Source organism: Syngnathus acus, chromosome 3, assembly GCF_901709675.1.
Source record: "Syngnathus acus chromosome 3, fSynAcu1.2, whole genome shotgun sequence".
Taxonomy (NCBI): domain Eukaryota; kingdom Metazoa; phylum Chordata; class Actinopteri; order Syngnathiformes; family Syngnathidae; genus Syngnathus; species Syngnathus acus.
In genome coordinates, this window is record NC_051089.1 from 2,591,268 (window position 1) to 2,696,348 (window position 105,081).

At 40.5% G+C, this 105,081-nt stretch overlaps 1 protein-coding gene and 1 long non-coding RNA gene across 2 annotated transcripts; one reads left to right on the forward strand and one right to left on the reverse strand.

Annotated features, from left to right (window-relative positions):
• Nucleotides 1–16,485: 16,485 nt before the first annotated feature.
• On the forward strand, nt 16,486–94,945 carry LOC119119988 (protein kinase C-binding protein NELL1-like). The gene is made up of 20 exons (XM_037246544.1): nt 16,486–16,617; nt 16,985–17,113; nt 26,805–26,955; nt 32,494–32,664; nt 43,669–43,765; nt 46,864–46,936; nt 47,322–47,404; nt 50,010–50,144; nt 51,591–51,693; nt 52,470–52,543; nt 53,827–53,926; nt 54,701–54,829; nt 72,008–72,133; nt 76,967–77,089; nt 85,960–86,055; nt 88,610–88,750; nt 91,440–91,636; nt 93,355–93,531; nt 93,714–93,938; nt 94,393–94,945. The coding sequence occupies exons 1-20, from the start codon at nt 16,563–16,565 to the stop codon at nt 94,441–94,443; spliced, it is 2,436 nt and encodes an 811-aa protein (XP_037102439.1). The 5' UTR covers nt 16,486–16,562; the 3' UTR covers nt 94,444–94,945.
• Nucleotides 25,851–27,379, reverse strand: LOC119120050. Its single transcript, XR_005097424.1, has 2 exons — nt 26,884–27,379; nt 25,851–26,459 (listed from the first exon to the last, which is right to left on the reverse strand). It is a non-coding gene; the product is annotated as an uncharacterized LOC119120050 (long non-coding RNA).
• Nucleotides 94,946–105,081: the final 10,136 nt, after the last annotated feature.

Below are 105,081 nucleotides of genomic sequence, written 5' to 3' on the forward strand. Positions count from 1 at the left end.
GGGATAGGCCGCACTTAATTTTCTGAGCCTTTGCAAGATGTAATACCGGTGTTAACCGAAAGGGGGCAGACATCGCTCACCAGCGTCTCTAACATTGCGGCTGGAATGGTGAAGAAGAGTGTGTCATGGGTGCAACAAGTGATCTCAAAAGTGCAAAAGTACAACGGCGATTCCCAAATTGCCCCCCTGCCCGATCCCACCGCAGTTAAAGTAAATTTACATTGCATGAGGATTCAGCAAATGTGCGTCCATCCAACAACATGGACGTGCCCATGAGGACTTAATGACTGGTCATCATGGACTCCTTGCAGAGTGACGTGCATCACACAGGTGAGTCAGCCTATTCATTTGTTCATTTGAAGTGTATGTGATTACCTGTGCAGTTGAGCATTTGATATTTTCTATGTGTATTTGAAAATTTAATTTCATTATACTCCTTTGTACATTGGTGCACTATTTGCAATTATTTTGTCTTTATTAAAATTAGCATTTTGGTCACAAATCGGGCTTCTTTGTCCCACAGGAGTGCTGATTAAAAAAAATAAAAAGTGCCCCTTCCGTCTTTAATTTGCCCATCCCCAGGTGTGTTCATGATATTAAGGGGAGACCTTTGACCGCTAGGGGTCAGCAATGGTACAGGAAACTCAAATCGTTGACCTGTTCACTTGCAATAATTCTGCAGCCCATCAGTTTCAAATAATCTTTTTTTTTTTTAGCGCCAACTGGTGATGATAAAATGCTTTTTCTACATTAATTTCAATACTGGTGGTGTTTTCAGACTATTAGTCTCAACCCCCATATTATTGAAACTGCTCATTTTGCACTTGACTCAAACAGTGCAAGGATTTTTTCCCCTAGTTCTTCCAGCCTGCTCCTTTTAGAAAACATATTGTACATAGACAACCATCTGCAATTCCTGAAATATTCATCAAATTTCACAGTCTCAGCAAGACATCACAAGTTCTAGAAAATTGTGAGAACTGAAATAAAAGTGAAACCGTATGTTGATTACGTTACACTGGTAAAGATCCCTTTTTTTTTCTCACTGCAAGCAAATACAGAATCAGATCATAATGGTCCATAGTGTCATTTGCAAGTGCTCAGATTCACACATTAGTCCTCTGTACTGATCCAGCTGCATGGGTTTCCGTGGTAACGGCACAGGTATCAGTTCCAATGCTGGTGATGAAGTTGGAGCTGTCTAAATAAATAAATAAATTAGATTTGGCGATAGCTGTGAGAATAAAAAATGATTTGCAGCAATCTCAGCTAATCAGTTAGTATGACTGAGAAATGATGGTAATTTACTTTTTTTTGTTTGAAACATTTCAATAGTTTAGCCTTGGTCCTTCTCAATGGAGCACCATGAAAAAAAAAATGTTTTTCTAGTGTTACTTGCTTGGAAGGAAAGTAGTAGCGTGAATCCTGACTAATAAATAAGATATACGCGATGAGGAAGAGGAAGTCTTTTCCTAACGCAGTACTTTTATTGAGAAGTTTTATTCCCCGAGGCAGCTTGCTCATGTGCTCCATGGCAGAAAACTCTTGGAAACCTGCTATAAGATAATATTGGCTTTGCTTCACTTGTAGGCTATTAAGTTAATCATCCAGAGCAAAACACTGCTTAATTTGTGAAAGGAAAATAAACACCACACCAACTACTGGATTCTGCTTCTTATCTCGCATGTTTAATAGATACCTTTTTGCGTCCATGACTTCATAAAGTGGTGTGAAATTATAAAATGTGTTACCAGTCAGTGCCATCTAGAGGAGTAAAAAAATACAACTGCTTTATGAAGCAAATTTGAAGCTTCATTACTATTTTAAGTTGGCCTCAAGCAGTTTCCATTGTGGTTATAATTAATTGTTGTGACGATTAACCGGTGCCCACCCAATTCCTGAATAATGTGAAACCAAATACCGTTTTTTTCCGTGTATAATACGCAAAATTTAACTAATTTATTGTCCTAAAATCTGGGGTGCGCATTATACATGGGTACAATTTTTTTTAAATTTTTTAAAAAGATTTTTTTTTTTTTTTTTTTTTTTAAGAAAATCATGGTACTGGTACGAGTATTGATTTATGTATTGTTCTCTTCTTGTCATGTTGTGAAAGAATGTGGGTTGAATAAATACCGAAAGAACAATAGTGTGTTTGTACTGTGCTCTGGTCATTTCGTCAAAGAAGGGATAATTTAATACAATCAGCAAATAACAAAATGCGTATTACAGGTAATATTTTATTTCACAACACTTTGCCTTGTTCCTTTCGTCTCTGCTGTTCACTTCAAACACGCTCCATACGAACGCAATGCTCTCGTATCAGACGCTTGCTCGATCACCTGCTCGTTTGCTGTCACAATGTACCCTACACAAATCCGAAACATTTGTTGCGGCTCCGAGTCACGACGAGGGGCAAGTTTTGGTTTCCAAGGGTGTTATTATTCCTCTTCAACGTCTCTCCCATACAGAGCCGCCTTTTTCACATGTCCGCACGTCACTTTCCTCTCTTTTCATCTGATCGCGGTGGTGCCTTTATGGGCAGTCGGAGAAATCAACGCCAACAAAAAAAATACATCCAGCCTAGTTAAGACCATACCAAAGACTATAAAAATGGGACCCATTGCCTCCCTGCGTGTGTGACGATCATTGGGACTTAAAAAAAAAAAGAAAAAAAAAAAAAAATTGGGTGCGTATTATACATGGGTACAGGCTTTTTTCCAGCATCAACATGCCATTGTTAGGGTGCGTATTATACATGGGGGCGTATTATACACGGAAAAAAACGGTAGTTCGGACCTATTTTATCTGATAATTCCAACTCACTTGAAAAGAGCATTTTTCCAAATTCTGTTTTATTAAAGAGCTTTGTGTCCGTACAATTGTACACACGCGGAGCTTTCTATGTGCATAAATAAATGAATAGCACAGCTTGTCGTTTTGTCTTTTTTAACGGGTAAATAGTTGCAGATTACATTAATGAGGACTCATTGCAGTTAATCGGCTGTCGACACATCTCAATGGCCGCTTTATCACTTGGCTTTATGGTGGGAGCATAGCGAAAGCCCTCCTTTGTCACATTGTGTGCCAGGACTGAGAGCGATAACATCCAATTTCCAATTCCCCATTGCCCGGGGCCTCACTGAGGTGTGTGTCCCGGTCCAAAGAATTAGTGGCTGTTTATTGTGGTCTGGCAATGAGCAGGAACAACAGAGCTGGAGTAATCAATGACCTTGCCATTGAGGAGGAAATGTGTGAGCCAGGGCATTTATCCGACGGCTTGTTCGATCAAGTTGATTTACACGTAGAGAACTAATGGGGGCTGTTGAATTTTGAACCGAAACTCTCCTATAAACAAAAGTCAAGGTCTTGCTTATTGTCCTTATCCTTCTCATACACCTTTTCAATATCATCCGTCTTGGTTATCTCTGAATGAGGAAAATAATGACCTCTCTGTTATGTTTGGCAGGTTTTAGATTTTGAGTTGCATATTTCAAACCTGTTGAGAAGTTTTTTTTAAATCGTCACCACTTTAGCGGAATCAAATCAACCGTATGTCCGCGTCAGCACAAAAGTGCACGAGTGAATAGAAGGCAACATCTGCCTGCCGAGTTATGGCGCTTTGATTTGTCCCGAGTCCAGATGGGCCATCACGCTTTCATGCTTTCACACAGCAAACACTTACAGTAACTAATGACTTTAGGTTCGGAGCCAATGACAGGAATTCTTTTCACGAGGACAAACCGAAGCGCTGATGAGCGAACATCTGCAGCGCCAGTGCATTGTCCAGCCTCCTCGACTGTAATTTGAAAACATAAATCACCTTGACAGCCATATCAAAGCATAAGCGTGGCTTTCTGGTCTGAAAAGTCTCGTCCATATGGACACGTTGACACCTGCATTCTTTGTAATTGCCAGCCCCTCCGGTTTGTTTGAGGCAATCCAGAAGTGGACCTCGAAAGAAACCAGCGGGAGTTAGCTTCAGCAATTTTAGCTGCTATTAACAGTGGAAGTTTTATTCTTTTTTCACTGGGGAAGCTAGTAGAAAAATCTTTTCAGAAACTCCCTTCAGGGTTAAAAAAAAAAAACTACAGTTCACTATAGTAATTCTTGCGGTAGAATTTCAGCACCACTTGTTCTTGAGTAGCTGGTTGTTGTCGCCTTGCAGGTGTATTTTCAGCTAACAAAGTTGTGGAGGACAAGCCCCGGAGTAGCTGCTCAGTCTGGAGAAAGTCAGAAAAGCATATCCAGGACTGCCGCACGTCCCCCAGGCTATGCTGAGCATCTGATACTCTTGCATGATTCTAATTAAACAAGCTCCAATGCTGGAAGACAGAAAGCAATTTCATCAATGTCATATTGAGTCAATGATTACATTTTACAAAGCCTTGTGGTGGTAGTGAGAGGGGGCAAAGAGCTTCTTCATTTTTAGAAAGGGAAAGCACGCACTGGAGTCACCAATTAAACATTCATGCCTCCATCTTGAATAGCATCCAAAGTCTTCCGTCCTGTCAAATAAAAACCAACGGCCAAAATTAATGTTTGCGATTGAAAACTGAAATGGTGAAGAACATATTTTTACACTATGAGCTCAATTTTACGCAAGTGCTCAGGCGTAAAAACTAGCGTGTTGATTTTTCGTGCTGGTGCTAGCTAGCTAGCATATTTGGAACGCGCGATTTGGGTGCCCAGTTCACATCATCCGCAAATAAAGATCTTGCAGTTCCTTATGAACGTACTTTCGGCGTTCATCTCCTGCACGGAATTCCCATTTTGCATCAAATTAAACATGAATAATGCAAAACATCATCAGTGCGAAACAATGATTGCTAGTTTTATGGATTTTTAAAGCACCGCCACCTTGAACCCACTGAGGTGATATCTTAATGGTGTTGAGCCCCACAGCAGTGAACACAAATGTCAGCTAGATTAACAGCGTTATTGGCGTGGTGTGGGTGCAGCTTTCCAAAGCCAAGGGCCAAGCTGAGAGCTGAGATGCATCGCTAAGGAAGATAATTCACAGACATCACGTGACCAAAACACAGCACCGGTATGGAGGAATCTCCCATTTTCTCCTCCGAGCACAAATTCGCCACACGCAGATGCACACCGGCTAGCATGCACAGCCATACATAAATTATCACATGCCAGACCTCAGAGAGGCAAGCTACAAACAGTTGTGAGCACACATCACTTCATCTACATATTTAGTCTGGAGAAATACTGTATTATCACAAGATTTGTTTGAAGGCAAGTAAAATGAGTAGAAAAGGGAAATTAATATATTATTGTAATACGACTTGAGTTGGCAAACATTGTGTAGTGCTGATAATAGTTTAATAAAGGACAAATTAATTGAATCATTAAATTGAAAAAAATAAATACATTAAAATGAATTAAATTGGAAAAATAAATTGAGAAATTAATTGAATAAATTAAATTGAAGTAAAATGAAAAAATAAATTCACAAATTGTGCAAATTTAGCAGCGTGAAGTTCCATTTAAATTCCTATATTTTATATCGGGGAAATTAATCTATAGCTCTACCTCTCAAGGGCTCATCTTCTCCCACAGTTAATTTTACGTATTTAATATAGTGGTTGTGCTCTCCGGAGCTATGCTGGGGCTAGTGGGGGCAATGTTCTGTTTGACAATCTGAGAACACGATGTAACGACTGCAGTTGGCCAATCGCAATGAAAGCATGATTTTCACGGACGGACGGAAACAACCTCACAAACTTATGACATACAAGTAAATGTCGCAATTACTCGTGAATGGACCCAAAGTAGCATTTTAATCAGTCCGAGAGTTATGGAATGTCCTCTTTTGATGAATTAGCTCTGACACGGGCTTCATATTTTTATTAATTAAACATGCCTCTGTAATAATTTCATACTGATCGAGCACCATTTTACCATAGACTTTAGGCACACAGGATATGCTTTTGCCACATAACTTAATTAGAAAATGATAAATGCCCCAATTCCCTGTCTAAAGTATTTCGAAAGGTCAGGCCACCTCTGGCTTAATTCTTTGAATTTATAGTGCACTTGTTAAAGTGTTGACACGCTTTGTTTCCATCTGTTATCTACTATGTGTGGGCCTTAAAGTACTTCATCATATCTTTTATGTTGTAATATTAGACCTGCTGCTTTTAAAATAATTGTTATTTCAAGAATATCAATGTGAAAAGTGTTTTCTAAAGTTGCTCGAGTGGTCTGGAATAATGACAATGTCAGGAGCCCGGTTCCGTCCCCATTTATTTAAATGCCATGTAGCGGTAGTAGCTTATCTTTATGGCTCGAGAACCATATGGTTCCAGACGAGACAGCTCGAGGAAAAAAAAATAAAACAATCCATCTGCTCTAAGTCTGAATAGATGAGAACTTGAGATACTGGTTAAGTAAAACAGGTAGAAGTGACTATTGTATTGGTTTGGCAAACGTTTTTGTAAAGTGTTAAGATCAAGTTAGTTCTTGCTGGTTATTCATGACCTCAGAATCATTTCCATTGTCCTGCTCTTCATCTGCCGCCATTAAAAGTTAGCCGCCTCATGTCGCAGGGGATCTGGACAGTTTCCTGGAAGTTAAAAACATAAAAGATTTGCCCGCATAGTCACCAGGTAGTCAAGTCAAGTCACCCTGATCTTAAACTCCCAGGAGGGAGGTAAACAAATGAGCATTTTTTTAAATCATAAAGTAGCTTCAAAAGGCTTCACAAGCCCAGCATTCAGGGAGATCAATTACATTTATTGGTCTAAATCTCCCATCCGGGCAGGGGGGGGTGAGGGGAAAAATCCCTGAAAACCCATTTGGGAAAAAGAAAGCAACCTCGAGAAGGGATTACAGCTAGATGGATCCCTTTCCAACACGAAGGACTGCAGGCAGAGGCCTCTGGTTAAGTGGTTCTCCTAAGGTCCTTTCCGGTCCATCAATGGCGAAGCCTTCGCAGCAACAGCCTCACTTCAGACGAGAGGAGAGAAGCAGCAATAAGACCGCTCACAATCTAATTGCCAGAATAGTTGAAGACTTGGTCTGGTTGAACCAACTACAAGAGTGCAGGAATTAAGATGAGATTCCTAGCAGCTCAAATTTTCATCAGTCATGCTTCCAATTTACTGCTTATTCATTACTTCCAAAGGCATGACGCTAGCGCTAGCATAACAATGAATGCTAATATCGTAGTTAGGTTACATATCTCCAATCGGAAGCATATCGTACTCACTCATCGTTATTTGAGTGATACGGTCGAAACCAGCAAAATGCAAAGCCTTTCATTCCAATTCACGTTTCAAGGCAATCGTGTAGTACATTATGATTGACGGCGGTATCAAAGCAGTGTTAAGGTCAAGTAGTAATAACATTCATGGTATGTTACATAGCAAAAGATCATTCAGAAGTTTTTTTTGAGAGTCGTCTCGGTAGAGTGATTCATCCTGAATCTGGACTGAAATCAACCCAATTGATTGCTAGACGTAATCATTAATCTGTGTAGAATCCAACAGACGATTGCTAATGGCTTGTAATGGCATTTACGAAACACAAAATGTGTGCTTTTCCGCACAGTAGCTTTAAGAGAGCAACTCTAGCCCATCCATCACTGTAAGAAATTGTGTGCATTGACATTTTATAGCCAATGAAGGGTGTAAATTTGGCTGCTACTGCCTGTGGTTCATTTGTTGTTTTTCCCGGGATCCTGCAGAGGAGTTGCGAAACCACAGCTTTGTTTGAACGTCAGTACCTGAGACAAAAGACGACTGCTGTGCCAGCTAAGCTCGGTATGGTTTACGCTTGTGATTATAATGGATTGGCCATCGTCAAGTTTTGTTTTGGACCACTGTTTGGAACCCATTCAGTTGGAAACCAAGGTGATGATCCTTGTGATTTCATTCTTCTTTTGCTATATATGCCATGTCCTCTCATACATTTACATTTATAGGTGTATCATTTACTGGTTGTGCTGGTGCAGTATTTTTGGACCTGGTTGAATATTTTTGACACCAATATCCAAACTAATACACATGATTTTTTTCAGAAAAGCCAAAGGTCAATGATATCAAATTGGAAGTGTACCATGGGTGTCCCGCAAGGTTCCATAGTAGAACCACTTTTTCTCTTGACATCCTTTCTAACAAATATATGAAAATAACCAACAGTTTGCTATTATCAGTAAATATCTTAAGCGTTTGGTGCTGTTCATTGTTGCGCAAAAAGCTTTTCCCAGAAAGCATTTCATGGAAATGTGTTCCATTGTGTAATACATTCAGCTGCATGTGATGAATTATTTTCATCAGTCGCCAGGAACACTCAGCCTGTTAAAGCCCTTCTCAATCAGTTTATTGTGATTACCGGTGTATTCTTCTGCAGCTGTTGATTGCGGCAAACCGTGGGTATCCTGTCTGATGATGCCCACACTAAAAAATAGACAGAATCAACAACAGAAATCACAAAATCATAGAATCACTACAATAACAATCGGTTGGAGGTAGGTGGACTGGTCAAAGAATGGAGGTTTGAAATCGTCACGGGCATTGTGCTAGTGACCTTTTTGTGTTGTCACAATTGTTTGTATAGACGTTGTTTACGTTACTGTAGGAAGTTGTGAAGGCGCACTTGTCAAACAAAGGCTCAGTGGAATTACCTGCCAGAACTCATTCATGCCCGGTACGGTTGTGCGCATTCAGCTGGAGTTCTTATGTTTTGGGATCATTACTACTTCTAAGCTTGAAGAGATATGCTGAAATTCTAGTAATTGTATGAAGATTCTTGGTTCCAGCGAGATTGTGGAGCTCTCACAATCAACATTTTTAGATTTTTGGTGACTTCTACATTATGATGGACTTGGACAATAAGCTATTTGCAAAAGTTTCCATCGACCGTATCTACTCTACACCAAAACCAACTTCTTCTAATTGTCGAAGTAGACATTCAATTTTGTGGGGGATTAAATTATGATCTTAAAATAAAATGTTTGGGCTTTCTCCATTGAGTATAATTTTTATTTGATTAGTAAATTAGCATAATGTTGCCAATGAAAATGACTTTGCAATGACACCCAGAAGCAAATCTGGTACCTCATTTTAGAAGTGAAAGTCAGTTTATATTGTGTTCCAGTGTTAGTTTACAAGCCCATTTTCTTGTACTTTAATACACAATCGTAGTTATTCCGGCAAACAAATGATTACTTGTTTGCACGTTAAAATCGGTTGTTATCCCCGAGAATGGTCATTTGCATGATTGCCAACAGGGACCACAACGCACATTGTGCTGTTTTGTTTATTTTTTGCTTCATGAGAGTACTCAACGCCTCATCTAACTGCACGATGAAAGATGTTTAATTGTAATAACAACTGCAAGTCCTTTATTTTTGTGCTCTCTGAAAAGTGCAATTAAAACCTGACAAACGATTATTATTTGGAAATAGTCTCTTTTGTGCGAGTGACCGCAAAAATGTGCACTTATTAGTTGGCCTGGTTGTATGTATGGTATTTTGTGCAGCAGTGCGTTTGTGTTAAGACAAGCATAGAAAAACAGAGTGCATTGTGTTCTTCCATTTGCTGTGGGACCAGAACTCCCACTCAGGCGGCCATTGTGCGGTCCCAGCGTTGCAGTCCTGAATGGGAAGTACCATCAGGTCTGCGCGCAGAACACCTGACATGACTGCATTGACAGATAAGCCCTCCAACTTTGATCATCGACAACGCTACACAATTGAAATGTATAATCCGACTGGAGGCTTGTACTGGGACATTTCCACTGAGATTCGATTGAATTCGATTGAAGATCCAACCTGACGTAATGAGATCTTTACTTGTTCGCAAGTGCTTCTCCTCATGGCTAAATTAAAAGCATTGTATTTTTTTAAATCGTACTTATTGAAAAAGTCAGTTTAGATACACACACATAAAATACAGATTTGTCTCTGAATGAGTTAATTACTTGAGCCCCTCAATCTCTGGCATTTGAGTATATTTAAAGGATTGATCCTAATTAGAGAAACTCAGGATTCTGTGCTTGCCCTAAGGCTTTTGGATTGTGTTGTGTTCTTTAGAATTTGAAAGGTAGACAGAATATGTGCATCTCATCCTGTTTGTGCAGCCCTTGAAAGTTGTGTGCATTATCCCCCCGTGCTAGTCATTAGGAAAGACGCAATCTAATGAGGTCATTAACTCCCCAACACTGCTGTAGTTTGCATTTTCAAGATTTACAAAATGTTTTCACCATTTTTCATGTCAATCTTGAGTCTATATAGCTGTGTATGTATGTATGTGTATATATATGTATATATATATATTTTATATATACGTGTGTATGTGTGTGTGTGTATGTAGGCACTGCAGTGAGCGTTGTCTCCACGTGAAAATGGCTCGGTGTCGGCTGACATCTGCATTTAGATGCCAGTGCGTCTTGTACCCAATAAATGTCTCCGCTGTGATGTATTCCTTCACCGCAGAGCATGGCACACGGGACTTTGCTCTTCTGTCGGCGGATGCCATGGCAACATCAATTTAACTGTGCATGTGGGTGACCTACCCACGTTGCAAACACTGACCAGCGTAATATACAATTTCTGCCAGCATTGCAGCTTTACATGCAGTGCCGATAAACATCGATTCAATTAAAAAGAAAATTCTATCGTGTTGTAATTACAGAAGACATTTGATGCCCGGACTTTGAAACCTCTATTGCGGAGTTACCCCTTGAGATGAGTCATCTTCTTAGCTGTTATCACCAGCTCATTCTGTGAGGTTTACCTGCTCACATTGTCCGCTCACCCAGAGCGGTGACAACACTCTAGTCACGCAACGATCGCCGTGGCCTTTTCCGCATCTCCATGCGAGAGGTCATTGCGCCTGTATTTATGAAAGGAGCGAAGCAAGTCTTCACGCCAATAATGACTCACGCTACCTTGGTTGGCCAGACTTAAGCCAACCAGTCTTATATCCCAATAACGATAATTTAAAGTGGGTTTTGGGAATTAGTTTGATAGCATAACTCGCTTGTGTCTCTAAGTTGGTCGTTAAATCGGGAGCACTTGAATCACCTTGTGGGTGTCCAGTTAGAAAACAAACATTGTTTTTTTTGGGGTGTTATTATCCCAAGGCGGACACTGCATTCCCCACAAAGAACCCCTACGGAGAGAATGTGAAATATTTCAATTTAATTAAAATACTGAAGTGTTTTCTGATTAGAGTGGTATAAATATTTTTGGACGGGGAAGTTATTCTCACCTTGAATTGTAGTTAATCATGCAAAAATTCATCAGTGTTTTCAAACTGATGTTTTATTATGATTATATATATTTTTTTAAGGCTACAAAGACTAGACTTGTGTTTCTGTAATGAGCACAGTGTACTTAACTGTTCTCTGCTCTGCAGCCCCTGCCAGGAGACGCTCTTTCAGGACAATTTGTTTACAAGGCAGGACACAATTACCAAGCGCAACCACTTAGTACGGCCCAAGAAATATCAAAGCTAGTTTTTTAATCACTGAAGCAAAGCAGACAATTATGCAAACACCTCTACTGAGTGCCACCATATCTCTCTTCTTATTTGCATACTATCAAGAGAAGTGTAGAGTGATAGGTTAGTCGGGAGGAATGCGCTCAGGAGAAGAAGCCTTTATTAGTTCAGAGATGGCAGTAGAGAAGATCCAATTTTTTCATTGTAAATTGTCCAGGCTGCTCTGTTGGGTGCATCATCACCGCACGGCAGTGTCGGCTTGAAATGGGGCAGATTAAAACAGCGTCGTTCTTCAGCCCATTCACTCAAGTGATCCTCCATAATGATCGAAAAATACAGAATAGAACATGACCACATTTTACCAAAAGGTAGATTCATGCTCTCCGACATCAAACGTCGTAACTATTTTCCGGACTATCAGTCCCAGTTTTTTCATAGTTTGGTCGTCGGTGCGATTTATACTCTGGAGCGATTTATGTGTGAAATTACATTATATCATTTCTCATGTTATTTTCACACGAAACCACAAGAGGGCGCTCTAGGCCTTGTGGAATAATTGGAACTGCAACTGACGATGAGTCTTATATAGACTTTATGTATTTTACTTCTTTATTATGCATTTTACGGCTGGTGTGATTTATACTCCGGGGCGACTTATACTCCGGAAAATACGGTACTCTATTATGTTTCCATGCTTAATTTGTCCACGTGTAGTGACGAAGTGATCGACTCATCATGGACAAACACAGTCTGACCTCTCTTAGCGGCCGGGTCATACCAAAGACTATACAAATGGGACCCATTGCCTCCCTGCTTGGCACTCAGCATTAAGGGTTGGAATTGGGGGGTTAGATCACCAACTGATTCCCGAGCGCGGCACCGCTGCTGCTCACTGCTCCCCTCTCCCCCAGGGGATGGATTAAAATCACATGGGGATGGGTTAAATGCAGAGGACAAATTTCACCACACCCAGATGTGTGTGTGACGATCATTGGGACTTTAACTTTAACTTTTAACAAATGCAAACACACACACACATCTCAAGATATCGACTGACCTTCCTCCTAAATATTTCTGCTGCAATTAAATATTCTCCCTCAGCTCTGATGGAAATCAATATTTCCGATGTTAAGTGACGACTTTTAGTCGATATTGGTCAACATCTGTTTTTTTTTTTTCTTCTTCATGACATACAGAGTGTCAGTAGGTTCCACTTAGAAATTGACTACAGTGAGTCTGCAGATGGGTCACGCCCCTTTTTGACCACTCACAGCGACGAGACACAGAGAGAGAAAGGAAGGAAATGACAAATGACTTTTCGCTATGAGTGTATATTAGCACGAGCCATAAAAACGTAGGACATCCTCCTCGAGGAAGGCCCCCGTTGCACCGGCAGAGCCGTAACTTCTTTCACGGGCTGTCATTGATGAGTGAATATACTGTAGAAGTATCAAGTATCTTCTGAGATTTCTGCTGTCTGGTTTATTGTTATATCCGTGCTTTTATAGCGCTGAGTCATCATACATCGTTGAAGGGGAAACAAGGAAGAGAATAAGAGGCGTTGTGTCACCTTGATTTTCTGGATTTTGTCCAATCACAGATGAAAACAAGTTTTCTTTCTCAAAGTTTACCAGCAATGAAATTGTACCAATATGCTTTTTAAAGCGGTAATGTGAATTAATTATTTATACATCCAGATGCATGGTTGGGTAGATTAATTTTTTGATGTGTATCTAGTTTATCCATGCACACCAATAGAATTTTACTTCCTTAGCTTTTAAATGTATTTAATACTTTTGAAGCACCTTGTTTATGAAATGCGCTACACAACCGACGCTGCCTTGCATTGCCGACAGAAATATTTACACTTGATGGAAATCCGTGTTTACGTGCGTGGGCAGTCATGGTCAAGTAGAAACCTGCGTGATAAACGAGAGTACAGAAAGAACATTGACGTTACATAGCAGTGAGAATCTCAAATATTTTCTCATGCCTTGATTATTTTTAGTTTTGGAAATACTTCATTACACTGGCTCCATGCGATGGATCTCTGTAATAATTAATGTTGTCCAAACCGTTGGACCAGATTACGAAAACATTGGCAAACAAGCTCCCCTTATTACCGTTAGGCTGCTCATGTTTTATGCTTTTGTAATTGAGAGCGCAGAAGCGAAAATGAGCAGGTCTGTCACATGTAAATGAATGAGCTGCTCGGGGCCTGCCGCTACCTTACGTCCATTTGTTATCACAAATCGGCTGTCAAAGCGTGACTGCTGTGTTGAGAGAGTTGCAATACACAGGTCAGCAAAGACAAGCCAGTGCAGAAAAAGCAATTAGAGCAAGTTCAGCCACCCTGCATATTTGCCAGATAAGCTTCGAATCGTATCGGCGCCAATGATAATAGCTTTCTCTGAAGTAGTCATCGCCAGTTGTTATTCTTTCAAATCCGTAATTGCGAAGGAACTCATAATGGCGAGAACGGTGAAAAAGCCAATTCGGCGAATTATAGCGCCCTGAAATAAAGTTGTATTCAACGACAGATGGTCACCTATGATTATGTTTTAAAAAGATTCACAACACGCTTGAACGAGCAAGTGCATTTTGCGAGCTGCTTTTCAGAAAGTTATGACTGAAAATAGGCCGTGTTTTGGAAATGTTGCATTTTTTTCAAATCTCATCTCACCAAGCCCCCAAAATGTTTCTTTCACCCTGCAATTGCCTTGTGGTTACAATTTTGGGAGAAAAAAAGCCAATCACAAAGGTTTTCCTCAGCAGTCTTCCCAATTGTGGCTGAAATGTAAGGGAAAATAAACGGCATGCTATTCCCTCCTCGAATGACATTCAGTCAGACGTCAATTGTGGCTGACAGCATAAATGTTATGCTTTCCCTCGAGTGTTGTAAAACGGCCAACTTGAGGTGGCCCAGATTTCTAATCCTCAAGATAGAGCAGACTCATTACCTACCACTCTCACTGTGGCTAATGGGGATGTGAATGAAGAATCGTTAAGACCTGACATAAGCAGTTTGCTTTTACGTTGGACTGTATGACAAGCACACTGGCAGCTAAGCAAGATGTTGCCCAATTAATAAATAAATAGATAAATAAATAAATAAATAAATGAACGTGAATAAATAAATAAATATTTATATTCATGTGTGTATATAGTGTGTGTATATATATATATATATATATATATATATATACATATGCAGTAGGGATGTACCGATGAATCAAAAATTGATTTAATAGCTTTAAATTGCTTAAAATATCGGGAAAAAACAATCGACTCACTCACCGTAACCACTCATGTTTCGGCTGTAAACAAACCGCATACATAAAAACTGGGCTGAAGTCCTAATTCATCATCTTTAAAACGGGAGTAAACGGTAAAGTTAATCATGTTGAAAGTGTGTTTTGCTCTCCCTGCAGCCCTCCCCAAGTGTGTGTTCCCTTGCCCCAAATAAAACCACAAGAACCAAATCATGTTTTTGTGCTAAAATAGTTTAAGTCTGTTGTATGTTATGAATTTAATGAAAAGCAGTATTGATGTTTTATCTGCTTAGTACAAATATACTAAAATAAATCCTCCTTCCATTCCTTCGTGGTTCTTGCCATTTACAGAATCGTTTCATACTTGAATGACATGTTCTCTGTTTCTCCGAGGTGCGCTAAATAGTTGTGACAAGCTGCAGACAGGTTGTGACAGTGAAACAATGACATGCCTTCACAACACTCTGAGAAATAAGCACTGGCTTATTTGCACTTATCACCATGTCTCATTAACTATATATTGGAAAAGACTTAATGACTAAACTAGCATCATCAAAGGGAATTGATAAACAACACATTTTCCTTAACCCTCCAATCTTTTTGTTTTGTTGATCTGGATCAGTGGGTAGGCTTAGACGTTCTGCTCTTTATTCCTTTGAAGGGATGGAAGAGTTGACAGCAATTCTAAGTAGACGTCACTGTCTATGTTGTAGAACATATTTTTTCACAGGTGGAACAGGCAATTCACTTTGTGTAACCACCACCATTATCATCAAGCAGACAGTGTTGGCCTTTCTCTTGCCAGTTGGGCTTGATACAGGTAACCCGGACAACCTGACAATGTATACAAATTAGACGGTGGCAGGAGAAACGCCTGATTAATGGCTCTCTATGTGGACGAGCCCCGGTGGAATTAAAGGGAATGAGAAGGAAGCTGGCCGGGAAGCAAGTTGGCTGTTAGATCCCTCATCGGCGCAAACGCCCATTTCTAACTTTGCCTGTCTGCAAAAATGCCCCAGAAAAGAAGAAAAAATAAGCACAGACAAATACTAAATGATTATTATTATAGTATCTAACTGATTCACTTAAAGTAGTAGTAAATAGATGTACAATTCTTTTTTGTTGGTGTGTGCTTGACTGTATTATACTGCCTCCCAGTGGTTAAGGTGGGCACACCAGAATGAGCAGCACAATTAATTGAACTGCAGCATAAAATAATAATGCACAAATCGTTTAATTCTTTACTTTTTGATTAATTAGGTTATTATGCTGTGCATTTATAAATTATTATTATTATGATATATACTTTTTTAAACACACTGAGACATAATTCCATGTAAACGTTATTTCTTAGGGGAGGGGGACGGGGGAGAGAGTCAATTTAAAGTCAAGTCATTTTCAAAAAACCTTCGAGACTGGTATGGTATGAAATTACCACTCGAAATCTGAATATTGCTCTCCCCACCTCCATGTTATTGGTTTTAAATCTCACTTTATTAACCTCTAAAACTGGAACTTTGGAAGACGAGGGTGTCACGGAATTGTAATTTTACTCTTCACCGTGTTTCCCTTTTGAGGTCAACTCCAATTCACTAAAGGCACAATTACAGTATTGTTTTATTGTTAGTGCAAGGAGAGCTTGTCTGGCTGGGCTGCAACACCTAAGTGCGATGCTTTTGTGTTTTTGCGGCAGCCCCTGCTCGCGTGTCGTGGACCATTCCTCAATTCTCACACATAGTCTGAGTGGGAGCAGCGCACACGGACCAAATAGGTGCTCGTGGATACAGCGAGACGCACGGCTCGGGACTCTACAGCGCAATTCCATCTCATGGATATGGATATTTCCGTGGCTTTATTATACCTTTTGCTTTTTTCCAAACCAGGTAAGACGATCACACCTCGTTCATTAAGAGCGGCGTAAGAAATTGTCGTTTTTCCTATACGCGTGAATTTTTCTTTTGCGCGAAAAGTGATATACAAAAAAAAAAAAAACGGTCGCGTTTGGATTAAATCACCGTTTGCAAACTAAAGAGCCCAAAAGGACAACTCTATACGTGTGCGCACCGCTGCTGCTCAGGTGTGGGCTGCAGAGCAGTACCGTGCGTTTTCCACGCAACACTCAAATAGAAATGAAATGCGTTCAAATCGACTTTTAACGCAACTGCAATTTAAGCCCAGCATCCTATGCGGCAGCGCTGATTCAATGTGTGCTCATTGTGATCAAGCCCTCTCTCTTCTTCTCTTCATCAGTTTTGGCTTTTGGCACAGATCAAGACTACCAAATTGATATAATCAATGAACTTGACTTGGCAAATGCTACCTATGGAATTACCCAAGTGGCCGGGCTTCACAATAGCAGCAAAGCCTTCGTTTTTCGAGGTAAGGCGACCGTAAAAGTTGGATCATCTTGTATGCTTTTGTGGTGATGTGCACTCACAGGTGCATTCCCCTTCATACATCCTTGAGCACCTTCTCTAAAAATGACACAAGTGGCACCAGAATCCTTCTGGTGCAAGAAAAGCATAACAGTACACTTATTTTGGTGATTTTAATAAATTGAGGATGGTGAGAATTTTTGCATAACTTGTGAATGAAAGGCTATTCACTAGCAGAAAATGGATTGTGGGAAATTAGGTACTTAGAGCAAAAAAGGTCTATAAATGGCAAAATTTTAATTGCATTGTTATTGTATGACTCAATATTGTCTTCCTTTCCACTTGCAATGAGATCTATAGTGTTAAATAAGGCTGTATGAGCTGCAATGATGGGATGCAGCATGCGGCTCGAGATGTCCGAGGGCTCAAGTGTGATAAAGCGATACGAAACAAAGTATGTCAAAAGGTTGACCCATTTGCTGTTGAAGCTGTCGTTGTAAGTCTTGTCAGTTGCAGATGCTTTTCTGAGCTCCTTCTGAACTTGTGCGTTGCCCTCAGCCTCAAGCAGATTGTAAAAGTAGAAGAATGAATAAAAAAAGTAGTTTGTAGTGATTTAGGAGTGCTTTTTTTCTCCCCTAGACTCCTTCATTGTAGGAAAGCCAAATATGAAACTGGCATTTTGCATGTTTATTGATGTTGTAATTTCAAGCATGGCTTTGTGAGGCTCTCATGGGAGGAGAATTGTTCAAATGCTGCTTCAAAGCCTGATCTGTTTGAGTTCAGGGATGGTGGCGCAAACACTGGTTGCTTGAGTCAAAAATCTGTAGCCTTGGATGTTGAGATGTGTGAGGAGAGGGAGGGAGGAAGAGAAAAACGTGTGTGTGTGTGTGTGTGTGTGTGTGTGTTTGTGCGTGTGCACTTGAGTGTGTGCTCCTATCTTGGAATGAATGAATGCAGGATGCCGCACACCTAATTAGCCAAATATGAGGCAGAGCTGTCCAAGCTTGAGAAATGGAGGACGCCCAGGCCTCACAGTCCTGCTTTTTTTTTTTTTTTCTTTTTCTAATATTTGTGACATGAACAAGCTCGCACACTCCTGCCAACCTGTTCTCCTTATGGTTTCCTGGTTACTCGTGTAGAGATACGCCAACGCATGAAACAGTATGGGAAACATTTGGCATGATTTTATTTCAACAAAATTCCCCACCAAGAAACAGCAAAAATTTAATTTTCTTAGTTCTTATATTTTGGGTTGTATTTTACTAGCAGCTGTTTTCATTTGAAATTTTTGTGTGAAATAAATATTTTCTACTCCAATATATCAATTTCAGCAGTATGCCAAAAAAAAGGCCACTAATAGCTAAAATATGAATAATTTTGCTGTTAGTTTGTTCTTGCATATCCACAATTCATAATTTTAGCCATTTGTATTTTTTGGTGGGGCAACCTGCCTTTATTGGCACAAAAACTCACCTACTTGCTATTTTCATGCTCTGCCCAGTCAATAGAGAGGTTGCAGTCCATCTTGTGGACAATTCTAGAAGTTTTTGGGGGCGTGTCTATTACTTTTGGAAATTTGCTATCTGCGGCATAGCAGATAGCTATCATATTTCATATGATGTTTTTATTGCATTGAGATTGTTCGAAAACTAGTTTAAAGTCAACAAGTCGACTTCTGTGGTTCCTGTAGGTGGCGCTGTCGTGCAACTCACACGTACATCTGCCCGCCTTCAATTGTAGCTGTTATCAGGCAGTGGCTAGCTCAGACTTTTAAAAATGGAGTGTCGGGTTCTAAAAAAGCCCTTGCTGCAAACAGTCCATAATTAAGCATCTGTTAGGAACTGTGCAAGGGTCTGCGGGGGCGGAGTGACAGAATATCCGTGATCTGATCATTTATGCATGCTGGATGTAATCATGTTGTGTTCTGAGCTGGAGAGCATATTTGATCTGTTTTAACACATGAATTGTGAAAGAGCATGTACACTTTGTCATGTCGTTGAAGGAGCTCTAGAAAGAGGCAATCAAGCTTTTCAGTAAGTGTCCAAAAGAGTGTGGGGGAGGCAGAACGAGAGAGAGAGAGAGAGAGACTAGTGGGCAGAAGCTTTGCAAAAATAATCATCCCAGCATGTCTTTATCTCATCTCTCCATCGCATCATTTCCCGTCCCAAGATTATTGCACCACTGCGCTTAATGAAAGCTACTTTAGGATAGGCAGCTGAGCAAAAACCATGACTAAAAGCTCTTTATCTCCACGTGCGATCCGACCTTTTGATGAACAAAAAAATAAATAAAATGCTAATTTGCTCCTGCTGGGTCCTAATAATCAGCAACAAAACACAACTTGATATTTGCATAAGTGCTCTTAACATGGTGTGGACACACACAGCCTGAATTCTGATTGTTTACAAGTACAAAATATCGACATATAATTTGAAAATGATTTCTACATACAGACGTCGGTAAATCAGAAAGATCACGGTTGTTGCCTTCCCACGGAATATATGTTGAGAATCTCTGCAGCATGTTGCGGCAATGTCAAATAGCACCACAGAGGAAATCACAGACTCACCCAGATGGTGCTGACACCATTTTAGAAAAACATCACATTTAAAAGTGTGAGTCAGGCTGGGGGGGCGGCGACGGCAGGTCCCCGCTGCCAATATTCAGCTGACAATTTTGCAGCGAGAGGCCAGCCAAATCCACAAACATTGAGGTGCGAGCATTAAAAATGATGCAACCCGAGTTGCGCAAGCCCAACTAAACTGAAAACTGGCGGCAGCACCAGGACTGAACTATTCTCACGGCAACAGTAATTAATTAATTAATTAATTAAAAAATACGCATCTCTTTTGACACTATTGTAGTGTGGAGTTGAAACTGTTAAGTATACATTTATGAGTGTTTGAGTTAAATCACTGACAAAGCCGCTAATGAGTTTGCCAGCTAATCTTAATTAAAATACAATTACTTCAACAGGACTTTCCACATTATTAAGCAAGTCACATTTTTTATTAATCAGGAAGGTGGGGGGGGGGGACCAAGCATCTTCTTGCTAATGAAAAACAGAATTGCTCAACATATGGGAAAGGGATGAAACAATTTTTTTACTGGTAAATCATTTGTGGGACTCTGAAACAAAACGTTTGATGTATTAAGGAAAGTTCCTGCAAGGCATATGTTGTTTTTTTTTTTTTTTTTTTATAATATAGAGAGCAGCTGCTAAAATGTCACTGATGAGAATTTAGCTGTTTTCTTTCTCTCCTGTAGATTAGTCAAAGACACTTATTTTCTGTTATATCCCCCAGGAAATATAAACTACTTCACGCCCTCTGCAACTCTCCTCTGTGACTATAAATAACATCATTTCTCTATCAAATTGTAACAAATCCACTTTTGCATCTCCTAATTAACACGTTCTCACGTTTTCATGGACCTTTGCTTTTTTAGCTCAAAAAGTTGATGAGGAGTGATGTCATGGGCTGCATATGCCACTTGAAAATGTTTAACTCATTCAGTGCCATTGACGGTTATAGACGTCAAAGATATGAACTGGTTTGGCAGTGAATGAGTTAAGGGTGACAAATTGTCACAAATTGGTTGTTAATCACACTTCTCAAATAATCAATACTTTTAGCCAGCCAGCCGTTAATGTAAAAGTCCTGATGATTACAATGTCTGCAAAGCGTGGCTAAAAATAGCCACGGTTTTCACCGGATATTTTTGGTTTTGTTTCATCCTGCCTCCGTTGCTTTTTTCCCACTTGCCGTGGGATCAAATGGACGTCGGCGACATCTCAACGCTCTACTCTAATGGGGAAGAAAAAGCAAACGAATGGCGAAGCCAGGTGGGAAGATAAAAAAAGGGGAATACAACTCAACATGAAATGGTCAAGTTCAACATGAAGCACAAAACGTTTAAAATCACATCCTACATGTCTCCTTTTCAGCTCTGTACAGAAAGAAAACACCCCCGTCTTGTATGTGCTCAAGGTAAATATTTTCATATTTGTGTCAGTCAATCGGAGGAATGTTTTGCTCCGTTTGTCTGTGGCCTAAACTGAGGAAGCTTGGAAAAAATGGCAATTGAAAGCGCTCACTGCTTCTAATGTAGTAAAAATACCTGTGGCGTTTGGAGTCACAAGTCAACTATGACTGAAAAGTGAGAAGGAAACATTGAGTGTAGAATTCATTAAAAATTTGCAAAGAAGTGTTTTTTTTTTTTTTCAGGCGGCTGTGAGCAATTCACAGGCTGCGTCCGTGTAGCTAAGCGATGTTACCACAATAAAGTCTTTACAGTGGCACCAAAAGCAATGAAGGTTATCAAACCTTTCATCTTTTATGTATGAGCTTCCTGGCTGTCCTACTGCTGCGGGAGAAGGCGAGACACCGGTCCCACCTCACAGGGACCTCCATGGAATCTGAATTATTCATCCTACATGAAGGGGATAGCTCTTAAAGGCACAGACAACGGTGTCTCCGTTACGTCCTTGCTGTCCATTTTTTTGCCATAATTATCTCTCTCTTTCTCTCTCTCTCGCTCTCTCTCTCTCTCTCTGTCTCTCTCTCTCTCTTTTTCTCTCTCACTCTCTCTCTTTTTCTCTCACTCTCTCTCCCCATCTCTCAATCTCTCATCCATCCTTTGGGTTTTTGGGTGGGTGGGTTGTGTGGCAACACCTTACAGAAACAGTGTGGGAGGTTTTCATGTTGGTAGTGTGGAAATACTTGCCTTTCAAGGCTGAAGACATTTTTTCCCAACTTGAAGTGCTGAAGCGTTGTTAGTACGTAAAGCATCTAGAGGAGCTCACATATCCTTGACTGTGAAAAAGAGAAACAGAGAATGATAGACTGTGTTCTACTGAAACTGAGGACATATTGTACGTGTTGTAAATATCTTGGGGACAAAATGTACCGTAATTTTCGGACTATAAGTCGCACCGGAGTATAAGTCGCACCAGCCATAAAATGCCCAAAAAAGTGAAAAAAAACATATATATGTATATAAGTCGCTCCTGAGTATAAGTCGCCCCCCCACCCAAACTATGAAAAAAAACGCGACTTATAGTCCGAAAATTACGGTATATATATTTTCAGTTTGCAGCTACACTTCCAAATCATTTATTCTCCATTAGCATCGTATTTTAACAAAGGTCAGTATTTCGATCCTCCTCATCTTATACAAAGACCGGACCAAATTGTAGCAGTTTTGTCTAAGTAGGCAAATTTCATTGCTTAAAGTATTGTGATTAGACAGCACCTCTGAGTCATTGCCATTAAAAAAAAAATTAAGGTGGCATATGCAATTTATTCACTACCGTTGACGACTATAGACGTCAAAGTTTTTAACTGGACTGGCAGTGACTGAGTTAAGTCTTCAATGTTTTTGGAAAATGAAAACACAAACTTCCACACTGAAGCACCCGACTGTCAGATGAAACCGAAAAAAAAAGAAGTGAAGTGAAGGGGCTAATGCCGGCTTGTCATGTCACAGGGCTGAAAAGTGAGAGGCGCTTTTATGAAAGCGATGAAGGCTTTTCCCACGTTTGCATCCTCTCATTAGTCTTTTCATTCAAATGCCTGAGCAACAACATTTTGGGAATGTCTGATCAGACCAAACATCTGCTGTAGATTACAACCATTAATGAGGCAGTGAATGGAGCACAAGGCTGGAGAACTGGTTGGAAGAACAAAGACGGTATGGAGACGACGGTTGTTTTGGTTTCTTGAAGATTTAAGAAGCAGACTCCATGGTGTTGACTACAATAGAACTCACTTGTTTATCCCACAGGGAGTTAGCAATATTTCAAAACTTGCTCCTGTGACAAGATCTTTTTTTTTGGTCGCGAGTCAATCTCACAACGTAACAAACCGTTGTGTTTGTTGTCTATTTGCTGCGTCAGATGTTATATTTATTGTATTTGCAAATGTTTTTTTTTATGGTATGAGTTACTGAAGAAAAAATGAATGCTTATTTAACACCTCCCCTGATACAATTATCCACAATTTCACCTACCTCACCAGATTTTCTTTTTTTTTTTTTTTTACTCAGGCTCATTCAAAACTTGAAGCATTAACTTGACAATGCGAAATGACTGAGAACTGCTAATATGTCACTGTGACACTCCGCCTCAGGAAATGGAAATCTACCCAATTATGCCCCCCCATACATCATTTGTCTTGGCAAACAAGAGAAAGTCATGCATTCGTTTATAAATAGTATCATTTACTTCAGTTGGTGTCCCATGATGATAACCTAACTTATTTTATCATCAACTGATGAATAACTAGTTTTAAAATTAGAGACGAGTAAAAACGGTTCAAATATTTTAAAGTGAAAACAATTTGAAATTTTAGTAATGACATAAAGTCGATGCAAAATGTGTCTTTGCAGGCCACATAAAATTATATGGTGGGCCGTATCTGGCCCACAGGCCTTGACTTTGACACCTATGACCGATATAATCTAGGATGAAATGATTGATGGTATTTGTATAAACCGTGATTAATTTTCAGGCAGTGTCATTTCAACTTTGAATCATTAATTTTACAGTGTATGGGATGATAGCTTCACTTGTATAGTGTACATTACAACAACAAAACCAAAAAATGCATCTTGCTACAGTTAATGTGTATGTAGAGATGCAGTTCATTCATCATTTTCGACTTTCGCACATACGCCATCCATCAATGTGGGAGTGAAAATGTTAATATGCCTGCAATATATTTGGGCCGGCTGTCAACTCGGCACCTCTAAACATCTCATTTTCGAATCTCCTCTGCTGTGCAGGATCTCTTGATTGTGAGGCAGACGTGCTAAACTCTATCTCCCCATTTTGTTGCCTTCATTCCCAATCGTAATAATATTTTGCCGCCTGCATGACAGATGCAAAACATATTCTTTGACAGATTTACTACATTTTGTCATATTGAATGTGAGGTTCTCACATATAATGGCTATGTTACTTATTTTGTCTTTGGCGAGACTACAACTCATGAGATGACCTCTAGTGCACCTCAGGGTGACCTTTGCCCATATTATCTCTCAGTGTGTCTTGTCCCTGTCTGGCCCGTCCTTATCGCATTTCCCAGTGCTGCCCGGCAACGCCGCACCTTTTTTAGCCCCCCATTTGTCTCGATAACATTACGCGCTAGGAAATGATGCAAACCTCTTGGCGTGATCAACAACGTGGCGGTCGTGAGGACCCGATTAAGGCTCCTGCCCATCAACTTGATTGTATGATGATTAGCTCATTTGGCGATCGGTTGCTTCGGCGGACATTTACTGACGTGGTAGTTTACGGCTTCTCTGGGGATGAGAGCCCGTTTCCTGGCCTTATTGCATTTTTCAAGTGTGCAGAGTGTGGATAATTGAGATAAGTCACAATGTAAAGCAACCTTGTGCTGACCAGCCAGATGGGCGTTGGAGAAGGCGATTGAGTTTGAAGTGATATAGGCAAATTTAGAGGGGGTAACTTGCACACGAGTGCTTTGTCAACTTTAATTTAAAAAAAAAAAAAAAAAAACGAGGTGAGGAAACATTAAGATCAGATTTTAATACTGTACCCTAGCTCAGTTCTAATCACAACCCCATCCTTGAGAATGACCATGAAATATAAATCATCTCTATCTCGCGATCAGCACCTATAAAACTTATAGTAGGTGTGTGTGTTTGTGTCATGCTGATGTAAATAGTTATGTTGGTTTGAGGCAGATTGAGCCAGTTGTGTTGTCGAGTTGTAGATATTATATGTGCGTGCGTGTGTGTGGGGGGGAGTTGTCCTGTGGAGAGTTGCTGTTAACAAAAGACACAAATCTACACTGTGCGAGATGAGATTAATGCCAGCACAAGGAATTTAAACACGATGATGAACTAGTCTATAAATACTGCATTACATTAAATTTCAATGTACGAGTTATTTGCCTGATGATGACGATGTTATTTTTAATTTTTTAATCCAAAAAATAATTTGCAACTAGTATATATAATAAAGAAGCCGGAAATAAGTAAGTTACATGCACATGCACAATGGAGTGATGAGAAAAAAAAAAAAAGCAGGCTCAAAGGATCCCTGCAGAAATCACAATCTGTGATCGTTTTTTGTTCACGTCAAAGCTTTTATAGTTGAGGAGCGGATTTTATTTGTGCAATAAATTATATTCAGATACTCTTCTGCACATTCATTAAAAACAAAACCACATTATTTATACACACAAACACGGTGTATATAAAAAAAATGCAGTAGAAAGTGACAGTTTATGTTCAAAGGGAGGAGTAGAAGGAAGAAGTTGAAAACTGAGCTTTAAGCTTTAGTTTACAAACATTTTTACTTCTGAAGAGAAGAAAAATGCAGGGGCTTTCTTGAAGCAGTATTCCCTCAGCTGGGTTTGGCATCAAGGCTCTGCCTGATTGTTCTTCAAGTGACAGCGCTCTCAGACGGGGCGGCCTTAATTTCTCACAGCTTAACAAGAATCCAACAATGTTGAATGTGTGGATTGTTGCTAAGAGTTGACGACGTCGTCAGATGACAACCTCCCGAGATTGTGCCTCATTAGATGTGTGACGCGCCACACGACACCAATTACCTGGCACAATGAGGTTTTGCGTTTCATGTTTACATACAAGTTATTTACTTGCAAAAGGGGGAAGGCTCTTCAAGGGAGTCATCAAATTTTTATCAATTCGGATTTTATGAATTTTTTATCAGGCAAGAGATTTTTCAAATGTGAGCCAAGGCGTGCTGAGAGCTTGACAGTGGTTTGGGACGAGTGCTGCTCTCTGTCTCTTTTGGTTTTGCACGAACAATGTTAACTTTCTTTGCTATTCTAAAAGCCTTGTTGTACATTTCTTGCCATTCTGCTGTATATTGCGCAGAAGTACTACATTATTCAGTTGTTGTTTTGGGCCGCATCAAACATCCCCCCCTCATTGCTGTAGTCAACGTGACATGCCAACTGCAGTTGGTCTTTGTTTCTTTGTACCTTGGTGGATTTTAAAAGCAGCACTACTGCCATAGGCTACCCTCCTTTGTTTTTGTAGTCACAGTCAGTCGTTTGTATCTTTAGCTCCAGCCCAAACTTTTAACTGGATCCCGCAAAGCCCCCCCAAGAGCATGCGGAAACAGGCTAGCTCCTCAGGGACCGTTTGCCGTGGACTTGACGCACGGTCGACGCGCTGGCGAGCTTTATGTGCCGATGTTGCCAAAATAAGAGAATATAGACCAAAACATTTCGAGGAGTCGCGGAAATAGTTTGGCACAAAGGTGTTTCAACTCTGGCACAGCACAGATGCCAGAGCGTTGAGTGAGCTGCAAAAAATTGAGTCTGCTGGCCCATGCTCGGCAACAAATCTGTCACCTAAAAATAGAATAGAAAAGGAGAAGTTGAATTTTCACATTACACCAAAATATATTGAGTGTATTTATGAATCCCGTGACTTGACAGGTCATCTTGTTTGTAGTAATATAATAAATAGATAACAGTTAATAAAAAAAAAAAAAAAAAAAAATTACAATAAAAAAATAATCAAAGAAAATCAAAATAATTAATAAATAAATAAACAGTTTGCCTTTATTAAGAAGGAGAGCAAGAAAGCACACAATTATGATTGCATTCCTTTGTGAGATTAACATTTGTTCCTTGCATCTTTGGCAAGAAAGCTGTATGCAACCTCGTCTAATTTTCTACGTTTTCCTTCTGTAGATGTTGGGAGAGCCGTTCAAGCCCCGGCGCACATCACAGAGAAAGTCATGCAGCTGTTCAGGAGAAAAAGCGAATTTACCTTTTTGGCCTCCATCCAACAGAAGTCCTCAACATCGGGTGTCTTATTCTCCATCCATGAGTCGGAACACAGGTAATCCTTTTGTAATCCTCTTCATTTTGTTTCCAGATCCTTTCTGGCGCAACTTTACTGCAACGGATTAGACGGCATTCTTTGTAATAAGATGATTTTTTTCCCCCCTTGATCAAGTTGTTTGCAGGTGGCCAGTGTCGATGTGTTCTTAAGACGGCTGTTAAAGATCAGTCTCCCGTCATTTTAGATCCGTAGTGGATGCGATGATGCAGTCAGCGCTCGTTTAGGGATGCTAAGCCAGAGAGATAAGCTTCTGTCTATTGTGTCTGCATGAGTCAAAATTGTAAGCATGCTGATAATGCTTATCGCAGGATGTTGCATAAACAGGCACGCAATCCAGGAAATGGCCTTGCACCTCACATGCCTTCAACTTGTACTTGTATTTCGAAGCGGGGCTTAAGCACCGCTAGAAATCTGTGTAACTCACCAGCATTTTATTTGCTTTTTCAAAATATTTTGTAAAATGTTTTCTCAGCCTCTCTGTTTCGTCCCGGGAGAGAGAGAAAAAAATCTGGGTTTATTTATTTGTATTATTATAAAAAATAATACATATTTTATTATTATTTCTTTATTTATTATTTTACTTTTTATCTATTTATTTTTATTTATATTATTGAATTTCAAGGCAACAAATTTATTTATGTTTAAGAATACCATGCTTTATTTTTAAAGCCAAGGCTGTGTGGTTGTTTAAATTGTAATTTAATTCTCATGCAACTTCAACTGAGGGCGTCGATAAAGTGGGTTGAGTTCATTGCCACCATCCAGCGCTGCGAGAGCTGGCGTTTGCACAAAGACAGGGAAAGTCAATTGTAGAAGTGATAAAGCTGCCTCGTACCTTGCTCTTGAAGTTTGGTCTCTTCATCAATGGTAGTAATAGCAGGCCTTTGTCAAGAAGAGTTCTGGTTCTGAGAAACTAGCCATGGCTGGCGTGAATTGTAAAGCACGGTGGAGTATATCGCGATGGCCATAAAACTGCTCAGAACAACATTCGAGGACAGAAAAACCTTTTGCCGGCAGTTAATTTTTCGATTGGCGAGCCATGGGCAATGAAATGGTACAAAATCAACAAGGCCTAAGGTTTCAAATGGCGATGGCCTTGTCTGGCTAAATTACGTCTGAAATGAAATCGCAAAAAGTAAGTAGAGAGTAACTTTTGTGACATTGCGTTTCCACTATGGCTTATTGCCTAGTGTACACATTTTTTGATTGTCTAGTTTAGTCTTGTTCGAGCCCCCGTCACTTGGTGTGCGGCGGCCTGACTTGTAAGTAAGTCTCAGACTTATTGTTTCATATCTGTCAGACGTTTATGAGTAGCGCCAATGAATTGACCGCCAGCTCCGTTAGAAACTGTACAAGTTGTTTTAAAGGGCAAGCTAAATTGGTTTCTCTCCTTTCTCCTTTCTCTCTCGGGTAGATGTTTTTTGTTCTGTTAAAAAGCATACAACTCGCACAGTGAAGTGAACATGTGACTTTGTGTGTACGGATGTGTTAATGCTCAGATTCAAGAAAAAGGCAAAACTACACACAATAATCACAGTTGTTGGTTTTTTGTAAGTCACATTGATAAAGGTGTTAAGAATTAATTCGCAATATTATTTCTCCTTCTCCATTCTTTTAATCTCTGACACAATGATTGTAATTCTGACAAGTGCTCCGTTAAACAGGGATGACCAGACAAGTGACTGTCCAGTTTTTACGTCCGTCCGTCCATCCGTCCATGCATGCGTCCGTCCGTCCATGTGTCCATCTGTCCATGCATGCATCCGTCCGTCCGTCTGTCCGTCCGTCTGTCCGTCCGTCCGTCCGTCCGTCCATCCATCCATCCATCCATCCCTACCTCCCTCCCTCCCTCCCTCCCTCCCTCCCTCCCTCTCCATCATCTGCACCGCTCATCCTCCCTCCATCCATCTGCACCACTCATCCTCACAAGGGCTGCGAGCATCCACCTGTCAAAACAGCAGAAAATAGGAGAGGCACAAATATTGGTAACAATTAGACGTATGATGATCACTTCATCTGAATATGAGCAAACTATGTTATTCATGTAAAAGTGACCTCAGGTCATGAAATATCCCCGTACAGACACTCCAAACCATTAATCAGTCTTTGTTTACTGTCGGCAACGAGGCCGCCATGGGAGTCAGACTCCATCGCCGCAGTTGGCAGTAATTACAGTCCGGGCGAGATGGACAGAACCTCAGATGACACCTCTGGCTGCTCGACTCTTGTTCCTCTGTGAACCGTGAATCCTCTCTGAAGGCCCTATTAGAGCTCTTGTCTGCGCCTATTCTTTACCATTAGAACGCAGAGCTTCCATTCTACCATCCACTCGACAGCTAGCTCCATCATATTGGCCGCGCCATAATTCCCTTTGTCATCCTCCTTTCCCGCCCACCTTCTCAGCTAGCTCGGCTACAAGGAAACGGCAATTTCCACTCATCCTTCACCCTGCTCAGCGTCAAAACAGCTTTTGAATGCAAGCCTTTCCCAGTCCCCGCTGCAAAATCATAAAACCCTTTCCTTGCTTCTTTGTACTGATTTTTGGGGCTGAGTACACCTAGCAAGAACAATTTTTGTCCAGCCAGCACTTCTCCTCAGTAGCCCAGTAAGGCTTATTGTTACCGAGTGGCTGTGAGAAACAAACTCAAAGCTCAGCCACTTCGCCGCTCTGAGTTTCAAACGCAAAAAGAAACATCGCAGATCCGGTGAAGTGCTACTCTGGAAATTCGGAAGATCTCTCATTCACAGTGACGATATAGTGTCCCAATTTTTCGGTCTTGATTTCATGTACTCATTCGAACTCTTCTCTGCTGTGTTTTTCGTTCAACTTTGCCGTTCAATCATACCGCCGTTACCCCACCGAGTGGTAAAAAGATAGAAAGGTCATCAATTGTCCCCCGCTTTTCTCCGGCGTTTGGAACAGCTCGATACCTGACATTTGCGTTCAGATGTTGCTTTTCTCTTCCTTTCAAAGCCCGTTGTTCCTTTTTGTTTTTGAAAGCATTTGACAAAGTCGCTTGTCAACAGGAAGAGCTCCTCGAACTTGTGTAATTGAAGACGCTGCTCGCAAGAGTCGCTTCAAATCTCCTTCATCCTGCCTCCGTTGGGAGAATCTCGCTCTGTTGATGATTCTGAGCAGGTTCGCTTGTCAGTTAAGAGTACTTAGTCATGAAAAATTCAGGGACAGTCTTTCAAAGATGGCCGACATCTCGGAGTAGTAGCGAGAGAGACCAATGTGAAAATAGTCATTGTGGTGTTGTCTGTAATGGTCGTCCTGAAATTCAACTCATCAATTAACCTCCGATAGAGTTAGTGAAGACGGGTGCACCTGTCAGTCTTGACCGCAGGATGTAATCAAGATATCTACTTGGTCCATCAAGCATGTTCTTCCTGTGACATCTAAAGCTGCATTGTATCATGACCACTTATCAGCGACCGGAGGCATCCGCGCATTTTCTGCTTTGTCTCAGTCAGCCTTTTTTATTGACAAGTCCCAATGTGTGTTGACCCCGCCTCCTTTCCGAACGGATAATTGGCCGTCATCTGCCCTCCATAAAGCAGATGTGTGACACCGAGGTTGAAGGGAAAGGGCGCAGATGATATATACCGCACACCCGGCAGTCGAAATATTTTCCCGGAGGAATGAAATGCGCTCATTTTGAAGATGAGCACTTGTTAGATCAAGATGCTCTACAAGCAGATTTTTTTTTCTTAATGTTGGGACTGTGAGAAACTGCTGGCAGTTGGTTGACAAGCAGCTATACGACGTGTCCAGGTGGACAAAGCGGCGAGGAACTGAAGGGCAGTGTCCAAATTGGTCCCTTAAAATCTACAAAAGTTAAATTTAGTGCAGTGGCACTAAAATAGATTTTCTTTCGCTCTCATTCTCTGTCAGCCCATGTTTATTACACCTTGCCAGTCGATTATTCCCCCTCATTAAATATTCCTTATTACAACAGCTCCTACTAAATGTTCTATAAAACAAATGGCGGCCGTGAAGTGGATTTTATGGCTTTGGATTGTTTCACCAGTTGAATCAAGATGAAGGTGTGTGTGAATCCAGCCAAGCCTCCATAAACGTTTGACAAAGGTTTCACATCAACTGAGCTGTTACTGGAGAGCTTTTATTATGGCGTTCTTCTTCACTCAATGCAAATGAAGCTTCTTTGGCTGACAAGTATCATTGATGAAGACGAGCTGTCGGGTCAGCGCCCGGCGCGGCCGCACGCTGATGGATTCATTTCATCTCGGAATGATGACACGCTGCTTGATGACTGGAGCTCGAGCTGGCCTGCCTTGACTTTATTTACATCCCCTTTTATCTGGGATGCCCAATGACACACGTTGGTGCTGCAGGAACGCTGTCACTTTGCTACAACTTCCTCTTAAATACAATTCTTTGAGATAATCAATGTTTTTTTTTGAGCCAAAGCCCTTGTTTGTCATTATCTATTTGTGTTTCGATCTAATATGAACTATGCAGTGTTCATGTGGTGTAATTATGAGCCTGAGCTGAGTGGGTGGCTGGCGGGCCGTCATTAGCTGTGTCACGAGGGTTGAGCTTATTGATTACGTGATTGCTCGGCATCCTCCTGTTTGTTTGTTTATTTATTCTATTTATGGGTTGTTTATTTATTTATATTTTATTTATTTTCTTTTTTAATTTATTTATTTTGCCTTATCCTGATGAATTTATTGTTCTCTGGTTAGAAAAAGACACTCCTTCCTATAGTACATATATTTGTAAAGTATGTTTGGGTACTTTCTGTATTTGATGGAAACAAACCCTGGAAAGCAAACCCCAACCTTTTAAAATGTGAATTTATTCATTTCTGACTTTTCCAAACCAAATTCCTTCCAGGTTCACAGTCAGTCGCTGTCCTCTTCATATTTGTGCAAGCTACATTTGAATACTGTTTGCTTCTTCTCTGTTTCATTCAATTTTCCCAAACAGTCCCGCTCCAGCGTAGCCCACATTGATATTCTGCGGGAAGGGTACACTTTTCACTCTTCATTAATATGCATGATACTCTTTAGCTTTTGCTATTGAATGGGCTCGGCTCCAACGCCATTGTGTCTGCGTTCTTGTCGAGCTCAGTATATTCGAATTGGCAAGGAGGCTGCTAGCTTGGGGAAATGTTTTGTATGTTATCAATCATTTTACAGCGGTTCTGCAGTTTACCATGTCGGTGTTGTGCCAAAGGTTTCACTGTTCAGGTCATCAGCTGCCATGGGCAAGCTAAAATGCCATGACTTGAGAGCCTGCAGCTCCGCCATTACCACCGCCGCTGCAGCTGGCTGGCTGCCCTCTAATTCAGCGTAGCTGATGAGGCTGCACACAATGCAAGAATACGGGTCAAGTGCCTGAAGTTAGACACAAAATGAGTGTGGGGAATATTTTATTTTGTTCATTTTGTGTGTGTGCTATGCTTAGTTTGACTCGCTGCTAAAGTTTAGCTTGGAAATTGTAGCGTTCATGAAAAATCTTGTGCTTGTGGTTTATTGACTTTTGACCTTCCTCCCTTCCCCCGTTAGCTACTTTGAATTGGAGAGCAGCGGCGTTCGAGAGGAGATCCGTTACCACTACCGCTTCAAGGGCAAGCCTCGCACCGAGTCCTTCCCTTATCGTCTTGCTGATGGCCAGTGGCACAAAATCGCCCTCACTATAAGCTCCTCCCACCTACTGCTGCACGTGGATTGTAACAGGTACCTTTCAAACACTCAACACCTCGTTTGGAGTCATTTCCTTGCTGCCACTTTGATACGGCTCATGAGTATTGGCTATTATCAACTCTGGATTTGACTGCCGCTGTCTCTGAAGTGACAGGTTGTTAACTGCGTCGGCTGTGGGAATACATAACATATTAAGAACCAATTTCACGTAATGCAATGGGAATGGTCCTTCTTAAAGCTTCTCTGAGGTGGTGCACCCGGAACACACATCCCATAATAAAGTGGAAGTTAACAATGATATAATCGCTCATCGATTGGACGGTCAAAGCCCTTTTCTGCAAGAGCTCTCGGTCAGAGCTGATCTATAAACATGCTCTTATGATCCCTCTCGGTCATCCCCCCCCCAGAGTCCGAAAGCCGTCACTTGTCCTACCTCAGACGCACTCGCGGCGGGACAGCCACTCAGCAAACGAGCGGTGCAAATTTGAGAAGTGCTAATGCCTCTGTCACCCATCTCGAATGAAAAGTTGGATGCTTCAAAGGGGGTTATGTTGTAGTATTGATTTTTTTTTTCTTCCCTTTCCCAGACGCCTATTACTCCCATAAGGGTAGCGCTTTGTCGATTAATTATAGCTGCAATGTCTGCTCGCCGTCTCTATTCGAGAGATAAAAGCCGGCACTGGGAGGCTATTAAAAAGAAGAGATCAAAACATAACTGTTTAAAACGCTATCCAGACTTTTATGCTAATTTGCAGTTGTTGGGCAGCAAAGCTGACAAGTGGTTAGTGCCTCGCAGTTCAGATGTTTGGGGTTGGAATTCCGGCTACTGTACGAGCCTCAACCCCAAAAAAACACCTCTTTAACTGAAAAATAAGGATACATTGTAGTATTCTCTTTACTGAGTCCTACTATAGCTAATTAGCTGGCTAGCTAGCTAGCTGGATGGATGGATGGATGGGGTGAAAATCGCCATGGTTACCGAGCCCCTCCGAAACACGTGGGCAGCATCAGCGTAAGGTTGGACACATTCGCTTCTCTGACCCGTTGTTACTAATCTGCATTTCACCGTGACCCGGTAGCGGCAGGTGACACCGCTTGCTGGCAAATCACTTTTTGAAAACAGTCATCACAACGCAGCAAATTATCAGCTCAGCGCTTTAGTCTAATGTGACCCTCAGGGAAACTTTTCCGGGGTTGTGGATCATCTGCTTCTCCACCTTGCATCACTGTGTTGCTTCCCTGTCAACACCAGATTCCACTCTGTCATTTTAACAACAAAGCAAGCCTCCAGTGCCTGCACTTCATCATGTACATGGCTTTTCACTTAGGATATCCTGACTGCATTGCTCCAACTTAATAGATGGCACTGCTCAGACTTCCAACATTGTTGCTTATCATGCCCTTAAACATGAACATAGCTTTCATGAGCCTCCATTTCTGTGATAATGTTATCTCCATCGGTAGTAGCTGACCATATGTAAAATGAGTAGTGGCTTTAAAAGTGCTTGAAATAAGCAAAGCACCGTTTTACCTGCAAACGTCGGCTCTTCATCAGATCTTTTATTTATGGGCATGGAAAGTCCTCTCGCAATATGCTCGGAAATGAATACATCCATCTTGCTCAGCCGGCTACGAACGAGCGGATAAACAATGCGTTTATTGGATGCTAGTTCTTCGCTGTAGGCCTTTTTCATCACGCAAACACATTTGCGTGACATTACCTCCAAAAGTGTTATTGCGGAGCACGGACAAGGTCACGCTTTTACAGTACTCGATCGCATTATGCAAATGCGTCTCCATATTTTTCCAAAGTGAATTAGTGGCACACCCCCATTATAGTCTCACATATCCTTGTCACTCTGACTCGCATTTGTTTTGTTTTGCTAATCATAGTAATGACGTAGACTCCGCCCGTCTTGTGCAACCTTGTCTTTGTCCTTCTTACTCGCAGAAGGTCAACTTGTGTGCACACTGGCTAGCGTTTCCCAAAGGGCCGAAGCCGTGGGGCTCATTAATGCTCAGTTCCCGATGCCAGCTCCTTTATTTGAACTAAGTTTAGACAATGTTCTGCTAAAAGTGCGATAAAAGCCAAGCTCAACATAGAGCTTGGTTTCTCCTCGAAGGCTCCTTCCTTGGGGTGCAGCATGAGCTCTGAACATGCTCATTTTGTGAGAGTGGATCAAACGATTACTCCGTCTCAAAGTCTAAAATGTCTCAAACTCAACCCATACTTATTCTAACAGCATTTCATTCATCAGTTTAAAAAAAATATTGCTCACGGCTTTGCCTCTGGGGCCCACTTAAGATTGCGAAATGCTCTATCAGTGAAAGAAGACAGATTAGATGTGACTTCATTGTGTAGGACATTTTCATCTAAAAGGTCACACTCATAAAGGTCATGTACACGCTAAATGACTTGGCATCATCTCCTGAAATGTATCAGACACCTTGAGCGACGTTTTAATGCAACCTTAAGCTTGGGTTAACCACATCTGTAATTGAATATGATTTTCTATATGTGTTTTCCCAGTCATACCAATTCATTATATAATTGGTCACAATATGAAATATTTTATACTTTGTAGTCTACAGCAAGTGCTGTTATTTTTTTATTAAGCACACATCTTGACACAGTTTGAAAAAAATTGTGTTTGCCGTTGTGGGCGTGACCACAGCCGAGTTGATTCGCAGCTAAATGAAGCAGGTCCTCTCGTTCACTTTACAATCAGATGAGAGAGGAGTGCAGTCCTTGAGACGGCAGAAGCCGAAACTGATTTGCTGTAGTCCCCCGCAGGAGGTTGAGTGCAAAATACGTTGAACTGGAAGCAGACCTCTAAGCCTCAAACGAGAATTTTATGATGAAGATTAGAATCAGTTTACATAATTGAGTCTTCCAAAAGTCTGTAACTGGTCATATTGACTCATACATACATACATAGTCTGAGTGGCCAAAAGTATGCGCTAAACTATCTCCAGGCAGAACCATGTGTTGATTGTCATGAAAACTCTTGTGCTTCTCCCCGCTGCACAATAGTCATTTCAAGCCATTTTAAGCTTTGCATATTTGTAGCAGTCACCAGCATGGCTAATGCTCTGCTCTGTGTGTTCTGGCTGCGGAACGTTCCCCCTGAAGGCACGCCATCAGGAGACCCTGCTGCTACGGCTGGGCCACTTCAGCCATGATAGGCCAATCGGCTTAGTGGTGGTCCTCGGTGCCTCCTACTGTATAAATGGAGTTTTTTTTACATGTTAATGGAATGCAGAGGAAAAAAAAAAACCTACTGACCCCCTTGTGTATTGCCAACGGCAGGTTTAAGGTGCTACATGATCAAGGTGAGGCGCTCGCCCTCAGGTTTACGCTGTCAAATTTTGATACTGCCGACTTGCCCCCAGGGATTTCCAAATCAGGTTTAGTAATATCACATTTTGCAGTATTTTGATTGCCATCGTGCAAGGACGAATAAGGTCACAATTTGCTTTTGAATCATGAAAATGAAACATTGAATTGCAGGACGTTAGTTTCATTGCGTCACTGCCTAATGAAGGAGAGAAAGTGAGAGCGAGCCACCTTGAGAGTCTCATAATGATGCATGTTGTATTACCTTTGTGTCCAGCAGCCATAAAATGACATTCTGCGTTCCTCATTTACGATGCCAGTGAGCTCAGATATCTTTTTTTCCTCTCCATTGCTACCCAGCATATCAGACTAGCAAAACATTCGTAATGTGAAGATCAGCTACGTTATGATCTTTTTATTGCTGTGGAGCATTTGGCTAATGCTAAAATTGCAGTTGAACAAAATTATTTTGGGTGAAGATGCTGAATTGATTTTCTTCCTTTTTTGAATCGGGTTATTTCAACGAGAAATGAAAAGTTTCGAAAAATCGGCGTATTGGTAGAAACTGAGGCAAAAATAGTTCAAAAATGCCAAATTAATTGATTTTAATCAATATGTCTAATTGTATGTTACAGTTTTGTCGTTAAATATTCTGCTTGAGGAGTCTCCTTCAACTTGGTTAAATTTGACTTTGTTAAACATTCACTCTGCATTTGGAAGCTACAAACAACCAAGTTTTGAATAAATCTCTGGTACTGAGTCTTTAATTTTTGTGTTGAAAGCCAAAAACCTAGCACTGTCCCACTTCTTCTGTTTCATCGCTTTACAAACCTATTATGAACATTTGCCCGATGGGACGACATTCATCAAAGCTTCCCAACCGCTTTTGATGAGGATTAAGTATCTGGCGTCTTTTATTTTTTGCCCCCCCCCGCCCAGCCTTGAATTCAGAATTATTTGATTCACAATCACCAGGCGTCAGAAGCAGTTCCCCAAACTTGTCGTTACGTGACAAATATGGCTACTCACGCCCAGGTCACCATCAATGAAACGGACACTCTGTCAGCCTTCAGCTAGCATTAGCGTCGCTAAGCTTATATCAGCCTGCTGCTCCAGTTACTTTGTCGGCCCTCCGTGTGTATGTGTGTGTGTGACGTTGTTTCACTGTTGTCTTGTGTTAGGTGTGATGGAGTGTGTCATTAAGAGCGCCAAGCCAGGCAGGGGTCCAAATATGGGGTCTCTGCTGGTGATGAGGCATAGTAGAAGGTGTGACAAGGAGACTCAGGGGGCACTTGGATACATAAATACACTCCCTACAAGACTTTCCATCGTTGTTTTTTTTTCTTTAATCTGAAAAGAAAATAACTCCAGTTACATTATTGTCAGAAAAGGACAGGAGCTTCTATTAGCAGATAAGGTCATGCGCTAAGTAGCCTACAGATAAGAAGCAGTTCGAAATTTGTGTAGCCCCAGTTAAGCCCCTGCAGCGTTTTAGTTGATATTCTTGAAATGTATTTAGAAATTACTTTCTCAGATGCCCTATCTATCGATCAAGACCACCTTAAGCCCCAGGAAAGAGCGAGAAAGAGAGGGAGAAAAAAACGGTGGCGTCTCTGGAGGCAGGCACTCGAGTTGCCGACACCTGATCGGGATCTATCTTCATTTCCATACAGCGAGTAAATGCAGTCCTGTCCTCGCTCGGCAACAAGTCATAGAATTGGGTCATTTTGTCCATTAAACATGATACATCTGCTATCGTATTGCATATGCTCTACTTTCAGACTCGTCTTGGCTTTTCATTGCGACTTACTTTTGTGCCCTGTTTTTCTGTGTTGAAAAAAAAGACTTCATTTTTTGTGACATCTTCATTAAGAATTTTTATTTCCTTGCACTGGATTTACGTAACTGGTGCGCAAAGCAGCGACTTGAGTCGCAAACCACTGTGCTTGTATATTTAACCACAGAATTGTATTTGGGTACTGTTCAATGTATTCACACACTACTTAGAAGTAGAAGTATACGAGAGACTGACGAATACCCTTTTGAAATCGACTATCAATGCTTTGGGTTGCAATGACAGAGTCTGAACTCGCGATGCTTTGGATGCAGCCAAAAAAGATGAGAAAAGAAAAAGTACACCAGCGCAAGCTCACTCCCATCCCGCAACATGAAATTCTTATGAAAACTTTTCTGTCTCTCATATTAATTTAAGTGTTTGGGTAACTTTGCTTGAGTTTTTATAAAACATCCAAAGCCAAAGGGTGAAGAAAAATCATGAAATTATGTTACGTCAGACAAGTTGTCTCTCAAGTTTTACAAACACCCTCAACTCTTCAGAAAATGCTCACAAACAAAATTATGTTCACTTCGAGGGACTGGGGGAAATGTATGGAAAAAAAATCCACAAAAAGTGTTTGGTAGTGAACTGATCACATTGATGAAAGTGTCTGTTTTTCTTTATGTTCGCTAAAACGGGTGAATGAACGTGACTTGACAACTAGAGTAGAAGCCAGCAGCTGAATAATGAGCAGCCTTGTGCATATTGATGTGTACGTAAATCACAATCCCACAATGATTTGTCAGTGCTGTGATTCTCAGGATTATTTGCTTGCATCCAAGTTTGTTCTGAAAGGCGTTGGTGTCGTTTAATGTGCCAATTGCCTCTATTCCGTCTTCCAACCTTATGTTTAGTGTTAAGAGAAGCTTTTCAATAGGCCAACTTGAGTCCAGAGAAAAATATACAAGACTTTGATTGCTTGATATTATGGCTGTCATGATGGTTTTTTTTCCTTTTTTCTTCACTGCCACGGAACACTATGCTTAAAATGAAAATTGAAGTGGATGCTTTTATGTTAAACTAACTCAAGGTTCAGCGCGAGAGAGAGCATATGGATGTTGCATCGTAATGACACAGGTGGCCTTGGGCATGTACACCGACTCGCTGTGTTACGACTGTCACGAGTAACACATAAAAAGAGGCAGCTGCTTCAATATTTCAAGTCAGACTTTACAAGCAGCTGTTTGTGTTTTCACATAATATACCATAAACAACATGGAGTATTTTCCATGTATCTGCTGCCATTTTTGTCCAATATATATATATATATATATATAAAAAAGTTAAAGTCCCAATGATCGTCACACACACACCTGGGTGTGGTGAGATTTGTCCTCTGCATTTAACCCATCCCCGTGTGATTTTAATCCATCCCCTGGGGGAGAGGGGAACAGTGAGCAGCAGCGGTGCCGCGCTCGGGAATCAGTTGGTGATCTAACCCCCCCAATTCCAACCCTTAATGCTGAGTGCCAAGCAGGGAGGCAATGGGTCCCATTTTTATAGTCTTTGGTATGACCCGGCCGGGGTTTGAACCCACAACCTTCCAGTCTCAGGGCGGACACTCTACCACTAGGCCACAGAGCTTATATATATATATATAAATGCAATTATACATATTATTATCATTATCATTATTATTAATTAGGATCAGGAACGATCACAAAGACATTTGCCTTTCTGCCTCTACCATCTAAATTGAGATGTAGGTCACATTCAAACATACACAAACACGGATAAAGGTCAAGAGAAACACATGTGTAAAAGTGGAGCAGTGCTGCCCTATTTTGTTGAATGGAGTGATATGTCTGATTCTGCTCCACACTTTGTCCGAGTGCTTGAAATTAATTATTGACCAGCAACATGGCAAAGCTGGGCCACACTGCTAATAATAATAAATAGAATATATATATATATAATAGAATAGAATATAGAATATAATAAATAATAGAAAATGACATAACATTTTTTTTTCTGAAGCTTTTAAAGTTTTTTAATGTATTGTCAAATATACAAAGTCTGGACCTAACCGCAAAATTATGAGAAATTATTATGATTGTTGATTAAAGGTTTGTGAACCCCCAAGGAATTAATACTTGAGACTATTGGGCATTCTTAATTCATTTAGTATCCTGTAAAACAGAATTACAAACTACAATAATCCCAACAAGGTTGGGATTGTTAATCGATTTTTTATGGCAAACATTTTGGTCAATGCTACAATCACCTTTAAAAACTGTAAAAAAAACAAAACCAAACAAAAACTGGTGAATTGTGCTTCCCATTCTGGTAGCTCATCCAGTGAAACCTGCACCATGGTGATAAAAGAGCATTGTTAATCATACTCCCCAGTGCGTCGACTGGTGAACATCCTGTGTAATTAGCTGTTGATGGGTGCCGCTGGTAACGTCAAACAATGCAAACATGCCCCATGCGAATCCCGTCACTGTTGCTTAGCTGCTGACAAGAGGCGAAGCTTGGGGGGGGAGACGAAATAGAGTAAAAATCGCCTAACCTCTACATTCTTTAGTGCAGTGACAGCTTTTCCAGACAGCGACAACAGCTTTGACTCTACAACATTTCGCAAATGTACGCATCCACACAATGTAGAATTGAAGATAAACTCGGGAAAATTGAAATAGCATTTGACCCATAAATGTCACATGTCAAATAACGTCACAGTATTTCCTTGACTCCAACTTTTGTTGACCTACTAAATCTATTTTAAACTCTCAACATTGACCGTGAAGCTGACTGAGCTGGAGTTTGAGTTGTTTAGTGAGGAGTTAGTAGCCCCTCCCCTCCACACATTTTCTACTGCAATGATTTTACCCAATGTTAAATAAGAATACAGTTTAACCGAGCTTAATAACACGCTTGAGGTGAACGCATAAACTGATTTACAGTATACCGAGGAACTTTTATGGAGCTATTATGGCCAATTACCTGCACTGCTGACCTTTCCGGCTTACAAATTGTACCTTTTGTCCTCTATTCTGTTTTTGAAACAACACCGCTATGAAAAAGGTTTTTGTGATTTATCCGCTGGATGTAATGTCCATTGCCCTCCACGGATCAGTGTTTTTATGATGATGATGAAAAAAAAAAAACTTGCCCTCGCAACTTTGGCCTTGCATGCTCGTGCTGTCGTCAGGGCAACATTTTAACCGATGTCCAGAGGCAAATGAATGTTTTGATTAAATTTCATACACGCTGAATAAATTTACCCTAGCAAAGTGACTAAGCTATTGAGCTAAGTAGAGATACTACGAGTGGGTGCTAATAATTTCTTTTTTTAATGGAAAGTGGAAAATTACTTTTTTTTATAATGCGAGAATTGCTCTGCTCAGTTGTTCAATTCTTTTTCAGAAAAAAAAGCGACAAAGTTTCTTTTGTTATCCTTTGGAATACTTTAAAGAATAATAAGATCGTAAGCATAATCAAGAAAAAATTGCAATCATTGCATTGCAATCATTTTAGGTCATCCTATAGCAACAGTTTCTGTTACATGGCCAGTCTTCCATCCTTATCCCAAATACCTTCGAAAGCAGTTGCCTCACAAATTGATTCTCAGCTAACCCATAACAGTCAGTTTGAGCAATTCCAGTCTGGTTTTCACCCACTTATACTACCGTGAAACTGCCTTAATAAAAATCACTAATGACCTCCTCCTGGCAGCTGAATCTAGTTTAATCATCATCATTATTCTCCTTGATCAGAGTGTGGCCTTTGCCACCATGTCCCCCAACATCATCTCCCACTTGCCATCCAATTGATTTAATTCCCAGTTTTTGGCTGCTCTCATTTTCTTCAACTCTAACCATTCACTCAGCAACAGCTGTCCCCAGTCACCTCCGGTGTTCCACAGGGCAGGACTCCAGGCCCGCTCCTCTTCATCGCATATCTCATTCCCATCAGCAATATCAAATACATCCTACAAGGTGGATGACATCAAATTCGACACCTCCAGCAATCCCAACGCTGCTAATTGAAATTCATTCCTGGTTGCATGCAAATTTTCTCAAACTTAAATTGATTCAAGTTGGGTCAAAATCTACACTTGGCAAACAAGTTTCTCCATTAACATATAGAATTGCCCTGTTTCCTCGTTCTTCCCACTCCACGAATCCGTGTTTCATTTCACGGCCGCATAAATACCACGACTCAATCAAAGTTCCATTTCTGCATGCGCTGCCTTCATCCTTCGCTCACCTGCTGTTCCATTACCTTCCTCGCTCACAGCCTCGTCACCTTCGGGATCAATTATGGCACTTCAAATCTTCTTGGTTTCACCCACAAATCCCCGCCTAAACTCCCAGCATGGCCTGAATTCTACAAGAGCCACCTCCTCTCACCATGTCACCGCCATCTTAAAACACTTCTTGCTGGCAGTTACATTGAATACATTTCAAAAGCCTTCTGCTATCTTTAAAGGCCATTCATTAGGTTCTTGTCAACACACTGTACAGCTTTATATCCTCATTGTTTCTCCAGTCATCCATGTACCAGGAAATTTAGTCGTGCTGCTCCTCACCCTTTGGAATTCACCAGACTGACTTTGACGTTTCATGTGTTTTGAATTTGGTTTTTAATGTTTGATTGTGCCGTGTCTTTGTGTGTGTTGAAAGGCACTTTTAAATGAAATACTTTATGGCATTCCAGACATCATTTGTGTACAAGTAATTAAAATGTCATTTTTAAGCTTTTATGTTTATAAAAGATTATACTGGTAAATAATTAAAAGTTGCTTTAATGTTTGCTTTGTGACTTTGTTTGCTGTCAGAAGCAGTAAATTGAGCTTTATAATTTTTTTTCATGGCTGTCTTATGTTTTGAATTACAACTACCACACAACCTTCACCGAATTCCTTAGAAGTTGAATTGTGGATTAAAAATTGCAAGTCGAGGCAATTAGCTATTGGACAAAATAAAGCAAGGAAAAAAATACACAACAAAAATGATGAACTGTGGAAAACCTGGTTGGCCATTGGGGGGATATTTAAAAACACGCGTACCCAATGTGGATGTATTATTTATTTAGATCACTTGATTGTACGTTACCACATGTCAATCATTAACAGAGGACCACCTCTATAACTCAATCACGTGATTTATGTTTCCAGTAACCATCGGTGTCTCAAAAGTTGTTGACCCCTAGTTTATACTATCTCCCATTTTGGTCTATTTTACGAAAAAATATCACTGAAGGACGCCCATTTCTCTAACAAAGAGACCATTGATACATCACTATAAGTTAGGCCTTACCGCTATGAATGTGTCTCACAGCGGGCGTTTTGAGTGACAAATGTTTGCTCCGTATCCTTTCCAAGGCCCACTGGAGCGCACCTGCCTACGTATTAAAGCTTGATAAAAACAGTCTTGTTGAGTTTCTTTGCCTTGATAACACTAAAGCCTGTTACATCTTTGTCAGTAATCTTGCTTAATCCAGCCTACTACTCATGTCCAGATATCAATACCCTGTATGGAAAGGCAAATCCCAGAAGTCATGCTTGAGGAGAGTAGCTGCACTCTACTCTCAACAAGCAAGTCATCCATGCTTTAAGAAATACCCCTGTGTCAATAGAATCAACAAATATCATACTGTGATTTGACATAAATAACACACATTGAAAATAAATCTGAAATTATTCACGGTATTTACACATTGAGACCCCTGTAGTAAAGGATGCAAAAAATATTACACAGTTTAGAAATAACAAATAAATATATATATTTATATATATTTATTTATATGTATAATTTTTTTTATATATTTATATATGTATATGAATAAAATACATATTTAGAGATATCTATTTTTTATACAATTATATAATCGTTTTTTTGGTTGTCTTTTGTCCTGACAGGATTTATGAGCGCGTTATTGACCCTCCTCAGATGGAACTCACCCCAGGAAGTGGCGTCTGGCTGGGCCAGCACAGCCACAAGCACGGCCTATTCAAGGTGAGCCTTGCAAGGAGATGCACACGCAGTCACGCAATTCCCTGGTGTACCTTCGCCTGCTTCACTTTTCCAGTTGCCTGGGATAATTGGGCAGATTTGCACAGGGCTAGAAGAAGTAGCGAGGGGGGGGGGGCTTCCTCAGCGGTGTGTGCTCTGAAACTCTTACTCCCAAGCTCATTACGATGTCGATCTTTAATCACCGCTCATTTTCTCAGCCCACCGCGTGTGCTCCGAGCAGGCAGAGGACATGACAGATTGTGTCAAAGATATGATTTTGTTCCTGTTTAACCCATAGCCCTGCCCACCCAATCAATAGACATTTTTCCCTGCACTCTCTTACATATCGATTAGCTAAAATCCCTGCTGGGTGTAAATTATTTTTGCTGTGAAGGCTGCCTGCTCCTGCTTTGCTTCTTTTGTAGCGCGGGATTTAAAGGGGATCTTTCCTTCTTCAGCCGTGGCCTTGAACGATTCAGCTAAATCATGCAGTCTTCTACCCATGGTTTGTTTCGTGCTTGGAGTCTCACAACTCAGAAGTGATTGTCAGCAAAGAGACAGATGGGACGGAAACTGGTTTGTGTGAAGTGATGGAAGAAAAGCGGAAATTTCCCCTTGCAACTGATCTGGGTTGGCATGTTGCTTGACAGGTGTGCTTGTAACACCTTGAATCGTGAACCTGCTACTCGGTGTGCTGCAAGGGCTGTCATAGCAGGAGAAGAGTCAACCCAATCTGACGCAACTATCGGAGAACCAACTTCAGATTTTTGCTCAAGTGTCAAAGTGTTCGATCTACTGCTATCGGTTCTTGCATATTAAATATTCACAAGTTACGAATCAGCAGGTCAGAAGAGTGTATTCTGATACAGGCACCTTGATTCAAGAATTTCTAAGCTGTCACAAATGTTTATGTATTTATTTTTTTGGTCATCTGTTGCAAGCCAAAATGAGTTCTTAGCTGTCACAAATTTTTTTTGGTCTTATGTTGCAAGCCAAAATTTTGCCCTGTACAGTACTCTTATATTCTAAAATCAGTTTGTTTTACATTTGTTCGTTTGTCATCTTAGTTTTTTTAACATAACACAGCTGAATTTCTTTATTTAAAAAAAAAAAAGTTTTTGTGGAGGCTTCAACAGATTACTGGCAATTTGATTCATTTTAACGAGGAATATTGATTTGACATATAAATTATGAACTTGGCAATGGAACCATATCATTATGTTAAGACAAAAAAATTACTAGGTAAATCATGACATAAAAAGGCTTGTCAGTTTATTTTTGTTTTCAAATTCAAAATAATAGCTCTAACATTTTTTGAGATATTTTTCTATGATTTATTTGAGGAGCCATCATGAAAAACACCCATTCAGACAATCAATTTTCCCATCTGACACGTCATCATTTCACATCAAGCAATCAAGTTTGCGTCCCTTCATAAATTGTTTTGTTGCTTTCAAGGATATCCTCCATCTCATTTTCGAGGTGGCTTATTTCAACACATACAAATAATAATAATAATACACAAAATAATGATTAAAAATTAATCCACCATATAATGTAAAAACATTTCAACACAAACACACTCGCACTTAATCACTCACATTTATGCTTCCCTTAAGCCTCGCCTCGCAGCAGCCACAATAAACATTTGTACATTTAAAATATTTTTTAACAGCGTTAAACTCACGGGTCAATTTAGGTGAAACTATCTCGGCGCAACAGACAACCATATTTCAAGTTCTAACTTTTAATGGTGATGAGTTGTATCGTCAGCCCTAATTCATACCACTGAGAGGAAATGATTACATGTTTGTGTTCAGCTCAGCACGTCTCCTAGCACAAGTTAAAACACATTTAGTCGCCCACACACTTCCAGCTTGAAATTGGATGCTTTTTCATACATTACAAATTTTCTTCATTACTTATTTAAGTGGGCAGCGCGGCGGTGTAGAGGTTAGAATGCATGCTTCGCTGCTGAGAGGCTTTGGGTTAGAATCTTGGCTCGGGCTCTTGTATGCGGTTTTCATACGAGGGTTTTCGCCAGGTAGAAATAAAATTCCTCACATGTAATGAAAAGGTTACAGTACTAAATATGCAAAATTTTCCATAAGTGTGAATGTCACTAAATTGGAGTCGGGAAAAAAAACATTTTAAATACCTGCCATAAAAGAAATACCATAAAATAAATCCCAACACCAACAAAATTTGCCAGCCCGTTGAAACTATTTTTTCATCTACAAATGCATTCTGGTAGTTCTTGGTCTTAAGAGGGCGATGTGTATTGTTTCCAGCATTTGTCTACTGGTGTGAGAAGAAAGAAAGTATTTCAGGGCTCCACTATAATTATCTCCTAATCGTAGACACTGATGTATGGTCAGCGCTTCTATATTACTGGATAGACATCTGTGATCTACACCTTCATTTTTATTCTGACACTTCTGACAACCTCTTCTGAAACAGCCAGTGCTCAGCCCGTGTGTGTGTGCATGTGAAAGAATTTGTGTGGGCAATCTGTGCTGCAATCCTGTTAGTCTCATGGCTCTCATACAAGATAGTGAGGCAAGGTGTTACTTGCCTCAAGACCACCCAAATGCACTATGAATGACTTTTCATATCCCAAGCAGATGACACATTTTAATGTTCTCAACGACCCAGTTTAAGGATAAATTGTTGGACACCGCATGAGGGGGATTTATCATTTTCCTTAAAGATAGTGATTTTTTTTCCCCCACTGTGGTTATCATAAGGACCGTCTTGTACTGCTTGTCATTCACAATGATTGGCAGACTGGTCAGCATGTTCACTTGCTTCTTTTTCCTCAATGTTATTTTCAAGGATCATATTGTACTTTTTTCCAGCCTTACCTGTGCGATTTTTGTCTCGTCATCATCGAAATGAGTTCCAACAGTTCCCGTCTAATAAATAGGGAAAAAATATTAAATGTCCATGAATTGCTTTCAAATGATTTCATCTAAATGTGAAACTCAACCTCTAATGTGTCCAGACACCGACTGATAAACATCAATAAAAAAAAAGGGGACTTGATGTATTGGGAAAAAACAAAAACCTCATCAGTGGCTCTCTCGCTTTCTTCTCGCCAGGGTATCATCCAGGATGTGAAGTTTGTTTTCGCTCCCAACGGTTACATTACCCAGTGTCCAAACCTCAACCGCAGTAAGTAACCACCATATTTTTCAAAAGCAAAAAGTACATTAAAGTAAAACGAACACGTTCCCTTTGTGAAATTGGACTGTGATATGATGGCGCTCACCAATATCATGCATCAAAAAAAAAAGTGTGCCATCCATTCCCCCTGCCCTACTTCTTCAGGAATATTCATCTCCCCACGATACTCTCCCACTTTTTATCTCCTCAAAGCTCAATCAGTATATCATGGCCCATAATCATTTTTTCTTTTAACTCATTCAGTGCCATTGACCGTTATAGATGTCAAAAATATGAACTGGGTTGGCAGTGAATGAGTTAAACTGGGTGTAAGACTTGGGTTTTGTTTACAATTGATCAGCTGTTTCAATTGTTGCTGCGCTCTTTCTTTCAGCCTGTCCAACCTGTAGTGATTTCTTGAGCCTAGTGCAAGGCATTATGGATCTGCAAGACCTACTTGCAAAGATGACCCTCAAGGTAAGCACAATCAATTGCCTCGCACAAAAGGAATATCCAATATTGTTCACCATACATAAAATGTACTTAAGTTCTTGTATCAATACAGTAAGTATCAATACTGTATGCCACCCACACAAGAAGACAGCAAAATAAAAAACTGAGTCGTTCCGTTCAAAAACTCGAGGTGGTTCATAGAGAGGATGTGGTGCGTCACAGGTCCGGCTTCTCCTACCGTACGGCTCGTTGGTTTTATTAAAATTCAGTTCCAGTGAGCTCTCCTGAAACTAAAGGGCCATCCTTTCCATATACGGCTTACATGTAGACGGGGACTGTTCATCTGTCAGACAGGCCGGTGGGACCATGTTAACACATATATATCTATCTGTGTGTGTCTGTGCTATTTGCATTGCCGTGACCGAGCATAGCCATTTTAGGTTTTGCAACTTGCTGTCTCCGAAACAATCATACACAATTGGAGTCTACAATATTTACGACGAAACATTACCATCCTGCTGTGTTCTTGACACGTTCTCTTTTCCCATTCATGCCACCTGGTTTGTTCATACAAGTCACAGCGGGGGGAGGATCCGATCATCTCCACTCCCCAAATGCCTTTTCTTTTAGTGGTGGGACTTGAAGAGTTCATCAAAGGGTGAATTGTTTCTTTTTGGAATGTCGTGAGTGAAAAAGACAGAGGTGATTCGAGCCATTGATTCCCTCGACATTTGCATATAGCATGCCTGTGCAACGGATTATGAAGAATCTCATGTGCTCAGAAAATTGGATTGACGAGGAAAGTGTGCAGATTGAAGAGTTCCATCTTCTCCTGCCATTTTATTATTATGCCAGAGTGCCTTTGCCTCTTGTATCAACCGCTCGAGTCACACGTCTATTAGCTTTCGACTCGTGTGATAGCACGCCGCTCGCTCGCTCGCTCACGATTTCCTGGAATGCGATTCCTCTGTGGCGCCTCGAGGCTGATGCTTTACCTTTCAAATGTGGGGCTTTTGTTTTGGGCTTTGACTGGGCTGCTTTTTAAAGCTCACGCAGCCCTACAATAGCCAATGGGAATGCCTCGAAATGAAATGTTTCTTTCTCTTTCTCTCTCTTCACTGATCAGTTCATCCTTTAGTTATTCATCGATGCCAATCTGAACTCTGAGCGTGTTTCTAGAATTGAAGTTTGAGTCTAGTCTTTGGCAGCAACCTGCTATGTGTTTATGGACCTTGCTTTGAAATGATCCGAGTAATGACTTTGGTCTACCAATATGTTCCTACTTATGCTGATTCATGAATCTTTCTCAACCTGTTCAACTGTTCACACTCATGATTTCATTTTCTCATAAATAGCAGGTTTGGGCCAGCTGGTCCGAATTAGCATAAGTAAATGCGTAGCAATGTTGATACAAGGGCATGAAACTGGAACACAGCAATGAGACCAATTTTTTTTCTTATTCATTTTTTTATATAGATTAATATTGCTCACGCTTGGCATGCAGAAAGTCAACTTATTTTCGGACAATAATTAAAATAAATAAAATTAGTTGGTTTTTTTCCAGTATCTAGTCTGTGACTCAGATTATGGTCTTTGAAAACTATTACACAAAATCGACTGAAACCAGACTAGAATACGGAATAGTTTTTAAAAAGTTGAATTACGACACACAGATGTTACCTGCTGGAAGCCAACTTGTTATCCACCAACTTTTTACTTCCATCTATTTAATTAGACTTCTTCATCTCCATAGCTGACCCTACCAATTTACGAAAAATAAGTAAGGCAGGCCGTCATATTTTGACCTACAGGCAACCTTAAACAAGTCAATATTTTAATTGAAGAAAAAAATGGTGGTATCTCTGAAAAGTGTGAGGACTACACGACATAGGAAATGAATGTATTTAACTCCAAGTTTTTCTTTTCACTATTGATTAAATCTTGCCCAGAATAAATCTACCGTAATTTCTAGACTATAAACCGCACCCGAATATAAGCCCCACCAGCTAAAATTTGGGAAATATCCTGTTTTGTTCATATATAAGCTACACTGGACTATAAACCAAAGATGTGTTAATGTTTAATTTCCATATATAAGAGAATATGCACAAATTATATAACATAAAAAGTTCATAGATAAACCGCACTTGGCTATAAACAGCAGGGTTCAAAATATGTGCAAAAAGTAGCTGTTTATCATCCGGAAAATATGGTAATGAAATTCCAAAATATTAGTGAATCACACCTGGTCTTTCATATTTCTGTCTTTCAAGTCGGGAGTCATTTGTATCACCATGAGATGCGCAAACACTTCTTTGAATGATGTCAAAGAGGCATCACACTGGAAGGACAAACATCAAGAGAATTGAGAATGAAACAAACTGGGGAAAAAAAGCAAAAGGAGATTTGGCCGGGATCTCAAGTCTATCTTTGCCATCACCGTAGCTGATGGCCTGAGGCCTGAAACACGAGCTGAATGAAGATCACTTCTTCTTCTTCCTCTCTCTAATGACTGGCTCCCAGTGGAGCTGAATTAAAGTTGGCATTTCAGCGAGGGAGGGGTGAGGGGTTAAACTGCTTGTATTGTCATACTTTCATTGAGTTTTGTGACTTCTGATGTCATTGGCAGTTAAATTACGCCGAGTCCAGGCTGACGCAGCTTGAGGGATGTCACTGTGAGAAGACTTGCAGTGCCAACGGCCTCGTCTACAGGGATAAGGAGCTCTGGGTGGAGCCGGAAAATTGCCGGAACTGTGCATGTAAGGTGAGTGTCACATTTTATAAATTAATATATAATACATTATTTAAAAGTACCGTATTTTCTGGACTGTAAGTCGCTCCGGAGTATAAGTCACACCAGCCATAAAATGCATAATAAAATTTAAAAAAATAAAAATAGAATAAGCAACAACAGGCTGAACGTATGCTAACGTTACATAAACACATCAACAAGGAGCTGAGAACGTGCCTGACATAATATATTAAGAGTTATTCAAATAACCATAACATGAATAACAAGTTTATCAAACCACCCATGTCACTCCAAATCATTAAATCCAACGAAATCTTCATCCTCAGTGTCACTTGTAAACAACGCTAACTCCGGAAGTACAAGATGCAGCGCTTCCTCTTCTACGTGGCTTACGTCAGACTCATCGTCAGTTGCAGTTCCAATTATTCCACAGACCTAGTGGTTAAGTGTGAATGATTAATAATAATTTTTAATAATTTCACACATAAGTGGCTCCTAAGTATAAGTCACACCCCCGGCCAAACTAGAAAAAAAAAAGTGACTTATAGTCCGTAAAATACGGTAAATCAAATGAAATTAACATCCAATGTCATGTCTGTGAATTTGTGGCCAGGCATGGGTAAATAACACTTTTGGACGGTGTTGAAGGAAATATTCCATAATAGCTTCTTTCCTTTAGTATTTCTTCTTTGTCAGACCCAATTTGCTAGCTCCAGGCAGCACACTGATAATCGCCGCCTAATTAGCCTCCCTGTCTGCTCACACACATGGCAGCCAGACTTTGAAATGTGCTGAATCTGGCCATCGAGAGCCTTTGGTAATTCGACTTACTGTATCGCAGCACAGCTAGTAGTGGGCAAAGTGTAGCTGGTGTGAGCGTATCGTTAAGTGATGTGTGTGTATCCCTGGGAAGTCGTTCCAATGAGTCATGAAATGACGAGGCGTCTGCGAGGAGAGATCAGCTTCAAAAGTCATGTCAGTCCTCCGGGGCCTCCGTACCAGCAGACCGCTCGGTGTCGTTGGTGCCATCCTCCAGCACTTGCGGATATATCACTTCATAGAGATTGTGTGTTTTTATACTATTAGACGGGGGAGGGAGGGGGATCCGACTAAAGCTGGATGAATGGATATTATTGCGTCAAAAACGAAAATCAATTTAAAGCACAGCCCAGAGAACCAAAAGTGAATAAAATATTTTTAAGCAGTATTTGTTTGTCTTTCACTGTTGATGACACTGATGATAGCGGTTAGCTTGAAGCTATTCAGCGGGCCAAACAACACGTCTTACTTTTATGTTTTTGCTTTTAATATTCTGGTGCGCTCATTAAATGGAGTGCAGAAATTGAAAAGTGTGAATAATTGTGTTTTTGAAAGCATTATTTTTTTCATTTTTTTTAAGTGCATGTACCCAGAAATTACACAAGTTTCATTTGTTTTCATTTTTTTGTTTTTTTACAGAATGGAGTAGTAGAGTGCCGCAGGATTTTCTGTCCTCCTGCCAATTGCTCCGAGGACTCTTTGCCAGTACATGTGGAGGGGACCTGCTGTAAGAAATGCAGACGTGAGTACAGATGATAAAAATACGCTTAATCAGGGGTGGAGCTACGGGGTGGCCACTCGGGGGCGGCACTCTCTGGCTACCCCTACATCTAGTTGATGAATGTGATTCTATTGTGCAGATAATAATTTCGCCATTTCCACACGGCCACATAACACTGGAGAATCCCAAACATCGGTTTCATGTTCATCTATTTTAAGTATCTCAACAAACATCTTGGCCGAGGATAAAGAATACGCGTTTGGTAAATGCTCAAAAATTCATGTGTGTTTTGCAAACCGAGTAATCCCCTTTCGAATAGTCTGCCTTTGAATAATTCCAGCTCGACTGTTATTTTCTCTTCCGCTTTGCATGCTCAGTCTTCCTCCTCTTCCTCCCATATGAACATCAGAACTCTGGCACAGGCAAACAAGGGAATTATGATGCAGACTTGTGAGCGTGAGCTCCACGTCCCCTACACCCGGGGGAGAAGAAAAGCAGGACTTCACATGATAGGCTTCATTGTCTATTTCTGTTTTATTGCCAGAGGAATATGTAGCCGCGTCTCTTGTGTTGTATTCTTAATGCATGGTTACATTTTCCCCCCTTTGCTTGGGCTCACTAGCCAAGGACAAGTCATTTTATGGACTCAATTAACCGGCTGTGTTTGCAGTGTTTGCCTTGGAACCATATTCACGCGCAATCGCACGTGGGCTATTTGTTGTTTCAAGTACTCTGAGTTTTCAAAAGATTTTAGTTTGTGCTGACCTTAATGGAGTGTTTCTCCCTCTCCACTTCAGCAAAATGCAATTACATGGGGCAGGTCTTTTCTGAGGGTCAACGTGTTTTATCCAGGAGCTGCAGGGAATGCAAGGTAAATCTTTTTTTTTTTTGGGTGCTTTGTTTTGCCTTTTGAATGGCAATCAGCTCTCCAGGCTGCATTTGTCTTCCGACATGAATGTGTAGCGACTGCTCGACTTGTACATATTCATTAAGGCGGGACAATTTGTTAGTGTTCCATTTGACTTTTGATTGACTCAATCTGTTTCTCTTTGTTACCAAATAATCAGGAAGCCAGGTAATTAAAAAAGCAAAAGCAAAAGAAAACCAATTAATGTGGGAATACAAAGGCCTCATGTGAACTGCTGTCTTATCACCGCGTGGATCATAATTGAATGCATTCTTCGTATTAACAATAGGTCAGATGTGAATGTTACTCACAGGTCGGACATTTAGTATCTGCAAAGTCTGTCTGCATGTCGTATACTATTTGTGAGTGAGCTGCCTATTCCGCCTTTCAATGTCAATCTCCTCAGTAGTGAAGTGTTGTGTGAAAGACGTTATGAAACATAATTTAGACAGTTTGTGACACTGAACCTTCTCCAATTCATTGGCCTTCACGCAGCCTTCCCACACCTCCAAAAAAGGACACTTAGGTTCGATAGCTCTTTACTGACGGCAGCTCAGCGTTCAACACGGTCGTTTCAACCAAAGCTCAACAGAGATTGTACTTCTTGATTCAGAATAGCCCAAGCCACAACCCCAGCAGTTTTTACAGATGTACGGCGGAGCATATCCGCACCAACTCCATCATGGAACGGTATGGGAACTGCACCGTAGAGGACGGACGGGGCTCCCTAGTGTGTCATTAAAATTGCACAACACATCTGCGGAATAGCCTTTACATCATATTGATGACAGCCGTGGCACAAAGAAGACACCGGGCGTGATCAGAAAGCGCACACATCCGGAACACACATTTTTCATAAGGCTGAGGCTACGGAAGCGTAGCAGCTCAAATAGCAAAAGTGAAAAACACGGGTGCTTCAATTACATTGCGTACAGAATACGCCTGTTGACATTTAATGAGAGGTTCTGGGTGCTGGTTGGTGTAAAATATAACTTGACAAATAAGATGAAAACAAAGGGTAAGTAAGTCGCACATGAGAGCACCTTCAACGGAGCGGGGTTGATGAGGAACCGGGAGGTGAAGGTGAGATAATACAATGAAATATTCTGGGAATAGCCAAGGTGACATAGAACGTGCGGGACAAATGTTGTGTGCGGGACACATAAAATGATGTGGCCGGCCGGATCTGGCCCCCGGGCGTTGAGTTTGACACCAATGCTATATGGTATGCTGCACTCTACTTGCAGAATGGTCTGATGGTGAGAGTCACAGAAACCTGCCCAGAGCTCAACTGCTCTGTCAGTGAGCAGATATTAAGAGACGGGAGATGCTGCAATGTTTGTCAAGGTAAGGTCACTTTGCATGTCAGGGTTAGGATTACTTGATCCCTTGGCACACACACAAATGCTTCGCTGTGAGGAATTTAAAGACAGGTTGAGTGATGAGAATACACTCTGCCCCCGTGCAATATTTATTGTCTCGATTGACCACTTTGATTGTTTCCTAGCCGAGAAAATTAGCCGTAGCTAGCTAGGCTAATTTGCCCAAACGCTGTTGCTTCAGCAGACAGCTATTACTGGTGAATGAAAGTGTGAATAAAAGTTCCGAAGATGATACGGAATAAAAAGATTAAGGCTGGCCGTTGAAGTAAACGATAGAAAATTAAGCAGCAAGATGGCTAGTGAGAAAGCCGCTGATGATGGGGGATTAGCTATAATGCAAGATTCTATTTTTACTTTCAAAATTGGCGTCCGAAATAATTGCGGGAAAGAAGAGAATTTATTTTGTAAGAGATTGAAGTTGTCTCCAAATTCAAGTGTGACTTGCACTTTAATTGTAAATCTCCTGCGTGACCGCAGTTCTGCAATTTGTTAGGCTTCTAATTGATTTTGGGTAAACATCTGATTAGTTGTGCTTTAATTTTATTAGGGGTTGTGATTCATCTTGACATAACTTGCAATATATCTGCGGAGTAGAAGAAAAAGACATCATGACTTAAATACACATCGCTGGTGTCGAGCGGAATCCTCGTACTTTCAAAATTAGTCATCCAGGCAAGTCATGTTGGTGATGACTCGAGAAAAAGTGTTTTTCATACTTTGGTGTTATTTTCTTTTATAGGTTATGACTTCTGCGCCGAAGGGGTCATCTGCGGGGAAAACTCTCTTTGTAAAAACAAGGTCACTAAAGCGGAGTGTGAATGCAAGAGCGGCTACGCCTCCATTCACGGCGACTCGACTTACTGTGAAGGTAGGGACAATATTATATTTTTTTTACCCTGCTCAAACTCCAGGACCGACTCTTTATAAATGGAGAGCATTCCAATTTTTATTACATCACTTCACCCTTGTCAACTGTCATGTTCCCTGATTTGACTGCTTGACTGGCTGGCTGCCCCCTTTAAGACTTTAATAGCAGCCATCTTGAAATGGGAGCATGTTGAAGTTATCCAGCCGAACCCAAACGGCTTTATCTAAGAGTGTCAGTGTGCTTGCTGTTTACTGATTGTTGGACTTGGCTGAGCAAAACGTCGCCTCTGGGTGCCGGAGGCTCAGACTACTTGTGATGGAGCTAATGGTTGTATGCGATGAAGACGCTCGGGCATGCCATTGGCCAGATTGAAGGATTTTCTCATTGCTCTGGGCTGTTGTCTTTGGTTCGGCACCACCCTGGACTGAATCCTCTGAAAATGCTGAGAGCCGGGGAGCCTGGAGCCTTTCAGTGTGTTTGCTTCTGCTTGATCTGCGTGGTAAAGAGGTTTACCCAAAGCACCACTCCCATCCGAGAATGTCGGACGCCGTGCGAGTGAGGATGGGAAGACGCTGATTGTTGGATCGACAATGTAAATCGGCAAGCCGTAGCATTGCCCGTCTTTGGGGATTTCACTAAAGACGGCTCAAGTTACTGTTGTAAATGGATTAGCCGGAAGCTTCTTACCCTTCACTTTTGATACATTTGACATGACTTCTTGATCGCTTCGAAATTTGTTTGACCTGTTTGGCCTGCAGCTTTCGGTGTTATAGCAAGTGACCAAATATTAATTAGCATTTTCTTTTTGTGAGTGACTGCATGTGTAATAACAATATGTTGCCTCTGTCAGGTCAGTCAGTTGTGTGATTAACATTCAACTATAGAGAAACTGATAACTAGCTTCTGATCACTCCATTTAGCCCTCAATCGTTAAATGAACCTAAAATAAGCTTGGGCAAATTCAGATATTGTCCAACAATATAATTTTAGGGAAAACAATTTCACAGTTTCAATTTATTATTATTATTATTATTATTATTATTATTATTATTATTAATAATAATTTTATTTTCTATTTATTTCTTATTTTCTATTTATTTCTTATTATTTTTTGTGTTGATGCCATGTAATATAAAAAGTAATGTGTATATATATATATATATATATATGTTTGTTCTTAACAAAAATAGTGACGTATACGAGAAAATTTTGTTTCCCAAAATGTTTCTTTCCATGCTAATGTAGCGTGTTGCTCCCCGCCACTGTTGTTAAACTGCACGGCTTATTCATTGGCTTTTCTCTTTCCACTCCGTTCCAATTGCACTTTTTCACATTTCTACTAATGGGCTTATGATCATCTTATTATCCTCATCAGCTCTTGTTTATCCCGTCAGTGAGTCTCCCAGCATATCGAAATACTCGCTCAGTGCCTTAGGACACAAACACATTAACGCTGGTTTTGTCTGGCTGACAGTTCTCTAATTACAGCCTGGAACAATGATGTTTTTGTTCAAACACAATTTCTTAAACCTAATCAACATCATCTGTTCAAGTATAACGAAGACAATATAATATCCATCATTTCAATACGACACTTGAAAAGAATAATGGCGATAATGAGGAAGTGGTACAGTCAGAGATTTGTTTAGATTAACTTCTTCATGTTCATCTATTCCCTTTCAAGCACATGCCGTATCTTGTTCAAGGTCACAGATAAAACGGGGGCAATCCCAGCAGACTCGCCCGTCAATCACAGTATGGTATAGACAAGCATTCACACCTAGATGATAATTGAAAGTAGCTTACATGTTTTTTTTCCATGAGTCAGGCCTTTTTAAAAAAAAAAAAAAAAAAAAGGGCCAGGTTTGGCCAAGGTGTGTGTTCGGGCTCCTTAGTAAAACAAATTCAACAGGATGCACACGACCCCACTAAGCTGGCAGCACATCGCCCGCCATACCGTCCATAATATGTAAATGCACCATATCGTCTTTCACTTTAATGGTTTGTTTAGGAGACGTCTCCAGCTGTTCGCAACACTTTCATGAAGCCGTTTGCTTTCTGTTCTAACTCAACCGCAGAAGTTCGTTTTTAAATTGGCATGGGTTTCATTGCGCCTCCAGTTGTGTTTTTCCAGTAAATATTGACCAAATGAATATATAGAAGCATATTTTCATGATGGTCTCTTCAGTAAGGGCCGTATTCTTTGACAGTATTCCTTTGCAACGCGATTCTTGCCGGCTGTCCTTTTTTCTGCAGCGGTTAACACGATTAGGACCTACTGTGAGGCCAACACATCAAAACTAACAGGGCAATTTCTGTTTGTTCAGCTCACTTTCATTTAGCCTCCAGAGCGGCTGGACCTCAGACATCATATGTGTGATGTGTCCCTTTAGCTAAGAGGCTGTGGGGAAGCGCTTTATGACGCCCCGTGATCTCCAGTCAATCTCAGCTGACAGCGCAGATGCTTTCAGCATTTTTATTCTTTGCCTTTACTTTTCTGACCTTTAAGACACTGTAAAAATGTTTCGTATTTACCCGTCAACTGTGGTATTTAACGCGCCGCTATGGTAAATGACTAATTGCTGTGCTGTTTAGTGTTGAGGTAAATTTCAATTTGGAATGGTATCAAAATATGGGGGGGTGACAGTAGCAACAATTAATTGGTTTTGGGTATTTTATGGTTATTTTATTTTCACCTTTCCCCCTGTCCCTGTAGAGATCAAATGGTGAATGTTTCTCAGCATTTTTTAAAGGATTTTTGAGCTTTGGAAAAATATTATCAGCATTTTTGGGCTTTGGAAAATATGATTTTATAGATATATATTTTTATAATATTATTATAAAAATATTATTTTTCTCAGCATTTTCTAAATATATTTTGGGCTTTGGAAAAATATTATTTTGTCTTATTTTTTTATATTATCATTATAATATTATTTTGCAGACCCCCTGGGATATCCTTGGCCCCCCCCAAGAAAAAAATCTAGCTCCGCCAGTGGCTTGTAGAAGATTGTGTCTACCCACAATTTTGTACCCAGTAGAGGTGCAATTATTATGTCCGTAGATGATCTGAGATCATCTGCGATATTTAGTTTAGGGCTAGCTGGACACTGAGGGATTGACAGCTCATCGTAGCAGCACCAGTGAGATATCGAAAGATGAGGGGGCAGCAGCATCAAACACACAGGATGAACGGATCCATGGGGGAGAGCAAAGCGGCAAGATTCATATCCTCACAGTTTGGAAATGAGCTAATCAAGGGCAGCGCCTGCCTGCAGAGCTTCCATAGCGGGGATGAAAGTGTGTTTGCGAGCTTGTGTAGATGCCGTGGGATTGCAGATAAACTCGGGGAAAACATGACGTCTCTGCATGAATCGCAGCGTCTGCTTTTACTGACTGCAAAATCTTTTTCTCCGCTAAGGTCAGTCACACATAACTGAACCTCTGGAGGAGAATAGCACGGAAATATTTCCGCACTCTCGTCATGTATCGTGTTTTGCTCATCTTCCGACTCTATCGCAGAGTATTCGGAGAGGAGTCATTAATGGTAATGCTCTCAATGTAAAAGAATGTGGCAGATTGATTGGGAGCAATTGATAATAACCCTCATTTGTCCTTATTCAGCGTCAGGGATGGGAAGAGCATTATGCATCTCTCTCCTGCGGGACTGGCCGGGAAGACTGACTGAATTGTGCTCACTCAGTGGCATTGCAGAATAATTGGCTCTTTTTTTTATTCTGCGAATCAATCAGGTTCTCGGTGGGAACTCTGCCTCTGAGGTCTTAAAACAAGAGCGTAATGGCAGGGAACCGGGGCGTATGTTGCTCCTCAATTTGGAATATTGGAGGTCGAGGAGGAGGGGATCCAATGGAGAGGAACGCTAATGTGCAAAGGAAAGCTTTTTGCCACCCCCCTTTTCTCTCTCTCTCTTTGTTTTTTTATATCATAACCTAAAACCAAACAAACTTACAAGCACTTAATGAGTGAGCCCCATTGTGCCTTAGCCTAAAATTTGTGGTTCCCAGTCGTCGTTAATTACTTATTATAGGGTTTTATTGTGTTTTGTTATTTTTATTTTTTACTCTTTTTCTTATATTATAGGCTGGGGTATTGAAGTACGTCTTCAAAATTAATATTTTTGTTTTATCTTTTAATTTTTTCTATTATATTATAGGCTGGGGTACTGAAGTATTTCTTAAAAAATTAAAATTATTCCCTAAAAAGGCTTTATTTGCCCTCTTGTTATCAAATCTCCCTTGTAGTAAATTGATTATTTATACTAAAATGTAAGTCTTATAAACTATAAAGAAACTGTAATCAAATGATTTTTTTATTTATTTATTATCATATTTGTACTAAAATGTAAGACTATAAAGAAACTGTAATCAAATGAAAAATTGTTTACCTCTGCGAGTTGAGTCCTTTGTAAACACGAAACATCTCAGGTCCAGGCTATTGTAGAATGAGGACTCCCCACCCCGTAGTATTTAGAGTAATACGCCCTTGTCCTTTTTTTGGACTACAGAGGTGAGCTCAATGGGCAAAAACAAGGGGCAACGTTTTGGAAAAAAACAAAAACATTTTTAAAAATAAATAAATGTAAGGTCTGCTGCCGCCGCCGTCACAGGACTGGTGAAATGTCAGCGAACGACCCGAAGTAAATTACAGGTGCTGTTGCCTGTCTCACTGAACAACAACAACAACATGTTTATACACTGCGGCACACACAGGCGCCCTTCAAACTCACTTTTGGGTGGCATCCATCTCTGCCATCTGCACAACACTGACTGCATGCTGTCCTTGGCATCACCCCGGCCCCTTGCCTCATATGGTTATTTATCCCTTCTTATTTTCCGTTCAATTTCCGATCCATTTTGGTGCTGTGGGGGGATTGCTGTGCTAATCCTTAAACCGGAGGGCCTGCTGCTTAAATTTCCCCTGGAATGAAGCCTAAAAACAGCCATGCTGCCTCCAACTATTCATTTGTTCAACGTGGCCAAATCGGCTGAATTGCTGTTTGGTTTCGTTTTGTAAGCATGAATGATTACTTTTGAAACCTTAAAAACCTTCCCATTTGGATATTTTTAAAAATGGGATTTCTCATCCACCGCCAAATGGCTGGTGCACACGTCCGCTCCACGACTTTCATGTTGTGTTCGCTGGCAGAGAGCAACTTGCTTTTACAGTCTATAAAATTGGAGAAACTAATAGAGTATATGATGTAGTGAAAATTTCGATTCACTAAAGAGTATTTTCAACAAAAGACACCAGTTGTGTAATTTGTGTTTCAATGTTCATTGTGTATAAAAAAAAAATATATATATATATATAATACATAAAAAAATCAACTTCTAGCTAAAAAAAGAATAAATCCATTGGTGACTCCATGAATATTCAAGCCTAGACATTCATTTGATGAGGAAATGTCAGCCAAGCCTCCAAAGCGGTCCGCTTTGTTTGAGGATTTATTTTTTGCCGTCCGACGTCATGTCAAGGATTTTGCCTCGCGGTGGTGATTTTATGCTCAACTGCATCCGAACGATTCTTACGGGCTACCCCATATTCATGTCTTATTTAACTACTGACAATTAAAGCTGCCAGCAGCATTCCATGCTAGTTGTCGCCGCTTTAATTGCGTTAGCGCGTTGGAGATGAGCTGTGACTTTGGACTGAAGCTCTTCCTTCAGCAATCAGCATATTTTTAATGTTCCAGTAATCTCATTATTAAAAAAAAAAAATCCTTCTCCATGTAAATTCAAAGTTTCGTATTGGCATCATTCCCTTGGGAGATTAAAACATATTTAGGTCTTTATTTTATTGCCTTTACAGTTCAATTATGCAAAATTTTAAAAAGTTAAGGTTGCTTTTTGCAAGCTTTTCTATTAATTAATTTATTAATTTATTTATTTTTAATTTGTATTTAATTTGCTATTTTTTTTAATTTATTTAAATTGTTTTGTATTTTTGTATTTTAAAATGGCCGCCAACATAACACTTAGATGCCCTACCCAATAAACACTACAAGGACATCAGGTCAACTCGGCACCAAATGTTCTTTACTGTATATATATTTATGTTGTAATAGAGCAGATCTAGTACATTCCAGCACATTTATTATCTCCTGTGGCACCTTGTGTGACAATCCTCTTGATTTTCCAAGGTGACTCTCATATTTTTTCACGACATCCTCCTGCAGTTTCTTCTATTTGTCATATGATCTCGAAAGGACGGCAAACAAGGTAGAAGAAAAAAAAAAGCAACAGAAGTAAATAAATACTAAAGCAAATGTCAGCTAGTACATTCAGAAAAGCTTCCAATGTGATGTTTGGAGCTATCCTAAATAACATCTGTGCTTGTGATTGACACAAAGGTAAACTGCCTCTTATCTGTTCGCACAAAATAATCAGCATAGCAAAATGGCTGCTTGGTTGGCAAAGCAACAACAGTTATCAGACGATTAATCGAAAGCAGAGCACGCCTGTCACCTGACTGTTCGCGTATAACTTTGATCTTACGCCTCATTCCTGTTCGGTTGCTAAAGTCTATTTCATCCAAAATGCGAACGTACAGACATTACATAATTCGTTAACCATTTTACCTGTGGTCCTGGATAAGTGAATCGATGCTTAGATGTACAAAAACCAAAGCAAGTCATTCTCTTAAAGATGCTATTCATATCTTCAAGCAGCTTCTAGAACAGTTTGCGCCAATTAAATATGTATAGGACGGAATAAAAACGCTCTCCGTGTCTTCTCCTGTTTTCCAGCTGATGTGTAAATATCAGACAGAAAATGGTCAACTACTAAAACTTGCATGACTTTCCAATAGCGAGATTACGCCCCCGACTTCGACTTAAAAGAGCGAGATGTGGAAAAAGTCGAGCATTATTGGTCATTAAAATGCATGTTTTGGAAGAAAGTGAATCGGCAGTCGAGAATGCGATGTTTTGCGCGGTCGCTGATGCTAAAATAAAAATGAATCATTCGAGAAGCAGCGGCAAACTCTGCAGCATCTGCTACTCACTGCGCTTAACAAGATGTCTGCTCTGCCCGCAGCCTCACCTTCTGCTAATCAACACCTCTGTCATTCTTTATTCATGCAACTGGATTTTTCTTAGCAAATGCGATTACCTCATTGCCTTCTCGACCCGACAAAAATAGCAACCCCGAGTATCGATATCCGCAATTCTTTATATTCAAGCATATGCCGCGTTACATAAGCAAACATATTTCTGCTGAGTAGCAGCCACAGTTTGGGGGGAATGCGATTGTCATTTGGTATGATGAATGTTTTTCTCGAGCAGATGTCACCTGGTGACAACAGTATGCTCCCTAAATAGATTCCTCCGTCCACATTATTGATTCTGATCCAGTGCAGGTTTTTGGGGATGTGGAGTGAATCCCATCCGGCAAAGGGTTTCATCAAAGGGCTGAAAGAGGGAAAGCGTTTTTAAAATTATTAAATATACTATTAAATATTATTTATTAAATATATTTAATTTTATTAAATATATTATTAAATATCATTTATTAAATATATTTAATTTATTAAATTATAATTGTTGAAATGCTCTGTGAATATTATCCGGTACTTGAGTGAGGATATAATGTTTTTGTTGGAGTTAAAAAAATAAATAAGCCCCGCCCCCTCCATCCTCCTCCATACATAAATAAGGATCATCTGCTGACTATCACTCGACAAATTTGAATTTACATAACGTAGCAACTAGCAGGTTACATAAGGGCTTTCTGGTTTTGCATTCCATTTGCATACTTGCAAGGAATTGTTGGCACTAAGATGACATGGCAAATTATTCGGTGTGGCGTTTAATTATGTAACAGCGATTTATATTGACTTTTTATTCCACGTTATTTGCAGAGGTTATCAAAAATGAAATAGTTTTGCTTCTACATCATCGTCATAGTCTTTACAAGAAATTGTACCACAAATTATTATCTTGTAGCACGAGCATGATTCCAAACGACAAGCATGACATAAGTCAAAGTCAAAGTCAAAGTCAGCTTTATTGTCAATCCCTTCATATGTCAAGACACACAAAGAAACCGAAATTCCGTTTCCTCTATCCCACGGTGACGAGACATACAAGTAGACGACACAAACAATAAATAATACACAAAAAATAACAATATAAATAAAATGAGCGATGAATAAATAATAAACCAATAACCCAATAAATAAGAGGAGCAAAACTGAGCCAGCATGCATACAGCAGACAGTAAGCACAGCGCAAAGAACAGGACGCTACGCTGAAAGGGGGAGCGAGTTCAGGATCCTAACAGCCTGGAGTATGAAGCTGTTGGAGAGTCTGGTGGTGCGGGAGCGCAGGCTCCTGTACCGCCTCCCAGAGGGCAGAAGATCAAACAAAGAGTGAGCGGGGTGACTCACATCACTCACAATCTTGGTCGCCTTGCGGGTGAGATGGGAGGTGTAAATGTCCTTCAAGGAGGGGAGAGAAGCACCAATAGTCTTACCAGCCGTCTTCACTATGCGCTGCAGGGCCTTCAAGTCGTAGTCAGTGCAGCTGCCACCCCAAACAGCAATACAGCTGGAGAGGACGCTCTCAATGGTGCCGCGGTAAAACGTAGTCATGACGGCCGGAGGAGCGCCCGCTCGCCTGAGTTTCCGAAGGAAGTACAGGCGGCGCTGGGCCTTCTTCGCCAGTGATGCGGTGTTGGTGGACCAGGAGAGATCCTCACTGATGTGCACCCCCAGGAACCTGGCGCTGCTCACTCTCTCCACCACCGCACCGTCGATGGTCAGTGGCAGGCGTTGGGCGTGACCCTTCCGGAAGTCAACAACAATCTCCTTGGTCTTGTCGACGTTCAGCAGGAGGTTGTTGTCCCTGCACCATGTGGTCAGAAGGTCAACCTCCAGCCTGTACTGAGTCTCGTCTCCCTTGGTGATGAGATAAAGCTCAATGTGCAATAAATCTCACTCCCCGCACATTCAGTGAGACATAAAAGAAAAAAAAAAAGAGAGCAATCCTCCTCCAGTTGTGCATCAAAAGAAAAGAAAAAAAAAGACACTTATGCTGTCCTGAGAATCAGCAGAGGCGATCGCTCACCGTGATTCGTCTTTTGCTTTGGCACTTGGCATTCACCTTGGTTAGGGATGTTCATTAGGATGAATGTGAAAGTCACATTGCAGTTAATAATTCACATGAAGCCAAGCACAACTGACAGTGATGGAGCGCTTGATTTTAACAACCTATCAATTACATTTACTCCTTTTTCTCACGTTCTCTAAATGCTGCCGTATTTAATGTTTGGTTTTTTTTGCCGGTTTGTTGGTCGTTTTGGTTATTAATGATATGATGCTGTTTGTTTGCCGAGCTTTTTGTCCTAGTTCTGCTGTGCTGTTCCTCTAAAGTGTCTGTGCCACCGTTTCCTCTGCTTTGTAATTTTCATTGCTTAGTAATGAGAACGTGTCATGTCAGCTCAGCAGCATCCCAAATGAATACAGTGAATATATGAAATTCCCAGTAGCTCGCAGAAGAAAGCAAGGCACATTTTAATGCATAAATGTAAAATAGATAGCGAGTCTAGAGAGGCTCTATCGGAAAAGTATGGGGAAATTTGGAAAATGCAAAAAATATTGTGACAGTGATGGAAAGTGATGCTGAAGCTTTCTTTGACAACTTTGGGTGCATGTTATTACTTTTTCCTCACTAATGCTGTAGAGATATTTTTGTTAATAAAATAAGTTGACGAGCATACTTGGCGACGGGACCCTGCGTCATTAATGTCGATGACGACTATTACTGGCATACATAGAGTTAATCTGTCGTTCCTTGTCCTTGCGATGATGCTACCTCCGGAATCCATCTACATTTTCCCTACTTGACTTCCTTTTCGATCTATTGCGGTGATTTGGAGAGCGCACGCTGAGCGACACACGTATGCTTACAAACACAACATCATCTCGGTCGTCCGTGTGACTTGCGTGAAATGTTCTTCTGCCGCAGAGCGGGGAGCACATCTGACAGTTGCTCCCTGCGTCCTATGCCCCCCCACCCCCCCCCGTTGCGCTTCTCTTGCCTCGCTCCATAAGATATTTATAAGCATTTTGATAGTTTTCTTCCACTCTCTATCATCTGAGGTGAATGCTGTCATGTTACATTAGTCCAAAAACCCCGCTGCCGCTGTCCTCCTGCTCCTGCTCTGAAGATCCCGGCACACCGCACACTTCGTTTTAGACCGCTATAGAAGTGCTTGTGAATTATTAATAGGATTAAGCGGCAAGCGCATCCTCCCCAAGTCGAGCAGTTTGAACTTGTTTTGGAATGGATGCAGCAAGAAATTAATATGATTATCAGCAGATGGATAATAATAATAATAATAATAAATACAAATAAAATAATAAAAGCTAATAATAATAATAATGGCATCTTCCAATGAGCAAAAAAAGGAAAATGATGAGTGTAATGACTTGTTTACAGCTGCTGGAACTGTCAACAAAGATAGCGATTAGCATTAGCCAAAAATGATAACACAATCACCGTTCACCAGATTGACTAGCGATGCTCAAACTTCTATTTTGTCTGTCAGAGGTTCCCTTTCTCTTCTTCACTTGAAATTGCTAGCATTGTAGTTGCATTGCGAGGAAATAGTATCTTACAAATAAAACCCCCAAAAAATGGGTTACTCGAGAATCTGATGGAATAATCGATTGAATAATTGATTCGAAAAATTAGTTTGTGACAGCCCTACTACGCAGTTACTTTTTAGATGAATTTTGACACGATATTATTTGACTATATCTAGTTAGTCTCTCGACGAACTCGGTTTAAACAAAATATGCCCTGAATTACATTTTTTTAATGTTGCCAGTGAGGGTTCCCGACTGGCTCGTAACAGTTCACCACATTAGGGCATTCCTTTTAATATAGCATATGCGTGCACACAAACACACACACACACCTACACACACACGCACACATACACAAAATGGGGTTTGCCACTGAGTATAGGAGATGAATGGCGAAGTGCTCACAATAAACGAGGTGATTTCCGTGATGAAATAGAGCGATAAAAAGTCAGAGGAGAAAGTGAATTTCCTCTCACGCTCTCTCCCTCTCTCCAACTCTCCTGCTCCGTTGACCAAGCATTCATCATGACATAGGCGTGATGGAGGACACATACACACAGACAGTAGATGAAGTGGAACCTGAAATCATCTCGAGTAAATCAGGTTTAAGTTGAGTGTTAAAAATGTGTCTCGCTCAGCGCACGTCTGGCAGGTGACCTTGACGTGTGCGGGGCGAAACTGAAGATGAACAAACCTGCGTGTCGCCTTGGAATTGATGAGGACTGAACTAAGCGACCGTGGTATTGTTCAGAGGTCAAAGCAAGGTCATGTTGGCAGTATCTTTTTACACAGGAAGCCGTTAAGTTGGAAATCAATCGATGACATTTTTTTCCTTTATTTTTTCAGTTTCTGGGATATGATCTCTTCATGGTTGAATGCGCTTTCTCTTGTTTTCATGTTTTTAAATAATAGTTAGAATCATGTTTTGCCATTATGCTTAATTAGACACTTGATGAACTTCAGTAATGATTGATTTAAAAAATCTTTTAAAAGATTTTCTCCATTTAGATTGGGCAGTTATTTTTAGGCAATTATATATATATATTAAATACAGGATGGAAATTATTTTGTCATTTTGAGAATATGTTTTGTACATGATCTGTTACTGCCACTAAAATATAATGTGGAGTCAAAAATAAATAAATAAATGGGATGAATGAATGAATGAATGAATGAATGAATGAATGAATGAAGGCAATTCTTAGAGACATCAAGGTGAGATTCAGTGCCCTGTGACAATCTGATATCTTGACAGTCGAGAACCAAAATTCATCATCCAAGTCGATGCGGATACCTTCACAGTTAATAGAAGCGTCCTCCAGAATTCCGGAGTTGAAAAAAATGGATCGGCTGGTAAGTCAGCTTTTGAGTGATCTCCATGTCGGAGTGACAAACACAATCATGTTGGCTGACTTGCTTTGATTTGTGCTCGAAAAGTGGAACGTCACCTCAACCCACCGTCCTGTCGAACATCACGCCATCAATACAATATCCATTTTAGAGGGCCCTCACTCTGGAATGAGCTACCAATCCATATTCGATCCATATCTTCACAGGTTGCTTTTAGAAAGCACCTGAAACACCACCTTCTCCACTCATGATCCTACCAGTCCAAAATTACTCCACCGCACTCAGCTGATCCATACTAAGAACATCAACTTAAACCACTATTTATACCCTGATTCTTCCTTGTTTTGTTATTTTCTGTTTGCAGTTCTTCTGCTTCCGCTCAGCTATTTTCTTACCTGGTGTTTTTTGATTGTTTCAACATCACTAAAGTGTCAAATTTTGTTTCTCTTGTTTCTCATTTTGTATAGTGTATTTGTTTATGTATGTATACGTTCACTTTCGTATATATGCATATATAAATATGACGATTTAATATTTAGCTAGTTATGCTTGTGTTTATTCATTGATGTTTATTCATTTATATATATATATATATATATTATTATTATTTTTTTTCTTTCTTAAACACTTGAATAATATTTGATGTCACAGCACTTTGTTTGTTGTGCACTTTGATTATACAGGAGTGGAGCTCCTTACAAGCCCTAGGCTTCGTCTCCCTCCCTGCACTGTTATTTGTTATAATAATATGTGCTAAACAATAAACTAAACTAAACTAAGTTCAGTGTGTGAACAGATCGGTGGCCATGCATGAAAAGGAGAATCTCGGCCATTGCGTCTTTGTGTGCTCCTTCCATGCTCCATTCAGTCTCTGACTCTTTCTTCAGATATTTCTGACTGACATTTTTTTAATCAGTACAGTCAAATAAATTATTTGTAATAACCCTGCCATGTCATATCAGGCAGAAAGCCAGGCGGCCATTTGCAATGTTAATTCTCAAAAGTCCATTGCAGTTCAAGCTTGAGACCAACTGGCTTGCCCGAAGCGCCATTTACGCTTCTTTCTCCCATAGTTATTGTGCTTGTTTGTTTGTTGATTTTAGGTGAAACCTAAATTCCATTATGTCCCCAAAATGGCCTCCCCTTGTCCAGAGCTTGTTGTCATTCCAGAGACTCAAGTGAGGCAATACTGTATTCCCCTTCCAGGTTGTAAACCTCAGTCCGGTCGTGTCATTTACTCGCTGTAAACGATATCTGACCAGATAAATGATGTCACTGTGAGGATTTCTTTTCCATTGACACAGCTTATCTGTGTCTCGCTGTCGCTGGCATTTAATTGCACTTCATGTGTAAGCGCTGGAGGAAATCACATTATGAGTGCCTCTTCCTGCTGTTTGCGCCAGCGGCGTATTCCAGTCCGCACTGCTCGTTTCCATAGCTGTCCTTCAGACTTCCTTGAATGTCAGCTGCTCAGGGCATCAGGTTGCTGTCTCAATTATAAGTTGAGAATGCTTCAGTCGGTATGGAGATCTGTGCAAACGGCATGCTGATGGCACTTTGGTGGCGAGAGAGGACAATGGTGGTCGGGCCAAGGACAAGCTATCAGGGGATGTAATTGAGACAAATGATGTCTTATCCAAATTTTTGGAGTGGTTTACTTTACGTGCAGGCAGTGTGGGGTACAGTTCACACTTAGGATCAGTGATATTCAAAAGTAACGTGTTATCCTAATATATATATATTTTTTATAAATATATTAAAAAAGATATATATATTTTTTCCAATATATACATATATATATGTTACTGTAAAAAACAAATATTTTTTATTACAGTAACACTTTTTTTACAGTAACAACAGTTGTCTGACGCCATTTTACAAAGTCCCAATCCATTTGTTTATAGCAATTAACAATTCTAACAAGCTCACAGAAAGCCAACTGCCACTTAGCATTCACCATCAAGTGGAAGTGCCATTAACTGTGTTGCGAGTGCACCAGTGAGTGACGTTTAATGACACTTGAATAGGAATTGTATTTTTTTCCAAATTCCTCACAGCTGTACTATTCATGGAACAAAACAAACTATTAACAAAATACATTACAAACATTTACGTGAAGTGAAAATCCATAAATAGCCTTTTGCCCCCTAAATAAAAATAATTACTTATATTGAGTCAAGAACAGTTGTTTTTATTCTATGTCCTATCAAAAGATAGCCAGATAATCAGTAAAACAACTAAGTTACTCTTTGAAGGTAACTGCGACAACATGATGGCATGAAGGTGAGTGTGAATGCTGGTCTGTCTCCAAAATGTCTCTTCCATGTTGAGACCATTTATAAATCCCAGAATAAGAGCACTGATGTTCTGGTGAGAAAGTGTGGCCGCTTGTACAAAAAATAAATAAAAAATAAATCCCCCATGCTGACTAAATTAAGATGGTGGTTTTCCATTTTACCAATGAGCACTCCCCCATCGGCCGCCGCACAGCAAAACCCATGATTGTGTAATTTCCACGAATCTCCTTATGTTGTTTTTGAGTGGAGAGCAATACTGCACCGATTCACAGTTGACCTCTCAGGAATCGAGTTTTCCGCAGTGGTGCGAGACTAATCAGCCAGGCTGACCAAGGAGATGGTCTTCAATCCAAGGTCAGGGGGTCATTTCGGGCGGACCGCTGCTCGGGTTTTTCCTCTTACGAGGATGCTGAGTGTTCGTGTGGCATACTGAACCAGGAGCTCAAGGTTCTAGAGAGTAGACAGTGGACCCGGATTCTTGCTGGTTCAACAAAACTTTTTGACTTTTTTAAATAAATTTGTCAATTTAAAAGTACCATAAAATACCAATTTATGTTCTGATGCTTTGATGTTCGAGTTTTGTTTTGGTTGCTAGCAGGCATGTCTGATATTTTTTGTTGTCACTGTAGACTGTCAAAAAACTCAAAAGAACATTCTGCAAAATGATGCATGGACACATCGTTGTCATCCAGAAAGCTTGGAGCTTTGTATTCATCGATTGCAGTCATCTATAGTCGTAAATTTACAAAGCCCGATGTTTCAACGGCTGAGCTTTCTCCAAGTTTTTGCACTCCCCGAAAAGTTCCTACATCATCGACTGAGAACAGAGACGCAAATACAGCTCATTAGGAATCTTCAAACACACTTTGAGGTACATTGCACATCCACAACAATTAGAACAGAGCTCAAAAAAATTTAATGACACCAAAATAAAACTTGACATGCTATTTGCATTTGCTTGCTCAGCCCGTCACTCAGTGTTAATTATCACACGATGACACAAAGGATGACACCAATTTATCGTTCACATCCTGCTTTATCAAATATTTATAGTATGTGTCATTGGTAAGATTTCAAACGGTTCTATCCCAGACACATTTTTTGTGTCTCTTGTTTAATTTTTTATTAATTATTTTTATCATTCATGTAATTATTTTCATTTAATTTGAATTGTTTTTGGCACTTCACGGTGTGCAATGAAATTGGGTTACTGTCCCACATTGTGATTGGCCTGTTGTAGAAGCTGAATGTGTTTGTCCTTCAACTCAGCGTATGTCCTGGTGGTCCTGCCAGACTGTAGAGGTCCTTCAGGGAGGTGAGAGGATGGCCATTGATTTGGTGTTGGCTGTTCATGACACTTTAGAGTTCCCTCCCTGTGTGGCATGGTGGTGCTGGCAGTGCATCAAGATGCTCTCAACGGAGCGACGCTAAAAGACAGTCAGCGGTGGAGAGTCCTTAGACAGGCTTGTTGTACCGCTGTTGAGGTGTCTGATGCGTGTGCCCGGAAACTCTCACACGTTACACCAGTACACGCTATGTCAATGAGGAATTTTTCTGCTAACTCGTTCGCTACCATTGACGGCTATAGACGTCAAATATCCATTTGAACTGGGCTTGCGGTGAATGACTTAACTACAGGTTTATTGGTGGCAGTCCATTCTTTTTTGCCTTTTAGGATTATGTTTGCCTTTATAATGATATCGGTTAACATATTTTGGAAAAGTTTGATATGTTGGACCTTAGTTTCTGTTGTCATGTCGTTACGCTCGTAGTGTTGCTACTACTCACAATTGTTGCTGTGCCGATTGTGTCTTATTATATTTTATTTATTCACTACAAGTGTAGTCATTGAAAAGGGGCTTATACATCTGTGTTCTGGAAGAAATATCAATTGTGTGTGTGCGTTGGTCTGTGTGTGCTTTCTGTGTCACACTCTGCCAGCTTCAATTGTCACACTGCATAATTGTTGAGTGAGATTAATTTCAGTGTAAATAAAAATAAAGAGGGTGACAAAGAGAGGTCAGTGAAGAAGGGGAATGCAAATTGCCGGGGCAAATCCCTCCACTGTGCATCAAGAAGACACACAAAGCAACTACAAAATCTTTAAATGTCAATTCACAGCAGCAAACAAACAAAAAAATAGCAACCAGAAAATTATGCTTGTATCGCGTGTTCTTCATTCCTATTTTGCAGGATGATGCAACAGTATTTGGAGATATCAAACTAAACTATGTGTGATGTTCATGCTATCAGATAACGGCACGCTGTCAACATACAAAGGTTATCAAATCAGTCATCATCCCAGTAGGATGAGAACTCATTTTTTTATTAACCTCTGCGCAGTTACTGGCACGTTAGATGAGGTCTTATCCTTCTAAATTGCTACATTGATACACACAAACCTTCCTGCCCACACACACTCACGTTGACACAAAGGGGTGGCAGCATCAGACACACACAAGCCCTATCGTGTCTTATTTTTAGCTATTCTCCAGTTGTGACCTACATCACTGCATGAATAAAGCAGTAGAGATGTGAGAATGAGCAGGGGGAGGCAGACGTATCCTACCGAGTAAAAAAAAAAAAAAAAAATCCTTCCTGTTTGCAATGACAGTTCCATTTCTGTCAGCAGCCCGCAAAAAGCGGAGCAAACATTGGATACGATAAAATATTTTATAAAATATTTTACTATGGCTAAAATCGGGTAGAAAAGTGAACTAAATTCCCAAATATTAGTGACTACACCCAAAAAATAGGTGAAGTTTGAAACAATCTCAATGCGAGCCCGAAGTCACTTTTCCACTTTCTAAGGACAACACTCAATACAATTATTACGAATGAACATTTTTTAGAAATATCTTCTGTCACCTCCCACTCATTATTGCTTCACAGATCTAAAAGAACATTCTTTCTTTGTTCCCAGATATTGATGAATGTGCAACCCAGATGCACTACTGTCAGTCCAACACGGTGTGTGTCAACCTACCCGGCAGCCATCGCTGTGACTGTTTGCCAGGCTTCACCTGGGTGGACCAATACTCATGCACAGGTAGGTCGGATGTTTTTCAGAACCGACTCACTCTTGCACGTCATGTCCTATGCTGTGTGCGGATAAAAAGAAAAGCAAGCCCGACATTTTCTATCACTTCTCCACCTGCGTACGAATTGCCTTCAGGTGCTGCAACAGCAGGTAGGAGCTCATAATAATGGCCAGAAGAAGTGCAAAGCAACCACCACGGCTACCTTCACAAAGGCGAGGGACAGCCTGTGGTGTCATTCACAGGTGGTGCTGAAAATTGGCGATTCTTGCCAGAATAATGTCGCATCATGCCTCGGCAAGTGCGATGATGAATTATTTGTTATCTGAAATTAAAGCCTGCAGAAAAATGAAAGGAATTGATTTTCATGAATGTATTCGTTACAGGCTGCCTGAGCTCGTATGGCTATAAGGAAGTAATTGCGGTCATTCAGCTTGTCCACACTTGTTATGCAGTCTAAATATATCGTGACTTCTCAACAAAATGGAGAATGATCAACAAATACTGTTTTATTTTGTCCTCATGTAATACAGAGGATGACCTGTTGTTAGGTCACCGTGTCAGTTTAGAGCGGGTTGTTTGTACAATCGTCTTCATTATCGCATTTTTTTTTTTTTTTTGTTTTTTTTTTTCCCCCCCTTAGTGTACTTTAATTAGCTCGGACTTGGCAGACACGCAGGGACAAGCATCCGTGGACAATCAATCTATTTTACAGCTTGTAAAGTGTCTTAAGCTGCTGACTCGGAGCAGCAAAAACACTCAACATGTGCTCCTCAAGATAAATCCTCTTGCGTGCACTCAAGGTTTTCATATGTGCAACATGGAAATAAAAAGCTCCAGTAATTGGTCCATATGCGCAATTCTATACACTTACCATAAAAAGCATTGCAACCGTGCTTATGACGCAAGAGATCAATATCTTTAATTTGGAGGGATTTATATCAGAGAAAGTTGAACAATAGTATGGACTAAAAAGATGTATACAAAAAATAATAAAAGTATAAAAAGTAAAAATAATATATATATAAATATAAAATATAAAAAATAATAATAAATGAAATAATAAATAAAAATTATATATATATATATAAAACATACACACACACACACTTATATACCCCTCTGTTCAGAAATAATTTTCCTTCATATTAAAAAACTGCATGGTTCCTCTGAGATATAAAATGCCATTGGACATTATCTCGTGCTCTTTCTCTTTTATCATCTGCCTTGCTTTGGGGCTGTCCTTTGTGATGACAGTGCCCCGTAAACAATAGGAAGCTGCAGTAATTGTGGTTCCACTTGATTTCACCTCTATGGAAGCAGGCAAGCAGCTCGGGGGAAACAGGGAATGGACAGAGAAATCAACGCAGTGCCGGGGAATGCGAGCTTCTGCACATTGTTTGTCAAAATGCCACAAAGCTGCGGTCACACAAATTAATATCACTCACAGGGCATTGTTTCTTCATTCGGACTTTATCTCAAGTTATTCGGATCAACAATTTAACGTTAGTTAATACAGCCCTAATTTGACCTGCATCTGTGGCGGAGCGAGAGGGGAGCTGCTTGGGCACTGGTTCCCCCTGAAATATGCTTTGGGTTTTTAAAAAAAATACATATATATTTTCAAATTAATCCAAGGGCCACTGCTGTGATGCCTTGGCCACCCCACGGATCCCCAAGGAAGAAAATTCTAGCTCCGCCAGTGCGGGGAAATACCCCGCAGCCTCATCAGGGAATTTGATTCCATATTTGATTCAGTCAATCCACAGTTGCACATTTCCACTCGGTGATTCGTTATTTATACAAAGTGAAATAGTGGGGTTGTATTTTAGAATTGTAACAATAAATAATGAATTGTGTTTAGAATATACAGCTCCGGCCAATTGGCATAAGTGGCAACGATGAATGGTGTTTACACTCAGTTTTATGATTCAGTGCAGGCAGAACACAAATGATTTCCCTGTGGAAGGTCATTATGAGCCCTAACTTCACGTGGATAACAGCTATGTGCCATCTGTGATCGCGGAAAATGTCCAGCTCCCGCGGTGTACTGTATCTTATGATGGATTTTACAGTCGTGTTCCGCTTTATGCAGATGCCGAGTTTAATATTTACTCATAACACTGACACAACGGGCTGTTGGATTCCATTGTTGTCTGATTGAAAGAAAATGACATTTAACTGCTTTGGGAAATATTCTTGACTACTGAGAAAAACATTGTATACTCACAGTAATGTTTAAATGTTTTATATACAGTATAAGCTAACAACAAACTGATGAATAACTAGCTTTGAAATCAGAGACTAGTAAAAACTATTCAAATATTTTAAAAAGATGAATGTAGTAATAAAAATAGAAATTTTTCTGTTTTTTAAAAGTCAAGACAATTTGTAATTTTAGTATTGACTCATGAAGTCAATGCAAAATTTGTCTTCGCGGGCCACATAAAATGATGTGACGGGCCGTATCTGGCCCCCGGGCCTTGAGTTTGACACCTATGTTATGTCATGTGATAATAAGGAGCTGCTATTAATTTTGGTCATATTGTTTATGTATGTATATTGTTTGACATTCCGACACTGGAAGCCCCCCCCTCCCCCCCGCAGACACATTGGTTTAATGAAAATTTAATCAAATCCAATTCCAATGATACATATGATGAATGTTGAGCTCAGGTGCGACAAGCGCGGTAACCTTGGCAACCCTCCCTGTATACGTTAGCTTTTCAAAGATGGTCACGTTGTAAGGCTGGCAAAGTCATTTTAATAAACCCATCAAACTTGATTTGAGCAGGAGTCATGTAAGTTTTCATCAATTCATAATTGTCTCTGTAGAGGCCAGTGTTTATATTTAGCCTCCTCATAAAGGTTTGATGCAAAAATTCTTTTCCACTTACTCAAAGGCCGTCCACAGTGATTTCTGTCTGCGTGTTACACCGCTGTGCGGAAAGCTTGATGTTGCGCTCTCTGGAGAGGCATTGATTCCATTTCCCCTGGGTGAATACACAGAGACGTCAAGAATATAATGCACTGTGCATGTTTACTGACAGGACACATTAATGAAACACGCTTTTCATTAATGTACAAAACAGCTAAAGCATCTCAGACGTGGCCCTGAGCTTTGCAAATTTATAGTGTAGCAAATTAAAGATTGTAAATGCTTTGTTTGGGCTCCCAGAGATTATAATAAGGGAACGGAAACAACAACATATCTTCATTTGCAACAGAAGAAAAAAACAAAACAAAAATGTTGCATTTTAAGAGTTCGAGAGAATTACAGCACACTTAACAGCTAACGCAACTTTCTGGTTGAAATCGCTCAGTATATATTTTGTTATGCAAATGACACATATCACACAGACATTTTAAAAGAAGAGCAGCTGACTAAAAATGTATTTAGTTGTGTAACTGTACACTAAGTGAGACATGCAAATACAGAAAACATAAATATGACAAATTAAACTTGCAAGTCAAGGCATCACTGTGCAAGCCTTCAGGGAACACTTTAAAGTATCAGCTCATTCCTGAACACAGCCAGCTTTCCATGCAAAGCAGCTGTGTGAGGTGGAATTCATTGACTGCTGGGTCTGCAGAAAATTGCCACTTTAACATGGAGATTGTTATTACGCATTTACTGGACTAATTTCATGGAAATCCATGCTCCCTCAGCTAAATACTGCGACAACCAATCAATATTGTTTCCCCCTGTGACCCCGGACACAGCTCAGCTCTCGTCACATCAAGGTGAGCATCAAGGCCGAGCTAGAAAATACACCAAATGTAATAAGAACACAATTGGGGGCCAGTGAAGGAATCTGAGCATAATAAACTATGAGTGAAGTTGTCTTAAAACAAGACCCCGAATCACAATGCCTCCCCCCTCCCCCTTTTTTTTTTATCTCAGCATAGGGAGCATTCATCGGGAAGACAAAAGCTAAATTATTTCAGCTAGCTGCTGCGGGGCGTTCAGCTTGCCACTCATTAATTAAGGAAAATGTATTAGTCATGACTTCCAAAGCTGCATATTCATGAGTGTGCGCCCCAAGGAGAGGGATGGCTGCCTCAGGAGAAAAGAACATGTTCAGTATTTAAAGACTTTGTTCGGATATAAGGAAATATTCTTCCACCGTCCCGTATAATAATCTGAAAGTGTTCCATATTCAAATTGAAAATAAGATGTTAGAAAATTAATCTGATAAATTCAAGCATAAACACTCAAATGAACGAATAACATATTTAGACTTAAATCGCGTTATTACAATTTGTCATGCTATTTTAATTATGCAATTAAGGATATGAATAATTACTCTTTTTTTTTTTTTTTACCCTATTCTGCATATTACGTCTACATCATGCCGGCCCCAGGTCGTTCCCACAACAGCTTCATCAGATTGTCTCATTAGTGGAACACGTTCATGTGTAACATGTACATGGACTGCAGCAAAGATGAAATCGCTCCAGCGGCTGGAGTTGACAGAAATTGTTGACTTTTGCTTTCAAATAAACTCTCAATGGGAGGACTCCGCTCGTACTCAGTATTGCAAACGCTAAATCGACAAACCCGTTATCTCGTTAGCATAAATCGTAACAACACAACGGGCGGATACAATGCTTCGATGATAAAATGAATGAAGGACGACTTTCTTTTTAAGGTTTAAAAAGTCAGGCAGCTTGACTAAAGGGATGTAATATTGCCGTGTTAGGTCCTCTTAATTCTGCTTCAAGGATTCTCTTTTTACTGAAGAGAGATTGATCTTCCGACATATTTAGGAGCCCCCGGCTAGCTAAGTTAGCCAACTGTTGCTGCTGTAATACTTCTCACATGAGCTATATCTCTCTTCCAGAACATGATGAGTGTGCCAGTCGTCAGAACTCGTGCGATGAGAATGCGATCTGCACCAATACCGTTCGAGGACATCTGTGTAGCTGCAAGCCGGGCTACGTTGGGAATGGCACCATCTGCAGAGGTACGTTCCTCCCTTCTGTCATGTCAACCAATTAGGAGTGATCGGGTGTCTTGTAGTAACATCTCTGACTGTCTGGTTCAGGCCTTCTGCTTATCACCTTACAAGGCCACAGATTTTTTTCCCCATTGGTGAAACTAGATTTTTCTGGCATCCCGTGAACATAACGTAGGTTCATCATCTTTCCCTGATTCAATTGTGCGTAAAACTGCCTACACCGGAGCCACTAAACTGAAAAATACACTGTTTTTTTTTTAGGGCACTAAAGTTGGGTCCTTGTCAAATCAAACATGGAATCTCTTGAGAAATAAAATTTCTAGTACAAGAGAGACATTATTTTGTGACAGCAAGCGTAGATAACCTGGATAGTGTTATGTTCTGCTATCACTTTTTATTTTAGAGCAAAATATGTACTGATATAAAAAAGATCCAAATACTGCAGTTAAATGTGTTTGTAAATAAGATGTGAATGGCTTGATATGCATTTTTACAAGGCGATTATAACATGCAGGAATAACGACGAGTCTCCAAAGGAGACCTGGGAAAGCGAATTCTAATTGACATGGTAGATGTGGGCCTAAAACTCATTTCACACATACTGTCACATAATGGGAAATATATTTAAATGTCTATGCTGGGAGAATTACACTTGTCATAAAAGGTTTCACTAAAACAGAGTAAGCCTGTTCATTCACATTAAAATCACAATTAAAAAATCGCATTGAAGAATAAAAAAGCACTCACAAGGCTTTAAAGGGATTTTGACAGTCTTTATATGTGCTGTGTTTAACTACCAAATCGGGCAATAACAAGCTCACAAGGAGCCTTTCATGGAATTTTATCACGTTGCACTTGGTTGTCATCCAAAGATGAAAGTCTCATTAATTAGGGTGTGATTCCACAAAATGCGTTCCATCATGGGACAGTCAGCGGTTGTGATGAATCACCAGCTGTTATTCTTACTGTGCTTCTTAAACACAGCTGAGATAATACTGTGTACTCAGTCGATCAGTGTTTTTATATTTTTTTTGGATGAGCTCATGATAGCAAATGACAAAACGTACTCGACTGAAGCCCCACTGTCCAGAGGTGTCAAACTCGTTTTTGTCACGGGCCACATTGTAGTCATAGCTTCCTTCGGAGGGCCATTATGACGGTCAACGCCTTATATGTATTATATACAGTATAGCCTACAGAACAAACTGATGAAGAATTATTTTTGAAATCGAGCAAAAACTTCAAATATTTTAAAAATAGGAATGGTACTAAAAATTCCTAGCAATTTTTTAAAAGTAAATACAATTTGGCATTTTAGTATTGACACAAAAAGTTATTGCACAACTTGTCTTTGCGGGCCACATAAAAGGATGTGGCGGGCCATATCTGGCCCCCCGGGCCTTGAGTTTGACAACTACAGCCTACGCTGATGTCACAAAAGCATTAAGATGGGTAGCAGGCACAACGCAAGTCTTGGGACAGATCAATGCAATTTATAAAATGCTTCTCATACATTTTCTCCCTCTGGAATGTCTCCAAGCTCATATATAAACATGGAGGCAATATACAGTCTGAATCTATCGCTAACAGCGCATTTTTCATGCTGGGAGTCATTGGCAAAGTGTGAATGAAGGAGCAGAAGATTGAAAAGATGAATATATGGAATTACTGTCGAGAATATGAAATATGGCAATTTACTCATGCGTGCGAGTGACAAACACTATATGGAGTATAATGTGGATGAGTGGATGTAAAAATAAACCACTTTGGGTCAAAAAGGCTCTGACCCGCTATTTGGGTCAACTTGACGCAACAGTCTGAGTCAATTGTTCTTGTCGGTTCATTTCCGAACTTGGTTGTTTTTGGCCCGACTGTTTTCCGATTGTACCGTATTTTCCGGACTATAAGGCGCACCTAAAAACCTACAATTTTCTCAAAAGCCGACAGTGCGCCTTATAGTCCGGTGCACCTTATATATGGACCAAATTCCTAAATTTAAACTGGCCTGAAGCATTATGTCATGAAATCAATCATAAGTGGCCCGCTGAAGACTATGAATCCTGAATCAAAAAGACTATGGATCATTATTTTGTGATTTGTTGCATCTGAAGTTGAAATAAAAAAGATAAAATGGAGAATGATTTGATTTGGATTAAAAATCTGACATGATGCATTAATGGTGCGCCTTATAGTCCGGTGCGCCTTATATAAGGACAAAGTTTTAAAATGGGGCATTCATTGAAGGTGCGCCTTATAGTCCGGTGCGCCTTATAGTCCGGAAAATACGGTACTTAATGATAATGTCCCCAAAACTTCCAATGACTTCCTGTTCTATTCCGGCTAAATAGTATTATTCAAGAAAGGAGTTGGAGGAAGTGGCCTCCCCCCCCCCTCCTCCCCCTGAGATCTCATTACTGTGTGAATGTGACGGTGTTGGCCAATCGACCTGTGCCTCCCATTTCATCCCGCTCATACATCACTGCATCCCCCGTAGGACGGAGGGAATTAGTCTGAGTGCGACTGCTGCTCCTCTGTCTGTCGCCGTTAATATTAATAGGAGCAAGAATCGTGTTTAGCCAGCCTTGAGCAACGTGTCCACGGCCAGCAAGGTAAAGTCAGATGTCAGAGCCAAAAATGTGTCATTAGAGGAGCCAGGTGAAAGCTGTGCAGGTGTTGCACATCATTCTTTTTCGAACCTTGGAAAAAAAAAACATTTCCTTTGTTGCTACCTAATTGGATTGCTAAGGAGCAAGACATTTGGCAAGAATAATTTCGTCATTGACTTTTTTTTGTATTTTGGGGAAGAACGTGGGCTGCTATAATTTTTTTTTCTTTGCGAAGTGGTTTGTTGAGGATTTTCCGAACTCAAACTGTGCCTCTTCATTATAAGAGCATAGTTTGGGACTTTTTTTTCTTTCGCCTACCCTATCCATGTTTTTTGTTTTTGTTTTGTTTTTTAATCTAACAAAATATGTGTCCCCCTGTTGACCAATGTTTTTTTTTCTGGTGCAAACATGGTGCTCATCGATCGAAAATATTTGACAGCGATTGACTGTATCTGGCTTAGCTGGAATTGAGACAAAATGAGAGGTTAGGACACTACATCTTTGTCGTGTCGCCTTTGTGTCAATTGCCATTTTATTGAGTCACAAGACGATAAATAGGCCACGGCAGTTCCACGGGAGCAAAGCAAACAATTATAGATCAGCATTGTCTCAGCGTCAGCCTAATGATCGTCCGCCTATCGTATAGCTTGTGTCGTTTGTTGAATAAGCCAGCTAATCGTGTTCATGGCCCATTTCATCTCCAAGAACCGCTCTATACAGACCAAAGCGCATGAGTAGCATCAGGAGACAAAAGCGGGATCCTTTTCTTTTCGCATCCTCCTACAAGGGCTAATCACAGAGGAATCATGTTTGACAAAAGATTTGTGAATTCTCAAGGGAGGATGTTTACTTTAGGAAGAAGGTGGCAGGAGATAAGTATGAAGGAGGGAGTTGATGGCTGGAGCCTTGATTTCCCTTACAAGTGTGAAGGATTTCATTTGATGTTTACATAATGGTTGTTCCCCCTCGACTCATTTTAATACAATGTGCCGCAGCTTCTCGGCTGTGCCAGAGGGCAGTTGCGTCTTATTTTAATTGCGCCAAGCGGTGATTAATTGTGGACGCAAAAGAAGAAAGTACATGTTTTATACTTTCTGCCAATTAGCATGCGAGGCAATTATTTTTTTACCAGTGCCTCGCTTTTGCTTGAGGAGCACACATTTAAACTCGGTCTGCCATTAAATGTCTCTCTTTATATTCTTAACCAATCTCAATGGGGATTTCTTACCTGTCAATTGTCTTTTTTCTCAACTTATCATTGTCTGTCACTCTCACTGCCTGATCCATCGTTCATCGTGACCATGTGCTGTCTTTTGGTATGACAGAGAAGCTTTTTCTTGAGAGAAGTAATGAACACTACGGATTTCCCTTTCCTATTTGCCGACATATCCAAGCTGACACCATGTAGGAACATGCTTGGATTAGCTGAGCACTGCTACAAAAACGCAAACAATCCAATGAGAGTATGAAAGGAAATGTACCGTATTTTCCGGACTATAAATCGATCTGGAGTATAAATCGCACGAGCCATAAAATGCATAATAAAGAAGAAAAAGACATATATAAGTCGCGCTGGAGTGTAAGTCACATTTTTGGGGAAATGTATTTGATAAAATCCAAAATTTATAATATAGCTAGAATAGAGGCAACAACAGGCTGAATAATTGTACGGTATGCTAACGTTTCATGACACATAAACAAGGAACTGAGAACGTGCCTGACGTAACATATTAAGAGTTATTCAAATAACTATAACATGCTAACAAGTTTATGGAACCATCCGTGTCACTCCAAATCATTAAATCCATCGAAATCGTCGTCCACTGTGTCACTTTTAAACAACTCCGCTAACTCCGGAGGTAGAAGATGCGGCACTTCCTCTTCTTCGTGGCTTATGTCAGACTCCTCGTCAGTTGCAGTTCCAATTATTCCACAGGCCTAGAGCACCCTCTTGCGGTTTAGAGTGAAAATAACATGTGAAATGACATAATAATGTGTTAATAATTTCACACATAAGTTGCTCCTGAATATAAGTCGCACCCCCGGCCAAACTAAGAAAAAACTGCGACCTGTATATACGGTAAACAAACAAGTCAACACAATCTCCTGACCGATCAAATGCATCTCGGGGTTTGTGCAACCCTCCTCCAGAACCTGGCAGCATGTGTCATGTGTAATTCCCACACGACATCATGCATCTCAGCAGTAAACGGCGTCTTATCAGTGAAAGAGCAGAGGGTGGCAAAAAGTGTGGCGTCAGCGACCTCGGCATGTGTGCGCGCTTCAATAATGGATTTGGACGAAGGGATTCGTTGATCCCGCTCAGCATTTAGTTATGAAAGCTCCTCACATCCGAGTGCCAAGGGCGTCCCTGTTCCTCCCCTCTTGCTCCTCTGATAGCTTCTCTGCCCCTGTGACTCTTCCACAGATTGAAATAGATTAAATCACCCATACGTGATGGGAATGGCAAGTTTTACAATGAATGTTTAGTCACATGCAGATTTTTAATTGAGGCCGTGAAATTATTTTTTTCAAATGTTCGTTGTCATTTGTCAAATACTGTAACTTCAAATTTCCAAAGCTCAGTTTGCTAAACTTGCCAAATTGTGATCAGTTTTAGGATTTATTTTCATTTTAAGAATATACAGTATACTATGGTAAAATGGTTCGCAACAGTTTTGCAATAGAAAATGGTCCCAAGCCGGTTTGCTTGTTCTAAGAATAGATAGATACATGGATAGATAGATAGATAGATAGATAGATAGATAGATAGATAGATAGATAGATAGATAGATAGATAGATAGATAGATAGATAGATAGATAGATAGATAGATAGATAGATAGATAGATAGATAGATAGATAGATAGATAGATAGAATCTAAGAATCAGCGATTACATTCATCATGAAAAAAATATATTTCCTCGTCGGCTTGCGTGTTTTCCGTTCCCCTGTTGATCATTAATAAATAGCCTCTGGTGTCATCTCAGTCTAACTCATCCATCTGGTTACAGAGGCAAGCTTGCAAAACCATCTGCAGTGGATTTCATAAACATCAAACAACAAGCTCACAAATGTACGTCGAGTCGATTGTTGTCATGAGCATTATCTCGAGCACTGAAAAACAGAAGATGACAAGCCACATTATCCCACAACTGCCTGTTCCTTACAACAGGGCACCATTTTAAATAAAGTATAGCTAAGGTAAATTTAAAACAACACATTTCCTAAACGAAGGCAACCTTAGGCATTTTTTGGCAGAATTTTCAAATGTTTCCATAATTTCCTACTTGCTGAAGGCAATCCATCTGTAAGGTGATTGGAATATATGGCGGCTCCTCTGAGTAAAAGAACTCTCACTCAAAGCACAGTGGGCGTAATAAATTGCTATGTCAGAGGTATTGATCATCTGCCCTCGCAACCCGCTGCGGATGCATTATGATGACAAAAATCATTCTTAATGCAGCTTTAATCTACGCAGACCGTCTAGCGCAGGTTTTTATTGTCAAGTAAGCAGGGTCATTATCTGGGATGTTGTGGAAGAAGCTCAACACAACCTTGTAGTGTGTTTGTAGCTGAATATATTTTCGTGATGAACCTTCCTAAAGAGCCCAGTTTGATTGAGGCAGTTGACCTACGCCGAACAAGGTCATCAGTGAGGTTTACAAGCCAACTCTGACCTTATTCGGAGCGCTCATTGTTTCCAAAGGCTGTTTGTCCCTCCAGCAGTCCAAACAACAGGCAGCCAAGCGCTACTTTACAAGTATTGATTTATTCACTCATTGGAAACTCAGTGGCTCGCAGTGACATGCAACTTCTGTGCTGATATATAGCATTGCTTCTTATGTGACTGAAATGTTACTCGAATTTGAAAATAGAATTAAAATTTTATGGCTACACATTTTTAAGGCGGAAGTCAAGTCAATGTGGATTTATTTTTTTTAATGACCAATACGAAACTATATAAATGTCCTGTCTTTATTTAAAAAAAAAAAAAATCACATTATCGCAAGACCGACAACGCATTAACACGTGACATCAATGAACCGTGCAGCCGTGGAAGCTCATAATTAGCGGCATTTTCTTCCATGCTCTAATTAAAATACGCTTTCGATATTCCTCGCAATTGGTGGAATACCCATCGGCTCTCACTGTTCACTTCAACACTAATTCTGAGATGGATCCTTAGATGCCCAATGAGCGTGAACGGGGCTGTTAGCCGTGCCACATAGTGGAGTGATTTGATTCTCACCACCCACTGGAAAGCAATCTGGGTCCATAATGGGAAACTCAAATAGCAAATCTGTGAGTATAAGCATGTCTCGAGAAGTCGCGAGTCAGCAACAGGCTCACTTAAGCATCCAGATAGTTTAACCGGAGGTCACGGGAGTGACAATGAAGGAGGCGCCATCATAGCACGGATTATTCGTCGCACTAGCGCCGCTCCTAAAATAGAAGGTAATATTGTTGAAGGAGAAATCGAAAAAAAGAAAGCGAATGATGAAAGGAACTACGGTTCATTGAAGCTGCTTGATGACACTAAATATGTATATAAATATATATATCTATATATTTTATATATATATATTATATATTTTATATATTTTGTTCTTTTATTCTTATATAATATATATATAAAAATCATATATGATATTTTTATTATTATATTTTAATATTTTCTTATTTTCTTATTATTTTCCTTTGATTATATTTTTCAGATATTGGGTTGATTGTTTTTCTTTGCATGATTTATCTTTTTTTATCATTATTTATTTTTTATTATTATCATATTTTAATATTATCTCATTATTTTCCTTTGATTATATTGTTCAGATATTGGGTTTTTTGTTTTTCTTTGCATGATTTAGTATCTTAGTACATTAGTTGAGACCAGAAAATAAACTAACTAATAAACTACAATTCCACATTTTCATTCCCACCACACACATCAACAAAAGTCTGTCTTGGTTCCAAGACCAAGCAGATTATAAGTGTGAAAAGTGGTTAGAGAAGTTTTAAATTGAATTGTACTCCTGTGTGGGACTGCCAATATTGACGTTTTTATTCTGCTTCATCCCGTGTCTGTCCGTCACGTATTCCCCTGACAACCGTACTACTGAATATGCGTAGCCTCTTCAAGAAGATGAAGCGGCAGAGTGAAGACAGATTGCTCTAATTAAAACTTCATCACAAGATTAAGAAAATAGCATACATATTGAAAATCACAAGACTTAATGAAGCCTGAACATTCATTTTTACTGCAGCCCAATTCATTAGTTGCATATAGATACACGTAATAATGAATCACGAGTGTTACGACGGTCATTGTGTTTTCCCCTCCCCGTGTTTGAAAGTCATTAGTTGGAAAAGACGGGCAGCAGAACGCTGATGACGGCGAAATGATGATTAGTGCTGCAGATAGATTGAGTCAATACAAGTGTAATTAATATTTCAGCGTGGGCTTTATTAGTACAGGAGCAATCAGGCTCTTGATGAGGGAATTTTTAAATCAGCGAGTCACTTAAATATACAGTCGGTGGTGTTTGATTTTATGTAAATGTTTGCGCTTTCTTGCTGCTGTTGTGATCTTTTGCAACATTCATACGCACGTCGAGGTTCAGTCAATTAGGCTCATTTATCATTTTTTATGAATGCACTTGTTTAACTTTTCCTACTTTTTGCTTTTTTGGTGGGGGATTAATCGCACTTGTTAGCTAGCCGCCTACTCTTGTGTTGTGTGTGTGTGTGTGTGTGTGTGTGTGTGTGTGTGTGTGTGTGTGTGTGTGTGTGTGTGTGTGTGTGTGTGTGTGTGTGTGTGTGTGTTTGTGCCAAATTTTTTAATGAAAACCAGACCATCTGCTTTGTGTTTCTCTGTTTGAGGTGGCATCACTCAAATTGTTTTTACTATATGCTCTCACCAGCACACATCTTTTAGAATTGCAAACTAGAAATGCAAAATTAGAAATGCTTCAAGCCGACTGATCAATAATCTTTGGCCATGTTAAAATGAATCACACAGGACGCTGAGCAATTCTTATTCAAGTTCTGAATCTTAACTGCAAGCGTGGCTGTTTTCACATTGACTGCTTGATGTTTTCAATATTTCGTATAAAGTCACAACTTACACACCCTCACCAGGGCATTAGAACACGAAATGGTGGAATGATAAAAATATTACAGAAATGAGAAATAATCCATTCGTGCTTTGTGTTTCCTAACAGCTGCAAGTGTGATAGCGTTTTTAGAAAAATATTTTTCTTGTCTTTTCAGCTTTCTGCGAAGAGGGGTGCAGGAGCGGCGGGACATGTGTGTCCCCCAACACGTGTGTTTGTCCTTCAGGATTCACAGGACGATATTGTGAGACGGGTAAGACACATATTTTGCTCTAATTTCAACTTGAGTGACATCATATGTCTGGCACATTATTTAATTTGGCTCAACCAGTTTACGTTTGGACTTTTTAGGAGCGGCAAACTTATATCTCTCATATATAAGTTCGCAGTGCTGCAAGTCCCCAGTGATATTTAGTAGGTTAGTAGGACTTGGACAGCGATGTAAAAGTGTGAGAGCTCGGCTAAGGGAGTCTCTTGAGAGCTCGGTGATTATTTTAACTGCATGGATTAATTCCCAGCTAAAGTAAAATTTAGAGCCCTTCACAGTTTAAACTGTCATAAAGCCTTCGCACGCCCCCTCCCTTTGGGAAATTGGGGAGGAGAAATGAGGCCCTGCAGAAGGAACCGAAGAGCTTTCCAATAAAACAAAAGTATCAAATACAAGGCCCGGGGGCCAGATACGGTCCGCCTAATCATTTTATGTGGCCCGCGAAGACAAATTGTGCATCGACTTCATGCGTCAATACTAAAATTACAAATTTTCTGTTTTAAAAAATAGATAATTGCTAGACATTTTTATTAGCATTCATCTTTTTTAAATATTTAAACTGTTCTTACTAGTCGCTGATTTCAGACTGTCTATGAGGCGTTGACACTCATAATGGCCCTCCGAAGGAAACTGAATACAATGCGGCTAGCGACAAAAATTTGTTTGACACCCCTGCAATAGATGAAAATGGAGAGACTAGCCTTGTAAGAAAAAAAAGACATTATGTGTATTTTCCAATAAAAAAGGCCTGAAATATGGAGAGAAGAAAATGCTGACATGTTTTTCTCACAAAATAGCAGAGCGCGAGCCCTCGGATGGTAACATTTTGTATTGGAGGTGAAAACCATTTTGGGCTGAGTCTCTTTTCATAAACGACGAAAAGCCATGTTTGCGAGTACAGCGGGATTATTGTTATTATTCGCAAGGCTGGTGGTGCTGCTGCCTGGCAGCTTAGCTGATGTTGCTTTGCTTCTTGTCAAGTCACATGTTTATGTATTTTGGGAACCATCACAAATGACAACGTTCGGCTTTAATTTAAGAAGATTTAACAACAACGTATTAGGAAGGTCTGCCGAGTATGTACCTGGATTTTCAGGACCTCACTTGTATTTGGGGGAAGTGAGCTAAATACTTTTCCTTCTGTGAGGATTTTATTTTGGCAAATAATCTCCTTAATGTGTTATTGGAAGTTTGTCTGGCATTAGCACAAGCTAAAAAAAGGCTAGCATTAGCATTTTTCACACGGTGATGTTTATTTGTGGAAGTACAAGTTGCCTTCAGCCATAAGTCTGTCAGAGTGAGGAAGCTAGTGATTCATCTATGGCCTGGGGGAGCGATGGAGGGCAGCCCCCTCAGGCATCAGACACATATTAGTGCGCTGTGTAGAAGGGCAACAAAAGTAGACGTTGGCCCAAAATCTGTGGATGTTCTTCATATAAACGTTATACATGAGCAGTTTCAACGGTGAAAGATTTCAAAACTGAAAAAAGTATCTTGTGATTGGTCGAGGTGTCACATGAGGACAAGACAAATTTTGTCGATTTATGTCACATTTAATTTTTTGCGTATTCAGCTTTCTCGGACTATTTCTCAATTCTAGTCCTTAGATTTAATTTTTGAGGGGGGCATACAATCAAGGAGTTTTCAAATTTGTAATGTGCCACAAATTCTATTCATACTGTATTTCTTCTTTTTTTTCTCTCTTTAATAATTAAGATGACAACCCAGATTTTTATGTGCACATGTTGACATCTTTTCTGACAATTCTAATATGGTATGTTGAAAATATGGATTTTTCTGATGATTCTTTTTTTTTTTTTTTTTTAGTAGAGCATGCCGGTGAATATAATATCCATCTGTGAACTCAGACATGTGGCATCTGCCTCCTATAGTTTCAGTAACACTCTATCCGTGCATGTATTGATTTTCAATAGCGCTTGTCCTGTCCAGTGTCGCATTCTCCCAGAGGCAAAACACAGACTTCACTTCAACCAATCACTGCCAGGACACAAATTAAGACACAAGCATCATCCACATATTATTAATTTACATTTTTATCATTGCTCCTCAACCATTATTATCTTTTCTATCCATTACGTTTGATATATATTATATGCCACTTTCACCAAGTTAATGAGGACTTCCTTGTCCTTTTGGCTACTTTTTAGCATTTAGGCATTTTTCTAGCCAGAGGCCAAAGTACTGCAGATGAGCAGCAGAATTCACATGATACATAATGGATGAGAGCGATTCGCTCTCCTGAGAAAGCGCGAAGGGCCGGCCGGGCGGGCAGGAGTATTTACTCCACTTGAGGGAAACAAAGCAAGCGGGGGCAAACCTGCAAGTGCACGCGGCTTTCTTCCCTGCAGAGATGGGTGGCGTCTAATGCGAGCAGCCGCTGGCCCGGCGCCACTCTTGTGACAGAATTTGGCAGTTTGATGGGATTAGCCTTCACTGAGCCAACCGGACGGCGCAGATGTTTCATGTTCATAATCAAGCGTCTGTGTGTGTGTGTGTGTGTGTGTGTGTGTGTGCGCAGATATCAACGAGTGCGCGGAGGGCCTGATTGAGTGTCACAACCATTCCCGCTGTGTCAACCTCCCCGGCTGGTACCACTGTGAATGCAGAAGCGGTTTCCATGACAATGGCTCCTATCTGCTTGATGGGAGCTCATGCATTGGTGAGTATACACAGTTGAAAACATTCAGAATAACAGTCGACAAGACCCTTCTGAGATCTGATTATAATTCTGGAGTATATTTTGCTTTCTTTCTCATTGTCACGTTTACTTTTGATCCGTTCTACTTGATAGGATTCACGTGTGGCTGTGAGCCTCATTTCTAATCGAGTAGATACGTATGTTTGTCCCGCTTCCAATTTGACGGTTGCGACTGACACGAGGAAAAACAAGATTCAAAGTAATGCCAAAGGCTACACTCGGGCATTCAAGCGCAGTCATGAGTAAAAAGGAAACAAAACATGAGAAATTAGTTGGCAAAATTTGTTTTCTAAAAGTTTAAGATGGAAGGATTGGGAATGACATTTTTGTGGAGAACAGATAAAAGGAAAACATTTTGGCTACTCGTTTAGTACAGCACACTGTTTTGAAATGGTTTTTAAAGATCTCCCCTTTGAAAGTGTTCATTCTGGGCTCGTGTAAATATATTAGTCATGACGATAATGGTGGCACTGTAATAATGTTTTCCAGCAGGTGTACGTTTAATGCAGGGTGATTTCAAAACATCATTTTTGACAAGGTTATGGTCTATACGTGATACTTTTCAATGACGCAATGAAAAAAAAGCAACATTCCTGTTATTACCAGGTTGTTGTGAAAATGTATGCTGAGCTAAAAAAAAAAAGGCCTTGACAATTATGTAAACAAAGACGGTCTATTCTGTAGAAGCGAATAGTAATCCAAGTACTATAATATTAAAGTCATGTAGCTTGTTTCCTTTCTCGTCATCCTACTTGCAAAGTCCGAGGTGAAATTCAAACACAGAACCTCGGAGCTGTGAGGCCACAGTTGAGTGCAATTCCGCATTTGATAGAATTCAATACTTTCATAAATCAGCACCTTTGCAGCAAGCAACAATCAATGAAACTTGATTGGGTTCCCAATACTTTCCATTCTGTCAGGGGAGAGGACAATAGGCCATCTTTGATATACTGACACATAACGACCAAATATGTCGGGGCCACTGAAGATAAAACCAAATTTATGAATCAAATTAGATTAATTCAGTCAACTGTACCGTAATTTTCGGACTATAAGTCGCACCGGAGTATAAGTCGCACCAGCCATAAAATGCCCAAAAAAGTGAAAAAAAACCATATATATGTATATAAGTCGCTCCTGAGTATAAGTCGCCCCCCCACCCAAACTATGAAAAAAAACCGCGACTTATAGTCCGAAAATTACGGTAATTGGAAAGAACTGATAGATAGAAAGGACGGACGGACAGACAGATGGATGCCTGTCCACTACATGCGGTGATGAGTGAGCACCATTTGCCCTCCATTGAAGTGAGCTAAATAAAATAAGCTATGCTTATATTTATTCTCAGTTCATTTGGAAGCATTGCGGGATGTTGAATGCATTATTGCTTTGACTGAGCGCTACACGGCTTGCATTGTAAAATCTATGAATTCTGCCTCGAGCATTGAGGAGAGCCGCCTGGCTTTACCAGGAATCTTGAGGATAATGCATTTTAATAACACACTGTCTCCCTGCATAAAATGTGTGGGTACCCCGTTCCCGTTGACTGACCTTTCTATGTGGAAACCCGTGGCACAAACATGATTCCGATTTGCAAAGTTTTGAGAAGAGTTTTGGGAGTGCTGAGCTAGTTTGTATTGAGTGTACATGCAATGGGTATCTTGCGGTATCGGGGCGCTCGTTTTGGGGTTTTCCGTCCGGTTGGCTGTGCTCAGCTGCGGTCTACTAATGATTTTTGTGTTGCAATCTTGGGTGTGTGTCATCTGCGAGCGGCTGCTTCTGGCGGAATGCGGTGAATGTAGCATGACGAGCATTAATCCTTCAGCAGCAGAGGTGCATGTCCTACCCGCTAATGGGGATTTTATGTAGTCGATGCAAATAGTCCGCGGGAGGAACAATACATTCTCATCTGAGCTTTTATGCTCTGGTTCATTTTTTTTTTTTTTTACACAAACTTGATTCTGCAAATAATTCCAGCATGTGTTCGGCGATGGCACGGTTTATTGTCATGGCTACAACATGAGCCAAGCTTCATCTCAGTGAATGTTTGTTTACCTTTTATATTGCACGAGATTACTTCGAAAGGCTCACATTAGTGTGGCAATTTAGTAGAACAAAAAAAAGTGGCAGGTGGTGCTAACCCCAGCATTTGGGCAGGATGTCACATTTGGTTTGAGAAAAGAAAATGAAAATGAGTAACGTTACAGCTGAGGCACCTGGATGCTGCCGAGGACGTGCTGATAGCGAGAAAAACACAGTAACGCTCGGTTCAAATTGACAGTCGGGGAGATGCACGTTTAATATTGAATATCGCGTGTCTGTTTATTTTTGTGGTTGAGGCTTGCAGTTGTATTGAAACGCTTACTGATGAATTGATCCATGTGTAAACTCTGATACACAATAGATGGCAGACATGACTTGGAACAACGCAATCTTGGAGAACAAATATATTGTGTATTTTGACAGAGAGAAGATCGAAGCTATAACGTGCCATGATGTGTCCCACTTGTGTTTTTGCTGTGTAAAATAGCAAAGAAAAAAAATCACAATCAGTAATAACCGATCGACTCCCTTTTCATGTGTGTCGTGTAAAATCTATTCATTGCAGGCCTTGTGTGACTTTTTTTTTTCTTTTTCATCTGCCTCCCAGACATCGACGAGTGCATTGCGCAGAAACACACTTGCTGGAACAACAGCGTGTGCGTCAACCTACCGGGAAGCTATGACTGCGTGTGCGCGTCTGGTCCGGGTTGCACCGGGGACTGCCCGCAAGAGGAGGGCATCATCCGAAGGAACAGGGAAGACTGGAAACCCAGCTATGACATCTGCACTATTTGTTCCTGCAAGGTACTGAGAAACAATTTCTAATTAGGACTCTATGATGATCATTTTTATGTAATTAATTCTGACATCACACGTTCCAGTGGAGACGAGAAAGGGCAAAAGGTTTATGATGAACTCAAGATGCAATTTAATACACGGATCTGTAGGGTGAGAAGTTCGGTCATCCGGGAGAGACTCGGAGTAGAGTTGCTACTCCTCCACGTTGAGAGGAGCCAGATGAGGTGGCTCGGGCATCTCATCAGGATGCCTCCTGGACGCCTCCCTGGGGAGGTGTTCCGGGCATGTCCCACCGGTAGGAGACCCCGGGGACGACCCAGGACGCGCTGGAGAGACTATGTCTCTCGGCTGGCCTGGGAACGCCTTGGGATCCCCCGGGAGGAGCTGGATGAAGTGGCTGGGGAGAGGGAAGTCTGGGAGTCCCTCCTGAAGCTGCTGCCCCCGCGATAAGCGGAAGAAGATGGATGGATGGATGGATGGATGGATCTGTATCTGTCTGCAATTTATTACAGTGCAGATATGGAAACGTGCTTTTCATGGCTGTGCACAGACTTGGCCTGTTTTACTATCAACCATGATGCAAAGCGATGCGTGTGCTAACGTGCGCCAACACAATCCATTGGAAGATAAAGAGTCCCACACACTTAGCCTTTGGCACATACTTCAAAGACGCGCTTCGGAAATGACCAAATCAAATTACGCATGGAAAGAACATCTCCGACAAAGGCTATAATGAACACAATCTATGAATTATTCAACATGTCATCCACAGCGATTATATTCATTATGAAGCTGTTGTTGAACGGTAAATAGGCAACACGAATTTGGATTTACTGGGGGAAAAAAATCACAAGGCAGTGGCGGACTTCCTGGCGCGGCGAGGCGAGCGTCTCCGCAATTGGTTGTTAATTCCCCGGCAGGCTCCAGCCCGTAAACGTAAAGACCAAGGCCATAAGAATTGGCCTGGCGCTTAACGAAGCGGGACAATACGCAGAGATAAAACATTGGCTCCGTGTTACCTTTTTAACTGTATGCAGAGCGATTTTACAGCCCTCGTACATTTTCTAACGGCCTTTTCTTGTAACGTTTTTATATCGCCACTAGACTGCCATCGCTGAGCCAGTCAGCGCTTGCTGTTCTGTGTAAAACCACCCATTAAGTTTTTAGCAGGTGGAGTGGAAGATATAGGGACCGAGTGTCCACAAATTCTGTCAATATGCGGTCAAATCTCGCTACTCGCTGGGCCTTGAGTTTGACCTACAGCTACATTAAAAAGTAGCTGATAAAAATGGATGTTTAGGGGGCCAAAACAACACATCACAACACACACAGAAAGAAAAATTCCAGAGCTGGAGGGATCCTCACATTGTGGTAGGCAATTATTGGTTCCAAATACCAAGCAATTTTACCTGAAAACCTTGAGGAGGAATTTCTCCTTTTCAACACAGCAGTTACTCACAGCAGTAGGTCGGTTTGCATAATTTTGTATTTGCCAAATAAATTCAAACGTGGCCATCCGGTTCTGCTTTTCAAAAACAATATAATTATTTCATCCTGAAAAATATATTTTTTTTCTTCCTGGATGGGCTGCCAGTGTGTACAAATCAATGATTCCAACACGCACAACATTCGTGCCGTTGATAAGCGGACGCCAATCAAATTGGAAGCTGAGGCAATTTGCCGGACCGCACGTATTCTAAGCAACTACAACCTGCGCTTTCCAGGATGGCCAGACATACTGTCGAAGGAAACCCTGTGACTGCGCAGACCCAGAGGAGGATCTGTTCTGCTGTCCCAGTTGCGATAACAGACCCAGCAGCCAATGTTTGGACCAGAGCGGCCGTACACTCTACCGGAGCGGCGCGTTTTGGCTGTATGGCTGCCAGCAGTGCCGCTGCATGGTTAGACAACACACACATGTGCATGCATGTAAATTAGCGTCGCAAATGAAACCCGACCTTCAAGGCCAATCTCTGTGGGCTGTAACAGAATCTCCTCATCAATACGGAGCTCAGACTTAAGCTATGTTTCAAAGCCGCTCATGGATGACTATTTTTTTTTGCTACCTCGTTTGTGTTTCCAGGAGGGCGAGGTGGATTGCTGGCCTCTGGTTTGTCCTGTGCTGATGTGCGAGTACACGGCAGTGGCAGAAGGCGAATGCTGCCCGCGCTGCGTCACAGACCCCTGCCTGGCCGACAGTTTGTCTTACGACATCCGACAAACGTGTTCGGACCACGCCGGCGTCACGCGCCTCAGCGGGGACGCGTGGCAGATGCCCAACTCGCCCTGCACCGGCTGCATGTGTAAAGTAAGACTAAGCAATATTTGTTGTTGATTATTATGAGTCATCTTTGTGAATTATTGAACGTTTTTCTTCACCGGGACTACTCGGCAAACTGCAGTTGAAATAATACCAAATTTCACAGATACCAAGTACCATCATTTCAATTAAAATATTATCAATACTAACAATTTTGTACTTTAATATATATAGACAAAAATTCACAAAATTCCACAATGACAGAAAAAAAAAGTGTCACAGAAGATGATTCGGTGAAAATTCTATTGCCAAGGAAGATTTAGTCAGTGTAATTTTTCTTTGCCTTAAGTATCGGTGACTGGTATCGGCAGTCTCTACGAGTGCCCGATACCACTGTATTTATACTTGTGAATCTGCAAGTTGTAAAATGTTGTTTCACAGCATTGCATTATGGGATATAAATGCTACAACGCTTGTTTCTTTTTTGTGCTGCCATGCACAGAACGGAAACGTTTGCTGTTCGCTGGATCTCGACTGCCTCCAGAACAACTGATGCTCTTCATCTTCTGGTGATACTTTTTCTCACTATCTTTCCCTGACTCCTCCTTTCGCCGAAGGGCCGCCACGCCCCGCTTCCCATTGCCAAACAACTGGAGCCCTTTTTTTTTTGTTTTGTTTTCAAGGGGGACAAACTCTTGCACATCCTTGTGTATGCCGATGTGTGCACCGAAAATACAAACACACACTGGTTGAGACGTTGGTTTATCCCCCCCCACCTGACACTGTTGGCAGGACTTGACTGTGAGTCGTAGCTCCACACGAGGAGCTTGTGGTTGAAGCTACTCACATCCCCTGTTGTATGTCTTCATCTTTTCTTCTGTTTCACAAACAAATATTTTGGCTTTTATCTTTTCAGGCCCAAACTAGACACAAGGCGCTGAGAGCTGGCAATCAAAGTTTGAAGAGCCTGCTAATGAGGTCAATAAGAATGTTGTTCGATGCGATTTGTTTTATGGCTCACTATTGAGTGGATTCATAATTTTTGGGGGAATTATTTTCATCAGTTGTATTTGGTTCAGTTTTTCAATCCAATGCAGCCCACAAAAAGACAAAAGTTTTGAGGGGCACAAATGCCTAAAATGAACGAGAATTATATTGAGCAATATTTAAGTTTAAAACATGGACAGAACAGGGCAAAGGGATGGTTGATTGGATGTGAAGGAAGAAATATGGCTGCTTCTGGTAATTGTCAAATAGCATAAACATTTCTCAGTAATATCTAATGAAGTAACACTGATTTATTCTTTGCAATACGCGGTTTTACCTCTAGGAGCAATAGTGAGTTACAGTAGCTTCCAGTCAGCCCTCGGTTGAGTGGATGAGATGTGAAGAAGAAAAAAAAATTGTTCAAATCACGGTTTTTGCGAATCACAACAAAAACCCCACAATGAGGTCAAAACAAAAATAAATGTCATCTTTTTTTCCCCATCATAGTTTTCAAGCAGCAATGATCCCAGCTAAAACCTGAGCTATGCAAATCGAAAAATCTATGAAAATGGTACGACTGACAAATTAACACTGGGCTCCAATTAATCTCATTATTTTCTTTTATCTCATTTGTTAGGTAAAAAAAATACATCTTACATACAGCAATTTTAGATGCAACGTGTACATATTTGTAAAAATGTCGAACTCTTCAAAACCTCATTTGATTACATTTTTTTTTAATCACACACTCCTTTTGTGCATAGAAATATTTAAGTCTCTCCCAGTCTACGGGCATTTTAATCCTTGTGGATCTCTCAGTTTTGAGTGAGCTCTTCACATTTTGGTCTGTAATTCTTTCATAAGCATCCTCTGTGCTAAAGTTGTCTGTCAAATAACCGCACGTGATTTCCACAGTGGGTAGCGGTCGGCCCCACGACATTGATTAAATTGCCGGACATTGTTGTTGGTCAGATTGCTCTGTCATTCCCAAGGTGGCCCGGCTCCTCGCTGTACACGCACGCATTGACAGCAAGACACTAAAAGGGAGGAAAGAGATAATTAAAAGACCCCGTGTGCTTTCCAGTATGCCAGCGGGTCACCGTGTGTCGAATCTGTTTACAGACGGTCAGGCTCATTAAGACACAAAATGTCAGTGCTCTTTCTGCAACACTACACATGTTCTGGCTCTATTTTGGCTTCTGTTGTCTTCTCCATCATGCTGATGTTTGTCTTGAGAGGGCTCGTTTCCCTTGAGTGTCCCTTTCATCACACTTTGAGTCTGTCGCTGTTGGTAATATTGCTTTTTCACCCCCAAAATATGAGATGGATTGCCAAGAGTGTATTTGTAGTCGAATGGCTAAGTACCGATACTGGAATGAAATTCTTGTCAGATTCTCTTGGACCGTGCTTTGGAACATCTGCTTGGCCCAGGCCAGTTATTTGGTACACTTGTCAGTCAAATCCGGAATACACAACATTTGGAACAGGATATAGTTAGTTCCCCCCAAAGAATCAATGGCAGATATTTTAAAGAAAGACTTCCATATTTAAATGTAGTATTTTCCTTAAAAATGCATGACATAAATTGGATACTGGTACTTGGTATCGGTACTCGCCCATCAGTGACTTTATGAATTGCGTTTCTGTACTGTGGACAAATTCAGCCTGGCAACTTCCACGGTTCATTTGTTAGTCCATGTATTTATTTATTTATTTATTTATTCCTCTTTTTTTATTTTGTTTATGAAGAGACCAATATTAGCCACATTTCATTTGTTTGTTCATGTATTAAACATTTATTTATGTATTTATTTATTTACATTTATTTGTCATTTTTATTTATTTATTCGTCTAATTTTTTATTTATCTATTTAATTATTTATTTATTTCATTATTTCATTTGTCCATTTTTAAAAAAAAATGTTTTTTTATTTTGTTTACGAAGAGACCGAAATTAGCTACATAGCTAGATGGAACTGCATGAGTAATTTGCCTTCCTTTTGCCCTTCCTGCGTTGGGCTTGTGAAAGCTGAAGGGTCATCTCGTGCTAGGCCATGTCATTGTCCCTCCGGAGGGGGCGCGGTGTCACGCGGAGGGGTGCGCCGTCGCTTTGACTTCTCAGCCACGCTGACCTTGTCTCGTCTGTTCGCCTTGGCATCTGTTTGTGTCTCATAGGAACGAATCTCCATATATCGCCCTTCGTCACGATCACTTTTTTAATAGTGTGTTAATTGTGCAGAGTCAGCATACAATTGAAAAACAAGCGATGTACACTGATCTCACTGAAGTCGAACGCCGCAGACATTTGTAAAAAGATCACTTTTTTCTGCGCGTGCTTTTGATTTATTTGATATCTGAAAAAAAAAAATCTGTAAACACATTGCAAGTTTGTGTGTAAATGTTTTTACATACTGACGATATGAAGAAATTATACAGTTTTCTATTACCGTTGTGTTCATGCCTAATGTGTTTCTTTTGGTGACGACTTTCATTTGGATAGGATTGCTCAATTCTTTGTAAATAGATTGTAAAGTGGAAGGCTTCTGTAAAGTATATCAAAGGAATGTGAATAATTCTCATTAACTAGAGCTTCTTAGGAGTGTTTGAGTCCAGTATGAGAAGCAAGCTGTACATTGTTTTTATTGCTATTTATTTTTCTATGTTTGCCTTAACCCTTTTAGTAACCGCCATCGTTTTTTTCTCGTCACTGTTTTAGGGAAACTTTATGGATTAGACTAGTCTGTATGTTTGTACACTGGAGTCTGCATCGATTGACTATTCACTGCACTGACAAACCTGATAGGGAGGAAAAGATAATCAAACAAAATAGTAAACATGAAAAAAAGAGAAAGAAAAAAAAATTGAAATTCAGCGTTGAGTAAATGTTGTTGATTCATTTTCACAAAAAAAAGAAAAAAATAAGACGCTGTGTTGCTCCATTATGTCTAACGTAAAAAAAAAAGGAAAAAAAAAGGAGCTTTGGACCTTTTCCATCCTGATATGCTTCTTGATGATTTTGACAGACAAACAACACACTGGAGAAATTCACATTTACTGTTCTTGTACTCAAAGGGTTAAGTGTCATTTGACTTGAAGACTGTGTTGTGAGTTTGCTGTAAGACATTCTCCAGCTAATAAATATTTGAGTTGTTTATTTGCTGTGGGTCTCTTTGGCTCTAAAGTCTGATGACCACTCTCACTTCAAGAAAAGTAGCATTATTATGACCTTTGCTCGCCTTCCGGCAAAAATCAATTCTGTTTTACCACCCGTAGATAATCATAAGAAAAAAAGACTTCTAGGTTTTTCTGTATAATATATTTTATATGTACTCGAGGAAATTAAGGAAAGCTGTTTTTTCTAAAGTGTAATTGCACATCCATTACAGTAGGTGGCAGAGGCACTCATTGTCAGATTGAGTATCACAAATGTTATTTGGCTGGTTTTTCATTTATTTTTTTGCTTTTTTAAATTAAGTATACAATGTTATGTCAAGCTTTACTTCTCACCAATTTAGAAGCAAATGACATCACGTTCTGCTTTTCAACATAGTTTTCTGTATTGTGGCAGAAAGTGTGTGGACTCCAATACTTATAACATCTGTTTCTGCCCCTGCATGAGTTTTGATTGAGATGTCAGGATAAACAAATCTTTTTCATTCATTCAGTCTGCACTCAAACACAAGACCTTTAATAGAACTTGGGGCTCCCTGAGCGTTTCAATGAGCATCTGCTTTTCACGGATCAGTATGGATAGCTTTATCCTCCATGGAGGAGTGGATTGTAGTGTGGTGGCGGTCCTGGTGGGGGGGGGGGGTAGTCAATTAAGCCAGTGCCACTCAGCTGTGTAGCAACTTCTCTGTGTTCTCCGCTCTGCCGCTTGTGGTCATGGTGAGTGGTGGCCCAGAGCTCCGTGTCCATCCTCACTGGGCGGGTCCACCCAAGGCTGCTTACCATTCATGGGCTGGCGCCACCGAGGTCACCACCGACAACAACCATCTCCAAACTCAGCTCTTAAAAAAACAACTCAAGAACTTTAAATTACTACATTGAGTGAATCATACAATTGAGGTTGTTTGGCTCGTATCATTTCAGCAGAATAGAAAGCTTCTGCAATTCTGAAGCCACGCCCCCCTCTAGTCCATCCATCCACCCTCGATCAATTTTGTCTCTCAATCAGCATTCCTTAAAAAGGCCATCCAGTTAGAAATGCAAGAGGCAGCCAATAGCGGCTCACCCAAGAAGGTGTGTATTGTTCACGTTAACGCAACAAGGATCAAGCAGCTTAAATGCCTTATCGGCATTGGGAGCGATCAATTGGAATATAATTAAAAAGTGCAGCTGAGCAAGTGACAGGGCCGCCTCGCCGCTGCTGTCGACCGCAGGGCGAACGGAGCAGTTAAGTGTTTGTTTAACCCGGTGTCACATTGGAGCGCTGTGTAAGTATTTCTGCTTGTGTACTTTGGAAGGCGTTTGTGTGACCTACCGGACCCGGCTGCTTCCTTGCAAACAAATTCTTTACCGCACGTCATTCAAACGCATGAAATTTTTCCATGTGTTGCAATTTTTAACGTTTTTATATATCCAGCAAGTATGAGAAAAATTCTGTGGTTGTTTTGTATTACTAATTAATAGAATTGCTCAAGGACTTAACACAATTTTTTTTTTTCTAAGTTTGTTGAACAACTTTTTAAAATATAAGAAAATAGAATATATTCGTAGTAAACAGGAGGACAGCAAATTGGGAATACATCTATCAAATGGAAAGTTTTTTTTAAATGTGAGCGGGCAGCATAACTTGCCCAAAGTATGAATTTTTCATGCAGTTCCCGACAGAACGAATAAAATGACGGGATGATGGGACGACCTGCGTGACACCTGAAATATATCACGAGGTGTTGTATAAGCAAACCGTCACGAAATGCGATACTCAATAAGCTAATAAATAGCCATATCCTGATTACGTACTGGAGTTACATAAAATCTCGATTGTCAGCTCATCAAATGACAACGCTTGAATCCTATAAAGAGTTTTTGTGTATATCTTTACACTGCTCTCTATACAGCACTAGCGTGGCTGCCAGAGCTGACCATCTGGATGTTGCGTCTGGCCAAATTGCCTCAGCTGAGGGAGAGAAAATGACAACAATTTAAGCATCATCTATGCGGATTCACCGTGACCTTCTCACACACAGCCTGGCTGACATCATTATTTCTCTGTCACAATTTATTAAGTGGTAACGTTTATTAATTAGGCAAATGGATTTCAATTGAGAGGGTGTACAAGTGTTGTTCAAAACAAGTATGTGATGTTTCATTAATTCTTAAAAATTAAAACCTTGAATGTCAGGAGAGGAGGCTACTGCAGTCGGAATGTGTCTTGAAATTGTTTGATGGCTAATGTCAAATTAAAAAAGATGTTGGCTTCAAATTGAAAGGATTAAGACTCCGACGATACGTTAGCAAAGTTAAGGTAGAATGTTTACTGTTAAATTATTAACCCAACCGTGTTAAAATCTGACTTTTGGAATGACAAAATTATGCATTATCAGCGGCAGGGGGGGCAAAAAGACCATTGCAAGTGTATCATGACACATTAATTTAAAAAAGGTGCCTTGCGACGTTGTGGGTGTGAACACAAATAACTCCATTCAACGCCAATTGAAGTGTCCCCTCTCTAAGTGTCCTTGAAAAAAATGAAATGATTTTCTTGAGTCCTGCAGCAGGTTGACGCACGCAGAGCACATTTAAAAATGAACTCCACAGGCAGTTGATTTAAAGATGGCTCGGGAAATCACAGAGCCGTGAAGTGGGCACTTTGAGACCTCCTCCCACTCCGATCGTACGTGTCCGTTCATTTCACATGAAACATTGCAGAGCAAATTAATGTTCTTGTACTCTCCATAAAGAGGCATGAGCCATGAATCCTCCTTTGGAAATGTTGAATAAGGCTCTCATTACGCATTCCACCAACCCACCGTGTCCCACAATGTTCCCGTTGTTGTTATTCATGCCGCAAGACCTTCAATCTGGATCTACGACAGAAAGTGGGCCAGGTTTGCTTGATCAATAGACGATCTGTGATAAGTCGACAGATTCGTATTAGGCGTGACGAGCTGCAGCCTCCAACCCTGTCATTGCAACCGGCTGCATTCTTTGAAGATTTTGGATGGCAACGCGCACGAGTGTGACAGCACTCAGTCGGAAGCGCCAATCGCTGACTCAATTCTTGCCTTGAGACAAAACAGAAATGCAACCAAATGTCACTTCAACATGCTGCAGGCATTAGAAAGGAGGAAGAACCTGTCAAATGCAACAAATAGTCCATCCGGCTTGATTTTCAATACAACAATTCTCGGAGATTGTTACACAAGCTACAAATCCAAATGTTGTCTGGCATGTCCTACATAGTCCTGCCAGTATTAGCCCTCGTGCATCTTGGGAAAAAAAAGATGCCTTGCCTTGCCTTCAGTGCAGTGGCCATGCATGTTTTTTGAATATGCGAGGGAGCCGAAGTACCAGGAGACTACCCACACAAACGGGCATTGAGAAAATATGCAAACAGTCGACTGCACAGGAAGACAAAAGTTTGAGTTGACGTCATGCACCAACTTTACTTCGCACCTGCAATTGCATGAATCCATTGCAATTTTTTCTTTATATTGTTTTGAGTGACAGGACATAATGTGCTCTTTCGTCGTTCACTGCCAATCCAGTTCATATCTTTGACGTCTATAACCGTCAATGGCACTGAATGAGTTCACCACCGGTCGCTTCAAAATGTATTATGTGAGATAGTTAATGTTTTACAATGAAAATAATGTTATCTCTTACTACAGTATTTCTTCACTATATTGTTTTATTATTGATGCTATTTCTGTTTCCACTGAGACGGGAACTATGCGTTCTCTTCTGTGCTTGACATCACATCATTTCATGTCATCATGTACTATATTCAGGTGAACAAAGCAAAGGCACTTATGTGTGGTGCGTGTGCTGCAGAAAATGTGCAGTTCAGGAATTGTGGAATAGTGGACGCTTATGCAAATGAGATTGTTATAGGCGTTGGCGTTCAATGTAGCGACTACACGGCTCCTCCTGCATATGTTTTTGTACATTATCTTCATCCACTCAACTTCTGTAGCTCCTCATCATACTTGTAGTTGACACACAATCACCACCAATGACATCACGCTTGAAAGAGTGGAGTTCCAGAGAAAGAGCAAAAAAAAGCCTTACTGCTTATTTAAGATGATAAAAATAAGTACACACACTCTGATTTGTGAGCGTTATTCATTCAAGTCTCTCCGATCTGTGCCAGTCATGTTCAGAGCAAACCTTTGCTCTCTTTCTCACTCGCTCGCTCTCTCTCTCTGCTCACACACCTACACACACATTCGTAGGAGGGCCTGGCTGAGGCTGATAACATCCTGCAGCGCCTGATGGAGGACAATAGTCTTTAGAAATTGGAGGGGGAGGGGAGTGTGTGTGTGGGGGAGGGGGGGGCAAGCTCCACTATCCTCACCATCACACAGAAATGGATGTTCTCGGAAATGGGTCTGAATATCAACGCGGACACCTGAAGACTCTTTCTCCTTGTGGTGATCCAGTACGCCTCAGCAACCGCATTGTTGAAGAGACCCGTTTTGTCCAACTAATTCAAAGAAACATTTGTCCAACTGGAGCTCAAGGGAGCTTGAAACGATGTCTTCCGTGATGTTTGTTTGTTTGTTTGTTTGTTTGTTTGTTTGTTTGTTTTATCATGGTGGCTTAGAATAGACATCATTGTTTATATCCCGCGATTTTACAATGACTTTATTTTTTCATATTTTATTTATTTACTTACCTATTTATTTATTCAAATGTATTCATTTATTTATTTACCTATTTATTTATTTAATTTAACAAAATGTATTTATTTACCTATCTAAATTTATTTATTTATTTAACAAAATTTATTTATTTACCTATTTATTTATTTATAAATTGTTTTTCCTTATCTGTCCATGCAGGCCAGTACCAAATGGCGCACGGACCGGTACTAGGCCACAGACCGGTGGTTGGAGACCACGATGTTAATGGACAGCCAACCAACAAATTTAGGAAGACAGGATGCTGATGCTAAAATCAACGCACAGGTGGAAAATAGTAGCAAGGAGCGAGACGTCAGAACCGCATTCCCGCTCGTCCCGTTTGTTTGCATATCTTTCAAATCGTTAATTATTTGGTGAGTGTGTGAGCTGACTGAAGTAGCTTTTTGGGATTTTGTTTGCAACATCCTGCTCTTGTCTTTTTTTTTTTTTTCCTTGTACCTCAAACACAGGCGGCGCAGAAGAGGAGCGTGGCTCAGCTTGCAGCGTAAATGAAATTGAATGCGTTATCTTTGTGAGCAGATGGAGAGCAGCCCCTGGAAAGCAGTGACACCTCCCATGTACGCTTCAGTCTAGACGGAGTTCTTAGCGGCAGCATGGGTACACAAATTATTATGTGGCTTGTTACAGCTGGAAGGACCGTTTTGTTTGCTGGCATAATGAAGAGATATTGATATAGCTTTGGCAACGGAGACGTACAACGAGTAGAAATTGATTCTGAGAGTCAATTAACCCTGCCGAGATGGGGGCTGCAATGAAATTTCCGGACACCGGTGTTGTGGAATTTTGGAGGAAGCTTGAGTGTCTGATTCTATTATAAAAATAGAGCCATCTGTTACACTTGAAATAATGGTTGTTGGAGACTAAAAGCAGATTGAAAAAAAGTTAGACATTTGAATTTTATCACCAGGCCGCACATTTGGCAGGACATGTTTCGGCCATGGCTTTTTCTGCTGCCCGAGTTTAGAACCTGCTGCCAAAAGGCTGTGGCTTGGTCAGAAGGCAATCTGGTACCCAGTGGGAGTCGAGCAGAAATATTTGAGCAGCGCAGACTCTTGAGGCTGACCAAGCGGGAGTCGCAGTTTTTAGTCTGACAATTACTGATATTTATGGAAGTTGGGAAATAAGCTAGAAAGCGAAACTTTCAATTTTTCATCGCAATGAAATGTTAGCGCAGGGGTGTCAAACTCATTTTTTTCATGGGCCGCATTGCAGTCATAGCTTCTTTCGGAGGGCCATTATGACTGTCAACCCAAATAAATGTATGAGCACCTCGTATTATATACAGTAAAAGCTACAAAACAAACTGACAAATAACCCGTTTTCATATCAGAAGAGTAAAAACTGGTCAAATATTAAAAAAAAAAAAAAAGATTATTAAAAGTGAAGACAATTTGCAATTCTAGTAATGACACACGAATTTGATGCACAATTTGTCTTCGCGGGCCACATCAAATGATGTGGCGGGCCGTATCTGGCCCCCGGGCCTTGACTTTGACACCTGTGTGTTAGCGTGTCAAGATGGTATTAATGTACTCATTCAGTGCCCTTGACGGTTATAGACGTCAAAGATATTAACTCGGTGTGCAGTAATGTTGGCTTTTATGAATTCAAATAAAAGGTTGTTGCAACCTGAAAATCAAATCTGAATGTACAATGAGTTCCCCCCAGCTCAACGTTCAATCTAAAAACAACAGGCTACTTCCATAATGACATGATTCCTATAGAGAAAGCACTTTTGAATATGGACAAGGCAGAAGAATATGCAATGAAAGTAAATGACTATAATGCTCCTGGCGGGAAACCTTGACAGCCCGATACTCACAGACGTCAAGAATCTACTTTTATGGTCCATCAAAAGTGACACGCTTTGCTTTCTACATTGTAAGTTCTGAAAAGTACAATTGCTAACTGCAGTGGGGGTTTTTTTCTGAACATTGGGTTTTTTTTTAAACGTTTTTTTTGTCTCTCTCTCCGTGTGGTATAGATTGCAGGTCTTTCCATCACTGCCTTCAGTACTTATTCAGTAAATACCATGGGCCCCGGCTGAGAGCTGAATCTTTCTTAATACCCTGCAATCCTGAACAGCACTGGACAGAGGAGCACAGACTGAAGATTGGTCCTCCAGTTTTCAAGACAGAATGCTTCTTGAGGTGTCAGAGAAGTCAAAATTACTTTGTTTTTTTCTTCTACCAAGGACTTAAAACATCAAAGGGAAAATCAGCTAGAGCATAGGTGTCAAACTTAAGGCCCGGGGGCCAGAGAAGGCCCGCCATATCATCTTATGTGGCCCGCGAAGACAAATTTTGCATGGACTTCGTGTCAATCAAAAAATT

What these genes read in the sequence shown, in the direction of transcription:
- LOC119119988 (XM_037246544.1), top strand. Translation starts at nt 16,563, where the DNA reads ATGGATATGGATATTTCCGTGGCTTTATTATACCTTTTGCTTTTTTCC. An exon ending in CAAAGCCTTCGTTTTTCGAG is followed by an intron (nt 17,114 to 26,804) that starts GTAAGGCGACCG and finishes TTCCTTCTGTAG; the next exon opens with ATGTTGGGAGAGCCGTTCAA. An exon ending in GTGTCCAAACCTCAACCGCA is followed by an intron (nt 46,937 to 47,321) that starts GTAAGTAACCAC and finishes TCTTTCTTTCAG; the next exon opens with CCTGTCCAACCTGTAGTGAT.